The 110,266-nt window shown below is 41.1% G+C and overlaps 1 protein-coding gene across 5 annotated transcripts; it reads left to right on the forward strand.

Moving 5' to 3' along the window:
* The first annotated feature begins 842 nt into the window (after nt 1-842).
* On the forward strand, nt 843-80,294 carry DCUN1D4 (defective in cullin neddylation 1 domain containing 4). Of its 5 annotated transcripts, XM_037530689.2 has the most exons (12): nt 843-957; nt 1,140-1,200; nt 31,117-31,187; nt 31,367-31,406; nt 40,174-40,288; nt 43,086-43,177; nt 49,689-49,759; nt 55,140-55,231; nt 62,268-62,376; nt 74,585-74,689; nt 76,759-76,861; nt 76,967-80,294. In XM_037530689.2, exons 1-12 carry the CDS (start codon nt 952-954, stop codon nt 77,020-77,022), a joined length of 921 nt encoding a protein of 306 aa, XP_037386586.1. In that variant the 5' UTR covers nt 843-951; the 3' UTR covers nt 77,023-80,294. The 5 variants fall into 5 exon arrangements, with proteins under 5 accessions (XP_037386586.1, XP_037386582.1, XP_054544470.1 ...); XM_037530685.2 differs by lacking the exon at nt 74,585-74,689; XM_054688495.1 differs by lacking the exons at nt 843-957; nt 1,140-1,200 and adding an exon at nt 12,433-12,527.
* The last annotated feature ends 29,972 nt before the right edge of the window (nt 80,295-110,266 follow it).

The following is a 110,266-nucleotide window of genomic DNA, read 5'->3' on the forward strand; positions in this document are numbered from 1 at the left end:
GCCCTTTGGGGTGGACAGTACCAGCGTGTGAAGAACAAGGTACCCCTCCCTCTGGGCACACATAGCTCCCATTAGGTTTCATCTGCTTTGTGAACCATGTAAGCAGATTTTCTCTCCATTTATTTGCCCCTCCACTGTGCTTCAGTGAACAGTGCACAAACTGTGAGCGTACATAGCAGCTGAGCCAGGTTCCCCTCTTGGAAGCTCTCAGAAAACTGTGTACCTTTTCTCCTCACTACTAGGAAAGACAGCAGTTTTTCTTTGCTTGCACGCTTACTTAAAGAATGTCTCATAAGCCCCATGAGGACAGCAATTGCATTTGTTTTTTCTCAGCATGTTATTCCTCTAGCCCAGTGGTCTGGCACATCAAGAGCTCTTGATAAATAATGGTTATTTCATGAATAAATGAATGAGCAAGCAAATGTGTGTTTATTTTATTTATTTCTCTTGGACAGGCTTTTTCTATGAGTTGGGAGACATGGTTGCTGGCAGCTTATCAGTCAACAGACAAAACTGTTACTTCTTAATTCTGACTCTAATATTTAAATTCCATGGATGAATGCTAATGGTCCCAGCTGAGATCACATAGTCACTGGAAGAGGCAAAAAGATTGACAATCCCATCAAAGTTTTGTTTGATGAATGGTGTGATGGGCATTTCCCCAAATGAAGAGGGAGCAGTCCTGGCAAATGAGGGGAGGGCTGGACATGAAACATACTTCCAGATGCCCTTCAGCAGTCGTTGACTGGCTGTAGACTGGTCACTTCTGGGTCTTTGTTTCCTCACCTGTGAAAGAGGGAATGTGCTGAGCTCACCTCTGAGATAGTTCAGCCCAACGTTCTATTCCCTTTTGTTCTGGTTCTGTTTCCTCCTGCCAAATTCTGTTCTAGTGCTGTAGGTGTTAAGTGGAAAAAGACATGAACGTGGGCAGCCTCAGTCAAGGAAGGCTTAATGGAGGTGAGCTTTATGTCAAGTTGGAAAGTCTGAGGAGGAGCTATATATGGAGAATGTTCAGGGTGGCGGGCTGGCAGGGGACGGATGTTAGCTATTGGTGGTGAGTCTTTTGTTAGGAGTCTTTTTTAATGTAAATATCTTTGTTGGTGGTACCATGTTAACTCATCTGTACTTCGCCCTGAAAGTATATCCCAGAACAGCAAGTCGGTCATTCACGAGGATCTGAGGGAATGCGACCTTGGACAGGTGAGTTGTGATCATCCGAATCGGTCCTGGTACACGTGTCTCTAGGGTGTATGAATGAATTAGGCTGGTGGCCTTGGGGCCTGTGCTTTGCCTATGGGCTGGATGGGGCATGAGAGAGGGAGGGGGTTTGACTCCAACAGCAGGAGAGTTAACTCAAGGAAGACAGAATTATCTCCATTTCATGACACTAAAATGGCACGAGGCTCCTATACACACAACTGGCACTGAACCCTCCCCAAGATAGTTTTTTTTTTTTAAAAAGATTTATTTATTTATGCATGCAAGAGCCAGGATATAGACCAGAGGTGGGGGGGGGTGAGAGGATTCACCAGAGACAGAGTGGGGAACAGAACAGGCAGACTGACTGAAATACACTGCTGAGGGGAGCAGCGGGTGAGGCAGGAGAGGTCTGCCTCGCCATGTGGGTAGCTCCCTGGCTGGGGATCGAACTCGTGCTGCAGAGGATCACACAGCTTCACGGTGCGGTACTTAACCCCTTGCACCACGAGGGAGGCCGCCCTCCCCAAGATTGTTAAGTAAAATCTTCTCGGCACCTCTCTGTTCCCTCCAAATCTTCAGGCAACTCCTCTGTGATTTTCCTCAAGGAAAATGATTAATTTCATTTTAATCATCCTCAGTCTTAGTGAGGTTGGCCTTCACTCAGTAAGGATGGCCTCACGTTGAAAATGGGAACAGTCTGTGCAGGAGGCCCATTCACCAGATGCCACCATGGGGGAGCCTTGGGTACTAGCAAGGGGAACTGGGAAAAGGGAGAGACAGTCACCAATTGGGTGGGAGGAGGGGCAAGTGGCCCAGTTCTGACCCGTGAGCAGTGTGATCCTTTAATGCCCAACACTCTGCTACTTAGGGTCTCTCTACACACCCCACATGTCGTCTTGTGCCCATCTGTTTCAGAAGCAAGAACATAAAGTTCCATAGCTGGCAACTGGGGAGACTGTTGATGGTGCCACTAATGATGAGCGGAGAGGACACAACACATTTCCCTGGGTCTCCTAGATCTGTACCTAGTGGTGCTGAAAAACCCAGTACAGTGTCCACATTAAAAGACTTGGGGTGTCTGTTGGGGGTGAAGGGAGGGTAAGCAGCCCTCTTCAAAATGCTATATAAGCAGCACTATTTACAACAGCTAAGCTATGAAACAACCCAAATGCCCAAAAATAGATGACTGGATCAAGAAGATGTGGTACATATACACAATGGAATATTACTCAGCATTCAAAAAAGATAAACTCATGTTATTTGCAGCAATATGGATGGAGCTGAAGGGATCATCCTCAGTGAAATAAGTAAGAAAGAAAAAGAAAAATACCGGATGGTCTCACTCATAGCAGGAATTTAGAAAACCTAAATAAGGGGCCAAGAAAAAGACTAATTATAATAAAGTAAAAATCAAAATCAACAAGCAACTATAAGCCAGAGCACACTGGGAGGGGGGGAAGGAGGGGAGAAGGAAAGAAGGATTAGGGTCAAAATAAGGGGGGTGGGAATTACATGGGAATATAACCAAGATGAAAATGCATACATTGTGCAAAAATGAAAAATGATGTAAAAATATATAAAATAAAATTAAATAAAATAAATAAAATGCTATATAAAGAAATAATATAGCTTAATAATTAAAAATACAGATCTTCTGAAGCCTGGATATAATTCTCCCAGGTCTTCCACTGACTAGCTGTGTCTTTGGGCATTACCTTACCTATCTGTGCGCCTATAAAATAGTTTTTTTTTTTTAAGATTTATTTATTTATACAAGCACTGGGTACAGTCAGAAGCACGGGAGGGTGAGAGAATTCACCAGAGCCAGAGGGGAGAGCAGAGCAGGCAGAAGGACAGAAGTACACTGCTGAGGGGAGCAGCGGGTGGCAGGAGAGGTCTGCGCGCCATGTGTGACTCTCAGAACCGGCACTGCAGAGGCTGCGGGCAGCTTTGCAACCCAGCGCTTAACCGCTGTGCCACGAGGGGAGGCCCTCCTATAAAATAGGTTTAACCAAAGTTTCTACCACTTGGGATTGTTGGGACGATTAAATGAATGAATTTGAGCATTAGAACAGTACCTGGTGCCAACTGCGTAGTATTTAAGTGTTTGCCAATATTTATGTCCTCAAAGTTAAACTATATAATACTTGAATGGAGGCTTAGAACAGACTGAGGAGTTGGCCATAGAGCTTTGAAACCAGAAAAAATGATGATGAGATGGAGGGATGACGAATAAAAGGGAAGCAGTTATGACCTTAAGGTAGGGCTTTCAGGATGAACTGACCAGGCACCGTGGGAGAGGGCAGAGTGACTGGGAGGCTTGGAGCGCCATGGGAGCTGATCAGGACCTGGGGCCAGGGGCTGAGGGGGTGAAACAATGAAAGAGAAAGGAAAGGAGGCTGTGGGCAGGTTAGGTGTTGTCTATGTGGCTGAAAAAAGCAGTTTAGACAGCAATCCAGTCTGGATCTGGGGGGTGAGCAAAACTACCCCTGAATTTTTCTATGTCCAATACCTCTACACAGACTTGAAAATGCTTCCATGATCCAGTGGAGCCTGTCCTGCTTTCCCATTGCTCTACAGCCTGAACCACTGGTTTGCTAACAAAATTCCTATTATCTGAATGCAGGCTCGGATGTCAGTCAGACTCAGGAGGAAAACTAACAAAGGGGAACTAATCTCTCAGTAACAAAATTACTGATAGCCACTGATTATTCCTTAAAGTGCCTGGATTTTTAAACTCAAAATACTAGATTGTAAATTAAAAATGAATCCTAATCTGGGAATTGTTAATGTAGGGCGTGATGGGGTGAGATTGGTAGGTTTCAGGCCTTTGAGGGAGAGTCATTATTGGTGACTGAAAGGATGATGGCTCAGTGACTCTTAAAGGAGCTTGTGACTCTGGAAATGTCGAGGGCACATGCTTCAATCTATTTTGGCTAAGGTGGTGCAACAAAGTAAACTATAAGCATTCAGGTTAGTTGGAAGAAAATATTCTTTCAATTTGGTGAGTCAGTGATTTGTGTGTGTGTGTGTGTGTGTGTGTGTGTGAGTGTGTGTCCAAATTCTTTTCTGTTTCTATTGTGGAATCATTGTTTGTTTGTTTTTTTTTTCCCTTCAGTGCTGTGATCTATTGCTTTCTTTCACCAAAGTGACTCCTGTGGTAGCTTCCACTGGGGGTTAAGGTGTGAGTGTTGGGGGGTATGTGGTAGCTGAGGTGGGTATGACCAGCATGCAGGGGCTGGAATCTACTTAGTCACAGGTTTTTGACCTCCTATACCTTCTTTATTTCTAAAACAGGAGGTTTTTACTTCCACAACGTGTTATCACCACGAAGGAAGTGAGCATATATTTTCCACAGCTCCTGCCCTCCCCTTCCCTCCCCCATTTCTTACTGCCTTCCGCAGACTCCATCCACTCTCCCAGAATGCCTCACTTTGCCATAATGAGATGCTCGGCTGCTGTGCAGCCACGACGTCTTGAGATGGATGGGGCCTTCTGTGCTGCCCTGAGAGGGATGTTAAAAAGACATTGTATTCATGGAAAAAGGCTAGAAAAGACGAGGAGAAATGAGAGCCTGACAACACACAGAAGCCATTGTCCAAGTGAAATGGTTATTCTTTCCGTCCATCCCCTTGCTGGAGTAAGTGAAGCAATGCTATATTTATGAAAGTCACTATAAAGGTCATGCAATTGTTTAGATTCAATTGGAAAATTACACCTTCTGAGATGAAATTTAATGCAACATCATTAGGACTTGATTAGCTCAATACGATTAAGGTGAAAATATCCAATTCAGAGAAGAACATGTGGTAATGAATGAATACATTTTTATTCAAATACCCCATTAAATCCTTAGGCAGGTGTGATTTCCATAAAATAGAAAGCCCTGGTAAAAAAGAAAAGTGTCTGTTAAAGCATCCTGTAGATCTGCTGGAGAAAAAGATTAGCCAGAAAAAGGGGGGGGGTGAAGGGGAGGGTTATTGATGCAACCCTAGTAGTCATGTGTTAAGAAATGTTGAAAGTTAGAAATAGTTTTAAAAATATATGAAATTTTCTCTATGTAAGAGGGACCAAGAAAATGCACAGCTAAATGAAATTGAAACACTTGTCAAATCTCAGTATAATTTGAAAGTTCTTAGTTTTGAGAGCTATAGATGGCTGCTGCATAAAAAAAGAAACCAGGATTTCTAGATAATTTAAAAATACACACTTTTCACTTGAAATAATCCCAACATAAAAATTAGCTAGGGACTCCCCGGTGGCGGTTGAGCGCTGGGCTGCAAGGCTGCTCTCAGCCTCTGCAGCACTGGTTCGATTCCCGGTCGCTGGGGAGGGTCCCACATGGCGCGCAGACGTCTCCTGCAGTGCTCGCTGCTCCCCTCAGCGTTGTACTTCGTCGGTCTCCCTGTTCTGTTCCCCACTCTGGCTCTGGTGAGTTCTCTCACCCTCCCGTGCTTCTGACTGTACCCAGTGCTTGTATAAATAAATCTTAAAAAAAAAAAAAAATTAGCCAACTGCACCTCACAAGATTGCACTTAGTTTACGGGGAAACATTTGAAAGCATTACATAATTGGTGCTCAAATATTCATTCCTGCTTGCCTCCCCTACTTTTATAGTGCTTTTACACATTTTATCTTATTTAGCCATTATGTATCCCTTGAAGGCATTAACCCTATTTTTATAGATGAAGGAACTGAGGCTCAGACAAATTTAATTCTTGTTCAAGGGTTTAAGTGGTAGGATCTTGAGTCTTCATCCAAGCTGGCCCAAAGGTAATGCTTAAAGATATTTTCTGCCTTTGCCTCTGGTATAACAGATTAAATAACTGTTATACCAGTAATTGTGGTTGTCAGGGATGGGTAAATTACTTCATAGTACAAGCAAGGGAACTCATTCATTATGGGAACACAAATGTGTCTCTGTTCACAGAGAATCCCCTCCAACTTATTACTTTTTTTTTATATAAGATACCCTCTCTTTATATTTACAGGAAATTCCTATATCCATTTGAACTTTCAGTAAATCAATTTTCATTAAGCTCGTTTTCAAAGTGTCTGAGCGTCCTGGCATTGATTTTTTTTTCTTTACTGTGTAAATTCTCAGATTTCAGTTTCACATAAGGCTAATTTCACATTTGGTGTTATGTGGACCCTTTGTATACTAAGGCAGTGTTCACTGTATACTCCAGATGAGAGGAAGAAAGTCAAGTTAATGAAGCATAGTCAAAGATGAGAAAAGAAAGATTTGGAATGAGAAGTTGGATATGGGGGTACTGAATATGATTGATGAGTAATACTACAGCTAACATTTATTGAACCAGGTACTTTTACATGCTTTACTTGTATTTATCCATTCACTTAATTCTAACTATACAAGTAGGTCCCATTATTTCTCTACTTTTCAGATGGGGAAATCAAGACACAGAGATGTAATTTGTCTCAAATGGTAGAGCCAATGGGATTTTAATCCAGGAATTTGCCTCCAGAAAGCCTAGGTTCTGCTTCAAGAAAAAGGCAAAAATGCTCCCAAAGCTAAAAAGCCCAGTGTAGAGTTGGTTCTAGAAAGCTCCATCTATTGAGTTTAAGAGATGCATTATAGCACCAATAAAGGCTGATGAAAAAATGGAAGTCGATTGAGTGTACATTTTAAGCCCACATGATACGGGCCCATCAGTACTCTGAAATAGCCTGTAGGGAATATACACAGATCCCTTGCTTGTGTTTAACAGTTGGTGTTAAGATAGGCTAGGGGAAAGAAGGCTGGTAAAAGAAAAAGTATAGTAAAGCAAGATAGATGGCAAACAATGCCATCTTTAAACTTATCAGTCACTAGCAGTTTTTTTTTTTTAAGATTTATTTATTTTTTATTTATTTATACAAGCACTGGGTACAGTCAGAAGCGCGGGAGGGTGAGAGAATTCACCAGAGCCAGAGCGGGGAGCAGAGCAGGCAGAAGGACCGAAGTACACTGCTGAGGGGAGCAGCGAGTGGCAGGAGAGGTCTGCGCGCCATGTGGGACCCTCCTCCCGAGGCCGGGAGCAGTGGGGATTGAACTGGCGCTGTAGAGGCTGCGGGCAGCTTCGAAACCCAGCGCTTAACCATTGCGCCACCAGGGAGACCCAGTCACTAGCAATTTTGAGGCAAGGTTGTCTTTTCTATTAATTAATGATTGGGACTTGACAGTACACAAGTATTAGAAAACATTTTTATTATCCTAGTAGTGTCTGGCTAGTGGCTATTTGCAATACTGTCCTATTATATTATTATATATGTAAAAAGTTCCATTCTTATGGAAATTAAAGCTTAACAGATAAAATTTGTTCCGAATAATGCAGGCCATTTAAGGTTAAAGGGTTAATTCCAACAGGTGAAAGCAACTGTCCTTTTCACTGATATACCAGAGTAGAAAATATACTATATTCAGCAGAGTCTCCTTATATACTCTGGATAATTAATCTCATTAAGTAGAGAGTTGCTGTTGAAATATGGTGAGAAGAACAAATTAGATAACAAAAACAAAACTTGGAAATAATCTGACTCATATTTTTCATAATATTTACTTGTAAAGGTAGCCTGGATAGATAGATGTTCTACTCCAGAAAAAGGCCCTCTAACTGGAAAGTGCATTTAAGTTTCTTTTTTAATTTCTATATATATTTTACATAATTATTCAGTTTTGTACATTTTGCTTTCTCCTCTCAGGTGTAGTCCCCATAAAAGTCCCACCACCAAGTCACCTGTGAACCATCACCAATCACCATAGTCTCTTGTGCTCTTCCTGCTCCTGTTTTAATCCCTCTCTCTCCTCCTCCCCTGCTTAAGTTGCCTGGTAGTTCTGTCTTTTTTCCCCCTTGATCCCTTATCTGGTTCTCCTATATTCCTCCTATAAGTAAAACCATTCAATATTTTTCTTTTGCTTCCTGATTTATTTCCCTCCAGCTCCATCCATGCTGCTGCAAATGGCATGAGTTTATCATTTTTGATTGCTGAATAGTCTTCCATTGTGTATATATACCACATCTTCCTGATCACCATCTCTTTTTGGGCATTTGGGTTGTTTCCATATTTTAGCTATTGTGAATAGTGCTGCAACAAACATAGGAGTGCAGGTTTCCTTTCAAATTAATGTTTTTGTGTCCTTTGGGTAGATTCCTAGAAGTGGAATTGCTGGTTCATATGGCAGCTCCATTTGTAGTGATTTGAGGAATCTCCACACAGCTTTCCTTAGTGGTTGGACCAGTTTGCATTCTCACCAGCAGTATAAGAGAATTCCTTTTTCTCCACATCCTTGCCAGCATTCATTGTTACCATTTTTTTGGTAAATATTTGCCATTCTCACTGGTGTGAGGTGGTATCTCATTGTGGTCTGATTATAAGTGATGTTGAGCATTTTTTTCATATACCATTTGCAGGCTATTTGCAACCACTCTAATTTTTAAAAGAACATTCATAACCATATTATTGTGTATTATCACTACATCTCTCAAGTATTTAGGACATATAGTAATCTGATTAAAAAGAGAAAAAACTGAAAGTCAGTATGGGAATATTATCACACATGCATGTAGGCATTTTGGCTACTTAGGGGCACTATTACTTATCAGCTTGGTGGCAGGTTGCTGAAGCTCTCTAATTCTCAGTTAATTTATCTGTAAATTAGAAATAGCATTAGTTGTGTTGTTGTGAAGTTAGGGGAATAATTTACAAGTAAAGTACTCTAAGTGTAGTGCCTATTTTATGATTTGCACTAAAAAATGTTGTTAATGTTTGGGTCAGTTAAAGTTTGGAGAAATTAACTATCCTAAGCTCTATGGATATGTTTTATCATCATCATCATCATCATCATCATCATTTCCACTTTCACATCCTGGAAACCCACTGAACTTGACTTTTGTAACTAGAGCTCTACATCCTGGCTCAGATATGAGGCCAAATTCCTTTGTTCTTTTCATGCCATGTTTTTTCTCATTATCTTCAAATCTTACTGGGTACACATTTATTTGTCTGAGCAGATCCAACTTAATTTTAGTCTTGAGAAAAATGCCATTCCCCATTCTGTATCCCCAACTCCAACACATACAGGAAAATCATGCCATAGTGGGATTTGTAGAAAAGTTTTAAAATTTGGTTAAAGAGCTATGTTATTCTTCCTCTCACTAGACTTCTCATACCAAATTCTAATCTAAATTTAGGGCATTTAAAAATATATCTGATTAAATTAATATTATACAACTAATCAAAGAGCCGTCAGTTGACACCAGGTAACTTGTTTTAATATCACCTTAAATCAGTAACCAGCTGAGTAAAATGACATAGAGAATGCATTTCCAAATATCTCTATCCGTCACTGTCCCTAGACAATTGCTAATTTTTTTCTCTAAGGATTTGAATATAAATAAATGTAAGTGTAATATTTATTTCAGTAAACATGCCTATAGGGATCGAGTTACTTGGGAATGGTACCGATGAGGAAAAAAATGAAATTTTATTTAAAAATTCCTTATTGATTTCATAAAAAAGAGGGCAATGTTTCAGCTATGAAGTATAGAGTTTGTATTATATTGACAACTTTCTAATGGGAAGAGGGAGTAGTTTCTGTAAGTTGGAATTTGAAACTTTGATATTGGACAGTGTGGTAAAGGCAAAATGATCTGGTCCAGCAAGTGGGAAATGAATTTATTGCTTTGTTATTTATCAACTAGCTGACTGACTTGGATTAGGCACTTAACTCCTTTAGACCTCAAGTCTCATATTCTTAAATGAGGAAGTTGTATTTGATAATCCCCAAAGTTCCTTACATATCTAAAATTTCAAATTATAGTGAACATTCAGTTCACTATAAGCAGCAGTTAACTAGTGCCTGCCATTTGAAAGCACTGTACTGGGTGCTAGTCATTTAATTATGCCAGTTTGATTATTCACAAAAACTGTGGGGCAGTGAGATCTTGCTAAGAATGAACTTTACCTCTTCATCCTCAAGCTATTTGCTGACTCTCTACAAAAGATCTGTGTAAATTACTTTCTATGTCTGTATTTGAAAATAATCAGATTGACTCATCTGAAAGCGATGCTAAGAGACAGGAAAGTGGAATATTCTATAAATTTCTGTGGATACCATGTTCCAGTAGAGTGCTGGGTGCTAAGGGCAAAGCAGCTGGCTGGTCCCTCATGTAACTTAACCATTATGTATATTAGCATGAAGTTAGCTGCAAACAAATCAAGAAAGCAAATAGCTAGCTAGAACAAGTTAATTGTGTGCTTAATTCAGATGTGTCAAGAAGCAGGCCCATTTCTGTACAAAAATAACTGTCTCAGCCCTTGAAGTATCATAAGCACCAAAAAAAAAAAAAAAAAAACCAACCCAAATATTACATACAGAAAACTGTGAACTTGTTATAAACTATATATAATTTATTATTTCCTAGATATAGAATTGGTTGAAAACATAAATAGGATAAAGAATGTAGGAGCAGCATTTTTTGCTCAGAATAAAAGCATACATTCTTACAATTAGATCTACCCAACAAGGAATGGCCTAGCTGAGATTCAGGAGGCATTCCATCTCTGTGGGTCCCTGTTGAAAGGTTCTCATAGGTCCCCCTTTTTAATGAGATTGTTGTCTACGGAAGGTTCCTTCTCTAACCAAGTGGATGAATTCAGGTAAATATCAGAGACTATGATTAGGTGAAGCGATTAACATGTTTAAATGATAGAAATTCGAGAGATATAAAATTATAAGGGTGTAATTTATTAATGAGACTTTAAGGATTACAAGGTATGAAGTCCAGTATCACACTGGGAATGGTGTGGGAAAGAGAACATGACTTGATCCAGTTATTTCAAATATCTGGTATTTGGTGTAACATTTATCGCCTGACTTGAAACCTTAAAGTCAGCACTCTGACACTCAAAATCCTTGGCTGTAGAAAGCTAACGCCACAACGACACGGGTTGTCTGTGGTGTCATCCATTCTCTGAGGGGGCTGGGGAATGCCTTGGCTGCCAGCTGGGGCCCTGGGAAACCGAAAAGTGTTGTCTGTGCTTTAAGGGGTAGGGCGCAATCCTCCGTTAATATCTACAAACATTGTTCAGCCACAACATGGATACGTATGCTGAGTACGTTTGAAAGGACTGAAGAAACTGCTCGGGATTCATGAAAATGGTGCAAATTCTTGACTTGAAGCTCAATGGTTAGAAGTCACCCAAATCAACGTCTTCCTCTGTCAAATACCAGCCAACAGTTACGTTTTCTGCATCGCCTCTCAGTGCCAACAGCTTAGGTCCTCTTAGTTTACGGTGGCTGTCATGAGGGCTGCTCCCTGCCCCCTGAACTTGCGGACGTGCCCGACGAGCACCCGGAGCCCGACGCTCACTGCGTGGCCCCAGACCACCTCGTGCACCGCTGGGGTGTCCCTGCAGAGGTGTGGTGAGCGCAGCGCCTGCATCCCTGGAAGCCTTTAGCTCAGCCTATCCGCGACGAAAGGCGAAGAAGTGTATGGACTCTGGGGAAGAAGTGCATTTCGAAAACGCGGACGGGACGGATTGCACAAGAAAAGGGAACCTGCACACCCCGGAGGAGGGTGTGCTGGCAATGCAGCCGCGGCAGGTCTTTACCCACCACCGAGCCGTCTGCAGCGGCCGGCGAGGGACGTCCCGGGCCGAGTCCGCACGGACGGGGCGCCCGCAGAGAGCCGCCCGGAGGCGCGCGGGGCCAGCCGGGGAGCCGGCCGCGCCGCGCTGGGGGAACGCAGACGCCCCCGCTCCGTGCAGCGGGACGCCGGCTGCCCCGGCTGCGCTCTCCCTTCTTGATTCTTCGGGGCGCACTTCGCGTGCTTTGTTTCGGAGGCCGCCCCCCCCTCGGAGGGTCTGCGCCTCCACCAATCCCGCCCGCCGCGGGGCGGGGCTTCAGGGTCAAGGTGGACCTAGTCCCCGGCCTCGCCCCTCCACGCGCTCTCGGACCCCCGGGGCTGAGTGACAGCAGCGCGGCCCAACCCGCGGCCCCCGAGCGTGGCCTCCGCCAGGGGCGTTGCGGGCTCGGGGCCGCGGGACCAATCGCTCCGGCCCTCGGGGGCGGGGCCTCGTCGCCGGCTCCGGAGCGGCGCTCGCCTCTCCCTCCGTCAAATGAGGGGCGCCGAGGGGCGGCCCCCGGGCCGCGGCTCAGCCAATGGCGGAGGCGAGGTGGGCGGGCCGGGAGCGCCCGGCGGCGGGTCCTCAGCGCGGATCCGAGGTGCGGCGAGCCGGTGGGGGGACCGCGAGGCGAGCGCGGGAGCCGGGCGGCGAGCGGGGTGTGAGCTGCCCGAAAATGCACTCGGATGCCGCCGCTGTCAGTGAGTAGCGGGGGCCGGGCCGGGCGGCGGCGCTCGCCCCGCGGCGCCCAGTCCCCGCCCCGCGCCGCCTGTCCCGGGAGCGCCGGGAGCCCCGGCCCGGGAGCCTCCCCTTCCCCCCGGGCCGGGGCCGGCGCCGCCGCGGGCAGCGTGCGGCGGGGGTGGGATGGGGGGAAGGGGCCGGCCCGCCGGGGAGGGCGGAGGTGAGGGGGGTGGGGACTGGCTTCATTTCAGGGTTGGGGGAAGGGGGGCGGGACGTGCGCTGAGGGCCGGGACTGGAGTGTCGGGGGTGAATGGAGGTGGCGGCTGCCGGCGCTGGCGGGTCGGGCTGGGGGGCGGCCGCGGCGGGGGGCGGGGACCGGGGGGCGAGGCGGGGAGCGGGCGGGCGGGCGAGCGGGGCGCAGGGGTGAGGGATTCCCGGGGGCTGCGCGGTGCGGGCGGCTCCGTGAGAAAGGCGGGTGAGTGCTGGGGGAGCGCGGGGGCGGGGACAATGGGAAGAAGGCTGGATGGGGGTGGGGAACAATGGGGTGGGGGATTGGGGGCAGCGGCGAGGGGGCCGGGGGGCCGGCGGGAGGCGAGGGCTGATGTAACGGGGAGCGAGACGGTGGGAGGGATCCGGGTGCGATGCGGGATAGTTGGGGAGTCCGGCGGGCGCGCGGGCGGGGCATGGAGGGTGCCGGGGTAACTGGGAGTGGTGAGTGGGGGCAGGCGGTGGGCTCCGGGGCGGAGCAGGTGTTGGGAAGACGGGGTACTCGGGAGTCGGAGGAGGAGGAAGTGGAGGGAGGATCGGGGTGGCGGGATGGGGGCAGGGGCCGGGGAGGTGCGGTGGGGGTGCAGCGCTAGTTCGGAGGCGAGGGCGGGTGGGAGGGGTCGGAGCTGGGGGGGGACTGTCACGTCCGGATTTGGTCTGCCCGGGGCTGGGGAGGGGGGTGTCAGACTGAGTTTGGGGGAGGTGCTTCCTTCCCCCCAGTAAGGCTGGGTCCCTGGAGGGGGGCGAGCCCTGAGCCTCGGGTGCGGGGCGCAGAGGGGGCGGGGCCGGGCTGGAGGGGCGGGGGAGAAGCCCCGGGGCTGGCCTCGGTCGGGGTGCCCCCCGGGGCGGGTGGGGAGCGAGGTCAGCGCCGGCGCGAGCTCGGGCTGCGGGACTGGGGGGCGGGGCAGGGGCGCGGGCTGCGGGTTTTCCGAGGCGGGAGCTGCAGGGGTCGGGCCCTGGAGGCTGGCTGCGGGGTTTTGCGCAGGGGAGGTGTCGGGGTCCCTGGCGGTCCTTGGGGTTGGCAGTCTGTGACGCAGTTGTCTAATTTCTGGCCGTCAGGTGTGGAGGCTGGTGTCTCGGGGACCTGCTTCCCTGCAGGGATGTTCGGGCTGGAACTCCCCTCCCCCACCCGCACCGCGCCCCGGGAGCTCGACCTCTCCCTGGCGTGCGGGGAGAGCGCTTTAGGGGTTTCCTTTAGGGTCTGGCTCAGTCGCCGGGTGTGAAGGGGAAAGACTGTCCCGCGGAATTCTGGGATTTGTAGTCCCAGCCGCGCGGGGCCGCGGTTGGGTTGGGTGCACGTGGGTAACTGTGGAAACGAGTCCCACAATGCAGCGCGCCCTTCGGAGCCTCCCAGCCTGCTAACTCGTGCATTATTCCCGGTGGACCGGAGCGCGCTCTCTGGAGGCGCGCCTGTCCCCCGGGATTGGAGCGGTTCACCAGACCTTCTCCCTGTGTCAGCAGGAGGGGGGGAAACCCAGCCAAGCGCAGTCTTTTAACACTTGGGTTCTTGATTCGCGAGTTAATTATTTCCCTCTGGCATTTGGTGGCCTTATTTGTAGATTCAGTGCTTATTCTGACCATCTAGCACACGTGTGGAGAAACATTCAAGATGCAACATAATCTGAAGCAGCGTTTGGGATGGTGTATCTGTTGTGGCATCTAGTGTATGTAAACACTAGGTTCAAAGGTTTGGTGTTATGTGTAAGTCTGGGAATGCGGTAGAGATTAATGTGGCCCTTGTGAAGATAATATAAATTAGGTGTTTTGTAGGTTTTGGGCTGATTGGATTGCCCAAGGATAAGGGGACTTTGAAAAAAGGTTTCGAAATGATTTGAGTGCGGGAGGCAGCTTAATGGAATTTAGGGTTGAAATGGACCCAATCGTAAGGCCAGAATGAAAATGTGTAGATGAGAGAAAGACTCTGATGTTTTCAGTTTTCAAAGAAGCAGATGGCAGTAGGGGAAAGTAAACTCGGTGGAGGAGCTCCTGTGTTTTTGTTTTTAGCTGCAGCTGTAATTCCTTCTCTCCACCTCTTTAAAATTAGAGACCTGCCTCTTTAAAATGAAAGACAGTTCTCTCAGGCTATGGATTGGCCAGACATTACAGTCTTTGCTGGTTCCTTTTACTTTTTTCTGTGCTGTGACTCCAGAATCTTGTCTGTAGAGAGCAGTAGGATTAGCTCAGAGATGACAGATCATTATGTGATATGCAAGCTATGAAAGTATTGGTTGCATAATCACTAGAATAATATAATAATGACCACATGATTAAAATTTCACCAAGAAGTCCTAATATTTAAAACTTGGTGTAGTTACAAATACAGTGAACTTATGGACTTAATTTGAACCATGATTCTTTACATGTTGGCTGAAAAATTGTTCAGTGTGTTTTTCCAGAAAAGATTTATATCTAATATTTTACTCAAGCTTGTGGTGAAATATCCCTGAAAACCTTTGTGATATGCAAATATATAATATGAACATATCTTTTAAAATGTGCGTTTCATCCTGGAATTTGCTCTTGAATAGAGTAAAGTGTATGAGTTGTAAATGAGCTATAATTGTCTTCAAGGTGGTGTTTTTGAAGAAAATACTTGACTGGTCATTTCCTTTTTCTTTTTTTTGATTACACCTCCAAGGGCCGCTGCCTCTGACATACACACTATCTCCCTCACCATTAGCCTGACAAACCGTAGGCTCCTATACATTGTTTGCTGGCCTCTTCTGCTCCTGTTTGGGTTAGGTTCCTCTTTGATATTCGGCCTTGGGAGGTTCTTTATTTTCTTGTGAACTTAGCTATGCATTTAAACAGATATTTCTTAGACTTCACCCAGAATATTTTGACAGTGCACTTGGAGGTAGATTTTTTTAGGTTATCTTGTCCATAACATTGGCAGAAAAGAAAGTGTCCCTGATTTTTTCCACCTTAGAGCACTTCTGTACATTTACTCTTTTCTTCATGTTTCTACCTCTAAGACACACCCCCATGGTATTTATCATTGCATGCTTTTCTGTTTTAGCTGCCCCCAGCAGCTCTTACTGATTTACTGCTTTCTTTCTGTCTAATAATACATGTTTGCATTATTCTCATCTCAATGTAGTAATCTTGTTAATTCAGCAGTATAAAAATCACCCTGTCAGAAACTGACCATAGTGATCTCTGTTGTATGCCAGTTGGCAAAAAACAATGCTCAACTAAAATTGGCTTAAGTTAGAGACCTTATTGTTGTTTAATAGCAAGAATTGTATAGATGGAGAGTTTTGATGCTGGTGCATTGTTTGGGTGATATGCTCTAGATTCCTTCCATCCTTTTCTTTCTCCAGTCTTAGTATTTTGACTTATCAAAAATCTTAGGCTAATTGCCTCAGAGTTTGCAATATGGTTGCTGCAGTGCCAGGCATCATGGCTATGTAAGAAAGAGATGATGGAGCAGATTTCCTTGTAACTTTCTGTTAGTAGAGAGGGGTCTTATTCCAGAAAGTCATCTTGAAGACTGCTCCATTAGTCATTGGATAGAACTGATTTCTTGCCACTGTTAGTCGTGAGGGAGGGTGAGAAAGTGAAAGTCTAGCATTTTCAGCTTCTGATAGGGATGTGGTCTTTGCTGGAAGAAGAGTGAGTAGAATGCTCTGGGTTGGCAACCAACAGGTTATGTCCCTAATCTCTCTACTTTGTTCAACTGTCTCTGGTGTGCCCTCTGCCTTTTTTTAATCTGTTGATTTATTTTCTGCCTCATTCTAAAATAGTTAGAGGTGAGTTATTAAGCACAAATATAATCCTATCAGACTGCGCATAAATGTTTGCCATATGTTTACGCCGTATATTTGACCCTGAGCTTACGAGTAACCAAAACAAAAAGAAACAAAGACCAATTGATTTCATTTGTTTGGTTACTCAAACTACAGTTCCAAGCTGGAACCCTCCACATATCTTTTTTTTTAAAATTATTAATTAATTTTTTTTCTTACATCATTGTAGTCCCCATAGTTCTCCTGCCACCATCTCACCCTGTGTGAACCATCACCATATGCCCTTGTGTTTTCTCCCCTGTTTGCCCCCCCCCCCCCCCCCCGTTCCTCCCCCTCCATTGCTGGATACCTCAGTACTGCCGTCAGATTGCTAGTTTTGACTTTTTCTTGACCTTTTGTTTGGTGGAACCCTACACATTTCTTATGCTTTCTTTGTCTAGTCGGCAGTGCGAGAGAGAAGCTGCATCTTTCCTTTCCCATACCTACTGACATTGCCGTAGGTCTCATCTCTCTCTTATATTGTTGTAATAACCTGTAGCCTTTGGCTGGGCTCATCTTCCTCTAAATTTATTTTCTCCATCACCAGTTGAACCAGTTTGTTCATATGATTCCCCTACACCCAAACCAGACTCCTGAGAACCTGGGGTTGAACAGACTTCTGTAGTTTAATCTCATTTTCTTTCCTCTGGACTGCTACTGCCTTCAGCTACTCCTCACCCACTGCCCTCAGTTACATCTGTGGGACTTTCCTTTATTATGGTCATTGTTTCCTCTCTAGCAGACTCACTCTCTCCCTCCATTGAATCTTCAAAGTACTGTTAGCACTTAGTCTCTTTTAACTTACATGACAATAGCTGCTTATTTACTCATTTGTCCCCTCCCCAGTTAGATTATTATCCCTTGATACTGGGACCATGTCTTAGTATCTACTTTCTCATCCAGCCAGGTGCCCTGCTTAGGTCCTCAAATAAGTGTTGAATTGAATCAAAGTGGTCAATCCTGAATAGTGAATTATCTGCAAGGTTTTAATTCTTCCCTCTGCTTTCCAGCATGTTTTTGATTCATCTTTCATTGTCTTTAGGTTTTACTTCCAGGAATTTTCTCCAGGCAAGCTTTCACTTACTCCTTCTCTACCTTTTTTGACAAAGTCAGCTATATGCAAACCAATTTAAGTAATCTTTTAAAATACATGCAGATAGCAGTTTTGGAGACTGCTTATGGCATGGAAAAATTCTCTAGGAGAGAATAAAATGCTGGCAATGTGGTACGGGACCTGGACTCTTGTGTGTGAAAGTACCGTGTTCATATCTCGCTGGCCTGTTAGTGCTGGGCAGACATAGCTAAGGCAGGACTCACAGATTGAATGGTGCGGGACCAGAGCGGTTGTGCTGCTCCCTCATTCTGTTTTATGATCAGATTCTGTTTGCAAGGGTTTATTTCTTAATGTTAACAATAATACACTGCAATTGCTCAAAGAGATTGCTTTCTTCATTTAGAAAGTAAAGTTTGTTAATTGGAAGTGATTTTTCTGAGAATTTGACATTAACGCTATTTTTTTCATTGGTCAGCTTGAATTAGGTTAATAATTTTTAATAGTTTGTGCTTTTTTCCCCCCTGAGATCAAGGTTAGGAACAATACCACTTGAGAATGATTCTTTTAAGCAATACATACATGGAAAAAAAATAGCCTTTTTTTAATATTTATTTATTTATATAAGCACTGGGTACAGTCAGAGGCGCGGGAGGGTGAGAGAATTCACCAGAGCCAGAGCAGGAAACAGAACAGGCAGACTGACAAAATACACTGCTGAGGGGAGCAGTGGGCGCTGCAGGAGAGGTCTGCGCGCCATGTGGGACCCTCGCCAGTGGCTTGGAATTGAACTGGCGTTGCAGAGGCTGCGGGCAACCTTGCAGCCCAGTGCTCAACCGCTGTGCCACCAGGGGAGGCCCTCGAAAAAAATATCCTTTAAGTAGAAAATGGTAATGAAATGTGTTGAAAATAGAGGCATGCATTTTAGTAATCATTGTGTGATTGTTTCAGATCCAAAAATCTTTTTGCCTGTAGTGCTCAGTATTCTAGCTATTTCAGATTTGAATTGTTTTTCTTTTGATTAGAAAACCGTGCTAATGAGTGATTTTCAATCTAAGAAGGTAGGCTTGTAGTTTGTGAAAAATTATTAATATACTGAGTAAAGCAGTACATGATATAAAAACCCCTGCTTCCCCTTTCCCTCCCCCAATAGTGTCGCCTTTGGGTATGATTCTTTGTAGTTTCTGCCTTTGAGAATTCTTTTTCTTGTGTATATATTTTTGAAACCCTTTATTACTTGCTGGGCTATATCAGCAGTATTCCTGGGGAGGATGGTATTACTATTCATTTGTGTCTGTGGTGGGTATTGTCAGTATTAGGGGCCCTGGAACTTACTCTGATTGGGGAATTCACACCTTAACAGAGCTGCTCTAACAGACAACCCACTGTTAGTGTGAATCCAAAGCCAGAGGTTGGAGGCCATTTGGAAAGCATGGGTAGTGGTGGCAGCTGTTTCTGGGACTAATAAGATTGTAGTCCCAGGGATCAGGCAGGTGCTGGCTGAATTTTAAAAAGTTCTTGTACCACGCCCTGCGGCCTTCGGTTGGATAGCCAGTGCACTTGGTTCAGCTCTTGGATTTCTCAGAGATTCTGAGAACTCTTCAGTAGTCCTTTGAAAGAAAAATCACTGTTCTGGTTTATTAACTAGTTGGTTTCTGATGTGCACAACTAAGAATTCTGAGAAATACAATATCCAGAGCTGTCACTTGTCAGTGTGGCAGAGGCCCTTGTGAAGAAGAACAGCAGTGTGCCTTTCCACTTGGTTGACTTTTCAGAGACCAACAGTCCTGGCTCACGGGGTAACTTAAAGAACGTGAGGGGAGCACACCACCCATGCCAGTTGTAGTAGCTACATTTGGGATGATCAGGGAGGACTCTTAGCTACGAACCAGTCTCCCCACTAACACTAAATCTTACTCTGTGCAGCACTATACTGCAGTTTTGTCCTAATTATTTCTTTGTCCCTTTAAAGTCTAGAGGTGTGATGTTCAAGATCTAATGTATAACATCTTGTGCAGCTCTTTGGATCTGACTTGGGAATATTAAACATGGAAATAATTCTTGTGATCCTTTTTGAAGGGATATTTGTTTATCCAAAATTCATATCTAATGATCCTAAATGCTTTTTAGTTAATTTTATTGAGTATCGCATACGTACTATAAAATTGTACCCACTTTAAACACACTGTTTGAATTTTAATAAAGTACTTGTACTGTTATAACCACCACTAAATTTAAAATCTAGAATATTTTCATTACCTTCAAGAGTTCCTTTGCACCTCTTGCAACCGGTCTTCTCTCTTCCATGTTTCACCCAATTTTTGGCTTTTAAATTATCGTAGGTCTCTTCCATGTTAGTTGATGATTAGTGATTTTGCTGTTCATGAGATTATTACAGTAAAAAAAAAATGTGATAAAGTGCTCTTTTTTTTAATTTTTTTTTTTTTAATTGATGCATTAGCTGGGGTATAGGCCAGAGGCACCGGAGGGTGAGAGGATTCACCAGAGACAGAGTGGGGAGTAGAACAGGCAGAAGGACCAAAGCACACTGCTGAGGGGAGCAGCAGGTGAGGCAGGAGAGGTCTGCCAAGCCATGTGGGTATCTCCGTGGCCAGCTGGGAAGCGAACCGTGCTGCAGAGGCTGCAGACAGCTTCACAGCTCTGTGCTCAACCTGCTGCACCACTGGGGAGGCCCTCTCTCTTTTTTAAACTGAACTATTAAGTCCGAAGAAAAACTGTCAGTGTTATATGTATCGTAGAGCTGGTAATTAATCCATTACCACGTGGAACTGTCTAGAGTTAGATGACTTACTCTCTTGACCAACTTTCCAGTAGATGGCTTTTCTTGCTTCTTTGTGATCCAGAGACACACAATGCTAGAATCTGCTCCTCGCATGTGATATATTTTAATTTTTCTGGGTCAGGGTTAGGAGGCAGGAAAGCATAGTAGTTACGTGTCATAGCCATAGAGTCAGATTGTCCGACTTCAAATATTTGCTCTGCCATCTCCTTAATACCTCGGGAGAGAACATTATAGAAACCCCGACTCCTGCCATTCTCTTGAAATTCCCTACAATCTTGTGGAAACACCCACCATACGCCAGAGAACTAATCAGGAAACACAGCAGCCTCCTCCTCCAACACTGGGAGCTTCCACAAGAATTCCTGATTTCAGGAGGATGAGAGGCTATAAGGAAGAAAAGAACGTCCTGAGGCATTGTCTCCCTTAGCCATGACCAAACATTTCAGCTTTTCCCTGTTGCCAGGCGCTGCTGTAACAGACACAGCTGGGAGGGTCCTATGTTTAAGACTTTCCCTCCAGTGAGTTCAGTGGTGGAGGCATAGAAGCATTGAACAGTTGAAGTTTGGGATGAAGGATGGTAGGGTAGGTGGGTGCCCCGGGGTACTGTGAGTACAAATGGGGAGTCATTAAAATTAGACTTCAGAGCAGGGTTAGCAATTGTCATGTTGAGTTTAGCATTTGAAGTTTTATTATGTGAAGAAAGGGATCTGCGTGTGCTGGGAGGTTGGTGGGGGGGAGGGGGAGGTGCTTTCCCAACCCAGGGAACAGCTTAGGTAAGGATGCCAAGAACTGGCAGTAGAATGGCCCTTAGGGAGACCAGAGTGACGGGTAGGTGGGAATTGCCAGGGGCCCAGTGGGGAAAGGCTGATTAGAGGCACCAGGAGAGTTTATGAATGGACAAGACAGAAGGAAAGAGAGAAGCCAGTGAGGTGGGGCACAGAGAGAAAAGGGACAAAAGGGAGTGGGGGGGGGGGAAGGTTTAACACCTGGACAGTGATTATTCTTGGTTTGCTCCACCTGCTTTGATTGGATTCACTCATTTTATCCTCATCACAACCCTCCAAAGTAGTGTGTGTCCTGTCATTGTGCTCATTTTACAGACAGGAGGCTGAGGGCTGTAAGGTCACTTACCTGCCATGGCCACACAGCTTGTACGTGGCGAGATGAGATTCTAGGTCCAGGGTCTGGGTGCCCCACCTCTGCCAGTGAAGTGGCCCTCAGCATTTTGTCTGTGCTTTGCACTTGGTTCTTATGCTCATCAGAGGTAGGGCAATTGAAATTCCATAGTTTGTCGCTCACTGGCCAGTGAATGATGCCGGCAGAGCCCATTGATATGGCTATCTTTGTTTTGCTTTTGGTTTTTTTCTTCTTGTAATGAGTCCCAGCAGGATGGGGAGCTGGGATAAATTCCTTCTTTTGCGCTCCTCCTTTTTCCCTCATTTCTGCCATTTTATTCTTAATGGATATTTAAAAACTGATTCTTATACGGGCAACTGATAATGATTCCCACATTTTTTCTTTAGTCAATAATGAAATAGTCATTTTTGGTATTAGGTTTTATTTTAGATGGACATTTATATTAAGTACTTTTTAAACATACACTTCTCCTTCTTTCCAAATGCAGGAGATAGCTAACAATATTGCAGAAATGCTAGAAAATGTAAAACTTACCATTTATAGAGCTACTAATACAGTTTTTTTTGTAACGTCTTTGAATTTTTTTTCTGTAGTTGAGGACAAATTTAAGTCTTTTCTTCATTAATATCTCTTTCTACAGAAGCCATTCCCAAATTTAGACCACAGTTACTTGTTCTTAATTAAACAGGAAGCTCAGCAGACATTGGCTCTTGAAGTCGGAGCTTTGAAGACCCCATCTTTACTTTTTGGCCTTCCAGGTTCTGTCTGTCTTAGTCTCTTCTACATTCTAATAATAGCAGGGGCCGCAGGAATGGCCCTTGACTGGTGCAGCATGGCCAGCACTGTGGCGAGTGCGGGGTGAGCAGCAGCTCATTGACCTCACTATAGCCTTGTGAAGAGGATCCTGTATCGGGCTGTTCAGGTCGGGACCTCGGGACATAGGGAGGTTGGCAAAGTAGGGTCCTTCAACTCCGATGCCTCTCCGTCGTGGGAGCTCTGGCCCTGGGCTTTCTGCTGCACTCCTTAGCCTAAATCTGGGCTCTTGTAATCTCAGTGTGATTAAAGGATGATTTTTACTCTGAACTGTCAGGTGGATCTGTGTTCTTCAGTAGGGGGGTGTGGTGAAGGGAATGAATCTAGGGCCTTCTGTACCTTGTCACATTGGGAGTATCGCCAGCTGGGTGTCCTGAAGTGGCCGCCTGCTTTGAGATGGCTCCAGCAGGCACCGACTCTGCGTTGATGACGGGTGCTAGGTGGCACACGGCCTCTCTTGGGCGCATGGTTTCTCCTCCCAGCCTCTTTTATGGGTCCTGGGAGACTTAGGAGGAAAAAACCAGCAGTGGCTTGCTTGGAGGGTTTTAGCTTTGGCTCTTGTGTTCCATGAAAACGCTGAGTCACCTACCATGACCCGCTTCCCAGCCTTTATCAGTTTTCCCCTTTCTGTGGCTCACCTTGTTGGTTTTTGTGCTTTGTAAATGGAGAATGACATTAACACCTTTGCTGCTTTTCATTTTTGCCTGGCTTTTCAGCCTTATAAAATCCCCACCCTGGATCTTAATCTTTTTCACTTGCTGGTGGAATGAGTGAAAAAGTGACTGAGGTGGATTCCTGTGTGGCCTGTGTTGTGTTTCCAGAGGGGGCTGGCTGCCGGCCGCTTGTGGAATGAGTTGAAGATAGGGATGGACCTCTCCCCTCTTGTTACACATCAGAGTCAGGCGCTGCCTGAGGAAGGGCAGCCCACTCCCTCTTTCATTTAATGGATCTGGATGGGCCCCTGGCATTGGTCTTTTTTCAAGTGCTCCAGGTGATTGTGATGTGGAGCCACTGGATTGGTTTTATTATTATTTTGGATTGGTTTTAAGCAGCTTAATTTGTGAGCTGGTTTGGTTTGGAGAGGAGGGCTCAAGAGATGTAGCTGCTTTGCCCTGGGCTGTGCCCCAGGCAACTGACAGGGCTGGTCCGCTGTGTGAACGCCTAGCCAACCCTCAGGTGGTGCTGCCCTGTGCCAGGTACTGTTGTAAGCACGCTGCTCATTGCATCCTTGAAGTATCCTTAGTGAGGCAGGCACGGTTACTATTTATTTTATAGGTAAAGAAATTATCTACAAAATGCTCTATAAGAAATTATAAAATGCTGCTTCTGGCAGTGACGAGCATGTAGTATGAAGGACACAACCTAACTTTTGGGTTTTCCTAGTTTTGCAGTATGAAAACCCATTGTAAGTATCAATATATGCCAAGCAAAACATGAGGGTGACAAACCACTGAAAACCATTGCATCGCGCACTTAAAATAAGTGAGCTGTAATATGGATTATATCTCACTAAAACTGTTAAAAACTTTCAGAAAGTGATGAGTGCCATGCAAAGATCTGAGTCTGGTGGGGGATAGGGGTGCTGCTTTGGATAGTGGGGAGTCAGAGGACACCTCTCTAAGGAGGTGACATTTGAGTAGGTAATTTCAGTGAAGTCAGTTGTCCAGCCTTGTGAACGTCAGAGGTCACTGAGGCAGAGGGCATACTAAATGCACAGCACTGAGGTAGGAAGTCACAGGAGTACTCCAGGAAGAGTAGCAGAATGGAGGCAGCCGGGCTAAGGGAAATGAGGTGACCTAGGTCAGATCATGTAGGGCCTTGTAAGGACTTCAGGACTTGGGTGTTTTTTGTTTTGTTTTGTTTCTCTTTATAAACTGAGGTAACAAATCCAAAATCTCAGTGGTTGAAATCAAAGTTCATTACCTGTCCTATAAAGGCTGTAGGGGGTCTCTCTTTAACATTAACATTCTCAAACTGTCTAAAACTCTTAGAGAAAAGAGGGCTTGTGTTTCTAGAAGGAAGGAGACCAGGCAAACCTAAACAATGGGTCTCAACTACAGTGCAACCTTGGCTTTAACACAGGTTTTTTGTTTTTTGTTTTTTTTCCTTTTTCCATATCACGGAGTAAAACTTATTTCAGGGGAGTGGGCTATATAGCCCTGGCTCGGAGAGCCCTGAGCGCTGCCTGCAGAGTTGCAGCCAGACGGCCTAGCTCTGCACTGCTGCATTAGCATGCTTGTTCAGCCCCCGGAGCATTAGGATGAATAATAATTTTGATAATACTCAATTTTGTCCAGTTTTGTTTCACTTTTTGGGCAATATATACTTGGCCCCTCTCCCCAAGAAGGTTTAGTTCATCATTTACTGGTTTAATTCATCAGTTCATTATCATCAAAAAGCATTTATTTAGTACATATCTGCACATAAGTGCAACATTAAAAGCTTGTTTACCTGTGGACATTGCTCAAATTGGCCTACTGAATAGTAAACTACACTTATGAATCTTTGGTGAATAAAAGAAGTGTACTTAAAATAGAAGTAACAATGGTGTTATGTTTTTCTTAAAAGAAAAAGTGGGTAGGTTGTTTTGTATTTCACCAGGTTTAGTGTCTTTATTTAGTATTACTCTTAAGTTTGTGTGCTTGGTTATTAACTAATTTGGGTGGGAAATGCTGCTGCTTTTTTTCCTTTAAGCAGTATGAAGATAGATGGACACTTGTTCTGATCAGAAATAAGCTAGAATGGAGGCTTTGCATTGGGAATAAGAAAATGTGATTTATTCCCAGCTTAACTACAGCTCGCCATCTGACTCTGCTGAGCGAGTAAAATGAGGAGGATTGGACAAAAAGACATGAAATGTTAAGCTCTCTTTCTTGTCTCCTGAATGCAGTCTTTTTCTTTACAGTACAATTGCATTTTATAGACAGGTTAGTTCTAAAGTCCATTTGTAAGGTGAAAATCACTTGCATTAAAAATACCACTGGAAATATTTTCGGAAGATGCTCGTAAGAGATGGTCTTGAATAAATCCAGCACAGCCAGTTCTTTTCTCCAGCATTGGAACACATCACTGGTGCTTCAGTTGAGCACAAGTTGCAGCAGCTGGCTTGCATTTAGGGACCATGTTTCATGAAAATGTATCTCTGTAAATACTAAACTCATAGAGTGTTGTGAGATAGATTGAATGAATATCAGATTCGTGTTGCCCATCTCCTGCTCATTAGTAGAAGGGAAGGCAGTTACTAGGACAACTGAATTTCTTTCTGCTGTCCGTCTTCTTTTTTTGCTAAGTGAATGAAGTTAAATTTGTGTGAGTTAAATGTGGATATTCTGCATTCCCATTACACTCAGGATTATTCCGTTGCATTTTTACTACCAGTGTCTAACTTAAGTCCCAGAGAGTTTCCCACTTCAGTCACTTCCCAGTAGCCTTCCTGAAAGTCCAGGCCACCCTTCATCCATGCCGTTTGCCTTAGAGTGACTTTTCTTTAAACAGACTCCTGGTTGAGCCACATCTGTGGTACCTGACCCAGAGCAGTGCTGCTCATACTTCTCCACCAAAGTTCAGCTGTGGCAGAGGTCTGATGAGGATCTTGAGAACTAAGCCCTGTTTGGTAGAATTTCCTTAAAGTTCTGTGCCATAATCATGTTTTTGTTTCTGTGTAAAATTGTTGTAGATGGATTATCATTGAGAAGAATAGATGCTGCTGGAATGTGCTGTTTGTTACATTTGCATCCCCTTTGGTCTCAGTTGGAAATACAAATCCTTAGGAAATTAAGTCTAAAGTGGTGAGCAGGAGTCACAGGTTCCTTGAGTTTCCTCTTTTACCATTGTGCTGCTCACATTCGAAGATAAATACGTGGATACGCTTGAAATGCCCTGGACGTAGAGAATTTAAGCTTTCATGCCTATGTATCTGCAGTCATTCTTTCGTTGAGTGTTTATTGAGCACCTAATATGCACCAGGTATTGTTCTAGGGCTAGAGCAGTGGACAAGATCAAGTTCTGGTCTTCATGAAGCTGATATTCTAATGGGAGAGGAAGATGGCAAACAAATATATGTATAAAAGAAAAGTAAAGCATGGCAAAAGGTGATAAAGAGTGAAGAAAAACTCCATTTGTTGGACTGGCAAGGTTCTGTAGACGGTCATGTGCAAATGGCAACCTGAGGAAATGTGAAGAATGTTCCCTGAGCCCATGACAAGGACTTTTCTTTTGCCTTGAACATCTTTTCCTTTATCTGTAATTTTTGGGTGAAGTTGGAATTAATTTTAACTTTTCCATATGTTGGCAAGTTGTCACTCTATGCACTGATAATAGTTGTCTCTTCCCTATTCATTTGAAATGCTGTTTTATCTTACACTAATTTTATATGTGTTTATACATATATCATATGCATATATGTTTATCAGTGCTTTTCCATAGGTTTGTCTTCCTGAACATGTTACCCTACTGCTGTAATTGCTGTACTTTTAAAATCAGGGAGGTGAATAAAAGCAATCTGGAATGGCAAACTACAACCCATAAGTGATATGTGGCCCACTTGGTAGTTTTTTAATAAAGTTCTGTGGGAACACAGCCTCGCTCTCATGTTTAGTGCTGGTGATCTGCAAAGCCTAAAATATTTACGATGTTGCCTTCTACACAGTTCACCTGCTTTATACTGTGTATATTGTGTGCATCTGATAGGCAAGTTCTTCCTCATTCTTTTTCAACAATTTCTTGGCAAGTCTAGCATATTTTTTCTTCCAGATGAACTTTGGAATCAATTTGCCAAGCTTGCCTGACTCCCTCACTTTTCCCCACCCCTTCTTTGGGGTAAGGATCTGGGAGGCAAGGAGGAATAGATATTTGATTGCATTTAATTTGTAGTTTAGTAAAGGAAGAAGTAATTGCTCTACAATACTGGGTCTTTCTAGTCCAGAAATATTATAACTGCATTTATGCCTTTTAGTAAACTTTTATTGTGTCTTCATTAGTATGTTACCTATTTGCTTCTTTCTGTGTGTGTTATTCTTTTGGCTGTTATTACAATTGAAATCATCCCCTAACTATATTTTACAAAGGATTATTTATTATCTAAAGGGAAGATTCAGCTTTTATGCACTTAAATTATTTCTGATCCCTTATTAGAAATAGGCTCTTGTTAGGTCTGCTAAATTTTAATTTGATTCTTTTGGTGTTGGTCATTTTCTGAACTTATCTATAATTGTTTTTCATTCATAATGTTTATGTCTCTCTCTTGTGAGACTCATTGCCTAGGGTAGTTTGGAGGAATGGATTTTGATCCACCTTGGGGGCATTTATTTTATTTTTTTAATATTATGTAGGCCACAGCAAATGGTAATTACCAAAAAACCAGCAAACATTCCCAGAAACCTTCATGCCCAGGCAATTTTTGTTGATAGTTTTAAGACTACCCAGAAGATACTATAGACAAGATATTATAGACAAGCTATTTATTAAGCAGGCTCTACCCTTTTGCAGAGCGATTTGTTGCTTTTAATACAGAATACAGGATTTGTATGTCACACAGGAAACTCAAACCTTGCCACCACTTTACTGTGGAGAGCCATTTGATCATGAAATAAAGTTGAGTTAACCTCACGTTATCCTTTGGAATTGAATAGGAGCAGAAGGAGATTTTTATGAATCAGTTAGTGCTTTCCTAAATACATTCTCTGTAAAGTATTTGATCTTTACCCTTAGCATCTTTTCCTTAAGGATGTGAAATCTATTTTAGATTTCAAGGTCTATTACTTGCCCTGAACACTGAACAGTTGAACCATAAACTCAGTATGTGCTAACCTTTGTGGATTTATCTTTTAGTGCTATTTTGGTCTTTCCCCTGAATTTGTGTCTCTTCTTTGGCTTCTTGGTGAAACTAAAGAAAAGGTGGTGATGTATATGGATGTGGACACTGTGATTTGTGAAATGAATCTTATTTTTCTCATTGTCTGTAAAGAGAAGCTTCATACACAGAACCTGTCCTTAAACACTCCAGTATGTTTTTCCTACTATGTTGAGATTATCTTTGACTCTCATTTATGAACATCAGATGGTGGTGTAAGAATATAGGAAGGCTGTAGAGCTGTATAAACCATGTGCCTCAATCACAGAGGGAGCTCCAACTTTTGGGTCTTTTATGTGGGGCTTGACTTGGACCCAGAGAAATAGAGACTATTTTAGATAGCTGTGTGGTGAGGAAAATGGTTTATGAGAATATAGTGATAATTGGTATCTTTTGTTAAGCCTTATTAGGATTGTTAGTGAATGTCTGGGCATTGTAATCTCATTTTATAGATGAGGACATTGGGAGGTTAAATAACTGGTAGATCTGAGATTCAAAACAGCTATTAGACCTCTAGAGAGAGGTTGTAAAGACCTCAATGTGTGTAAGAATATAGCAATTTTCATTTGTTTAGATTCTCTCATGTGAATTTTGACAGTTGAATTAACATCAGGGTGGTAAAAAAAAGCATAAGGGGATTCTGGAGACCTCATTTGCTTAATGATCTTTGGCAAGCCCCCTTCTCGTTCCTCCTGTGTGGCCTCAGTGAACAGAGAGGTTCTAGACTCTTTAAGTTTTCTTTTTTTAAAAAAAAAAAAAAAATATTTATTTATTTTTAAAGATTTATTTATTTATTTATACAAGCACTGGCTACAGTCAGAAGCACGGGAGGGTGAGAGAATTCACCAGAGCAAGAGCGGACAGCAGAGCAGGCAGACTGACGATGTACACTGCTGAGGGGAGCAGCGGGCGTCAGGAGAGGTCTGCGCGCCATGTGGGACCCTCGCCCAGTGGCTGGGGATCAAACTGGCTCTGCAGAGGCTGTGGGCAGCTTCGCAACCCAGCACTCAACCGCTGCGCCACCGGGTGGCCCCCCTTTTATTTTCTTAAAGGGAGTTTAATTTATATTTAAAGATGATAATAGAATATATCATTTGTCATCCTGTTTTCAATTTGAGAACAAAGCAGGTTTATAACTTGCTAGTGGAGGGGGTTGGGAAAAGGAGTTGGTGTATCTTTAAGCTCCCTAAAACCTCTTTCAGATCAGGCTGTTGCTTCTAGCTTTAGAGACCCAGATCATGTTTGAATGGAAACGTAAGTAAACAACCACACATACATTCACACACACCCCCCTTAAATTGCAGTTGTACAAAATAAGATGGACAATCAATATTCTGTGCCACATTATGTCATCATTTACCTTAAGTAAGGTATAAGACTAAACCATTCAGATACCAAAAAGTTAACACTTGTCTAAATTCAAGGCTTCATTCAGAGCCTGAGACCCTGCTCTCAGCCAAAAACTCTGATTCTTTAGATCATCTCTATGGTTGTCACTGCCGTGTCCCTACCTGGCTGCCGCTGGGTGCATGCAGGGTCTGCTTGCTCCTGTCAGTGGCGTTGTCTGTCAGTGACTCTGCTGCCTGCCGGCCCTCTGCCCTGCAGGCCAGCCCAGAACTGGATTCCTGGCACGATTTAGAAAAGAAAGTAAAGCTTTCTAAAAATTGGCAGGGATGTCAACTTGCTTTCCAGATTCAGAGTAGCAGCGCTGAGAGTCTGACCCCAACACAGGCAACTTCTCTTACAGAGCCTACTCTTCGGGTCTCTTATGCGTCTGGTCCATCCATGGCTCAAGTGAAATGTTCCAGTGGAGGGAAATTATTTTTCTTTTTGTCGGAATGGTGTTACTTGGGGAGTTACATTATCTTTTCAAGGTTCTTTCAGACTAACCTTTACTACCTTTCATGATAGTGAAAATAGGAACTAATGTAAAACCTGATGTTTTATGTTATGAAAATATTTCCACAAATGTTTATTCTTTTATGAAATTATACAGACTTTTAACTCATATTTACATAGCCTAATATGTATGCCTGCAAATTGAACTTTGTAAAACATTTGAAATTAGAGATTAAAGAACCTAACAAATTTACATAAAATTTTTTATTGTACAGAATTCTAACATGGAACAACTCAGTTTTGTGTGTATGATTTAGTGTGCATTTCTAAACTTATTAGAAATAAATTATACCGATACAGTCTTCGATTTGGACATGTTTCTTTACAAGTGTGGTTTCTGCTTGTGTGTTTCTGCTTCTGCGGCCCATGTTAATACTGCGGTGCAAGTAACTGTAGACTCCTGCAAGGGCCCTGGCCCCTCAGACTGGGAGCTTGCCAGGGCAGTTCTTTGATTTGTCTTGTTTGTTTAATGGGAGTGGGAGGGGCTTAGACTCTGTTTTCCCTCTTTCTTGTATAAGAGCCAATAAAATATATTGTGAGAAATGCCGAACCTTTGAGATGCTTTCCTATCATTTTCTTCCCAGGGGCTTGAGATCCTTAATAATAATTCTGGGGAAGAGAAAGGGAAAGAGAAAGTGAACACGTTTAATTTGAAAACTGTCTTTTTGTTTGATTTGTTAATTTGTTCACATTACTGTTTTTTTTAAGTTCAGATTCATTGCTGGTAGGTTTTTACAACTACTGAAGTATTTTTGTTTTGCCTTAGAATTCAAACGTTACCATTTGGTTGGAAATTTAACTTTATTATCAGACATCATTTCTAGGAGATAGATTAGTGGTTGCCTGTTGTGTTTTATTGAATAAGTATCAAATTGATGGAGATAGTATTCAGTTGTATCAAAACATTTATTTATTTTCGCTTTTGAGCTTTTTTTTTTTTTAGTCTTTTTGCAGTATGGGAAATAATTGATACTGAAGTTTCCCCCTTCTTCTTTTAAAGACTTTCAGCTGAACTCTCATCTCTCAACACTGGCAAATATTCATAAGATCTACCACACCCTTAATAAACTAGTAAGTCAATCCTTTAAAAACAATACTACCAACTGTTTGAAGTAGTTGTTTTGAGTGTATATTTGATAAAAATTTAGATGACAGATATTAAGATATCAGCTGTTTATAAAAATACTAAATTTTAAAACTTGCTGCATGATATGTGATTTTTTTAGTAATAATGAGCATATTTTTTTCAGAATTTAACAGAAGACGTTGGCCAAGACGATCACCAAACAGGTATCTATGATGCTAACACTACTTAATTTTAAATAAACTTCCTCATACAAAGTTTTGACAACTAGTTGAGCATGCTGTATGTTGCTGTAATACACTCCACTAATAGGTAGTTACTTGGCTGGAGCTGATTCTTCGGTTGTAGTGAAGGCAGCCATGTTACATCGTCTTCCCAGTAAGAAATCTCTTTTAGGGGTGCTGGGTGATGACAGCATGCTTTAATCCCTTTAAAGGGGCGAGGGATTCTCCGTTGTGTTTTTAAGATATTGTTTTGCTATTGAAGTATTTTAGTTTATATTAAAATTGTACTATTTAAGAATGCAGTTTGAAAGGTATTCCATAAATGCCCGTTGAATTGATATAAAAAATGATTTGGTAGTTAGCTAAGGGTGTGTGTGTGTTTCTTGTATAGGTCCTGAGGATTTATGAATGGAAAAATTGATTATTGTAAATGATTCTCTACCCTTGTGATTCTCAAAATTTAGCTAGCAATTATCACTTGGGGAGGCCCCGTTACAACAGAGTGGTAGGCTCTGCTCATGTTGTTTCTGATTCTGTAGACTTGGGGAGAGGCCCTAGAGTTTGCATTCCTGGCAGGTTCCCTGATGGTGCTGGTGCTCCTGGTTGGAAGACCACACTTTGAGAACCACTCTCTATAAACTGTTGATAGTCATAAGGTTCAGAAACTTACATTTGATCAATGGTCCTAAAACTTCCAGCAGAAGTTATTATATATTTTAATATTTTGAAAATATATTTTAAAAGTATTAAATTTATATATTATTAAATTTTATAAAATATATTAAATTTTTTTGAAATTTACCACAGTAATATGTGAATATATGCTTGTTGCAGAATTTTGAATAGCACAGAAGTAAATGGAGTAAAAAGTGACAGTCTTCCTTCATGTCTTCGAATTCACCCACTTTCCCCTCAGTATATACTATTCAATATTTGTTGTTCTAGACATCTTTATGCATGTTTTTATAGAAGGTTTTCCATTTAGCATCATTGAGATTATATTGTACATAGTATAGAGCATTTGTCTTTTCAAATAATGCTGTATATTGGAGGGTGTTGGGATTCGGAACTCTCCCCTCCCTTCCCTCCAAATTGATTCTGAATCATTTGAAAATTAGGCACAAAAAGGAACTAAAACAAATGTGCTGCAAGAATACACAGACTTGGGCCTCCCCAGTGGCGCAGCAGTTGAGCGCTGGGTTGCGAGGCTACCCGCAGCCTCTGCAGTGCCAGTTCGATCCCCGGCCACGTGAGGGTCCCACAAAAAAAAAAAATAAAAAAGAATACACAGACTTTACAGTATTTTACCTCAATTACCCTAACACCCATTCGTCACCATGACTAGATCAGGACAGGCCATCACACTCTTTTGACCCCCTTTTAGTCCTCTGACTTATGACACAAGTATCTGTTGACAGCCATATCTTAAAGAGTGTTGGGAAGGGGTAGGCTCCTTTCCTCAAGTCCTTCTTCCTGCATTCACCAGTTAGCTCAGACTTTCCTCCTTTCAAGGAAAGAAGTTAGAAAAGGGGGCTGAGACCATGCCTGGAATGTTCTAGAAGACCAGGCCATAGAGGGCCCCTTTCCTGACCTTTCTTGTCATTTAGTACAGATCAACTAAAAATAATTTTAAAAGTGTTATATGCACATTGTTTTAAAAGAAGTGTTGAAAATGTATAAAACAAAGTGAAGGCTTCTGTCCCATTTTAGTACCTCACCCTCCACATTTGTTCTCCAGAGAAACACATTCTTATATCTGTTTCCCAAATGATGATGATGACACATTTTCCCCCAAATCCAAGTATATATTTGTTTGTACATCTTATTTTGTCACTCAGATATCTTTTATAGTAGCACATTTATAAAACATCTGTTTTACCTTTTAATGTCTGTATAATTTTCTATTTCATGAATAGATGTACACTGATATACGTTTGATGTACATTTAAATATGTTTAACTTTTTTCTGCTGCCAATAATGCTGAAATGAAATTTCAGGTCAGCGCCAGTTTCAATAGTTAAGAAAAAGAGCACATTTCTCTCCTATACTGGAAAAATATGTTGGTGTACTTTGAAGATTTTTTTTAAACTTAAAGAGTTAGTGAAGTTTTGATATTTAAAACTGAATTTTATACTTGTGAAGTCTTTAGGTTGTCTTTCCCTTAGTGCAGGTAATAAGACCTTTAAGTTCTATGTATTGTGTATTATATAGTTAACTTTGAACTTTGGGTTTAAATGAGTATTGTTATATAGTAGTTTCACATCTTAATATTTAACCTGAATGTGTCAATTTAATAACTAAGCTGTAATTAAGGAAAATGAAAGTGGCCTCATATCCCCTCTTTCACCCTTGGGGACAGTGGTTATATCTGATGTTTAGTAAATGACATGTTGGTGTGTTGCTGATACCACAAGTCAGTCAGTGTAAATTAGCATCAGTAGCTTCTTTTTTTTTTAAGATTTATTTATTTTTTTAAGATTTATTTATTCATTCATGCATACAAGAACTGGGGTACAGGCCAGATGTGCGGGAGGGTTAGAGGATTTACCAGAGACAGAGTGGGGAACAGAACAGGCAGACTGATGAAATACAGTGCTGAGGGGAGCAGCGGGTGAGACAGGAGAGGTCTGCCATGCCATGTGGAATTCTCACCGGCCAGCCAGGATCGAACCCACGCTGTAGAGGCACTCCGGACAGCTTTACCGTGTGGTGCTCAACCGCCTGAGCCATCAGGGGAGGCCCACCATCAGTAACTTCTTGACAGTAGTCCATTTCATTTAACACTTCCCATCGGTTATAGCATCACTTGTGTGATTATCATATCTGACAGAGTATACTATAAAAATTAAATGACATAAAATCTATGTTTGCAGATATGAGAAAATCACCGTGGTGCTCTTTTGAATCTCTGGACCCACTGTACTTTGAGCATTATCTATAAAAAACTGTATATGGAATAACCAGACCTAAGGATAAAAGGGGCTCATGTCTTCCAGCTTTGATGCTTCCAATCTTCCAGTGAGTGAGTGAGAGAGAGGGAACACTAAATGTAGAGAAATAAGCGCAAAATATAGGGAGTGAATTTTAAGAAACTCAACAAAGAGCACCAGAAAAATGAATAAGGAAGACACTGATATCAGAAGTCAATATTAGGGAAAAGGGAAGATAAATTTTGTCTTAAACAGTAGGATAAAAATTGGGCATTTGCTTGCTTGTTTCACTCAAGCAAGCAAATAGGTCAGGGATCTGTTCAGGAAAATGAAATTAAACATTAGGCACTCATAAGAAGTCTTAAAATGCAATCTGTTTATTGACTTGAAATCATTTGCACAATGAAAAGTGAGGTGGAATAGCTATATGAAAGTATTGAAGTAGCAGAATGAATCATGTAAAATCTTACTAAGTGAAACAAGGCAATGATACAGCAAATTTACTAAAATGAGAAATTAGATGGTGAGATTTTTTTATGGGAATATGTGTTTGTACTAAGTTTGGAAAAGTCAGAAAACTTCTAATTTTATTGACTTCTTGTTGGGGTTGGGACTGGAAATTGGGTACACAATTTAACATCTTATAGAAATGAATTCTGATCAGGATTTTTTTTTAACTTGAGGCCCACAAGTAGAAAGATTTATTATTATTTTTTTTAAAAAAGGAGGCAGTGGAGTATCTACTTAAATACCATTTATTAAGAATGACATGCTCAGTTAAATTGTCATCCAAACAGCAAGCTGGGTAAACATTAAAGGGCCTTTGGTCTAATCTAGATGAACTCAAGTTGCTCCTTAAAATTTATATTCTAGGACTAAATAATAGGATGTGTTGGAAAATGTTGGCAGTATTTCTAATTATTTAATGAGAGAAGAATGGCTATATTCACTGACTGATTTATCTGAAAGTATAGTCGGTTAATAGAATGTTTAATTTGTTCTCTTTAAACACTGAACCCAAAAGAAGTGAATCTGAACTCGAATCATAACCCTTTGTAAAAAAAAAAAAAAAAGAAAAGTTATGTTGCTTGCCTAAGGATCACATAAAAAAGAATCAAAGACTGGGGGCCTCTCTGGTGGTGCAAGGGGTTAATCACTGCACTATGAAGCAATTCGCAGTCTCTGGCAGCCAGTTCGATCCCAGCTGGCTAGGGAGCTACCCACATGGCTCAGTAGACCTCTCCTGACTCGCCCACTGTGTCCCCTCAGCAGTGTATTTCAGTAGATCTGCCTGTTCTGTTCCCCACTCTGTCTCTGGTGAATCCTCTCACCCTCCACAACTCTGGCCTGTACCCCATCTCTTGTATGCATGAATAAATAAATCTTAAAAAAAAAAAAGTTTGAAAAAAAAAGAATCAAAGACTTCAAATGATAGGAGAGTTGATTGCAGACTTGCTGTCCATCTAAATGTTGAAGTATTTAGACTGAACACCAGAATATCAATCAAGATAATATTATGGAGTGTGAATTATAGTTTGGGAATACTTGCTGAGATTCTTCTCTTCTGCTTCTTCCTTCTTTATATTATGAAAAATTGTGACTTTCATATATAGCTAGTAAATATTTCTTTTTTTTTAAAAAGATTTATTTTATTTATTTATGCATACAAGAACTGAGGTTTATGCCAGAGGTGGGGGCGGGGGTGGGGGGTTGTGTGAGAAGCTGCCAATAGCTTCATAGTGCTGAGACTTAACCTCTTGCATCACCAGGGAGGCCCTCTGCTAAATATTTCTTTTTTTTTCTTTTTTTCTTTTTTTTTTTAAAGATTTATTTATTTATTTATGCAAGCACTAGTTACAGTCAGAAGCGCGGGACGGTGAGAATTCACCAGAGCCAGAGCGGGGAACAGAACAGGCAGACCGACGAAATACACTGCTGAGGGGAGCAGCCGACGTCTGGGGATCGAACCAGCGCTGCAGAGGCTGTGGGCAGCTTCACAGCCCAGTGCTCAACCGCTGCATCACCAGGGGAGGCCCTCTGGTAAACATTTCTAATGGGATTTAAAATGGATTCTTAAAATCATTTTTAAGATTTTGCTTGGGGGCCTCCTTGGTGGCACAAAAGGTTAAGTCTCAGCACTATGAAGCTATCAGCAGCCACTGCCACAAGCAAGCTTCAAAGGAGCTAACTTACCCAGGGAGCTAACTTCTCCACTGCTCCCCTCAGCAGTGTATTTCAATAGATCTGCCAGTTCTGCTCCCCACTCTGTCTCTGATGAATCCTCTCACCGCACCCCTCTCACCTTTGTCCTACACCCCAGTTTTGTATGCATAAGTAAATAAAATAAATCTTTTAAAAAAAAAAGATTTTTCTTGGGTACTTGGCAAAGAATAAAACATGCATTGCCAATCATGTTAAATGACCTTTTGGGTTTCTTGAAGTTTGTTAAGAAGTTGCTTTTATATGTTAAGTACTTATTGATCTAGGATCTTTCAGATGCTCAATTTTATTGGCCATTTTTAAAAATCTAATCGAGGCAGTAATAATACCTTTTAGATTTGTGAATATAAGGTAACTTTAAAAGTGCTTTGCAACTATTAAGTTTATTAAAATACCAGTTTTAGTAGGTTTCTTTTGCCTCTACCTATAGTATTAGATTGTACTCATAGATTTTTTTTTTTTTTTTTTTTTTATAGAGGCATGTTTTATTTATTTATTTGTTTGTTCGTTTGTTTCGTTTATACATGCACTGGGTACAGTCAGAAGCGCGGGAGGGTGAGAGAATTCACCAGAGCCAGAGCCGGGAGCAGAGCAGGCAGAAGGACCGAAGTACACTGCTGAAGGGAGCAGCGGGCCGCAGGAGAGGTCTGCGCGCCATGTGGGACCCTCCTCTGGTGGCCGGAGCAGCCGGGGATCGAACCGGCGCTGCAGAGGCTGCGGGCAGCTTCGCAACCCAGCGCTCAACCGCTGCGCCACCGGGGAGGCCCCATAGATATTTTTAAAACATTCATATAGTTTATTCTTTGAAGCAGATAAACATTGCATAGCTTCCTTATGTTATTTGCTTGCAAATTTTTTATTAGTTTAAAGGTAGTTCAGCTTAATTGAAGATTAAGTGATAAAAATGTTGAGCTAGTAAAGTCTAAATTAAGACTATAACTATACGTTTGTAAAACATTCTTTTATGTTTAAGAATTTTTATTATAAAAAAATCACAGAGTTGCTTTAAGAAGTAAACATTCTTGAATATTTGTATTTTAAAAAAATCCTACCTACCAGAAAACTTAAAGTCTGGTTTCACGGACAGATGGAAAAAAAAATCTGAAATGATTAGGTGTATATTTTTTTTAAGCAGAATTTTATTTATGCATGTTTTAGGAACATATTTATTCAACAAAAACTGAGAGTCTACTGCTGCAGTCTCAGTAACGCGTATATCTTACTACTGTACTGAGATATTGTGTTAGCTGCTGTATATACACAGGTGAACCAGACAGGGCCCTTCCAAATGAACCCCTTTGTAAGTGTCCTTAAAACTGAGTTGCTGCTCTTGCTCAGGTAGGATCCCTGAGGTGGAAGGGAGCAGGTTCAGGCCAAAAAGTCTGGAATTGAGTGACCTCTGTGTATTTTGTTGATTTAGTTCATGTTAGTAAATTTTATTTTAAGTAAGCTTGTTATCCTCGACATTAAAAAAATTGCTTTTTATGTAGCCTGGGACTCTTCATTGTCATGGGTTCTAAGGTTCTTCCTGCAGAGCTGTGCAGTGTAGTCCTTTGTAACTTTGCTGGGGTATTAGTTTGCTTCAGCCTTCCTGAGGGGTGGGGATGAGAGGACCAGATACCAGTGAGTGCCGGAACTGCAGTGGGCATCAGGGAGTTGAACAGACATCATTCCTCTGTGAAAGATGGCCCCATACAGTTGATCGTGACTTCATGCACTGCTTTCCAGGGCTCCGTTGCTCTTTCTGTTTTGCTTTTCTTCATTTGAAAAATGGGATGCTGACAATGCCTACCTCTGAGCGTTGTTGTGAGGCGTGATGAGTGCCAATATTCCTCCATTGTGACTTGCAGACAGTGTTTCTTTATATTCCCAGTGTCCAGCTGCCCACAGCACTTGGCACAAAGCACTGATTGAATGGATTTTTTTCCCTCAAAAAATCCTGATAGGTAGATATCACAGTTCTCATTTTTCAGTTGATAACCAGAATAGGGTATTGACCAAGCCACAATAGTTAAATGAAAAGCTGGAGTACATTTATTGAATGAAGATCACTCAAACCCTGGTGCTGTGTGCTCTCTCTTGTCCCGAAAGCCCACTGAAAGGTCCAGGCCTTCTGTCATGGGGCCAGCAGGAGGAGGAGAGATGTGGGGTCCAGAATGTAGCATTTAACACTTCTGAGACCTTGCGAAGTCACCCAAATGCCTAAGACCTAGTTTTCCCCACCTATTAGGTAGAGATAATTATCTCTGCCCTGCCTGTCATTCTGGGTTATTGTGGGAACCAAATGACATACTTGATCTACTAGCACCCATGCCAAGATGTAGAGTATCTTAATTATCTTTTAATTGTCCTGTAATTTATAATGATTTGAGACAGCTTAAGTGAGACTGGGTTTGAATCCCAATTTTTCCACTTACCTAACCTCTCACCGCCTCCATTTTTCATCTGCATAGGCAATAATGATGGTTCTTTTTTCATAAGCTTGTTATGAGGTTAAATAAGTGAATACATGCCAAGTGTTAGAACAGGGCCTGTCACACTAAGGTCTCACTGAGTGCTCAGTTATTATTGCTTGTTATTGCATTTTGATATCTTACCATGGCAGTGCTTTTGAAAACCACATTGAGGGTTGAACGAATCTACTTCAGATAGCAGAAACAAACTAAGAAAATTATTATGGTCAACATCATGTCAGACTTCTGCCCTCAAATCGAAATCCTTTTTTTTTTTTTAACCAGATGTACCTTGAAATTTAAGAGGGTTGGGACTGATATGCTTGTATGTATTTTATTTTATTTTTATGTTTTTAAAGATTGATTTATTTATGCGTACAAGAACTGGGTTACAGGGCCTGCCTGGTGGCTCAGCAGTTGAGCGCTGGGCTGCGAGGCTGCCTGCAGCCTCTGTAGCGCTGGTTCATTCCCTGGCCACCGGCGAGGGTCCCACAAAAAAAAAAAAAGAACTGGGTTACAGGCCAGAGGTGTGTGTGTGGGGTGAGAGGATTCACCAGAGACAGAGTGGGGAACAGAATAGGCAGATTGACTGAAACACCCTGTTGAGGGGAGCGGCAGGTGAGACAGGAGAGGTCTACTGTGCCATATGGGCAGCTCCCTGGTTCGCAGATTGAACTTTTGCAGCAGAGGCTGCGGGCAGCCTCATATGTTGTGTCTTAACCCCTTGTGCCACCATAGAGGCCCTGTATGTATTGTAGACTTGAGTTGGATCTTGCTTAATGAAGTCATAAATGAGATGCAGTACAATTCCTTTTGAAGGAGCATTGACATGTAAGAAAAGCTGAAAGATAATTTAGGTAATTTATAGCAGTATTTTTGGAGAGTAAATTTAAGTTGTGATAACTTCTATATCTGGTGTGGCTTGGGAGGGAAATATTAGCGTATTTGTGCCATTGTAATATTTATTTTTTGACTGTAACATTTGCTCAAGGAACTAAAAGCTGTCTCTTTACTGCATAGTATTTACAGATAACACTAACTCCTTTATGCTACAAGTCATGAAAGTTTATGTCTGAGAGGTGACGTCCTAATTATGAAGTGTTATAATACCTTAATTCTGGGCCCCTGGCATGCTCTTTCTATAGGAAGTCTGCGATCCTGCAGTTCTTCGGACTGCTTTAGTAAAGTGATGCCACCAAGGAAAAAGAGAAGACCTGCCTCTGGGGACGATTTATCCGCCAAGAAGAGTAGGCATGACAGGTATGTCACAGAGACACTAGGTCAGAACTGATGACATCCATGTTAAAGACACACCATCCTCCCTAGCCCAGTGTGGGTCTTCCAAGTGTACAAATGCCAACTGGAATATTGCTTTGTTTCTGCCAGGTGACCTTCCAATGTATAATTATTTCGTGATTTTACTTTCGATGTAGGTTTATTTAAAAAAAAATTAGAGTTCTTCGAAATTAAACCTTCATCTTAGTACACTTATCTGCCAGAACTGGTATAGACTTCCTTTCAAGGGCTTGTTATCTGTGCCTGCTGGGAACTGCAGATTGTTGTGTATCTATTCTGTGAGAGGGTCTTGCTCACTAAATACTGCCACAGAAGTCTTGTAATTGCCTTTGCAAAGGACTAAAGGATCTGAGTCCTTGGCTGCAGAGAGCTCCTGTCCTGAATATGCTAAACTTGCCTGGGACATTAGCTGAGCTGAGATTCTTTCTCAGAAGAGTCACAGTTTGTTAGAAACTGTGAAAATCAAGACTGTTTAACCCCCTTTTTTTCAGACAAGTGAACTGTTAATTTTGGCAACTCCAAAGATCTGTTATACTTGTTTATTTTAGACATCTTTACTGTTTCACCCTGATTTTAATGTCATTTTTTCCTCTCTACCTTAAAGAAAAAAAACATTGAACAAACATTGTAGTTTTAATCTTTTCTGCCTTTTTCCATCTTCCTGAAGACAGAAGCTCTGTAGGTCACTTCACTGATGGGGCTGAACTTCCACATCTATAAATCAAAGAGATTAGATTTTTCTGTTCTTTCTTACTGAAATACTTCATTTTTCTACAACTTACAAGGATAGAGAGATGGACTATAAAATAATGTCTTACTATATCTTAGATGAGCAGAAAATATCTGAAAGAAGATAGCAGCGGTTTAGAAGATAACCACCAGCAATTTAGACCAGTAATTTTTTAGCTTTCATGTTACTGGACAATCTTCTGGTGATTAGATGTTTTTATCAGTGAATTATTAAGATCTAATAATCATTTGGCATTTTGTGACCATCTGTAGCACTTTGTATTTTTCACCACAGTCTGATACTAATTTAGTATGGAAAAGCTAATTTAAAAACTGGTGAGCAGGGTTGCAGAAAAATGTACCCTTATTGATAGCACTTCAGGGGTCATCCAAGGAAATTAGGTATCCTTCAGCATTATGAGTTTCATCATTGGTTTTTTTTTTTCCCTTTTAACTTTAGTTACATACCATAATTTGTACAATTTCAGTGTACAATTCAGTGATTTTGACTAAACTGTCAGAGTTGTGCAGCCATGGTTAAACCAGTTTTAGAGGATTCGTATCACCCCAATCCATAATGCCTATTTGCAGTCACCTTCTGTTTCCATCCCCAGCCCCAGGGCAACCATGAAGCCATTTCTATCTCTAGAGATTTGCCTTTTCTGGACAGTACATATAAATGGCCCTATTGTGTCTTGCTCCTTTTAGTTATGATTTTGAGGTTTATCCATATGGTAGCATGTATTAACATTTTATTTCTTCTGTTTGCTGAGTGGCATTCATTATTCCTCTTTATGTAGGTTTTTTTGTAAGTAGGTAAAACCTTACTCTCTTATGTAGGTCTTCAGATTGTTGATCAGTTACAGACTTTGAGCTGAGCTAGGAATGTCTGAGTCCAGAGTTGGAGCATTCTTGTTTGAATGCTTGGGCAGTATCCACCTTTCTTCTTAGGTAGTATGAATTGACTACCTTTTATAGAATAAATACAAAATTGGTGGTTTATAGTTTCAGTAATTTAACACCTTATAACCATTTTATTTATTTATTCATTTTTGTATGAGAACCCAGAGTCTTTAATCAGAGATTATATACAGATATTCTTGTGAAATCTAGGTCATGAGTAAACACTCATTAAAAAGGAATTACATATGTTTTTTTATATTTTTAATGTAAATAACAGTCATTTATACATGTTTATTTAATGACAGCTTATATATGACTAAGGGGTAAACTGAAATAAACTTTGTATCAGTGTCACTGTTTTAAACAAACTGCTTCCTCTCTCCTTCCCAAGTAGGGAACATCTTGGTCCTCAAACCTGGGTTATCATGAAATAAGGAATTCTTGTGGAAGCTCCCAGGGTTGCAGGAGGGGGTTGCTGTGTTTCCTGTTAGTTCTCTTGCTTTTACTGGGTGTTCCCACTAAGTTGTAGGGTTTCTCTATACTGCGATCTCCTGAGGTCTTTAAGGTTGCACTCATCAGGAAACCATCCAAGGAATTTTCTCTTGTCACCCTTACTCCTGGAGACTGGTACATGATTTGATGGTTCTTTTTGTTTAATGTTTTCTTAAGGTGACTGATACTGACATGTCCTTCCTTAGACTGCTCTTTGCCCAGCCTGACTGGTAAGACACAGAAGTCAGGAGAACTTAATGCAGAGGCATGAGGAAGCTCTAGGGTCATTGATTGAGGAAAATACTTTAAACATTTCTTGCTGTCATTCTGCAGTTAGTTCTGGGTACTGAAGTAGAAGAGAGTCTATCAATACCTTTTTATTCCATTCTTATCACTGTTTGCTAATCAGAGAAAAAGCTGTATTAAATGCTTACCATTTAATTCTACAGTGGGTATGAACATGCTTAAAACTGTAGTTTTAAAAGCTGAAGCTTCCCACTGCAGGAAGTAAAATATTTAAGATATACTTGAGATAGTGATTGAATAGATGTCTGGTTTGGGTAAAAGAAAAAAAAAAAATCTCTTTAAAAAAACTCAGCTTCTTTAAGTAATTTAAAACTGCTTTTTCAATTTCTAGTATGTATAGAAAATATGATTCAACTAGAATAAAGACTGAAGAGGAAGCCTTTTCAAGTAAGAGGTGCTTAGAATGGTTCTATGAATATGCAGGTAGGTAATCATTTATATCATCTAACACTGACCCCCATGAAAGCAAAGAATACCTTAGAGGGAATTAAAGAATAAAAAATAGGTACTTTTCAAATTTGCTGCAGTGTGTTTGTGTGTGTGTGTGTGTGTGTGTGTGTGTGTGTCCGTGTCCCTGTCCCTGTCCCTCTGTGTTTGAGGGAGGGAACATAGTTGAAACAAATCACCCAGTGTCCTATTTATAGCCGGCAGCTAAGCCAAAGAATTCAGAACACTACAAGGGAACTGAAAAGATGAAATGTACTTGGGAGGAATACTTTGGATTGCTTGGAAACCTATTTAGAATGTTGGTAACGGGTGATTATTTGGTTTACGCATCAAAGTTAAAATAAGCCTTGCTGCTTTAAACCTTTATGTGGTGCAACAGAATTTCCTATATTAAGTGTCTTTTTTTGAAAGATCATTTGGCAGAAAATGTTTGTCTTGTTATTTAAAATGTCTTATATTCAGTCCCATTTTTGCAAGCATTATAATTGGTTGGTTAATGTAATACTGAAATCTAAGGTTTGTTATTGTGACTGCATATGCTGTAAAGAAGAGAAAAGCAATTTTTCAGACAACTTTGAGCTGAGGGCTTTTGAACCTTTCCTCTTCACTTCATTTCCGGCCGCCTTTTACCTATCATATTGACTGTTGCAACAACTTTAAAATGAGTTTTCCTGTTAGTAGCCACTGCTCCCAACCAGATTCCCTGTGTCTTCTGTTATTAAAAAACAACAACAACAACAAAATGATCTACAGGATTAAATGATCTACAGGATTCCCTAACAATCCACTCCACCTTCAGCTGATAATTAAAATCCCCTGCTACCTAACTCACTCACTGTTATGCCTTTGGAGTGTTTTTCTTCACTTTTCCATATGAAAAGCTGTCTTACATCTTTTAATCCCCTTAATTAGTGTAATAGCCTCTATGTACTCCCACAGGACAGTTTTCATAACTAGTATTGATATCCATTTATTGGCTATCAAAATGAGGATTCCTCTTGTGCCTTGATCTTATCATTTTCCCCCTCCCATTTCTTCCCCTCCCCTCTCTCTGATGAAAGAAACCCTTGCATTTTTGGCTCCAGAGATTTTTCCAGGGGCCTGGCAGGTAAGCCAGGCCACACCAGTCAGATAAAGTTTCCTGGGATTTTCAGATCGAGGCTGGTGGTGAACTTGGAAGGATGTGATCCTGACTGCTATAGTTCTGGGACTTCTGTTAGTTACCCTAGTATCTTTCTAGTTAATTTCCTATGGTCACATGAACTAAATTGAGCTGAATTTTCTTTGTAGGGCTTAGCACTAGAGCAAACACTTATATAGTCTTAGAATTTATCTGTTTTCATATTCATGTCATTAGAACATGCATCTCTTAGAGATATTTTGTATTCCCAGTAAAAGTAATTGGTAATTTCCAGGTGCTGAATGAATGGCGATTTTCTCATTTTTGTATCACTCAATTATGAAGATCTTTGGCTTTCTTATTTTGGTTCACCTGTATTGTTATGAAAATGTTCTTTAAAATGGAAATTTTAAACAGGAGAGGTATGCTTAGTCCCACCATCATAACACAGCTCTGTTGATTTGTGTGTATGTTTTCCTTAACAGGCAACCATAGATTTTTCCATAGTATAAGCCACAGTTCTGTTTGCTTTAAAAAGAGAGCAGGCTACAATTTTCTTTCTTTGCTTTTCTCTGGTTGTGGAGGTGACGTGGGATAAAGATTAAGTCACATTCTTTTGGTTCCTCAAGATTGCTGCTGGTGCTTCCTTATAGTTCATTTCTGTAGGAAGTTTTTGTGGGTGTAGCTCTATTTTTTTATACCCTTCCTCCTCCCCCCCTTTTTTTCCTTCCTTTTTTGAATCTTATCAGTAAGGAAAAAGGGTTGACTTGGGAATAATTAAAAGTCCCAACTGACGCTTGCTGTCTCCTTCAGTGTCCCAACCACACCAATAGAAACTGTAGGTCAGTATTATTCAAGAAAAAAACCTGTGGTAAGAAGGTGCAGGGTGAACGTCAGGTTGGTCTAGAGGATGAGTCTGGGACAGGTTGTGAGGCAGCAGGCCCCTAGATGCTAGAACGAGGGGGCCTTTTCATTTTCCTAAGGAAAGAGCCAGTTGGCTTGGGTTGAAGATAAATGCTATCTCCCTGCACCAATTTTGAGGGGGAGTAGAAGGGCTGTAGGGGCCTGGGTGGACCTGGACATGTTTAGGGGCACTGTTCACCCCCCACTCTGCTTTGCATGACTCCTGTAGCCTGAACTCCCCTCCTCTTGCTTCTCTCTGGCCAGTTGACCCCGTTCTTCATCCACTCCATGACGCTGCTCTCACCTTTTAAATCCCTGTCAACTCAAATTTCTGATTCTTAGAAATTTAATAAGTAAAACCTTTTCCACTAGGGATGCTTCCTTTCTTTGTTGTTATTACTGGTTTACTCCTTTTTTTACTTTAATACTTTAGTTCCTTAGATAATTTGAGACTTTAGGAAGGATTGTTGGGGTCATCGTTGCCGGGAGCATGGTGTTTATGCCTCCACTTGAAACTGGAATCCTTGTCTTTTCACTAGAATGAAAATAATCAGTTTTGCATAAATATTTTATCAAAATAGTTTCTGCTTTCTAAGCCCTATGCCTAACAATAAGGAGTTAAACCACATATACAGGTGCCAGCATTGACTTCAGAGTTACACTAAAGCTCACCTATTTAGGTCAAAACTGCTTTACAAGTCCGGACTGTAGGCCCTTAGTCTCTACTTTGGATTCAGTTCTGTAGCAGAATTGTTTTTTCCATTTATCAGAATGAGATCAGGGACCAGGAGCCAGGTGCTCAGTGACCAGGTGGTCTGTCAGTGATGCTAAAAACTGCCAAAGAAGACAGCGTGGCCATGTTTACCTCAGTGGTGTAGTGTGGTGTAATTACTGAAACTTTACCAGGCGGGTCTTGAGCCTTCACGAAAGATCAAATATGTTTAATTAGGAGCCTCTGCTTATGATGATAGGGGAAGTAGGCAGACCACTTTTCTGTAGGTTGTTGTCAGATCTGACTTCCAGATGTACCTCCAACACCTTGTCACCATCACATTTCAGAGCTGATATTTTAGGTATAATTTAAAAAAAATTATCTTCCTTGAACCCTCCTTTTATCCTGCTTTGTGTTGGCCTTAAGATAATAATTTTTCTTTAATCTCTCAGCCTAGATACTTTACAGTAGTGGAATGATGGAAAGAGCTATGAACATATACATAGAGACATGCACATGCCCAATATATTGTGGAGCAATATAAAATGTATCAATTAACAAGAATAAAGTAATTGTATAGGCTCTTCCATAGGAAGATTATCTTACACATTCAGTGAAAAAAGTAAGGTGTAGAATTTATAGGGATAGCATGAGCCCATGTGTATGGATAAAGAAATTTAAAACTGTGTTTCACTGTGTCTGCTTTCTGAACTATATGCCCAACAATAAGGAGTTAAACTACATATACAGGTACCAGCATTGACTTCAGAGTTACACTAAAGCTTACCTATTTAGGTAAAAAAAGCTCTACAAGTTCGGACTGTAGGCCCTTAGTCTCTATTTTGGATTCTGTTCTGTAGCAGAATTGTTTTTTCCATTAATAAAATTTGGGTCAGGTTTATGTATTAATACAGAAAAAATAGCAAGCTAAAATTTAAATACACTGAGTTTTCTTCTAATAATCAAGATAACTAGGAATACATAGAATAAGATATAAAATGAAGGAAAAAAGAAAACTTAAAAAGGTAAAATTAAACATATGAAACAAAACCTTTTGCAACAAAATAGTACATTTATGATTAGAAAGAAAATAACAGCATGTAGAAAAGGTATTTGCTCTGCCTTGTTTTATGTGGAAGGTCCCTAGTTGCTACTTTAGGGGTGTCCAAGGATTTGAAGAAGTGAACTAACATAAAACTTGCCAGTAAATACTATAGGTGATTTTAATATTCATCCTTTGTTGAAAACAATCATCTTAGACCTTTATTGTGGTCTAGTTATTACTTTGTATTAAAGTTAATCTATGCTTTTTCTCCCTTCCTGAAGGGCAGACAGCATGTTTTATTCATCTTTAGTAAGTAGCACACTGCTTAGTTCCAGGATGTGTCCAGCAGATGTTATCTGAAACTGAGGCATGTTACGATGGTAAATTCTGCTGGATTTGATGAATTGTTAGATCTAGAAGCTGTGGAAAGATTGTCAAGTGATTCCTAGATTCTGGTGTTCATTCATATATTTATTAAAGTTTATTGAGCAAGTATTCCATGTCAGGTGTTTGTAGAGGTTATAAGAACACAAATAGCTCTTATTTGAGGAACATGAAGGGAAAGACAGATGGGCTGGGTTTTAATATAGCTGTGCTCAGTGGGTGACGCATTCCTAGCATGGTTTGGGTCATAGGGGACTGTCTGGCCCAGCCTCTCAGGTAGGGCTGGAGAGATTAGGAGGACTGTCTGTCTGGTTTCAGTGTTAAAGACTGAACAAGTTAGCCAGGTAAGATGGGGCAAGGGAGAGGTAGAGGGACTGAGGCCACAAAGAGTAATGTGATGTTGGGTATGTGTCAGGGTGCGGGTGCAGAGTAAACCACAGGTAATAAGTGTGTCTAGATCTTAGTTTCATTCATTTGGTAATATTTATTGATTTATTTCTTTCCAAGAAATATGATTTAAAGGTGGAAATATAGGAGGCTGAAGAGGAAGAGGGGCACTCAGGCACACTAGATCATAGAGAATCTTTTTAATATCTCAAGACTTTGGACTTGAGACAGTAAGAAACCACTGAAAAATTTTAAGCATGTGGGGTTTGTGTTTGAGATAATTTAGGTCATTGAGTGGCAGCATGGGTGAGAGAGGTGATGAAGGACTGATTTGGGAATGTATGAGAGATGATAAAGTCTGAACAAGCCAGTGCAGGTTTGGTGTAGTTAAGAAATATTAGGAAGTATAATTGGCAGAACACTTGATGGTTGATTGGATGTGGAAAGTGTCAGAAGAAGGAAGGAATACAGGATGACTCTCAGATTTCTATTTCCGGTGGTACCGCCAGCTGACACAGAATTCAGGAAGATGAAGGGACTTTACATGGAGAGAAAATAGGCTCAATGAGGTGGTGGTTGATAATGTGGAATGCTGGAGGAGTAGGTATGGAGCAGAAGATAATTTAAATTGTGGCAGTTAAACAGGTGGTTGGGGTAGTCAGATGGTGATGTGGTAGACAGTACAAAAGTAAGGGGGAATGTGTGGGCCAGAATGAGATTGGAATAGTGCCTAGAACTGTTGTTGTTGTTGTTTTTTAAAAGATTTATTATAGCATACAAGAACCGGGATACAGGCCAGAGGTGTGGGGGGTGAAAGGATTCACCTGAGACGGGGCGGGGGGGGAGGACAGAACAGGCAGATTGAAATACACTGCTGAGGGGAGCTGTGGGAGAGTCAGGAGAGGTCTGCTGCGCCATGCGGGTAGCTCCATGGCCGAGGATCAAACTTGTGCTGCAGCGGCTGCAGACAGCTGCATAGGTTGCCGTCTTAATCCCTTGCGCCAGCAGGGAGGCCCCTAGAACTGTGTTTTTGTTTGACATTCCTTACGGAGAGTGCATAGAATGGATTTAGAAGAGGTTTAAGGATGGAACTTTGTACATCAAATTCAACAAGTTGCGAGAAGCAGAGGAACTCATAAAGAAGCCAGAAGAGTTGAGGTTAGGAGGAAAACCAGATCTAGAAGCTGTGGGTGGAGAAATTTTGCCAAGGAACAATTGCTTATTTTCAGAAAGCACAGAGAGGTCAAATAAAATAATGATTGACTATGTCTGTTAGATTTGGCAATTAGGGGCTTATAAATGACCTTGACAAGAAGAACCTCCATGAAGAGATAGAAACAAGACACCAAATTGTAGTAGTTGAAGAATGAATGAGAAATAACATAGAGATGGAACCTGTGGACAGTTCTTTCAGGAAGGAGAGCTAAAGTTCAAGTGGGAAGAGTCTTTATTGCCTTATGAAGAATAAAAAGACTACTTAATTTTTTTCTGTGTAAAATAAACAATTATGCAATTTCCTATTTAATTTTATAAAGGCTATTTTGTCATTTTTTCTACATTTCCAAAAATTAGATTTATATATTAAAGTTATACCAAAATAGGAAAAGATTTTTAAGCTAAAAGAGCAGGAATTGAACTCAGGCAGCCTTATCTTTAGACATAAAATATATGTACAGTGTCCATAGGTTGAGGGACATGGTGATAAATTGACTTAAATGATAGTACAAGAAAGATTTCCCTTTGATCCATTTGAAATTCCAGAATATTTTTCAATTTAAACCAGCTGATTTCTTTCTTCATAAGGAGTTATGGCCTTTAAGGGTTACTTGATTTTAGTTTACTTTTAATAATAAATATTTTGACATTATATTACTACTGCAGTAGTAATACTATGCATGGTTAGATTTAATTTATATAAGATTGCATTTCATCACAGGTACTGATGATGTTGTAGGTCCTGAAGGCATGGAGAAGTTTTGTGAAGACATTGGTGTTGAACCAGAAAATGTAAGTCTAACTTACTAAGTTGAGCGAGCGAATCAGTTGATTAATTTTCTTAAATTTTTTGTCCCTTGACAAATAAAACATAATAAAGAACTAATGGTGGGCCTCCCCGGTGGCGCAGCGGTTGAGCGCTGGGTTGCGAAGCTGCCCGCGGCCTCTGCGGTGCCGGTTCGATCCCCGGCTGCTCCCCGGCCACCGGAGGAGGGTCCCACATGGCGTGCAGACCTCTCCTGCCGCCCGCTGCTCCCCTCAGCAGTGTACTTCGGTCCTTCTGCCTGCTCTGCTCCCCGCTCTGGCTCTGGTGAATTCTCTCACCCTCCCGTGCTTCTGACTGTACCCAGTGCATGTATAAACAAAACAAACAAACAAACCAGCAAACAAATAAATAAAGCATGCCTCTATTAAAAAAAAAAAAAAAAAAAAAAAGAACTAATGGTATGTTTGTTTTCATGTGGCAATCTAAGAAATAGGTTCCAGCTCTAATTTGAGTTGTAAGCAGAAATTTTTGCCATATTGGTATGGTGTAAAATACAGTCAGTCTTTTTCTCTTTTATTATATTTCTTGTTTCCTGAAGGTACTGTAATAAAGTAATTAAACTACACGTTTAAAAAGTGGTGTGGGCATGTGCATATACAGTGACAGATGAGGTGGGGCATGGTGTCACTCTGCATTGTGAACCTTTGTCCCCCTTCTCTCTAATGTAGAGCATGTCCAGTAGTTAAAATAACTAAGTTATTCATAAGGATTTAGAGTAGCTTGTAATTATCATGAATGTTTCACAATTTTCACTTCCAAGTAAATTTCATTCAGAAAGTGATTGCTTTTAAGTATATGTCATTAAGTATTTCCTTTTAAAAAATTTGAAGTTATTTTATATGCTTAGTTATTTTTGTGTAACTTTTAATGATGTTAGTGTTGAATATTTTTTCCTGTTCCTACACTTTTCTCTTACACGAAAATAAAAAAATACAAGCCCTGGTTCATTGACCATGCAGGTGAATGTATTAGCTTCTAGTTCAACAAATGTGTGTAAGATCCCAAATGAATTTATGATATGGAAGAGCTCTCAGGAGATCACCTCCTTCATTCAGACTGTTGGCAAGATACTTGATGTTCATGCATATGTCATGCTCTTCAAGAAAAGTAGGAATTGATACTTCACACTTTTTTCTTAAAACCTTTTTTTGCCATTATCATTTCTTGGCCCTCAGTAAAACTTTCAATCTTCTAAAAAGCCTTGGAATATCTTAGATTCATTATGTGGCTCTTTGTCTTGTTCTTTTTATTTTAATGTGATCCAGTTTGGTGTCTTAATAAATTATTCAATTTGGCTTAAAGTTTTGGGGACAATTGGGTCAATAGTATTTTGCTTAATCCCAGTACACAGACTGCTCATAAGCATAGAAAGAATATGTCACTGACTTTTTTTTTTAAAGATTTATTTATTTATGCATACAAGAACTGGGGTACAGGCCAGATGTGTGGGGGGTGAGAGGATTCACCAGAGACAGAGTGGGGAACAGAACAGGCAGATGGACTGAAATACACTGCTGAGGGGCGCAGCGGGCGAGTCAGGAGGTCTGCTGCGCCATGTGGGTTTCTCCCTGTCTGGCCAGGGATCGAACTCATGCTGCAGAGGCTGCGGATGGCTTCACAGCGCAGCGCTCAACCCACTGCACCACCGGGGAGGCCCCATGTCACTGACTTTTAAGAGGGAAATCTTCCAATGGGAGGTGGGCCAAGGTTGGCAGAGTGTTTTCTTGGAGCGTAATAGTGGTGGCGTGAAAGTGAGTTCAGTGGTTCCCAGTGGAGGAGATTGGGAGACAGTGGTAAGGCTGCAGGTCTGAGTGGGATTAGGGGAATGTTTATCCTCAGAGGGCAAAAGTATGTCGGGATGGCAGATGCTGATTCTGACTGAACATAAAGGGAGGCATGGCTCCTCACAGTCCCTCACCCCCAATACCAGTACACAATAAAAGAAGCAGCTATTATTATACCCCTTTTGGTGGTGTGAGCCCTTTAGTTCTCTATTTCTGTAGGAATGGAAATAGTCTTCTGTGGGTTCCTATGAGCTGGCTACAAGCTGGCCACTTATGGGCAACTGTGACCTACTTGCTATCCACAAATCACAGCAGAGAATTCCTTGACTACCTACGGAGTATAGTATCATGAGGCAGGCCCGGGAACGCCTAGGCCGCTGTTGACTTGATAACATGACTCTCTCCATGGTGGTCTCAGGATAACTCTGCCTGTGATAACATCACATACTTTGTTGACACAAATGTCTCTTGGCATAGGGTCACGATGTCCCCTTCCTTGTCCCTTGTAAAACTTTGTCCCCCATCCCTTTCTCACCCTTCCGACTTTATTCCTCATACTATTGTGGCATGGCAAGCTTTTACAAGCCTGTGTGCTTTCAATAAATGGCACAAGAACTTCTGCTCAAGTAGCAGTCTTGCCTTGCAAACCTGCTCCACAACTGCTGTGTCCCTCGTCATGTTCCTGCCTCAAAGCGGCACAAAGTTCCTGTCTCAACAGTCTTGAAATGTTGAATTGTGTTGAAGACTGAGAGACTGAATTTCAGAATGTTATGCCAAGTATTTATTACTGTATTTCAATTCTGAGATGCCACTAATAGAATTTGTATTATTTTTATACCATCACTAAGAAGGAAAAAATGTTGCTAAGTAAACCTATATGCCTTCAGTAAGGATGCATCCTAATTTCAGAAACGTTAACATTTGAAAAAAAGTGGTGAAATAGTTTTAAAGCCTTGCCTGCATTGATGAGTAAACATGTTAAAGTACTTAAAACCCTTACCTCACCTGGTACTTATAAGTTATGAAATCTAAGCACGCTTGTAAAATTTAAGTCTAGTTTCATTTACTAAGGTAATGGCAAAACTCCTCATTTAAGTGGTTTGCTTCCTTAATTGGTATCATAAGGAAAAGTCTATATGAATATCTGTATTGGCTGTTTGATTGTATTTCATGCATACTTGTGTGTTTATTCCTGTGCCCTCACCTTTTATTATCTTATGTGTGTATGTGGAATTTTAATTTTTGTGATGGAACATTGAATATAAATATAGTCTGAAAAGATACCAAGTTTGAATTAGAGAATGTGGGTTAGTTCAACTAGGCAGACTGACATATAAGAGCCAGAATTCCAAGAAAAGCTGATGGATGAGGAGAATGTTCACTAGTTTGTGAACAGTTGATGAACAAGTAACCCCTTCTTTTTCGGGAAATTCTTCTGAGTAGCCTGTGTCACCACATTTCAATCTAACAATCCTAGTATGTGATGATGTACATAATATTTTGAAACACTGGTTTGCTAATTAGTTCTAGTAATCTAGATTTTTTTTTAAATCTGGAAAACCTAATTACTTAAAAATTTGGTAGGAACTGATTCATTGATGAAGGCCCTAGAGATTTAGTGTTTTTTTTTTTTTTTTTAATTTATTTAATATTCAAGCACCGGGTACAGTCAGAGGCGTGGGGGGGGCGCGGTGTGTGTGACAGAATTCACCAGAGCCAGAGCAGGGAGCAGAACAGGCAGACTGATGAAATACACTGCTGAGGGGAGCAGCGGGTGGGGCAGGAGAGGTCTGTCGCGCCATGTGTGACCCTCCCGGTGGCCAGGGATCTAAATGGCGCTGCAGGGGCTGTGGGCTGCTTTGCAGCCCAGCGCTCAACCGCTGCGCCACCAGGGGAGGCCCGAGATTTAGTGGTTTCTCACTGAAACTAATTTCTAAAGTGGAAAACCGTAAAGCAAGCATGAAGAGAAAACTTTTCATTAATTTTGGTTAATAAAACAGATGAAATGGGAGATTTTTAGTCCACAAGCTGGTTGGCAAACAAGAGAAAGGACATTTTCTGAACCTATGAAATTCCGCTCTTGTGGAGTTCTTAATGTGCATGTCTGTCAGAGACTTAACTTGTCTGATGTGATTTCTGACTGCTTGTCTCATTATTTCATGTTATATTATCCTTTCACCACCACTACCATCTGACCCAGTTGGATACGTGGATTGTGGTTTAATAGCCTGGGCAGTTCTTCTCGTAGTTGAAATAAAGCCTTAGATCTTGTGTAAAAAAAATCAAACTGCCCAATATGGATACTGTTCCCCAGTTAACTATATTACAGAATATTAATTTCTTCCCATTGTCTTTTTTATTTGGTATAGCACATGGAGATAGCCATTTGATAGCCATTCATTATTTACATGATTCCCAGTGTAGGACCTGCATGTTCCTTGTGTCTGGATGACTCTCCAGAGATAGCCAGCTCACAGAGTGGCAGGATGGTCTTAGGAGGCCCTGTCACTCTTTTTTACTTCTCTAAGACTGGCATGTTAGTTACTCCTCACCTTAGGTCTTTGAGGTAGGTGAAATGGGAAGACTCCTTCCCCTTCCCAACCAGGGATAGCCTAAGCTCTGTTCTTTTGCAGAGCCTTTGAGAGGGCTCAAAACTGGTTGCATATTTCAAATGTCATTTTATCTTTACACCTTCAGGTATTTGTTAGTAACACACCATCAGTATCTCTCTGACATCTTTTCCGTAAAGCAGCTAAGTTGTCACGGTTCTTAAAACCTGCAGTTTAAGAAAATTCATTAAAAGCACAACTGTGGTGCTGAGGGACCACTTCCCCCCTCAAGTGCTTGGGCCGAGCCACACATCCTGTGCCCATTCAGGCACGGTGCTGTTTAAATGAAATGTGGGCCACTCTAAAGTAATTTTCCCTTAGTGTCATATAGTTCACCAGTGTATTTGCCATACCAACCCATATGCGTGTCTCAACACCACCTTCTCACTTTTTAACACTCTGTTCTTCCTTTTTTCACTTAATGAATCTTGTAGATTATGCCATGTTTGTACCAATGGCTCCACTGTCTTTGTCTTGGTGGTGGCATAATATTCCTTTGTGACTGTAGTCAGCAAGGAAGTATTTAATTAGTAATGAATAAATGTTTTGTTGTTTGGTTCTTTTACTACCATAAATTGTGCTGCAGTAAATATTGTTGAATATACATCTTTGTGTACATGTGCAGATAGATATATCAATAAGATAAGTTAGGTGGAGTTGCTGAGTCAGTAATGGGTTTCAATTTTGACAGGTCCTGCAAAATTGCCCTCTGGAGAGGGCACCACTTTACACTTCTACCATCATGCATCAGGAGTTTATGTTTCTCCAAATTTTGCCAGCAGATTGAATTACCAAACTTACAGATGTTTGCCAAACTAGAACTCATTTTGGAAGTTATCCTGTTCATATTTCAGTGACTAAACTATTGTGAACAGAAACATTAACAAGATGTTAATATAAATTGCTCAGATCTGTCATTCTGATTTGATTAATTTTTTTTTTTTTTTAAACAGGTAGTTATGCTTGTCCTTGCTTGGAAATTAGATGCACAAAACATGGGCTATTTTACGCTACAGGAATGGTTAAAAGGAATGACTTCTCTACAGTAAGTCCTGAAGCTGCACTGGGAGTGCAGGAGTCCTATTCTTCCTACCTGCCTACCCTCCTCCCTGGGAGCTCCATGGGTGGGTGACTGCAGGAAAACCAGGTGACCTGGGCATGTTTCTCCTGGGGCCATAACTGTAAAGACCACGCTCCATTTTTATGTGATGAGGGGACTATTGCCAGTGAATTTTAGCATTTACCATTTTATATAATGTATATTGTTTTTCTTAATATTCTTTGAGTGCACCTTTGCCAAGTAGAAATAGAGCAACCTTTTCTCATATGTGTAATTTAAAATTTGTCTCATGGCCACATTGAAAAAAGAATTAAGAAACAGATAAAATTGATTTTAATTTTTATTTACTCAATATTGCATTCCAATGTGTAATCAATATTTTAAAAAATCATTGAGTTATTTTTACATTCTTTTCCATATTAAGTACTTAGAATCTAGTGTGCATTTTTTATTTATAGTACAGCTCAATCTGCATTAACTGTATTTCAAGTGCTTAGTAGCCACATGTGCCAAGTAAGTATTGTGCTAAACAGCACAGGTTTAGAGCTTATAAGGCAAAGGCTTTTAGTGACTGTTTAGGTTTTTAGTTTATGAGAAAAAGTTAGTGAGAAAAAGTAAATAAAATATAAGTGAAAATATTTGATATTTTCTGATTTAGATGTTCTGATTTTAGCTTTGGGCAAAATTGGAACTTCATTGACTAGTGGTTAAAATAAAAAAATAACATTCTGTTTGTGTTACTTAACCCAGAAAAAGAAAATCAGTGATTTCATTTGTTCACTTTGTGCTTACATGCACGTGTGTGTGTGTGTGTGTGTGTGTGTGTATAGGGTTTCATTTAAAGAAGCATAAATTATTATTCTATATTATGCACTGAAAGATAAAGTTTAAGTGCATGCCAGTTCCAATGGTTTTGGAAGATGAAGTGCCAATTCTTAACAACTTTGATCTAAAAGTACTTGGAATGACTTCTTTTACTTTTCTCTTTAACTGTGAATAATAGGCTTTGATATTTACTGGATTAAAATTTTAGAAATTGTCAACTTTTCATGTCATTATCCATTTGTTGTTATTAATCAGGCTTTATTGCATTGTGCTTTAGTAGTTTAAGAAGACTTTTCACTGTCCTCCCATTTGAGCCTCACAGCTGCTTTGTAAGGAAAACAGATCAAGCTTTATCTTGCACATTTTACGAATGAGGAAACTGAGGCTTAGCGGGGATATGCAATTTGTCAAAATAAATGGCAGAGATGGGAAGAAAACCCAAGACTTCTGATTCTTATGTCACATTCTCCTCTGATGGCAAGACTGAAAAGTCAAATTATCCTTTTACAAATATGATTTCTTTTTAGGTTGCTCCACAATTTTAGCCTCATGCTCTGAAAATCTTTTTAAAGGTGTGTTTGTTGTGTTGGAGAATTTCCCCTTATGATTCTAAGTCGACTGATTCTGTCATTGTTTGCCTCTCTGCCTTTCTTTGTTGCTTCTGAATAGAGCACATGGTGGCTCCTGTTTTTAACTGTCCTTGTAATGATGAATCATGGCCCTGTCAAGATTTTATTTCAAGACTTCAGAGGAGGCACCATCAGCATTTTCTCAGACATATTTTTTATTTGGTTTAAGAGAGTATGAATGGGTTCCAGTTCCAATGTGTGTGTGTATGGAGGCTTCCCCACCCCAATAGGCAAGGATGTCTGAGAAGTCAACTCAATTCTGACACCAGAATTGACATTCCACAGGCTAAGGGCTCAGCCTGTCCTGACCAGCTTCCTCTTCAGACACTAGTGGCAAGCTCAGGCTGTCCCTGTGCTGCTGATCCATCTGCTGCAGATTGAAGTCTCCTGTGTTTCCCTCCTCTGGTTAACTTAATTCTCTAGATTAGCACTCAGAACTCAAGAAGCCAGTTAAACCCACCAGGTCGCCCATTTATTATAAAGGGTATGAATTCAGGAACAGTCAAATGGGAGAGAAGCACAGGCCAAGGAGTGGGTGAAGTGTGGCACTCCCATGCCCTCTCCTCATATGCCATTCTCCCAGCACCCCCATGTGTTCACCAACCTGGAAGCTCTTTGAATTCCATCCTTTTGGATTTTAATGGCGGCTTCATTACATGGGCACGATTGATGAAATCACTGGCCCCTGGTGACTTTCAACCTCCAGTTCCTGTCCCCTCCGCAGAGGTCAGGAGGTGGGACTGAAAGTTCCAGCTATGTAATCACATGGGTGGTTCTCCTGGCAACCAGCTCCCACCCTTGGTGCTTCCCAAAATCTCCTCACTCACATAACAAAAGACACATTTATCATTCTCAACACTTAGGAAATTCCAAGGGTTTTGGGAGCTGTGAGTCAGGAACTCTGAACAAAGACCAAATATATGAGAAATGTATTTTGGATCATCTGAATGACCAAATGCATATTTCTTATCAATCACAATCTTGTAGGGTTTAATGTCCATTTTTGTTTAGTTCTTTGATTCTTTTTGCATTTGCTTTGGCAAAATATTTTACACAACGACAGGCTTTGCCCATCTGTTTTGAGGGCCGAGATTTCCTGGAAGAGGTCTCAGGGGTGTTAGGAGTAGGGGTGATGAGGACTCTCAAGGCTTTTTGTTTGGAACTCTGCTTGCCACTTTGTGTGATTCAGGTGCTAGTGGATGTGGCTTCCAATAGAATACTGCTACTTGGGCCTTGAAATTCAGGTGTAGTGACAAGCCTGATCCACTGCATGGGCATTGAGGGATCTGCTTTTCTTTTATGATATGAAACTTTGAGATTGGTTTCCTCATCAAAGAGGTGGACATAATTACTCAGAATAACTATTCATTTCTTTATAGTTCAAAAATAGTTACTTTTCCAGCTTTAGGAATCCCCCTTTGCATCCCTCCCACACCTCCCTGGATTCATCATTTGGTCTGCAAATATTTGAATGGCCGTGATGCCATGCATCGTATTCCAGGTCTTGCGGAAACAAAATCCATGAGCATGACAAAGTCCTTCTGGGGTAGCAGGATCTTGGAAGCAATATTTAGGCAAGAGAGTCAAAAGATTAAAAAAAACGATTAAAATAGAAGTGATCATAAGGCTACTTCTTTTTTTGCTACTTAAATAGACTAAATAGGAACTGTATTTGTAAGGTATTATTTACACCTTATTTGTAAGGTATATGTGCACCTAGTAAATACCTCTCAGAGGCTAATCCTTTATATGCTTTAAAGACAGAAAGTGTTGTCTCTTGAATTAACTGTTTGGATTCTTTTTTCTCTTTTGCTTAAGTTTTGGTTTTATTAGACTAGTCCAGTGAAATGTTTTGGACTCAAATTAGAATTAATACAAATAAAGTACAGAATCTGTTTTTTTTTTTAATCTATATTAGTACATTTAAATAACACCCTACATTTTAAAAAGTACTATATGGTAAGAGTGTACTAAAAATAGAAAGAAAGCTCTCAAGATTTGGAACTCGAGTTTTTAATCAGTCCTACCATGTTCTGGGTGTTTCTGGCAGTGTCTCCAAAGTCAGGAGGTAGAGTGATGAACTGTGCTCAGCCCTGGGCACTCTGAAGTCAGTCTCCTTGGTCCTGTCCAGAGGAATTATATGAAGGATCTCCTGGGTGGTGTTTTATGAGAGTGTTGGAAGAAGTGACAGTAGTTGGTGAGGAATGTCCCCAAGCTCGCTAGATCATTCTCAATCAGATATGGCACAACTTTTGTTTAAACTGACTGTGTTGTATTTATTGCCTTGTTTCAACATGTAAGATTTAAGGTTATCTCTGATATATCAAGCTTATGGAGATGTTTAAACAAGACCAAATAAGCTGTGTTAGAATTGTAGCTAACTGCATAGAACTAATTGATGGGCTGGGAAAACACTTTGTGGCCGATTAAAGGGGCAAAGGCAAACTTGTCCCATATCCCAGGAGAAATACTTCTGATTCTATAACTTCTGAGGATTATTGTCCTGATTCCTGTTGCCCCTGAATCTATTACAGCAGCAAATTTCAAATAAGAAATGACCCCACGTTATTTTGTTTTGGGGAAATGATTTTCCTTAGCAATGTCACTCGGTCACTGTATGATTTCTGTGAGTTTTCTTATCCATGGTACACCGAGAAACTGACTTTTTTCCTGACAAGTCTCAGGCTGCTCACGTAAGTTCTGGAGCCTGTTTCTTAGCAGGCCTGTGTTAGAATCTAATCCCTCTGCCACTAGATGGCAGCCTCTGGCTCAGATGGGGTGACTCAGTGGCCTATTTCCCTAATGGGGCAAATCCAGAGACTTGCAGGACAAGGCCCCTTTTAAAGCAGATTAAACTCCTCATTGACAATATTAGCTCTGACCCATATAACCGTCCTTAAAAGGTACATGGATCAAAAAGATTGTTTTGGGCATTTTGTACTTGAAACATGATTTTCATAATTTGAACTCAATTATTGGACTCAAATTTTTCATTTCTTACACTCCAGAGAAGATCTGTGAGCATCCCTAACACTGTGAGCAGCCCAAAAACTTGAAGCTACTGTATTTCTTTCAGCTATGTAGTGGTTATCTAAATGAATGGTTCCTGCTCTTGAGTCTTTTGTAACAATCAGCTGTTCTTCCTGCTCTCATGGGCAGGACTAAACTAAACTGCCTGCCAAAATCTGGCCAATTTCCTGTGTCTTTAGTTCTTGACCTTCCTTTCCAATGAAGAGCAGGGACCTGGGCCTTACATGTTTTAACTAACTTCCCTTCTCTTGAACCCTCCCCTTTACTACTATTAATAGTTATTTATATATGGCAAACAAAAAATCAAACCATACAGTAGAGTGCCTAGTACAGAGTCAATCCTGACACCTCCCCCATATTCCCAGCTTACTACTTGTGTATCACTAGAATCTCCATGCCCCTTCCCACCCTCATTTGGACCCTGGCACTAGATCTCTAACTAGACTATCAGTGTCTCTTTTTTTCCTTCCCCACCCCTTCTCCACAGAGATCCGGAATGAGCTTTTCAAGATACGGACATGATTATGGTCTCCCTGTGGCTTCCATTTTCTAGGATTCATTGTGAAAAAACACTGTGGACCACCAAAAACCTTTACAGTCTGGCCCCACTTCCCTTTTCATTTTGTGCCACTTTCCCTCTTATTCTACCCACTCTGTAGTCACAGTACTTTTGTTTTTTTGTTGTTGTTGTTGTTGTTGTTTTTTTATATCTTCGGACTTGCCATGCTCCATTCTGTCACTGGGCCTTTGCACATATGCTGTTCCTTTTATGTGGAAAGCCCTCCGAAAACATTCATCCAGTTTCTATTTAACTTTGGCTCAGGTTATCTGCCCCTTAAAAAAGACTTTTCTGATTTATGAAATAGTCTACTGTTATTATGTTATTTTTTTCAAACATTAAGAAGAAATAAAAGGCATTCTAAGTTAATGTAAACTCCTAGAACAGAAGTATTGCCTCTTATTTTGGGCTTTTAGATATTTAGTCATTTCATTAGAAAAATCATAGGTACTTTTGTAGCTGTGAAGCTGTGAATAGTTTTGACAAATGTAGTGCTAAAAATATATCAGTGTAAAAAAATTTATCAGTTTACTCTTGTGAGCAATAGCTTTTAGTGTGTAAAATATTTACATTGATATAGTACCTTATGTGTTGTCTGTATTTAGTAGTAGGAAAAAGCTCTACTGATACACAGCCACATCCAGCATTGAACAACTGTAATATTGCCAGTGAAAATGGTGACTTTTGGTTCTCATTTTTAAGAGCCAGAGACTGTGAACAGAAAATTAGTTTGTAAAAACAACCAATTAGTCTGCTTCCTTAGGAAAACTAAACAGTGTGTCATCTACCTGTGAAAAGAGGCTATCATCACCAGGCTCCCTGGAGAAATGGCTGATTTCAAGTCAAGTCAAGTCAAGTAAGGAAAGTACAGGGTGAGCTGGAATATCGTGTGCCACAAAGCAAGGACATGTTCAGAAGCTGATAGGAACATGTCAGAAGGCCAGTGGTGCCATCACCCAAATCAGGTCATACTGTGCATTGAAAAGAACAGATTATAATACTGAATAAGAACCAAAAATCCTTAAATCCAGAAAATGCAGAAGGTGCTGAGTAGAACTCTTTTTTATAGAATAATTGTGACCAGTAAATGTAAAGGGCATGATGAGATTAGAAAAAAATCACCATTTGTAAACATAAAATTGATTCAGGCAGGTATTGTCAAACACGGGGTGGTGAAATATTGAGAAACAGGAAATTTGTAGTCTGAAGATACCATCCCAGGGATTGCAAGAGCCATTTCAAGGGAGTACACCGACCTGTATATGGGTGCCACTTTAGTAAATCAGCTATCACCGATAACGAGGGAGACTGTTGGTAATAAACCTCCTAGTGAGTTACACTGAGAAGGACATTCTGTGTGGTGGTGTCAAAAGTGGCCAACCTAAACATAATCATAGGGAAGTTGTCTGACAGACTGAGATTCTAGGAAACGACTGGTCTGGTCTCTTCAAAAATGATGTGGTCAAAAAAGACAGAAAATAGGTGGGCATCTTTCTAGAGATTAAGGAACATGACAGCTAAAGGCAGTTCATGAGCACTGATTGGATCCTAGATGAGAAAAAGCAGCAGCTATAAAGAAAATTGAAACAATTAGGAAATTTGCATATGGGTGTATATTAACTGAGAAAACATTCAGTAGGAAATGGAGTGGTGATGGCATTTTTAAGTATTTAGTGGTGATAGTGTGTCATGTTTACTTTTAAATAGTGCAGAAAAAAGTGCATGAATGTGAGAAAGCACAAATGTGATGAAATTCATTGCGATTAGAGGGGATGGCTGGATGGTGCTTATTTGCAATTCTCATGTTTTCTGTACATCTGAAATTTTTTTAAATAAAAACTGTAGGAAAAAATAGGTCATTGTTGACGTATTCCAACATCAGGGTTTTTATCCTATCTTTGGTATTATGTTTTTTGTTATTGCCCCAACTAAGACAAAAACTCAGGTTATAATTTGCCTTTATTCTCTTTTTTTCTAGATGTGATACCACAGAAAAACTCAGAAATACTTTGGATTATTTACGATCATTATTAAATGATTCTACAAACTTTAAACTTATTTACAGATACGCGTTTGACTTTGCACGGGTGAGTTCTTTGGAGCCTATCCAGATGTTTTCTTCTCTTCCCTCCCCTTTTTTTAATTGCTCATTGAGGTTTGTTTTCACTTGCTACAGCAAAGAAGTTGAATAAGGTACTCCCAGGATGCTAGTTAATTTCTTTGTATATGTACATTTTCTAAACTAACCTGATTCTTAGCAATTGTAATAATGTTAGCAAAAAACTGCAGTGGCAGACATTTAATAACTCTTGCAAGTAATTAGTTGAAGAATTTATAAATGGGCATGTAATAGACACTATTTAAATGTCTCTTAGATTAGCCTGGAAAAACTTCCTTTTAGAAAGAACCAAATTTCACCCATTGAATTTACTGGAATAACCTATTCAGATCTAATCTAGCTTTACTTTGGGTGCAATATTGTATTTGGAAATTACTTGAATTTGAAAGTAGGGCTAACATTAGTTACATGTTATTTCTGATCATTTTTTGGAAAAGTGATCAGTCATCCTGTTTGTAACATAGTGACCTCTAGGTCTAAATGCATTGATAATGGTTCTTTAGGAGTGAAATAAGGTCCTGTTTTTCATTCTGGCCACTATAGGTAGTGGCACCAGTTGTGAGTATATTCATTCATACACAATCACAATAATATTTTATTTGGAAGCAGTATTTTCTGTTACGTCTGTGTGTTTGGTTGGATTAAGGTGACTAGGCTTTCTTAGTTGATTTTCAGTCATTTTCCAGTTTTTTTTTTAAAGCAAAGAATAATGATTTTTTTTCTTACCACCATCTCTTTCACTTTACCTGCTTTGGCTCTGCTAGTACAACACCAAAGGTTTGTTCAGTGGCAAATTCTGGCACATCTATAATAACCTGTCAGTAGTTCTCTGTGGTGCCCTCATTTGTGAGTGTTTGTTGCAATCTTCAAGTGAAATCACAGGGTGCATAAATATTTATAGATGTGAGCAGTTATTTGGTGAATTGAGGTACAGTGTTTTTTACTCAGTGGCATTTGTATAATTGTATATAGAAATTATCTGCTGGATGTTTTAGGAGTAGATGTACAGTTTGTAGTATGAAATGCTTTATTTCATGATAATGAAATGGAAAATGCTTTATTTTCCTCCCAAAGTGTTTTTATTGTATGGGTGAAAGTTTGTTTAGAAGCATTTATACATATACACACACACACACACACACACACACACACGTGTATGTATGTATATACACCTTCTCACCAAAATAATATTCTGTACCTTCTGTGTTTGGGGTTAAATTTTCCCACACATCCCCTGCTTTAGAGCCAGTTTCCGTTCTCCTCCCTGTCCTCCCTCCCGTTCTGTCTCCCTGATCCGTCTCCCCAGGGCCCTTTTGGTGCTCCACCGCACCCTCCTCAGTCGAGCCCTCAGCACTCTGCTTGCGTCCCTACCCTTGTCCTTAGTTCCGACCCTTCTCATCCAGCGCCAGTGGGTGTCATTCACCTGCCATTAGCCCCGGTGTCCATTCGCCGCCTGCTCACTGAGGCCTGATTCAGTATCTTCTCTTCGCCTTTGTGTCGTGTCAGGCTTCACTGTGTCCCTGAGCAGCTCTGAAGTGGCAGACGGGATGGTGTTAGTCTACTTCACAGAGGAAGGAAGTTAGAAGTTAGAATCGTTTTGTTGTTTTGTGTAGCTGTATCCCACAAATTGTGAGCTATTTTATTTTCATTTGCACTCTGTTCAAAATATTTTCCAGTTTCTCATGTGGCTTTTTTTTTTTTTTTAATAAATAATACAGGTGAAGAGTTTATTTTATTTATTTTTTTTTTTTAAGACTTATTTATTTATTTATTTATACAGCACTGGGTACAGTCAGAAGCACGGGAGGGTGAGAGAATTCACCAGAGCCAGAGCAGGTAGCAGAACAGGCAGACTGACAAAGTACACTGCTGAGGGGAGCAGTGGGTGCCACAGGAGAGGCCTGCTGTGCCATGTGGAACCCTCGCCGGTGGCCGGGGATCGAACCGGCGCTGCAGAGGCTGTGGGCAGCTACGCAGCCCAGCTTTCAACCACTGCGCCGCCAGGGGAGGCCCGGCTTTTTTAGTTTTTTTGACTCCTCGTTGGTTGTTTAGAAAACTATTGTTCATGTTGTTTATTTTCCAAGTTTTCAGGAATTTCCTTGTAATATTTCTCTTACTGATGCCTAGTTTAATTCTGCTGTGGTCAGAGAATATATGTTATATAATTTCAGTCCACTTAAATGGAGACTAGATTTCTGGTTCAGAGTATGGTCTGCTGTGATGAATATTTTATGTTTACTTGAGAAGAAGGAATATTTGATGTTGGTGGAATATTCTATATGTGTCAGTTAGGTCAAGTTGGTTGATAGTGTTATTCACATCTTCTGTATGTCTTTGATTTCTATTTTTTCCTGTTAATTACTGAGAGAGGAATGTTGAACTCTCCAGCTAAAATTATTTCTCCTGTTACTTCCATTGGTTTTTTGCTTCATATATTTTGAAGCCCTGATAGTAGGTATAGACAAACTTTGTTTTCTCATGTCCTCTTGAAGAATTGACCCTTTCAGCATTATGAAATATCTCTAATCGCTAGTAATGTTCCTTGTTCTGAAGTTTACTTTGATGCAGTATAGCCACCCCAACTTTCTTTTGATTAGGCTGCATGATTTGTCTTTTCCTCAACCTCTTAAAGATAGTACATAGTTGGGTTTGACAATAAACTGTCTTAATTGAGGTGTTTAACCCATTTACATGCGATGTAATTATTCCTGTGGTTAAGTTTATATCTCCCCCTATCTTCTTGGCGGTTTTTTTCTCCTGTTTGTCCCATCTGTTTTTTGTTCCTTTTTTCCTCTTCATGACTTCTTTTCAATAGAGTTTTTTTATGATTCCATTTTCTCTCACCGTCGTCTTGTTAACTATATGTTTCCTTTTTCTTGTGGTTGCTCTAGGCCTTACAGTGTATATCTTTAAATTTCCACAAATTTTAACTAATGTTACATCACTTCATATATAATGCAAGAATCTTTACAACAGTATACTTTCTACCTTTTCACACTTTTTGCTCTTGTTCTATATTTTATTTATACATGTGTTATAAATCTCAAAATAAATTGTCCTAATCTATTAAGACTGCTTTAAGAAGCTACCAGAGAATCAGTACCTTATAAACAACAGAAATTTATTTCTCACAGTTCTGGAGGCTGGCTGTAAGGCCACAATGGCAGAAGGGAAGCGGGATCTCTCTAGGGTATTGGCCTAGTCCACATTCAGTAAGGACTCTACTGTTATGACCTAATCAGCTTACCAAGGCCCACTTCCTAATACAAGCACCTTGGGAGTTAGAATTTCACCTTTGGAATTTTGAAGGGACACAAACATCTGTACTATAATGTATTTTGTTGTTTTTGCTTTAAATGGGCAAAAATGTCTTTAAGTCTTTAATATTGCCCAAATATATACCTTTTCTGTGCTTGTCATACCTTTTGCATCAGTCCATAGTTCTATCTGGTATCATTAGCTTTCTGCCAATAGAATTTTCTTTAATATTTCTGTAGAACAGATCTGTTGGTGATGAATTCTCTATGCTTTTATTTTGCTTTCAATTTAAAAAAAGATGTGCTTCTCTGAATAAAAGATTCTAGGTTCTGACAGTTCATTCAGCCATTACTTTAATGATATCTCCATTGTCTTTTGTGGCTTCTGATGATAAATCTGGCATAGTTTTTGTTCTTTTGGACATAGTGTCTTATTTTCTGACTGCTTTTCAGCAAATTGATTACAACATGTCTTGGCATAATTTTCCTTGTGCTTATTCTGATTGGAGTTTCTTGGATTTTTTTGGATCTGTGGGTTTATCGTTTACAGTAAATTGGGAAATTTTCTAGCTGTTATTTCTTCAAATATTTTTTTCTGTTCTCTTTGGGACTACAGTTAATTCCTATGTTGTTTGCTTGATGCTATCCCAAAAGCCATTGATGCTGTGGTCAAAGGCTTCCAGCTTTTTCATTTTGAATGATTTTTATCACTATGTCTTCTAATATTAATCTTTTTTTTCCTGCAGCATTTAGCTTGCTATTAATCTTAGCATATTTTTCATTTCAGATAGTGTACATTTCCTCTCTAGAAGTTGCATTTGTGTATTTGTTACAGCTTTTACTTCTTATCATGAGCATATTTTCTAACTTATAGAACATTTAGGTCATGTTTATTACAAGTGTTTTAACAACTTTGTCCTTGGGCCCTCATTTCTCCCCATCTGAGTCTCTCTGTGTGTGTTGGTTAATTTTTGTCTTCGTAGTGGATCATATTTTAGTTTCTCTGCTTGATATTGTGAATCGTGTTGTTGGTTGCTGTGGTTTTTGTTGCATTTCTTTAAAGAATATTGGATTTTTATATTTTTCTGGTGCCTACTTAATGCTACTTGGAATCAGTCTGACTTTTTGAGAAGCTCTGGTCCAGAATAGCCTTCAGTCCAGGAATGTTTTAGGCCTGCTAGTGAGGCAGCGTGCCTGAGGGCCCACCCAAGCCTGATGATGACCCTGGCTCTATGTGGGCTGCTCTGAGGCTTTTTGCTCACTCTTTGAAGAGCTTCTTTGCCTAGACTCATATGGTTTTCTTTCACATATGCACAGGTAAGTCCTTGGCCAGATTTGGGGGGAACTTCTATAGATTTACAGATCTCTGTGTAGCTCCCACATCACAGTATTTTGCCACAAAAGATGGCCACCTTTGTCTTCCCGAACTCCAAACTGCCTTTTCCAACTCAGCGAGACCGTTGGGCTGGATTTGGGTTTTCCTCTTCCAATTCTGTGGCCTGGAAAGCGTCTCCACAGAGGAAGCTGGTATCTCTGGAGGGCTTACGTTCTGTGTCCTTTTCCTCCGGGCTCACAGTCCTGTGCTGCCTGCTGTCCAGGGTGTAGAAGTCAACACTCCATGTATTTTGCCTGGGCTTGTTATTGTTTGAAGTGAAAGGAAGTACCTGGTTTCTCTAACTCCATCTTGGTTGGAAGCAAAATGCAAATACCCAATCACACCCAATCTTTTTTTTCCTACTAGAAAAATGACTCCTAGAGGTAATAACTCATAATTAACACAGCAGTCTTTTAAAATTAAGTTTGGAAATGACAAAGTTAAGGATATTCTAAATATTCCCTATTTCAGGTGACAATGGTATATAATGCATTAGATACTCTGAATTACACCTTATAGTAACAACCCAGGAAAGAAACTGTAGTACAATACCAGAAAATTAGAAATGGTTCCTTTAACATCTTTCCACTGAGATTGTCATCCCAAGGTGCAATTGCTTATCATCACCTTCAACCTAATATCAAATTAAAAACAGTATTTGGCTATAAAATTGTACTGTTTTTCTCCTAATTTACTTTGGCTTGAACTTACTTACCATCTCATGGATGTCACTGAATTATAAAACTTTAGTACTAAAAAATCACAGATCACTTTGTCCAGTGTTGTAGTTATGCAGATGATGAAACAGCCAGAGAGAAAGGGTCCATGCAAAAGCCCCTCCTCTCCAACACTCCATCAGGCCAGTCTCCTCTCCTCAGAGCCACGCCGCCTACCATGACTCAAAACTGTTACCAACCTATGCTCTCTTTAGTTAGAGGAAGGTGTTGGGATGTAAATTCAAGGGCAGTAGGATCAGTTCTCTCATACAAGTAAAAGTTCATCTCAGAATTTTCATGAATAGGTTTGTTTCCCCCAATGTAAAATTTATTTACTGTATAAATAAATATTACTGTACCTTTATGAACTGTGTATTTATAAGCAAATATTACCTTTTAAAAAACACCAGTGTTTTTATTCCTTTTTTAAAAAGGATCTAGTGAGAATAAGATTGGAAGCAGAAGATGAGATAGGCTAAATATAGTAATTTTTTGTTGCTCTGGAAATAGTAATTAAATATCAGTTAAATTTGATTTTCCTACATTCTCTTTGGTGGACACAAGTTACTATGCTGGAAAGTCATGGAGTGAGTAGACATGGCATTTTGAGAAGAGTAAATGTTGGGCCCTGTCAGCCTGCTGAGAGACCATCTTAGACCTAGAATAGACACCATGAGTTTACACTGCTGTCCATAGCAATAGATCTTTCTAGCAGTACATTCCAGTCCTGAGTGCAGAAAGAAGAGAGAACAATGGGATGGATTGAAAGTGAGAAGTGTGTGGATTGAAAGTGAGAAGGCAGATGGGAGTTGAGAGGAGCTAGCCTAGTGTGATTGCGGTGGAGCCAGATGGAATCGGGTGGGAGGTGGTTAGGGGAAGCTGCTGGAGAAAGGGGAGCAAGGTGACAGGCAAGGAATGGCTCTTGAGTGCACGAAGAATGGGAAGAGTATTCTAGTGTGGGGGTTGTTCTCTCTTGTTAACGCCTCAAAAAATAGCTTCAAAAGTTATAATGCAGGGTTTTATGGAAGCAGAAGTCACCAGTGGCAATCTCTCACACTGAGAGAAGCTCTTCTGGCAGTTTGTCTTTTGCAAGTCAGTCCTTACTACCTCACTTTTCCAGCGGTAGCTGCCTGAGCATGTATTTACTATTTCTGAGGCAGTATTTTGGGAAGATGTTAAGAATTTCTTCATAGTAAGGCTAATGTTTCTCCTTCCTCTAAATAAAACAGCAGCTAAGTCATTTCCATTTAACTAGAAATGATTATGAATGTTACTCATAGAAATCAGTAAGGAAAACTTTCTGGATTTGTGATACTTGAGAATTCTGCCTGACCCACATCTGTTGTGACCTTGCACTTCCTCTTCTAACTTGAGACAGTTTCTTCTGAGCCAAGACATTTGTCAACATACTTATTCCCTTCTGCACACAGCCCTCTCAGCACAACACACACATTATCTACTTTTCCCTTACATTTTTACTGGAAATTACAAAGAGAACAGAAGGTAGGCTAGGATGAGCACAAGAGTGGGGAGACTATGTAGTCATCTAGTCATCTAATCCTGAGTCCCTTTTCCTGGAAATGTTATCAGGTTTACCGTTAAGATTACTCTTTGGTTATTGACTGTCCAGATCTGCTTGCCAGTTACTTGTAAAGCTAGTTGGCCTCTGTGTCTCTTTAAATCTCTCTTTTTTCAGAACCTCTCAGGGAAGTGTAAGTGGTACATTGAAGAGCTGACAGTCAGACGTCCTGGTTCAAGTCCCAGCCCTACTGCATCATTTCATGCCTGCACCGTGGTTTCCTTAGTTATAAATTGGAGATGATGATAATTGGCCATGCTAATAGGATTCTTGTATTAAATGAATGAGTATAAAGGCACTTAGAACAATTTCTCATTCAAATTAACTTATTTCTCAATAAAAGCTAACCATCAAGTTTGAAATTGTTTAATTATTCTCCACTGACATTTACTTAGGTATCTGTAAACATCAAGTTTCAAGTAATGACTTATTGTCCAAGAATGGTGCTTAGAGTAGTAGAATCTGTAACAAATAAAATGACAAAGACTGTTCTTGTTGGCAGATTTTTTTTCTTTTGTTTTAAAAGAAGTGTCAGTCTTGAGCTTAATTAAGTAATTGCTAGGCAAACATTGTTTTCTGTAAACTAATGTTGGCTGAGTTGTAAGAGCATAATTATCTAGCTTCATTTTTCCTAATGAAGGGTACTCTTGGGTTTTATGACTTTTTTTAAACATGATTTAAAAAATAAAATCTCCCATTCAAAAAATGGATTTGCAGTGTATCAAGTCATTAGTTAAGATTCAAACTCTATTTTTACCTTATGTTTATTTACTTAGCTGTGTTAAGGAGACCTGCATTTTTCATTTGCATTTTGTTTTTTTTTTTTTGTAAAAAAGATTTATTTCTTTATGCATACAAGAACTGGGGTACAGGCCAGAGGTGCAGGAGGTGAGAGGATTCACCAGAGACAGAGCGGGGAGCAAAACAGGCAGATGGACTGAAGACACTGCTGAGGGGAGCAGGAGAGGTCTGCCACACCATGTGGGTTTCTCCCTGGCGGGCCGGGGATTGAACTGCTGCTGCAGAGGCTGCAGACAGCTTCACAGCACAGCACTCAACCAGCTGCGCCACCGGGGAGGCCCTCAATACTTTTCTTTTATAAAGTGTTTAAGCAAGTTTCATCTACTTCAGGGTAGTATTTATTTTACATTTTTTAAAAAAGATTTATTTATTTATGCAAACAAGAGCTGGAGTACAGGCCAGAGATGTGGAAGTGAGAGGATTCACCAGAGGCAGAGTGGGAAACAGAAAAGGCAGACTAACAAATACACTGCTGAAGGGAGCAGCGGGTGAGACAGCAGAGGTCTGCTGCACCATGTGGATAGCTCCCTGGCTGGCTGGGGATCGAACTCATGCTGCAGAGGCTGCGGATAGCTTCAAAGTGCTGTGCTTAACCCCTTGTGCCCCAGGAAGGCCCTCCGTTTGTATTTTGTAACCCCTGTAGTCTCAAGTGAGAATTTCTGTTTAGGAATTTTTAATTCACATGTCAATTTCTGATTTTGTTGTCACCACTTAAAGTTTATCAATCATGGTCATTTACATATTGTTTCTGGAGCCCAACTAGTCTCTCTTGAAAATCTTAGTGGTTTTTTTCACCCGGTGAAGATTTTGTTCTTCAATTTTAATAATTCAAAGTTCCATTCTTCATAAATCACTCTTTAAGTTATAGAAACTTGTGAAAGTTGAAATAAAGCATCTAAAAACATTGGGGGCCTCTGATATTGCATATCTGGATAACTATTTTTTTTTTTTAATTTTATAGAGGCATGTTTTTTATTATTTATTTGTTTGTTTTGTTTATACAAGCACTGGGTACAGTCAGAAGCGCGGGAGGGTGAGAGAATTCACCAGAGCCAGAGCGGGGAGCAGAGCAGGCAGAAGGACCGAAGTACACTGCTGAGGGGAGCAGCGGGCGTCAGGAGAGGTCTGCGAGCCATGTGGGACCCTCCTCCGGTGGCCGGGGAGCAGCCGGGGATCGAACCAGCACCGCGGAGGCCGCGGGCAGCTTCGCAACCCAGCACTCAACCGCTGCGCCACCAGGGAGGCCCATATCTGGATAACTATTAACACATATTTGAAGATTCACTTTTGTAATGCATTTTGATTTACATATTTACAATGAATTATTTAATTACTTTGTTTCAGTGATTTGTGCCATCTAAGAAAGAAATACCACATTTCACAGCATGCCCTATACTCGAATAGTCTTACATAAACAAAGACTTTTTTTCATATTAGAACTCCAAATCAGACCTTCATAAAATGTAATTTTTCTTTCCTCCACATGATCTGTTATTAGCTTGAGGAGTGAACTTCTTCCATATACAGAACATACCTCCCTAGATTATGCAATTCAGAGTAGGATCCTTTGCTTTTGCAGCTGCACTGTAAGAGGTCTGATCTCATCTGGAACTCCTGTTTTAATCTGTGTTTAAGGAAGACAACAAGGCCAGATCAAGTTGTGTGTCTAGGGCATTGGTGCAGCTTCATTACAAAGAACCTATTCAGTTCATATTATTTTTTGAAAAATGACCTTGTTTTTTAATTTGTTATCTTAGAAAGCTCAAGTTTATGAAATATATACCTATACATCTTGGGTCAAGAGGTAGGCAGGGAGGAAAGTTCCATTCCCTCCTGTAACCTTGGTGGGCTTTCTGGACATGCTGATTGACTCTTGACAGTCTGTCTCAAGGTACTTTCTGCTTAGGTTCTGACCTTAGGATGCAGAAATCTGCCCCTTGTCCTTGGTGCTCAGTGAGTAGAGGGTCACAGGGTGTTGATAGTGTATTATTTTAATTTCTTGTGAGTAGCTTCTAGATGCCGTTGCTGTACTCCTTGAATTTGTTAAGTTGATTTTTTTTTTTTTTAATGCCCATAATGTTGATGGCTGCCTCATAGCATCCTGGGAGACTCATGTCACTTATAATTGAGAACCCCTTTGCAGAGAATTCCATTAGGATCATGGTCAGAGAGCCTCAGGGCGTGTCTTCTTTGCTATTTAATAGATGTTTGCTGTGGGATCTCTCTACTGTATTGTTCCCAGGAACTTGGAGTGTTTCCAGTTACGGTCATTGCACTTGGCCTCAAATCCATCCACAGGCAATGTTGGTTATCAGCGCGCTGCCACTGTTCAGATCCTGAGTGCATCCATAATATCTTTCTCTTATTTGCTAGGCAGAAGATGGTGTTAGTGATTGCGAGCTGCTGGCTGGCACCCTTGCAGAGCAGGAGTAAGTGAGTGCGGTTCAGCTTTCCGAGCCTGTGAGTCTGCTGCCTCTCCTCCATGTTTTGGCACCACTGCCAAACACATGCATTGAAATCCTTCATGATCATCAGTTTGTCAGATGATTATATTGTTGCAAAGAGTCTGTCCAGGTCCTTCGTATCTATTTTTTTTTTTTTTAATTTTTTTGTCACTTTAGTGTATGTCCCTTGTGATGAGGACAGGCATTGACAATGTTGGAAGAAGGCACAAACATCTCAAGGCAAGACTAGCTATCGGAGGTTTGGTGAATGAATGCCACACTCCTCAGAAGGAGGGCTTTTGCAGAGCACCAGCATCGTCGGCCCAGGGCTGCACGAGCTGCTGCTCAACAGAGAACGTGGGCCCAGTCCTGTGGTGCCTCAGGTGTCTCTAACAGTTTGCTCGTTTTCTTGTGGAGTGCTTCATAGCGTGGTGTGCTGTTGCTGTCTGCCACACCTGTGTTACGGGTGAGAGGAAGTTTTCCATTTGCTTGCACAGTGCAGCACATAAGCACAAGCCCTCAGAGGGTGACAAACCAACGAAGCTTGGTTCACAAAGTTGGGCAGTGTATAGAGTCCCTTTCCTACCGCCCTCTCCTCGGGATTGGGTCCTGCCGCCCGCCCTGCGCAGGACGGCAGGCATGGCGGAGGGACAGATGGAATATGTGGAAAGGGGGCCCCGCCTGTGGACTTGGGATCCCCCCACCATCATCAGACTTGACCCGTGTGGCTGGTAACAGCAGGATGACGCGGAGCCATCTGACCTGGTCTGTTTCTGAATGGTCGTCACGCTCTATGACTGGGCCCAGAAGACAGACCTATCCCACGTCTTCTTGTACCTTCATCTACTGTGTGTGCTCGTGTTGAGCAGGCCCCTTACATTTGCTGTATTGTTAAATCCAGTGTAATCATCAGAAATTCTCTGTGTAAAAAAGAATACTTTTGCATTAGAGTCCTTGAAGTAACTATTTATTTTTTTTCTGGAGGTATGTGTGGCTGCATGTGTGGCTGACAGTGGTGACGGCGTCATCCCGTAATTTGGTGAACATTTACATTTCACGTCAAAGGGGGTAGCCAGGAACCATTCATAGAAAAGTAATTTTGCAACTTGCCACTGTCATTAAGATACCACATGAAGGCCAACTTGGGCTGTGTAAAGTCACCATTCGTCCCAACCTAGGTCCTATGTTCCTTTTCAGACAAACTACTCATTGGGAAACTTGAAAGGAAGAAGAGAATGAGAAATGAGGGTTTTTATTTGCAGATGTAAATGGAGTGAGGTTAATCTGCCCAAATTCAGGCTCTTGTATTATTCCTTTTTGGTTTCCTTATGAAATGTTGTCTTTCACTTGGTTACTAGTTAGGCATTTATTGCTAGGCGATTTTTCACCTGACAAATCCAAGGTAAGGGAGACTGTAACAGATGACTTTCCCCCAGCTTGGGTGGGTGAATTCATCCTCTTACTTGGAGAGATTCTCCAAAGTCCAGCATTTATTATGAGCTGAATTTAATTCCTATTAAGACATTTATCAATGAAATAAAATTGTTGGAAAATGATTTTTATTAAGGAAACCTGATTCCTAAGCATGGAAATCAAAACCTTTAAATTCCATTTAGTTGGGTTATGGATGTTTGAGTCAATAATTATAAATTGGGTAATTATCATAAGTGTCAAACAGCAAGTGATGGTTGAATTACAGATTTTTATTTATCCCATGAAATAATTGTAGATACGTTACTATGTAACTAATTGACTTTCTGTTAAGGTGATCTTTCAGTCGACATGGGTCTTTCTCACAATAAATTTGTATATTACCAAAACAAAGCTTTTCCATTTTGTTCAGCTTACTCCCCTACCACCTCCTTAGTCTTAATTCGGGGTTTTTATGGTGTGTGATAAATGAGCTATTTACTGATTTCTTGTTGAAGTTCAAAACAAATTTGGATTACTGGAATTTATTATTTGGGGGCATCTGGCTCATCCTTGTTTTTGTTTGTTAAACAGGAAAAGGACCAGCGCAGCCTAGACATAAACACTGCCAAGTGCATGTTGGGACTGTTATTAGGAAAAATCTGGCCCCTTTTTCCAGTTTTTCACCAATTCTTAGAGGTACCAAATTGTTATTTTTTGTAATGTATGTTTGCTTGCTAAGAACTACCAAATAATATTTAACTTAAGCATTTTATGTAATATTTTTGTTTGTTGTACTTTTCTGCCTGTAGGAAGTATGGTGACAAAATTGCTGTCCATGAGCAACTCCCTGTTTCCTCTGAGTGTATCTGTGAGAATTGGATGTTGTATGGCATTACACCTTGGTACAGATGCATCAGAACCAGTCACAGCTCTGTTCTTTCCTTTCTCACCCCTATTTTAAAAGCTTTACTTTTGTTTAGATTGTCTGCTTTTATAAAAGTTGTAAAGATTTACTTCCATTTGTGCCTTTAGATAAGTGTCCACTTTTATTAAGCAAAGGTTAAAAAACATTCATCTGCCTTCTTAATAAAATAAGGTTGTAATGTATTCTTATCTCCCAGTAACTTGGAGGCTTAGAACTAGCTACGTATTAGGCAAACTGACAGTATCTCCTTAAATTAAACTTTGTTCACATTTATATTAAAGATAATATGGCACTCTAGAATTCCATCATTGTTGCTTTGCTTTAAGTATGATGATGGGGAACTTTTTAAGCTGCTGGTTCTTAGGAACTGGTTTTCATGCAGTGTGATACTGTAGGACCTCGAGGTATCTGAGTTGTAAGTTTGACTTCCTTGAGTTGTCATATAGGGCATATCCTTCTTTAAAATGCCCTTTGCTTGAAAGGATATGAGGGTCTTGAGAAAAGCCTGAGTCTTGCCCCGCCTCTTGAAATAATCTGTCTTATAACATACTTTAAGGAATAGTCCAGAAAAACTTCCAACAGATGTTCTTTGAGGGCTGTTTTTAAAACTTGTGTTTTACTATTTTAAAACTTATAATATTACTAACTGGGACTCTGAGCTCAAGAAAAGTATAAAAGCCTGTTAAAATATAAGGAGTATTTTTTTGTTTACATACAGCCCATGTCGACAAATGGTCTGCTCTAATTTCTCTGCCAACCCCAGAAATAAGTTAGCTCTATTTGTAAAAGAAACAGAAATAGCTTCTTGTTCTCAGAGTTTAGCAGAATCGGGCTGGAGTGTGAAGCATTCTTTGGCTGAGAGACCTGCCACAGGCAAATTTCACTGCACAATTCTAGGAGCAGCATCAAGTGTTTCAGTGACTGGTTTTGCTTTTAGTTGCTTAGAAACTTAAACTTGTATTCTGTGCTTTGTTCTCTCTCTCATATTAATTTGCATTTTTCCTTTAATAGGACACAGTTATCTTTTGATTTGGCTTTTCTTGTCTTTGTATCCTCAAAATCATTGGCTCAGTTCCCTTTGCTTTTTACAGTACATACTGTATTGTTTTCCAGTGTTCCTGAGATCAGTGGTTAGGATTTTTGAATTGTCATATCTGGTTTTATTTTTAAATCTTTATGCAGGAATACTCCATTTTAAAATACACATATGGCATATTTCTTGTCTAAGAGAAATCGAAAAATCACTTCGTGGCTATTTTAATTTCTTCTATGATGGCACTCAAGTTTTTAATTACTGGAACTGTAATTTTCTTCCACCGCAAGAACACCTAGTGCAGAGACCACTTGCAGCACTTAGTTAATTCTCCTCTGGTGTCTTCACTGCCTCATGTGTTTAAAGCTGACTTCATATGAGCGTGCCAGTCACGTTAGGGACTGTCGCGGGGAGCTGTTTTTTACTTAGCACTTAACTTTTTGTCAAGCACCAAATGAGGTATTTTACATAAAACACATAAATTATCTCCTGCAACATCTCTATGAAGTAGATATTACCTCCATTTGCTATAAAAGGACTTCTGTAGTCCAGAAATTTTACCTCTAGGAATATAAAGTTGTCTTCCTTTGATGTGCTTGTCATTTTCTGTTGGGCCCCCATATAATATTTTTGTAACAAAAATTGTCATCTTGCTGTCTGTAACCATTTTCCTAGTTGGGTGCTCAGCACACCTCAAATGGAAAGAGTGTAAATAAGCATCATGAACTTTATTGAGTTGATTTAGCAGTTGAAACTGTCCCATTTGTTAATTGTGTCAATAATTCATATTCCTTTTCCCTTCACCAGCAATCAAAATATAAAGTTATTAACAAAGACCAGTGGTGCAATGTGCTGGAGTTTAGCAGAACAATTAATCTTGACCTCAGCAACTACGATGAAGATGGAGCGTGTAAGTAGCGGCGACGCCATCCACTCCTGCCCATCTCTGTCCACTTGCATCTCTTCTTCATTGTGAAAAAGCCTCACAGCTGTGTTGTTTTCTCTTTCTCTTCAGGGCCAGTTTTGTTGGACGAGTTTGTGGAGTGGTATAAAGACAAACAGATGTCCTAGGACTTTATGCATAGCAGCGAGAGAGTCACTGTTACCACAGTTATGTCAACCATTAGCCATAAATTGCTGTTTGTATCAAAGCGCATGCTGCTTTTCTTGCACTATCTCCCTTTTGCAGGGACGTTTTGGTGTTTGCTATTGAATGGGCCAGCTCTGCTTGCTGTGTAGCATTGTTCTCTTGGAAGGCTGCTTTGCAGTTGTATTTACACTACAGATTGGTGAATTTGCCAACGTCCTCACTGTGATTATGTGTATATTGCTGTTTAAATTTTGTATATGTGTATAAAAAAAAGCTTCACCTAGAGATTATTTCTGCAAAAATGTATTGTAAAAATAATTTTTGTGGCATATTTCTAGTCCCTTTTTTCAAATGATCCAATTGTACTTTATTTGGTCTCAAATGTAGCATTTCAGAAAACAAGACAGAACAACTGTTACCGTAAGCAAATGTTGCCAGAATTAACCTTACTGTTGAAGAGGCCAACTTTTGGAAGGAGGTGGGAGTCCTAACTTTTCAGAGGCATATGCCAAATATAATTTGTTTTTCTTAAATATTAGCATTTAAAATAAATGATGAAAGTTATAATTATTTGAAAATGCAGCTATGTTCCATGCCACAAATCATTTCCACCATGCAAGGTATAGTTTTGTGTTTTTGTTTTTTTATTTTCTAATGTTAAAGCTGTAGTAATTTGAATATAGGTACAAATGAACAAATTAAAATTGCACCTTTTTTATGGAGTTTGAACTCTTGTGAGCTTTCTTTAGGGTTTTTTTTTTCTTTCTCTTTTTCTTTTGCATTCTTTCTAGTCAGTGTTTGGGCTGCTGATGCTTCTTCCTATGCCATATTAAGTAAAATTTATTTTGCCGCCTCCATGAAAACCTAACGGTTTGCTGGCAATTTATAACTGCAGAGCACTTTTAGTTGTGGCTTGAATTTTTAAGCTTTCATGATGTCTAATTTTCTAGCTTTTTGGAAAAAACTATACTATAAATGAGAGGTGTTTTGTTTTGTTTTCCTTTTTTGTTTCTTTTATGCTAGGCTTTTCCTGGCAGAATGTCCATTGCAGGCAGTGGACACGAAACCACCAGCATTGCGCTAACTCTATTACACGGTAGGACCTTTCCTGGAGGGGCCACTCGTCATTACCTGAGTAATTTGTACAGAAAGGTGATAGCCATTATTTATGTGGATGAGGAAACAAGAATAAACAGGATGGTATTTTTAGGTTTGTATTTTATGTCTTTTTTTTTTTTTCCCCTGCCATATCCTGCTTGAGGAATGTATAGATAACATGTTTTCCCTTCAACTATCTGGTGCTATTGAAAGACTAATTCAGTCCCTAAAGTTTTGTGAAAACACAAAAGACTAATGATTTAAACTACGTAAAAAGCTAAATGGTGCATTTGAACAAGCAAATACTATAGTTTTATCTGAGCAAGATCCATGATTGAGCATGTAGTGATTGATAGAGGTTTGGATTACTTTGAAATTTAGCCAAAATATCTTTTTGATTTAATGTGAACATTTAAATGACATTAAATGAGTGAAGCACACAGACATGTCTCTTGACCACTCTTTCATAATTTCTTTGCAAACAGTGTTCAGATTGTCGGATAATTTTTTTCCCTAAGTGAACCACCAAAGACAGACATTTTGTGTATATATACGATGTGTGTGTGCTTATACAAAACCGTGATATGGTAGAATGATATTCCTTCTTCTACCAAATAAAAGGGTTTGGTTTGCTGTGAAATAAGCCAGAAGTTTCTAAAACTCTATAATGATTAATTATTACTCACTTAGGAATTTTAGACTCACTTTTACCTTACAGATTCACACCAGATTGCACAAAGTTAATATCTGAAAAGAATAGGAGATATTGATGGCAAGCACAGCTGTTAAGGCCAATGTGTTGAAAGGGTGTCTGTCCCCAGGGTGGGTATGTGTTCGGTGGTGATGCGCTATCGGCAGCTTTGAATCTGTGGAGAACTTAACTTGAATCTTCTTCAGAAGTATCCCATAAAGTTGAAACAATCACACTTTAAAAGCTACAGTTCTTACATATGATCAACTATAGAGTTTTGCTTAAAGCAAACATAAATCACAGATGAAACTTTTTAAAAGTTAAAGAAAATGGAGAACTTTTTTTTTTTTTAAACACTAAGCACAGTTAATCCTAAAATAAAAGAGTTGTTGCCGGGAAAATGTTGTATTTCATCCACAATGTTTTGATGATGGGGGAAACCCCAAGTAAAAACTTAGATTTTAAGAAGTATAATATCAAAGTAAGTATTCTGAATGGGAAATCTTGCACAACTAGAAAACTCTGAATACTTTAAGGTCCCCTGAAAAAGAAGCCTTTGTGCCTGCAGAGTGTTTGCCCTGGGTCTTCTGGATTTTATGTAGTTATTTGTTAGGGGAAGAAAAAAGGGATCAGACAGAACATTAAGAAACTTTTAAAAATATATACCCTAGTTATATAAAATTGAGCAGTCATCAAGCACGCACTTACTGGCTAATGTTAAATAAATTGGGTGCCTTTTTCTGGTTTTCCTTTATCACCTGAGTCTATACCCTTTCCCCTATTCCCGTTGTGTTTCGTTCTCCACACTGCTGTATTCTCGTACTGGAATGTAGCACTTAGATGTTTACTGCTGCGGTAGGTCAGAAATGTCATGATTTGATTTGCCATAAACATCCATTATAATGTTACATGCAGCTTTTTTGAAGCATGGACTCTGAATTAAGTTTTTATAAATCTGACAAGTAGACAAACCTCTAGACTCTAGTTTAATAACAAATTTCTGTTGCCTCTCAGTCGCCATGTTAACAGTGCTTTTGAAGTTTATACAGAAAGCTTTAAAACTTAGTTTGTGCCCTTGGTTTTTATTCTTACAACTGCTAAAATACCTCTGTAAGCCTTATCTTTTATTCTTTCACATGTTGTATAATAAATGTATAGAATTCATTGACCAACTAAAATGTTGGGTGTCTGTAAATGAGACCAAAATGTTGGGTTGCTTTTTTTCATAAAATAATTTCTCTCGGGGGTTACTGTTAAATGAACAGCAGCCAGCCTGTAACTGTGAATGCTTCGTGTCGTCAGTATTTGCATTACATTCATAAACGTGTGCAAGTCCTGTGACTCCCAGCTTAACTAAAATACTGTTATGCCACCTAACTTGAGTACAGCGAACTGGTTTTAGGTTTTAATGGAATTAATGTAAAATGATATCCCATAAATAAAAAGTATTTGTGTTTGGTTTCAGAACTGATTTCTGAATTCTTTCTTCTCTGACTTTTTCTTCAAAATCCACTGGAGGTAGTTTTAAAGTATTTTACTTTTTGTTTTTTTCCCCAACTTTGAGTTTCTTGAATATCTCAGTACTTGAATATCTCAAAGCTACAATGATATACAAAGCTAGAAATGATACAAGAATAATATAATGAATGAATGTACCCATATACCTATCACCTAGATTTTCTAGTTCTGAACATTCTGGCACATTATTTGCACCACTTTGAAGGGGTGTGTGTGTGTGTGTGCATGTTTTTCTCAGTATAGAGATCTACTTTTTTATTAATTTTAATTTTTATTTATGCATACAAGAACTGAGGTGTAGGCCAGAGGCTTCAGGGGGTGAGAGGAATCACCAGAGACAGAGTGGGGAGCAGAACAGGCAGAGCTACTGAACAACGCTGAGGGGAGCAGCGGGCAAGACAGGAGAGGTCTGCTGCTCCATGTGGGTCAGCTCCCTGGCTGGGGATCAAACTTACGCCGCAGTGACTGGAGATAACTTGGCAGTGCGGAGACAGTAACCCCTGCACCACAAGGGAGGCCCCTAGAGATCTACTTTTTTATGAACCATCTGAGAGTATGTTACCTCATGACACTTCACACCTAATATTTTGAAAATGGGGAAATTCTTATAACTGCAACTGAATGATCACAATCAAGAAAATTAACATTGATACAACCCTGTTACCTTATATGGTCCAGATTAAAATCTCCCCATCTGTAGCAATAATGGCATTGATAGTTATTTTTAATCAGGGGTAAGTGTGGCTTTTAGGCATCATGCCATGTTAGTCTCTCTCAACCCAGGACTGTTCCAGATATAGTATTAAAGACAATGCAATGACTCCTCAGCCAAATAGTGATTTCAAGATACTTACCATATATTGTACATGACTAAACATTGAGCCTAATAATTGAGTGCTCGCTATATAGAAGCCAGGCACAGATGACCATTTTTATCACCTATAAGCTCCCACCCAGTTCATCTCTTACATGTGTATTCAACCCTGGTTAACAGCATCTGAAATTGTCTTACCCTAAAATGTCAGCTCCCTGATGGCAGGCTCTCCAGCTTATAGTTAATTCCCCAGGAAAAATGCATGGAAGAAAGCAAGTAGCAGAATTCCCACTTGCCCAACAATTGTCAGGGCCTAAGAAACCTCACAAAAAGACTTGAGAATTCGGGAAGGACAGATGCAGAAGATTTTTAAAAATCAAGATAGGAGTTAGAAAACAAAATTTCTATAAATCATGATCCAGGTGCACTCTTTTAAGTTAGTGATGTAAATGTTTCTTGCAACTGTATTTTGGACCAAAAGTTGAGGATGAAGACAAGAAAATCTCTGTTAATGCAAGCATCCACACACAGGAGATGGATGGTGGTTGGAAGTGAAAGAAAAAATTTAATCCTAAATTGATGGAAAGGAATGGGAAGTGGCAAACCTTCAGACAGGGAATTCTTAACCTAGGCCACAGCTAACAGTAGAAAGTCATAAAGCACATTATCGAGTAATAGGAAATAGGAGCATGAGATGTATTTTATAGGGAATACAGTAGCCCACATAGAAATTACAAGAATTGCAATAAAAGTGCTCCAGTAATGTAATTGGAAGAAGAAAGACTGGAGAGAGAATAAATCACCAAAGCCTGCTCAAGCCAAAAAACCCAATGAGGTGCAGACATACCCAAGAAGGAGAAAAGTTACAGGAAGGTCACTCTAAAGACAAGACAGTTGAAAAATTGCCTTTTGAAATAATGGCATGAAGAGACAAGTGAACTGAAGAATAAAAACTCTTATCCACGGTAGAAAATGGAAGACCGTTAGGTCAATCCCAGGGCTACAAGAAGCGAGGAGGAAATCCTCAACTTGATTTGTTTGAACCTACAAGAAGGCAGGATTTGTTTTCTGTGGTACCATAATATGTGTTACAGCATACTGCAATGACTCATTTAGATGTTATACCCAAATCTTCTTGTGACAAATAAGTTCTAGGCAGAAGATTAAAGTCTTTGTAGTTTTTAGAAAAAAATTGCCTTTGGAACTTTTTTATAACTAGATGGGAAGCAAGAACTGTGAGGAAATAACACATCAAGCTTTCTGGCCCTGTCTACTTATCCAAACTTGTAGGCAAAAGAGAATCCAAAATAGGACATATTCACCACTGTGGGTACATTCAGCAGAAAATAATTTGAATTTCCACACACCACCTACCCCCACCGCCCCAACCCGCTACCATTGATTGGTTCCTAACATTTGTCTTCAATTGCCTTAACAAAAAGTAAAATCATCCCATGTATAGCAGTACTGGCATAGAAATCATGGTGACTAGTCTATGCCTGGAATAATAATTGGAAACTGAAAAACAAAAAATTGACTATAGTAACTAAATGGAAATTTTTTAAACATTTAATATGTAAATCTCTTCTCCCAAAGAGATGTATTCAGTCCTTTGAAAGAAATTCTTTTGCAGTCACTCTCTGAAGAATGTGGACTGTGAAGAATCCTGGCAATGAAAAAGTAAACTGAAGAGGGTTTGTGTTTTACTCTGACACTTTCCAGCACAGACACCTCAGATTTGCCTACATTTGAATATCAGAAATTCAAGCTAGAGCTCTCTAGAAATCTTAGGACAAATGTGTGATGATAAAGGAAGCTGCAGCTGTATTTAGTTCCAGTAAACCAGGAAGTTTTGGACCAACTTTCAGTAGTATGTTGAAAGCTGCTGCATTTGTCTCTACTTGCTTATTTCTTTTGATATCATTGCCTGTGGTGGCTTCTACATGCTCTGTCTTGAGAGTAGAACTTGGTGGAGGGTTATAATCTTATCACAGTTACTCCCAAGTCACTGAGTAAACCCAGAGGAGTCTTTGAGCAGCCTTACCTGCATGTCTGTGTTACAGAGCCTCTACAAGGTGACTCGCCTAGTGATTGTCAGCCAATAATTCAGCAACCAGGCCTGGTAAAGGATGACAAGCGTAGAGCAGGGGAACTCATGTTCCAAAGTCCACCTCACCAAGGGTCAGAGAGAAGCAGCCCGAAGATGCGGAAGGGGGTGGTGTATGGGGTGGATTTCTTTTGGGCACTGGGCTGCACGTATGCTCTTTTATTGCATGTTTGCATACAGATTACATGTCTCACATTAATGTTAGCTCTCTGGATGTGATGTTTAGTACTTAAATGAGGCCAGGGTCAAACTGGGTTGCCTGCTTCCCCCGCCTACCTGGTTGGCTGATTTTAACCAATTCTGTGGGTATGGTTTCTTCAACATATTTCCCCCCTTTCTTTGCAAGAGCTCAGCAGAATGATTTCTCAATTGTTATAACAGATTCTGTTACCCAGGTGACTGTGAGAGCGCACATAAACCCTTCAAGCCGTTATTCCTTCTCTCAAGGTTGATTTTCAGAATCTCAGTATTGCTTACTAGAATAAAAGTCTCAAAGGTAGAGCTTAGTAGATAATGAAAGTGAGGATTCGAACCCAAAAAGTAGTCTAACAGATTTTACTTTGCAAGAACTTGCCACAAACACAAATTTGAATTTAGTTTACATAGGAAGGAACCGTGAGTCATTTACATTAAAAATGTAATTATTCTTGACCACGGTTCTAAGAAGTTCTGATTGTTCTGAACTAATGATGTGTTGATGCTATCTGTGCAGAGAAAGGAAATGCTGGGGTTTTATCTCTTCCTTTCTAAAGACTGCATTGTGGAGATGCAAGGCTGAGTACCCATTATTTAAAACTTCTTATCCATTAGTGGGAGTTGAAAAAGGCTGGCGTTACCCACAGGCAGCAGATTTTGCATAACTGCTTCACAAATTCAAGTCGGCAGATGGCTTTACTCTCAGGGCTGCTAGACCAGGGAGCGGTTGTTCACAGATTTTATAGTATGTTCACTCTAATCATTGTATCAACAAACTTTAATTGTCTGTTAGACAAGATTCTTATGTAAATTTGGGAGCTTTAAAATTAACTCATGTACAGAGAAGGAAATTGGGGTGAATAGGAAGAAAATCAACAGCAGACAAGAATTTGCATTGCCCTATACCCATTGAGTGAAAGTGGCATCAGTGCTTCATAAATGGTAGACCAGAGAGACTGACTGGGTTGCAGCTGAGGTTGGAGAGCAGGGTGTTAGAGCACAGGATTCTCCTTCGAGAGGCCCAGCAGTGTGTGCAAAGATAGCAATAGAGGTGGCAGAGAGGTCAGGCTTTTCAGGACAGAGGAGTTTGTGGTGATCACCAACAGTATAATAATTAATGAAAAAATGCCAATGGAAAAAATGGAGTCTTCTATGATAAAGGCTAGAGAATGTTCTGAAGTAGAAACCTAGAGCAGGAGTTGATAAAGGGTGTTTCCTGAACGAGGTACTGCCTCAGATCCCCAAAGTTCACAATGGGGATGTGCCACCATACTTGCAACTGCCCACACAGTGCAAGGGTTCTCCCAGAAAAAGGTGCTCTCTTTACCCTTCTCATAGGAGGGTTTGAGCTGTCACCTTCTGGAACCTTTGACCCTAAGCCTGCCCCACCTCAGATGGAAGTAGTTGAAGCAGAATACTCCAGCGCATTCCCTGCAGGAGAGGTGTGGGTGGAAGGTCAGTTTTCCAGGTGGATCCCATCCCTCCCCAGGCGCAGCCAATAGGCATTTTTGTAGCAGGCAGGACACCCAGGGAAGGAAGACCCCAAAGATTCTGGAAGGAGTGTGGGAAGCTGATGTGCTGGGACGTGAGAAGGGTGAGAGAGTAAGGCATTGGGAGACTTAGGGGGGCAGGAGGGGGACCTATGCAGGGAGAGACAGGGAGGCAGCCAGCTTGAGTTGTGGATGAGAGAGCTCAGGAAATGAAGGAAAACCTTGATTTTTTCAGGGCTGATTTAAAGATTTCTACTGAAACAGAGAAAAGAGAAGTAAAAGGCTTAAGGAGAGAGATGAGAGCTTGGAAGATCTAAGAAGAAAGATGTCTAAGGAACAGGTCTCGTTGCCCTGAGATAAATACAATGTAAAAATCACTGAGATTATGTAATTGGCGCAGGAAGAAGATAATGGATCCAGAATGTCAATATTAGGTCAAGTGACATGGCCGACAGAGTCCAGCCCCCCCCCCCACCCCCAGTCTAAATTGGAATAAAAAGCAGGAGGAGTTGGGCTTTGGGCTCCTCTGACTTGGGAAACCTCTCTGCGGAGAACACCCACCTCTGGCCATGTCTTCTGAGAAATAAAGCCACATTTCCTTGAATGCTGGATGTACTTGGCATGAACCTATGTTTGCGGAGAGCTCACCATGCAGACGGGATGGTGACACAAAGTGGAAGTTTCCATATCCGCGTCAAGTTACCATCCTTTAGTCTTCAGACTAGCTCTGTGGTCAGCCCTGTTTTTGTGAAATGGTCAACAGACTTGGGCAGAACAACCTCATGTATAAAAAGGAGGCAGTAAAGACAGAGGCAAGTGTGAGAAAGTTCCTAAGTTACTCAAGTGCTGTCATTTGGTCGGTGGCTTTTGGGTTACAGGATAATGGAATGTGGGTATCTGTGGGATTATTCTGGAATGCTGCCAGGGATTACCTAGTAGATGAAAAAGGAAGTGAACCGTGTCTATGGTTCATAGACATGGCGATGGTTCATAATTACAATGCTAGCAACACCGACTGTTCCTTAATAATTTAGAATATACATCAGAGGAGGTATAATTCTACTAAGGATACAGTGAGAGCAGAGATTGAGGTGCCACGTTAGAAGGGCAATTTATGACCGCCTAGATAAAAAGGATAGCAGCAGTTTCCTGCTGTGAGTCCCCTCGAGGACTACATACCCACCCACCCTGCACTAGGAGATCTGGAAGGATGTTCTGGAAGATGTAAGTATAGGAGACAGTCATTCCTATGGGGAGCAGTCTAGAAATGGAACTGATGGTGAGTGGGAGGAGACTGAAGAATGAGTCTGGTGGTCTTACCCCGGGATTATGGTGTCATCACAGGTATGGCAACACATTCAAGAAACAGAGAAAGCTGCAGCAGTAGCTGACTTTCTCCATCGTTGTCCAACCCTGCATTCCCCACACTAAGGGGTTAGAGACGAGCTGTGTGGCCCAAGCTCTATACAAAAGATGGGTGACTTCTGTGTGGCCCAAGCTCTATACAAAAGATGGGTGACTTCATCAAGGTGTCTATTTTAAAAAATCTGTTTGAAGGAATTGGAAAAACTATTAAGAAAGTAAAAAATTTATTTGGGCAAAGGTCTAGAAGAAGAAAGCCAAGAGAGATGAGCTGACTGAGGCCACTTTCCCCTCCAGGCAATGAGGAATTCTGAAGTGAAGCAGAGACTGAGGAGCTCAGAAGATCTGAAAGTCTCAAAGTGACAAAATTAGAGTTCAGAGTTGGCCAGCTTTATGGTAAGGGCCCTAGCCACAAGAAGGGGTCTAAGATTGGCGAGAAATAGAGCAATACTTGTAGGACTAAAACTAAATTCAAATCATTTCAGTCCCTGGTGGGATTAAGTCTAACTGAGTCTAACTGCCTGACAGAACCAGAGCTCAATTGTATTTGGAATGATTTATCACCCATGAGTTTTATATGTAGATAAATTCTACTCACTCAAAACAAAGAATTTGAATTTAAGACAATGAGATGTAATTTATCTTCACTAGGCTAAAAGATGAAGAAAATCGGGCCTCCCCGGTGGTGCAGTGGTTGAGCGCTGGGTTGCGAAGCTGCCCTCAGCCTCTGCAGCGCCGGTTCGATCCCCGGCTGCTCCCCGGCCACTGGAGGAGGGTCCCACATGGCGCGCAGACCTCTCCTGCCACCCGCTGCTCCCCTCAGCAGTGTACTTCAGTCCTTCTGCCTGTTCTGCTCCCCACTCTGACTCTGGTGAATTCTCTCACCCTCCCGCGCTTCTGACTGTACCCAGTGCTTGTATAAATAAATAAATAAAATAAATAAATAAAAACAAATCTTAAAAAAAAAAAGATGAAGAAAATCAATCACTCAAAAAGCTGATGCTGGCATGAGTACCACCATATTTTGCTAGATATGATTATCTCCAGTTCTATTGAGATACTTTCAGTTTGTTCTTACTGTCTCCTTTGAACATGTGACCTTACACCTCTCGGGTCACAGCTGATTGGACTAACAGTACAATGGAGACCAATCCACAGACTGGCTGAGCCTTTCATAGTCTCTTCCTTAGGAATTAGAGCCCTGAAGCAGGTGGATATGAGATCTGTGTTGGCATGAAGGTTTAGAGTAGGCTCACATTTTACATGGTTCATATGTCAATAAGTCAGAAGTAAAAACTGATTAGCAAAGATCAGCAGTTAGAAGCAGCCATGAGATATGTGTTCCCTGAGAAAAGGATAGGGCAGCTTTAGTCCCCCAAGTTTCAGATTCAGAACCCATCTCCCAGCAGTCTTTGCTCTGCTTTAAATATCTATTTTTGGATGTCTATAAGATTATTAAAGCCTTGATACATAATTTGACACTTTTCCCTTTCTTTGAGAGCATTCTGATCAAGACGATGTGGTGCATATACACAATGGAATACTATTCAGCAATCAAAAAAGATAAACGCCTGCCATTTGCAGCAACGTAGATGGAGCTAGAAGGAATTATGCTCAGTGAAATAAACCAGAAGGAAAAAGAAAAATATCGGATGGTTTCACTTATAGCAGGAATATAGGGGAACCCAATAAGACATCAGGGGGGGAAATAATAACAGGGCAAAACACAACACAACAAAAACAGACAATTATAAATCAGAGACATCCTGCAGGGAAGGAGGAGGGAGAGGGATCGGAGGGAGGGAGGCAGGTGCACAGGGGACTGTGGTGATGGTGCACGGGTGCCTTGGGAAGGAAATTGTACACCTGGGGAGGGGTAGAAAGCAAATATTGTTTAAAAACGAACAATGATGTAAAAAATAAATTAAAAAATTAAAAAAGCATTCTGTATTTCTAAAGCTTCAAATTTCTGCTTGATCTGACTTTATCTTATACAAAATGAAGGCTAGTTCTTATTTAGTTCTAAGCAGCTCAATGGAAAGAGTCCAAGGAATTTACTAATAGCTAAAATATTACATATCCTATCATTGTGGTTCATTTCTTTCTGTAACTGAGTTCTGGAAATGCTTGATTATAGATTGTCTTTGGGAGAAGACAAGTAGAACCCCGACATGGCTCAGAAGGTTTAGGGGTGCCTGGCTGTCTGGGAATTCTACGGCTCCAACCCCTGGTAAGTGTTGGTGTCAGCAGATGGCAAAGTGTTTGTTTGCTGAAATAAAGCTTGACCGAAGCCCAGGTGAGTAATCGCTGCGGTGTTCAAGCTTGTCTGGGCGGCATTAGCTGCTCTGCATGACTCCTCTCTGGCAATATGATTATATGAACACCAATCTTAAGGGCACTCTTAAATGCTACCTGGGTGCTGCAATCAAGTTTCTGCAGTCATCGAATAGGGAAAGAAGAGCAGAGAAATGCCAGGACTTCCCAGACTTACCATTTCTGTTTCTTGGAGAGGATCTGACTAGGAAGTCTCTCCATGGGACAGGTTTGGGCTCTGTTTTATGTGTTCCCCAAATTGCAACAGCAATCAACCACATACGATGTGGGTGCTTTGCTTATTGCTCATGAATCAGTGGTATATGAGATCTTGTGAGCCTTCCATGACTCTAAAATATTTTTATCAAAGTAATATATGAACATGGTGATGAATTACCTAATTCAAGAAGGATTCTAATGAAAACAACAGTCCTTTACAGTTCTCATTTCCATCTAGTTCATTCCTTACCATATATTTATTATCCAAGAGTTTTGTTATTTGATGGTTTGTTCTCCAGTTTATCTGTTTACTGTGAATGTGTTTATTTGGGCTTTAATATTTTAGTGATGCTCTGCCAGGAAAAATCCACAAATTCACAACTTTTCTTGAGCATGTCAGGGAATTGAGACCGTAAATCAACCAACTATCTGAAAGTCCAAGGAAAGACAATGATATCCAAGTACATGGGCCCGGTGCCCCTGCTGGGCCAGGGCAGGTGCTGTCAAATGTCCTACATGCTGATGTGAAGGATTCATGTGGGATTTTTAACAAATTGTAAAGGCCGAATGTGTCCTGTATAAGAACAGAGAACCCACTGGAGCTGCATAATTTATACCCATTTTCAGTATCTCCCATGGGCCTCCCCAGGTGCTCCCAGGAAACACTGAGGGAAGAGTAAGAATGGTTTGTCATGGCCAAGGAGTACTGGGGTTTGGGAGTCACCTGCTTTACAGCAAGCCTGCTCTTTTTGGCGGGGAGAAGATGTCACCTCAGTAAGGACTAGTGGGGACCCATATGGCAGGGGTCTTCTCCCAACAAGATCAAGAATCAGGGTCTCCCTGGTGGCGCAGGGGGTTGAGCGCCGTGCTGTGAAGCTGTATGCAGCCTCTGCAGTGCTGGTTCGATCCCCAGCCGGCCAGGAAGATACCCACACGGTGCGGCAGACCTCTCCTGTCTTACCTGCTGCTCCCCTCAGCAGTGTTTTTGGTCTGTCTGCCTGTTCTGCTCCCCACTAAGTCTCTCATGAATCCTCTCATCCTCTCGCAACTTTGGTCTATACCCCAGTTCTTGTGTACATAAATAATTTTTTTTTTTTTTTTAAAAAGAAATGGTGTCGGCCCAGAGACATCGTGCACAGAACTGGGGCGATCCCTTTTCCACATCATGCCCAGGCCTCAGGCTGACTGTTGAGGACAGAGGATGAGAAGGGTTGGGGGACAAAAGATAGAAGCTGCTCCTGGCTTTGAGGGATGGTAGAAGGAGATGAGAGGAACCAGAGACGGGAGATGCTTCCTCCGAGTGGAGGTGAGGATTGGTTTAGATGAGACCAAGAAAATGCAGAGGGCATCATGTAGGACCCTGGGGTGTCATCTCAGATTACTGCCCCTCCCCCCAACACACACACTGAGCTGGGGACCCTCCAACCAAGCAGAATCAGTATGGTTAGGAGATGGGGGCTGGAAGATAGCTTTCCACAGCTGCTCTTTGTTGCATTGTGGTGAGGTTCAGATCCAGGCGATCCTATAAGAACTGAGATGGGGGTTTACTGGACCTAAAGTTTTTGCCTCAGATTGCTTTGGCCACATGTTCTTGGGCCCTGTCTTGGGACTGTTACCAGTGACCTCAGATTCTTTCCATCCCCTGATACTCCTTTGTCATTGTCAGCAGCTTGGGCCAGTAACTGGCCACTTGACCAGGTCAGCCTGCAGCTGCTCGTTCTGAGCATACAGCTGCCTCCAGGCCACGCTATTCACCTCACCCTCTCATTGAAATGTGAACCCCTTGGGAACTATTGCAGCTGAAATCAGCGGCCCACCATTTTCAAGCTCATGCAGCATAATTTGACACTGGTCTGGCTCTCTCAGGGTGACATGGAGGGAGTGAGAACATTCCCTCCTGATAAGCAGAAGAATTTCGTCCTGGGGGGTGAAATTTCAACAGAGACTGAACCAGAAGGAGGCAGCAGATACTCTCCTTTCCTTGCTCTTCCAGCCTCCCCTCTGTCCCTCCCTGCTCTTCCAATATCCTGTGATTCTGTGCACTCTCTCCAGAGACAACCATGTGCCCTAGCCTCTCCTTGCATGCACATCCTCTTGTCTCCTGTTGTATTTACCACTTCTTCGCAGTCTGGATTCTCTGAAATTGCTCCCCCAACCCCTTGCCAATAACAGACTGGTTTTTCAGTTTTGTTGCAGATTCTTTCTGGCGACCCACACTCAGGCTGCATGGGTGGAAGTTTGTTAGGGGCTTACCTGGGACCTTCCCTGAGAGGATTGTAGCCATGGGGAAGAGTTACCCTGGGTATAGGAGCTCAGAGTTGAGAGTGCAGAGGAGCCAGATATCAGCCTCTGTGAGACTTGGGGTGGAGTGTGAGAACTCTGTGGAACTTGGGCCAGTGAGGGGAAGCTGTCAGACCTTGACAACATAAAGGATACGTGACAACAGATTTCAGCCAGAGAATGACAACAAGATAACCAGGCACTTGGACACAGTGGCTTATTTGGGGTCTTTTTCTCCCCCAAAGCCTCAAGAGAGTATGGCTTTCATATACCCAGACACTGATGAAACAATTGGAGAGAAGATAAAAATTAGAGAGATGAAGTCATTCCATCAAGACCTTTAAACTACTCTTGATGGAGAGTACAAATGGTTTTCAAGAAACTAAGTTTAAACAGAAAGTAGACAATTTCATTTGGAGGAGAAATGAATAAATACCATTCATTGGCAAGTCTAAGTTGTTCCTGCCATCTCAGGAAGAATATCAGTTATAGATGAAAGAAAGAAATCCATTTGCTCTGCATGCCTTGTGAGCGATGTTGTGGCCCTGCTGTAATTCACCAGCACTGGATGAAAGGCCCAGAATCCCTAGGTCTGGCGGCCGTGGAAGTTGGCTTCAATGGGTGGGCAGCAGTGAGCACTGCTGTTGGCTAACTCGGTGACAGGGAGGTAATTCTTTCTTTATCTTAAAGGGTGACTGTTGGACCAGATTCATGAATTTAGGCAGGGCTTGCAGGCTGAAGATGCACATGGGGGCCAGGCAGGTAATATAAATGGGTGACGTGCACCAGATGGCAACAACAATGGTAATTTGAAGCATTTTCACCTACATAAACAGGGCAGCCTCTGCTCATCTCCTATGAAAAAGAGGGTGCAGGGCCTCCCCGGTGGCGCAGCGGTTGAGCGCTGGGTTGCGAAGCTGCCCGCAGCCTCTGCAGCGCCAGTTCGATCCCCGGCTGCTCCCCGGCCACCGGAGGAGGGTCCCACATGGCGCGCAGACCTCTCCTGCCGCCCGCTGCTCCCCTCAGCAGTGTACTTCGGTCCTTCTGCCTGCTCTGCTCCCCGCTCTGGCTCTGGTGAATTCTCTCACCCTCCCGCGCTTCTGACTGTACCCAGTGCATGTATAAACAAAACAAAGAAAGAAAGAAAGAAAGAAAGAAAGAAAACATGCCTCTCTATATAAAAAAAAAAAAAAAAAGAAAAAAGAAAAAGAGGGTGCAGTATTCCCAGATAATAACTTGCATTTATGGAGGCAAATAGATTATATCATTTTAAGCTCACAATAACTCCATGTGGGAGGGATTATTATTATTCCTGTTTTTCAGGTGAAAAAAAAAAAACACATGTTACTTTAAGTCTTGAGGCACAGAGAGGTTAAGTAACCTGAAGGTCAAACAAGTAGAAACTGGCAGAGCTGGGATTCAACTCCTGGTTACAAAGCATGCTGGGTAATGACCACACAATTCTGCTGACTTTTAATGGTTTATTAGAAAATGAGATGAACAAAGAGCTGACAAAACTGAACAAAAACAAAGTTAACAATCCAGTCAAAAAATGGGCAGAAGAGCTAAAAAGAAATTTCTCCAAAGAGGAAATGCAAATGGCAAATAGGCATATGAAAAAATGTTCAACACCACTTGTAATCAGGGAAATGCAAATCAAAACCAAAATTAGATACCATCTGACACCAGTGAAAATGGCACATATAAAAAAAAAAAAAAAAGTAACAACAAATCTTTACAAGGATGTGGAGAAAAAGGAACTCTCCTGCACTGCTGGTGGGAGTGTAAATTGGTCCAGCCACTATGGAAAACTATGTGGAGGCTCCTCAAACTGCTAAAAAATGGAGCTTCCATATTATCCAGCAATTCCACTCCTAGGTATCTACCCAAAGGACACAAAAACATTAATTCAAAAGGACACATGCACCCCTGGGTTTATTGCAGCACTATTTACAATAGGTAAACTATGGAAACAACCCAAATGCCCAAAAATAGATGACTGGATCAAGAAGATGTGGTATATATACAAGATGGAATATTACTCAGCAATCAAAAAAGATAAACTCATGCCATTCACAGAAACATGGAGGGAGCTGGAAGGGATCATGCTCAGTAAAATAAGCCAAAAAGAAAAAGAAAAAAACTGGATGGTTTTACTTATAGGAGGAAGATAGAGAATCCAAAAAAGGGATCAGAAAAAAAAAGTAATTATAATAAAGTAAAAATCAAAGTCAACAGGAAACTATAAACCAGAGACATTCTGCAAGGAGGGAGAAGGGAGTAGGAACAAGACAGGGCTGGGAAGAGCACAAGGAACTGTGGTGATGGTGCACTGGTGAATTGGTGGTGGGAATTTCACGGGGACTATACCCGAGATGAGAAAGCACATATCGTACAAAAATGAAGAATGATGTAAAAAATACATAAAATAATAAAAAGTAAATAAAATATAAAAAAAGAAAATGAGATGATTGCAGCATTATTTATGAGAGCCAAGAGCTGAAAACAACCTAAGCACCAGTTGGCAAATGAGAGGATAAAATGGGGTATGGGTGCTCCGGACCTCAGGTGTCCACACCTAAGGGGGAACATCCCATATTGTCAAAATATTAACAAGGATGTGAAACAACAGAACTTCATTAAATTTTTTAAAAATGTGGTATGTTTACACAATGGAACACTATTCAGCTACTAAAAAAAACCTGGTGAAATCCTGCCATTTGTAACAGCATGGATGAACCTAGAGGAAATTGTGCTTGGTGGAATGAATCAGATGGAGAAAGACACAGTATGATTTCACTCATGGAGAAATCAACAAACAAATGAAACAAAGAAAAAGAAACTTTTGGAATATAAGACCAATTAGTGCCAACTAGAAGGGGAAGGGGAAAGGAGGTGGGTTGTATGGTGAAGAGTAGAATCAGACTATTAGTAGTGCACTTGACGCAGTACATATACATGTTGATTTTTAATAATGTACATCTGAAACTTACATGATGTTATAATATTATGTTAATTTAATACAAAATTTCATTAAAAGAGAAATTGAGATTTAAAAAAATTAAATCTCCCAATTTAAATATTCAGAGTGTTTGGAAAAAATACTCAGCAAGCCAAAGAAAACCAAAGTGTGGGCCAAGATACGGTCTGTGGGTTGCCAGCTTGTGTTTGGCCTTCCAAGAAAATGAGTTATGAGGTATCCTTGGAAAGCAATGTTTTGTTTTTCCCCCCAACTATTCATGGTAGAGTTTAAACTTGTAGGTTTTCCTTCAGAGTAGTCAACTTGGGCACCTATATACTTTTACCAATAACGCTTCCCTTGCTCAAAATATTTCCAGAATTCTTTTTTTGGAATTGCCCTCAGAAAGATTTACAAATAAGCCATATTATTTTGTAGCCATAGCTTGTGGTTTTTTTTTTTTTTTTTTTTTGATGAAACTAGCATTTCTAGTCATTGACACCAGATGTGGCTCTGAATCACTTTTCGTTATTTCCAGAAATAACAGCCATTCTGAATATATGACGATTTCATGCTCAGGGAATCATTGAAAAGAACAGTCCAAAAGTCATCACAATATGTTTATAGCTTTCAAGATAACATTTTAAAGGACACGTCAATTCATCTCTTTATGTTATGATTGGTTTGAAAACCTGCTACTAATGTAAGTTTCATCTAATTTAAATTACCTGGGTTGGAATTTCTGGGCAAAGCTGTGATATTATCCCTTGTAAATTCTGTCACATTAAGTCAATCATTTCCTCTCACTCTTTTTTATACTGAGAATATGCACAAGATACAGACACTTGAATGATTTTATATCTACAAAAGAGTAACATCTGAAATGCCATCTGGAATCTTCAAAAGCTAAACAGTGTGCGCTGAATTTTTTAAAAAAGATTTATTTTATTTATTTATGTATATAATAAGGCTGGGGTGTAAGCCAGAGGTTGAGGGGGTGAGAAGATTCACCAGAGACAGAGTGGGGTACAGAACAGGTGGATCTACTAAAATACACTGCTGAGGGGAGCAGCGGGCAAGACAGGAGAGCTCTCCCGAGCCATGTGGGTTAGCTCCCTGCTTGGGGATCGAACTCATGTTGCAGTTACTGGCGATATCTTGATAGCACTGAGACTTTAATCACTGCACCACCAGGGAGGCCCTTGCACTGGATTATTTTCTCTAGACCTTTTGCTCTGAATGAGGTGGCTTTGGATAACACAGCTTTTCAGAATATAACTGTTATTTGCAGTTTTCCCTTAGTTCCTGCTATTTAAAATAAATTCCAATGAGCTATTAGCTCCATAAAGAATGTACTTCCTGTAAATTATTTAACTTGGAAAAGTCTAAAAAAGGAATGCCAAAGAATATAAATTATGGCCAGTTGAGTGGATCATTCTGCTTCTATTCTATCCGTTCTCAATTCATAGCCTCTCTGGAAGTGGAATGGACAGGCAGGAGCTACTCTGTGGCCTCTGATATCCATGTGCTCTTTCTACTAGATTAGAATTAGAACTAGGTAATCTGTTACCTATTGCATCTGTGACATATTTAAAAAAAAAGACCACCACACTCTCTTTTCACCCAAGCAATTGTTACTGCATTTACTGTTCTTTCCTGTCCAGATTTTCTGAAGTCAATAAAACAATCAGTAGCTGGTTAGGTCAGAAGAGTTAGCTTTTGTATACATTCAGGCTCAGTAGCTTTTTGGCATCTGGTAGGCACAGCCTCAGGTATTGATGGACAGGAAAAACTGAAAGCCAAAGAGGAAAGCATTCATGGAGAACTGAGTGGCAGGCAGTACCTTCTACTGGAGAAGTTTTGACCATCCCACTTAACACTGAGAACCTCACCACACTGGGTGGTGGTGGTGGGTGTGGGTGCCTGGGCTCCTGCAAACACACAGGTGCTGCTGCTGATGCATAAAGAGAGGCAAGAAGAGGATGTCATACTTCCAGGACAGCAAGGAATTAGTATCAGAATAAAGTATAAAATCCAGCCCCTGAAGTGGTGAAGCAGTTCTTTCAGCTCCATTCACTCTATTTCCCTTCCTCTCACTCACAGACACTTACCTCCTCTCCCCTCATCAGAATCTGTGATCCAAGGTTGGTCTCACTATGCTTGAGTTTGGAGGAAATTATCATAGACAGTAGGAAAGTATGGAGATGTTGATGTAGGGAGATTAAGTTGGGGCAGTAGGACAGACTATAACGTTTGTTGAGTGAAAGAGTGTTGCGTTAGAATGGAAATATCTTGGAGACCAGTTAGGAGGTGGATAGAAATAATGATGATCTAGAACACTCTATGCCAGATAAGATGCTTCCTGTGTATTTAACATTATCTCATTTAACTTTTATAACAACCCAAACGGACAGTGCCATTGTCATCCCCATTACAGGGGTAAAGAAACTAAGGCTTAGAGGCAGTGGAATGCAGATTCATAGTTAACAATCCTCTTGGGAAGGAAGGGATCCTAATTTGTAGCGTTTTCCAATATGCATAGTGTAAAACATCACCACTTCCAATTTCAAGATGCTTGCATAATGGCCCTGAACACAGAATTGGAAAGAGAGGTACAAAATGTGCTCCCGGATACCAATTCCAGAACATTTCTATTTAGAGAAGTTAGACAACTTCCCCAAAAGCACTTTCTGCACAGTATTGTCAGAATCAGGGTTTATTCCCAGGTCTCACCACAAAACTATCCCCTTAACCAAGCCACTCTAGCACTCCTGTGTTAATCACCAGGGATATAAAAAGGGTCCACCATGGTGGGTGGCACTGGCAAAGGCGAGGAAAAGACAAGAGTTTTTGCAGAAGTGCTCTAACCCAGAAATCTGAAAGGTAAAGCTCAGAGATCAATGACTACCTAGCTGCTGAAAGAGAACTGTGATTTGAGCTTAGCAGAAATTTACATTCATTCTTCCTGGACGAGATTTTTTTAGGGAGAGTTAAGAGTTGGTATAAACTGAGTTCATTTGGAAAGAACTGGAAAAACTTTGCTCTTTATTCCCTAGACCTTTATTGAAAGCTGTGGCTGGGGGAGCACAGAAGGGAGCTCTAATAGCGTCTGAAGGTGTGGAATAAAGAATCAGGTCTCCAGCATATTCCAAATCAAAGTCAGTGAAATGGCAGTGGGGGAAAGTGGGTAAAACCAATTCTTCTATTTTGCTTCTGTGACACCTTCTGGATCCAAGCTCCATCATCACAATAAAGGCTCTGGTTTGATTAAGGCCACTGGCACAAAGTGCTTTGTGTGATGAGCATGGGACAGAGTGTGGCACTTTGGAAAGAGCTCTGGACTAGATTCTAGTCCCCGCCCTGCCATTGTGGACTGGCTGACCTCACGTACACTACTCTGAGCCTGTTTTTGTGCTTTATAGTACAACAGAGGTTGATGATTAATTTTTAAAATTCCATTCCAATTAAAAATACATCTATTAAAAGGCTGTAAATCTTTGATATTTAAATATTTTCATTTCCTGGGCCTCCCCGGTAGCGCAGTGGTTGAGCACTGGGTTGTGAAGCTGCCTGCAGCCTCTGCAGCGCCGGTTCGATCCCCCACCCCCTGGTGAAGTTCCCACATGGCGCGCAGACCTCTCCTGCCGCCCGCTGCTCCCCTCAGCAGTGTACTTCGGTCCTTCTGCCTGTTCTGCTCCCCGCTCTGGCTCTGGTGAATTCTCTCACCCTGCCGCGCTTCTGACTGTACCCAGGGCTTGTATAAATAAATAAATAAATCTTTAAAAAAATAAATAAATATTTTCATTTCCAAAGTACTCTGCTTCGTGTGGAAATTTTGATGAGATGAATCTAATTGGAAATAGAGCAGCAATAACAATAAACATTTATATGTGCTTATTAGCATTACACACTGCTTTCTGTGCTTTCCATATGTTAAGTCATTGATCCTTATATCAATCATTTGAAATAGGTGATGTTATTATCTTCATTTCGTAGATGAAGAAACTGGTACCACCTGGTGTTAAGCCTCTGGGGTCGAAGCATAGAATCCTAATGAAGCGAAAATATATTATTGACAAATGAATGTAATAAAGATTCCAGGAGAACTTCCAGCCCAGGTGCAATGAACACTCCAGCGCAGGCATAATCAACAAGTTTGCTTACTTACAGCTCCTTCCCTTTCAAGATTCATGGCCAGGGCCTCAGCGCTCTCATCTACCAGTTCGGGCAGCCAACCAGCTGGTCTGTCTCTCCAAGGCCATCCCCGAATGCCTGCATCTTTCCCCCTCGCCTTGCCCCCCTTTTCTGGGGACTTTGCAGCAATGGTTGTGCCTGCAGAAAATGATGCTATCAATGTAACAGATATGGACACAGTTGTGTATAAAAGGAACCCTTGGTCTTTAAACCGGTGCTCAAACCTTATGGGGCTACCCAGGTCTGGGACCTCATGCATGAGTAATAAAGTTTCTCCTGACCTCACCATTCCTGAAGTACCACTTGTTCTTCCTCTGCCTGGGTAAAAGGCTAGAATTAATTTCTACAACACTAATACATACGTGAGGAAACGAAGCTCTGCAGGCAGTGATACGATGCTAGCCGAGACAGAGGGTGGAAAGCATCCAGAGCAGCCGGCACAGCCCGGGTGCAGCCCAGGAATACGTAGCCAAAGCAATCTGGGGAAGCACAAAACTTAGCTCTAGTACCCCCCTCTTCTCGGTGCTTGGGGGATTGTCTGGGTCTGAGTCATTGCAGTTCTGCTAAGCTACGTCCAAGTCCAATCTTTTAACTATGCTGTACCACTTATTCTGCTTGGCTGGGGTCCCGGGGTTGTGTGGGGGTGTCTTAGATGATACCCCAGAGACCTACATGATGCCATCGGCATTTTCTTGGTCTCATCTAACCCAATCCCCACCTCCACATGGGGGAAGCATCTCTAACTTCTCCCCTCCAGCTCCTCTCATCACCTCCTACCGTCTCTCACAGTCAGGAGGAGCTTCCATCCTTTGCCCCCCAACGCTTCTCATCCTCTGTCCTCAACAGCCAGCCTGAGGCCTGGGCATGATGCAGAAAAGGGATAGCCCCAAGTCTGTGCACAAAGTCTCTGGGCCAAGACTGGTTCTTGATCGTGTTGGGAGAGGTGCCTGCAAATCCTTACTGGACTTGCACACATATTGCAGTTCCCAGAAATCATTATTTCTGAGATTGAATGAAGTCATTATGACAAGAGATTGAATGCATTTTTCTTTAGTCATTTCTGAAAAGTGAACAGTCTGGGACAAAATTCCCAGTGCTTCCATCTGTAGATTTAGACTCTCCTAATTGGTTGGACCTTCAAAATGAAATGTAAATTGAATCTCGTTCATGAATTTGTAAATCATTTTCTCCTCTTCTGACTCACATAGGACGATAGCACATGACATTTTGAATTCAATTTAACATTTATTATTTAGATATGTGGTGTAACAATACATAGGTATTCTTTCTTGTAGATCTACTTTACCGTAGGGGTGAAGTCTAACATGAATATACTGGGGAAGAGAGGAAATTTTCCCCAATAGTCAAAATAACATCAGACTAGTAGGAGAAAAAAAACAAATTTAAATATATGTGTAAGATGAACCCACACAGATGTGCATTGCAAGGTGTAGGGTAAAGAATTGTCAGGCTTTTCTGCCCTCTCGCCATTAGGATTAATGATGGATGCCTGCGGTCCTGAATGCATGCCTGATGGCGGGCACCTGGAGTGGGGTGTGGGCATGCGTAGGTGGGTTCTCCTGCGCTGAGACAGGGCTTATAAGGGAGGCATGGAGGAGCGGAACCACCAGAAGGGAACTAGTAGAGAAGCAGAGGCCGTGAGAATGCTGGAGAGCTTAGGAAGAGTGGAGCTTCGCCAGGGGCCAGGAGGCCTGGAGGCAGCCCTGCCTGCCGGGTACCTGGTAAACACAATTAAAGCCTGAAAAACCACCAAGGGCTCCAGAACTCTCCTGCTTTACCCGTCTGCTCAGATCATAGAGATCCTACTCTGGGCCACCCTGCCACTACACAAGGTCAGTCAGGAAAATGGGGTATATATCCTGAGCTAAGGAATTGGAGAGGGGCCTGGGGCTTCCAGGAGAGGAGGGGGCTCATAACACGACAAACACCAGGTGCTCTGTAATGGAGAAGTCAGTCTGGTAAAACCAAAGGCCTCCAGTATTCATCCTTCTAGATAGTTAAAGAAGTGTGTTGGTGCAGGCCCCAAGCCCTTTGTCTCCCGAACTCTGCAGGCCATCCTCAGCTGGAGGCTTGCACATCATTTTGCATGTTAGAAGCACTCAGATGAATCGAGTGTTAAGTTCACGAGCATTACCCACATTTGTACGTACAATTTAGCAAGCCAAAGTAGAGCTTACGATATTTTTTAATGTGTCACTGTGTTAACTGAAAGTAACTCACTCCAGGTTACTGAATCAGCCAAAGTAAAAGCTGATGCATCCGAAGCCCTGAGGTCGAGGAGCAGATGGAGCATGCACCTAAGTGGAGGGATAAGTAGTAGAACTTACAAAGCGTCATTATCTGGGAAAGGCTATTTTTATAACTGCAAGTTTTTTCATAATTTAGTCTCCCTGCGAGTAACTCTTTGCTTTTGTGCAAGGAAACACTTCTGCAGCTATTTTGTTTTGTCATGTTTTACTTTGTTTTTCCTTGGTAACTGCAGTCAGGACTTGATGTTCTGGGTTTCTCCACTTCTGGATTTGGGTGTGAGTGAATTTCCATTTTTACTGCTTTGTAAATCATTGTGGAGGCTTTGACAGAGGTGCTTTGTAGGTATGGCTGGTATGCGCTTTCATGCCTAAAGCAGAACATACCAGGCATCTAATCACATCTTTGTTGTAGCAAGTGTAGCTCAGCAATACATGCTTCCCTCCATGGAGGAGCTCAGACTCTAAGTACCTTGCATGGAAAATTTTTCAGATCATTTTACTTAAATATTAAAATAGGGTTACCAAGTAAAATACAGGTCACCAAATTGTATCTAAACTTCAGGTAAACAATGAAAAATATTTTAGTATCAACACATTTTGCATGGGCCATACTTAAATACTGAAAAGGTATTTATTTACCTGAAAGACAAACTCCACTGGGCATCCTCTATTTTCGTTGCTGGCAGCTCTAACTAAAGTCACAGTGGCAGCTGGCCCTGCTGCCAATCCTCCCTCAGTAAAGAAGGAGATGTTGAATGGAGTATTCTCTTTTTTTTTTTTTTTTTTTTTTTTATAGAGGCATGTTTTATTTATTTGTTTGTTTGTTTATACATGCACTGGGTACAGTCAGAAGCACGAGAGGGTGAGAGAATTCACCAGAGCCAGAGTGGGGAGCAGAGCAGGCAGAAGGATCGAAGTACACTGCTGAGGGGAGCAGCGGGCGGCAGGAGGGGTCTGCGCACCATGTGGGACCCTCCTCTGGTGGCCGGGGAGCAGCCGGGGATCGAACCGGTGCCGCAGAGGCTGCGGGCAGCTTCGCAACCCAGCGCTCAACCACTGCACCACTGGGGAGGCCCTGGAGTATTCTCTTTTTCTTCAAAGTCTTCTGCTGTGCTGGTCTTCCCATGCTAGGGGAGCCAGGTGGGCAGTGTGCAGTCAGACTGTGGTGCAGGGCGGGCAGAAGAAGGGCAGGGGGAGCAGGCAGCGAAGGGGTTTCAGAGGACCGGCCACTGCCAGCTGGTCTGGAGCAGGAATAATTCCAGAACAAACACACTCCAGCTGCTTACATTCAAAAAAGGTGGGGAGGGCAGTTGAGGGCCATTTTAGCTGCTGCTGCTCTTTGGTGTAGTGGTTCCCAGTTGCGGGCACTGGTGAGCCCAGGCCCACCAGAGGGGAAGGGCCTGTGTGGGAACGGTGTTGGGGGCCTGAGAGAGGGAGAAACATAGGGCTCCTTTGGATGGCGTGAGCAATGGAAAGGGAGAACAAGGAAGTTCTGAACTTCAAAGCTGGGTCTGTAGGGTTTATCTCACAAGGCAAGAAGGTGAATTTCAGGCTGGAATTGTGGACAATACAGGGTCATGCCACTGCCAGGTCCCAACCTGGTCCCAGCACACACATTTGCTGCAGCAGATGGCCAGTTTCCTTGGGAAGGAGAATGTGGAAGTTGCTGTGACACCCTGGAAAGAATGATCTAGACCTCTCCTGAGGGCAGGCCTCCCTATCAAGCAAGTCAGTCCACGGAAAGGCAAGTAACAAGAGTGGTAGATGGCAAGAGAAGCATTGTCCTCAGTGAAAGGCCATCCCAAGTGGATTCTGGTTGAAAACAAGAACTAGCTGGGTGAACTTTGGCACATGAATTCACTAATCCAGTGCTCGCAGTGCTTCATCTACAGAATAAGGTTGGCGTAAGCGGTGGCTCTTCCAGGACTATCTCATTGTACACCTGGAAACTGTTCCAAATTAGAGCAGTGCTGCCCCCAATCAGCTCAGTTCCCTACACCCTCAGTGATAAGATAGACCAGAATGACACATTTGTAAAAAACATAAAAGGGGAAATGTATTTGTTATTCATGCATAATTATCAAGATTATTGCTCATCTTCCAGCATCATTTCTCTTGCTCTGTGTGTGTGTGTAGAAACGGTAATCTGGGAATATGATGAACATTAATAAATTGATGCTGAGGCAAAACAAAAATGTATCTTCAGCAACTGGATATCTACTAGATGTCCCTAGAACCTGGAAACATAGATAACACTGCTACTTTTTTTCACATTGGAGATACTTGTGACATCATCATGTATATTCACTGTTTGGATTTTATGAACACTTTGTATAGCTCTCTGACTTTTTTTAGTAAATTTATTTATCAGATACATAACATGTATATCTAACATATGATCTATCTATCTCTGTCTTTATCTCTGTATATAAAGAAAGCAAAACAAATGTGGCAAAAAATCTTAATAATTAGTAAAATTTTAAAAAAGCCAATGAAGTTCTATGTAACTAGGTTTTTCACTGGTGTATTTAGGTAACTGGTATTTAAATTGTCAAAGCACTGCATTTGAAGGGAAAATGAGCTTTTTAGTGCAATATGACACTACTTATTAAAGGTATTAAGTTAAAAAAAAACTTTTATTTACATGAATGCAAAGAATTTATGGGAAATATCAAGTATTAATAAACATTCCCTTTTCTAAAAATAGACACAGGTATTTTTCATTTTAGTTCACTTTGGAACTTTGTATTTGATTTGAAAAGCATTTTAAATTTCTACATTAGATCTTAGGCAAAAATTGCAGGAACTCATGAGTTCATTCCTTCCAGCTACACCTGCTAGAGGATGGGTTACAAAACTCAAGCCTGGGATGGTTAAGGAGCTGCTAATTCTCCTGTTTATTAGCCACACTTACCTGCTTTTCATTAAGACCAAGGAGTCAAGTGTATGTTTATTTTGATGAAATAATTCACTAAAAGCAGAATTATTTGAAATTTGACATTTCCTTAAGTTCTTTTCAATTCTTGATACTGGAATGTAGGGGGTGGGGAAATGTGTGTCACATGATCCTTGCTTTCCTGGAGCTTTCAGTCCAATGCTATAGGACACAGGTTGCAATAGCTTTCTAGGGTACAGCCACAAGGCATGAATAGAACCCCTATAAACTTCAGTCCATGTCTAATTCTGGGTCGAGCCTAGAGGGTTGTCAGAGAAGGAAGGAAAGCGTTGTTCTCATAGCATGAAGTCTCCAGGCAACAGCAGCAGTACCCAGTGCACCACCCACAGCAAACCCTGCCACCACAGGGCACGCTGAACAGGAAGGGGTGGGGGGGTGCTCTGTTGGTGGGGTCAATGGTGAGGTCCTGACCCAAGTCAAGAGAGGCCAACTTTAGGGTCTGAGCTGCTGGTACAACAGCCCACCAAGCCTATAAAATATATATGGCAAAAAATTAGTCCCATGCTTGCATTTCAAACATAACCTTGGGGCCCACATTTAAGCTGCCACTCAGCAATCAAACTTCATCAGGCAGTTTTTTGTCTTGTTAAGTTTGGAGGATAGCCAGATAACTACAGAAAGTAAGTCTGAAGGCTTGTTGTGACCAAGTGTCTTTAGGCAAGGGGACCAATGGTCTCCTTAAGTTCTCGAAAGAAATTGTCCTGGGACCTTGATAGAGATGCAGTGATGTCCAGAAAAATTAATGCAGACCTCTCCAGTCTCGCCCACTGCTTCCCTCAGCAGTTGTTTCGGTCAGTCTGCCTGTTCTGCTCCCTGCTCTGTCTCTGGTGAACCCTCTTACCCCCCGCATCTTTGGCCTGTACCCCAGCTCTTGTATGCATAGATAAATAAATCTATAAAAAAATGTAGTGCAAGGTGGCATGAAATAAAGGCTAAGTGGAACGATGCGGAGCACAGAGAGAGGAGTGTGGAAGATTAATTCTGGGACTATCAACAGAGGCTCCTTAAAGAGGGAAGAACCTTTGGAGCTGAGTTTTGAAGGGTAGGTGGGATAGCTGCAGGCAAGTCCTGGAGAAATGTGAATGGCAAGAATTCTAAATCCTTAATTGAATACAAAGATGTTAAGAAGAAGCAGTTAGCCTAATCCAGAGTGGGGGTCATTCTGCAGGTCAATTTGCCCTGTTTCTCTAAGAAATCACGAGCATGGAGAGAGGCAGTTGTGAGGGAAGGATTAATCTTGATTTTAAAAGACATGCTGCACTTCATTACAGCAAAATTCTCCATCTCCCTCCCACCTTCGCTCCCTCCCTTCATTCCTTTCTTACATGTTTGACAAATATTTATTTATTGAGCACTCACGAGGTGACAGGCACTGGGTTAGTCAATCACACCCCTTCCCTTATAATATCTCTCCAGGTGGTGCTTTCATTTCTATCCCTCTCCCCACTTTATTAACTAACGCCCCAATGGTCTCCTTAGCAACCCACTCCTTCCAATCTCAACCTGTCCCACAGTCCATAAAGCTAATGGAAAAATTGGTCTGGAATCAACAAATCTCACAGAGCCTGGACGGAGGCCACCTGGTAACTGCCCGGCGTGGGAGGCTGCGCTGTCCAGGGCATGCATGCAGCTCCACGGCCCTGGGCTCAGAGGCAACACTTACAAGATGTTCAGTGAAGTCACATGGCAAGGAAGACAAATGGAAGATAACAGAATAATGCAAGCATCTTTTTGAGAAAAATAAGAATGAAAATCTCTTTAAGAAAGGAATGTATTTTTAAGAGGAAATAGAAGCAAACACTACTTCACTGCTTAAGTGTGCATCTGTTTAATTAGGCATCATTTGTAAGTACTATACTTGCTGAAAAGACAAAGTGCTGCAGCCAAGTGCATATCTGCTAAATAATAGCATCGAGACAAGAGTGTCAGGGAAGAGAGACAACGGTGTGCCTGGTGACCATTTTTTTTTTGGGAGGGCTGTGCTTCGCCATCATCCAGTGTGAAGTCATCAAGTAACAGGGTGATCCCCAGGAAAAGAGGAAGTTTCAGGTTCCCTGCCCCACCCAAGGGAGGGTAGAGCTAAAGAGAAGCTGCAGAGGAGACTGAGGAAGGAAGGAAGCAGGATGGAGAGCCAGAAGGAGACTTGCAGGAGACACATGGAGCCAAGTGACATGTGACAAAACTGCACTTGCCTATTGGTCATGGACTGGGTGACACAGATGTGGGTGAGAAACCCGTGGGGAGGTGACAATGGCGGTTTTTGTCTTGGTTTTGATTTTGCTATTTTCCTCCCAGACTTGTCTGGTGGTTTCTGAACATTTTCTGTGGGTCCCCACTGGAAGATGCTTCAGACTTGGGAAAGGATTTTGGGCCTTGCTCTGGGCTGATCCTGCTTGGGTGGACTTTTACCCACGAGGGGACGGGTAACTTTGGGTGCTTGATTTAGAAACTAGATTCTTTGCCTTTCCTGTATTGTTTCCTAATTGTATTAAAGTTCCTTCCCATTAAAGTCTTATATGTTTTGTTGATGCGGCGGATGGCAGAACCTATTCAGGGCAGGCAGGTTTGTGGGGTCTGGGCTGCCCCTCTCCCTGCCCTGTAACAATCAGAGCTCACTTGTCATCAAATTGCTTGAGATAAAAGTTATCTCCTTACCCATATGAAATATAAACCTCTTTTGTTTGTTTGGATGTCAATAATCATGAAACTGGGTTTTTTTTTAGCTCCTCAGACCCCAGATGTGGTGTCGAGACTTGTGGGAAAGGGGCAGCTTTTTTTTTTATAATTTTTAAAAATTTATTTTTATTTATACAAGAACCGGGGTACAGGCCAGATGTGCGGGAGGGTGAGAGGATTCACCAGAGACAGAGCAGGGAACAGAACAGGCAGACTGACAAAATACACTGCTGAGGGGAGCAGCGTGTGGCAGGAGAGGTCTGCCGCGCCATGTGGGACCCTCACCGGCCGGCCAGCCGGGATCAAACCAGTGCTGCAGAGGCTGTGGACAGCTTCATAGCGCTGCGCTCAACTGCCTGCACCACCAGGGGAGGCTTGGTTTTCAGAGAAATTTTCAAAGTCACAAAGTGTAAGAGAAGATGACAAGTGCTATTTAATTACCGCAACAGTAAAGAGACTTAAAATACATTGTTTTTTCTTTTCCCTGTGAAAAGCTGTTTCTGGTTCTACCAATACTTTTAGAAGGAACAGTGTAATTTCTGGTATTTGAAATAATAGTGATGGTAAAAATAACAAGGCTTCTAACAATCTCAAAACCTAAACAGAAAAGGAAACTTTGTTTATATATCAAGCCCAGTAAATCAAAACAAAGGAATTCGAGTTACAATCAGTAATGAGATATTTTCAACTATGCCTGCAGATCACAGCAAAGCTACAGTTTATTATTAATCTAGTAGTTTATCTATATTAATGTTAACTTCTTTTACTTTGAAATTATTTTCTTTTTCTTATTTTGTGTGGAAGGACAAAACAAACAAGTAGCTATGTCGTTTGACTTTAAGTTATAAATCCATGTCTTGACAAATTTCGGAAAGGCAGGATTTAAGATTGAATTTTGGGATAGAAACTAAATATTGTAATAGGTACGTCATAGAGTACATCTAAAGCTAAATTTGAAGGTATTAATGTGACCTCATGAATGTAAAAGAGATTCTTTTCTAGCTCTACCCCTAGGCAGCCCAGCTCTAGTTACCCAACACTAGACTCGAGATGGTCTATTCTGCATCCCCATGTCTAACTTTTACATCTTAGTACAGTATATGATGCTATGTTATAATTAATTATGTGTGAACAAACCATCATGAAATGCTCAAGCTTAGAACAATTTACTATTACCTCTCAGTCCTGAAGGTTGAGGTGATCCACTTAGTTGTCTTATCAGGTTACAAACAGTCAGGGGGCCTCCCTGGTGGTGCAGGTGGATGAGCACAGCACTGTGAAGCTCTCCACAGCCTCTGCAGTGCCGGCTCCATGCCCACTGGCCTTGGAGCAACTCACATGGTGAGAGGACCTCTCCCTTCTCGCCCACTGCTCCCCTCAGCAATGTATTTTGTCAGTCTGTCTATTCTGTCCCCCCCCCCTCCCCCCCGTCTCTCTGGTGAATCCTCTCACCCTCCTGTGCATCTGGCCTGTACCCTGGCTCTTGTATAAATAAAAAAATAAATCTTTAAAAAAAAACCAAACAACAACAACAAAAAAAAAACAGGAGGTCGCTGGGGCGGAGGGCATTGTCTGGCATCCAGTGTGGGACAACTGGGAGCTGGCTGCACATCTCCCTCTCCATGTGACTTCTTCAAGTGCTTAGCTTGGGCTTCCTTACAAGATGGGGGTCTTAGGTAATTAGACTTCTTAGATGGTAGCAGGCTTGGTCCAGAGTAAGCGTAAAAGAGAAGCTGCAGAACTTATGACAATCTCAGAGGCCTTCAATATTGCTTCCTCTGCGCTGTATTGGTTAAAGCGTGACAAATTAGTTCAGAGTCCAGGAGGTGGAAGAATCACCTCCACCTCTCATTCTACAAAGAGGGAAGAAATGGATGGGTTTTCAAAGTATGCTTTGATGATATGAATTCGTTCATGGCAATTAGGGAGGGTCAGTCTAACCTAGAAATCAAGCTCAATCACATGAGATTTTTTTTCAAGGCAAGGAGAACCAGAAGAGCAGGAGAATTATAACCTTCAGCAGGAAAAAAGAAATCCCTATTGTACTGGAAGCAGGATTTATTTAGATGTGTTTTAAGAAAATCAAAAATATGTACTTGTTTCAGACTTTCTGGGGAGACCCCAAGAGGTACATTCCAGTTTTTGTGCCAGTCTTGCTACTGTGCCCAGGAAGAACCTGTTTTGGAGCTCTTCTGCCTGCACTATCTGGCACCCCAAACTCTGCACTAATCTGTAGCATTTCTACTTGATGGTTTGTGGGAATTTTAATATCTGTTGTCATAGCCTCTAGCCATGCCCGGCTGCCTGACTGGGTCAGCCAAGGTGATTTCCAAGGAGAGAAATGGTTGTTTTTCTCAGAGCTCTCACCACAAGGTCACCTATCTTTTGAGTGGTCTCTCCAACTTTATTTATTCCCCAAGGCTTTTAAGGTATGATTTTGCAGAATGTGAGGTTTTTCACTGCTGCAAATTTCACATCACAGCAGAAAAACCCTAAATTATTGATTCTCCACTAATAAATGTATTTATTCAAATCAGAAAAGATGTTATTCATGTTTAGCTATATGCATAGCTTCAGGGTTGTAGATAAATAACACGAGGGCAGATGAAATACATGCCAGTAAGAAACTGAAAGATTTATGCCCGGGTTTGGAGTATCCTTGTCTATCATGGTCACTGAGTTACATTCATTATATGCTAAATTATGAATTTATATACGACCCCACTTTGCAGAGGGGCCTGCAATATCTTAAAATTCAGCAGCACATTCATTGCCCACATTACCTAGAATTTTCAGGTAATAATAAAACAGTAAAGTAGAAGTTTGAAGAATGTAAACTAGCTAAAGTTTGTGCAAAATCTAGGGACAGGTAACCAGAAGTCTTGTCCTTAAAACTCATGAATATGAGATTTTCAGGCAATGGAAAGATGGTATTTTCTCCCCTCATTAGTGGACAGGCTGGCAAGAGCACCTGTTTTAATCCGTGGCCTGACAGGGACATCGGTTGACTTATAAATCTAGTGCAAAGCCCTAATGAAACTAATCAAAACTTCTCATTCATGATCTATATAGACTTCTCCCCCTTCCACCTCCATCTCCCTTGGCTCTGAGAGCAAGTCAAAGAAAACCTGTGGCTTTGAATGGAGTGAATTTTGTCTTTTAAATAGACTGACAGTGTGCAAACACCTATTTGCTCACATTTATTCCCTGTTTGGTGATTCTAGCAGTTACTCCTAGATACTTGATTTTATCCATTCTGGAGGAAAGTTTTGTCAGCTTGATCCACAATGAATTGATTGCATCTGAAGAGTTTGTAGAAGCTACCATTAAAAAGAAAATTCATTTATAGCACTTGGTCCTCTTCAAGAAGTATAAGGGTTTTTTTTTTTTTTCCCCCAGTTTTATTGAGTTATAGCTGGCATATAGCACTGTGTAAGTTTCAGGTGTATAGTATAAGGACAAATGAAAAAGAATAAGGTTTTAGTGTTTCATGTTTTGGTTTTGCAGCCATTGTTATATGGTTTTGGACCAATTTTTAATAGTTTTAGAAACATATAACTGTAAATTATACCAGGATTTTTTCAAATGTTTCTTAAATGACGATTTGCCAGTATAGAAATGTTAGGCTGATAAGTTGGTACTCTGCTAAAGAAATGCAGAAAGCTTTATCTTAATGAGAAGTGAGACGCATTTGAAAGGTCCTTTGTGGGGCCTCCCTGGTGGCGCAGGGGTTGAGCGCTGGGTTGCAAAGCCACCCGCAGCCTCTGCAGCCCGGTTCGGTTTGATCCTTGGCTGCTCCCGGCCCCCGGAGGAGGGTCCCACATGGTGCGCAGACCTCTCCTGCCGCCCGCTGCTCCCCTCAGCAGTGTACTTCGATCCTTCTGCCTGTTCTGCTCCCCGCTCTGGCTCTGGTGAATTCTCTCACCCTCCCGCACTTCTGACTGTACCCAGTGCTTGTATAATAAAAATAAATAAATAAATAATCTTAAAAAAAAAAAGAAAGGTCCATTGTGTACTAATAGAACTAGCAACATAATTGAAATAAATGAAACTAAAACAGAGGGAAATTGGGGTAAAGGAATC

Source organism: Talpa occidentalis, unplaced genomic scaffold, assembly GCF_014898055.3.
Source record: "Talpa occidentalis isolate TD23 unplaced genomic scaffold, MPIMG_talOcc4v2.1 talOcc4.6, whole genome shotgun sequence".
Lineage (NCBI taxonomy): Eukaryota > Metazoa > Chordata > Mammalia > Eulipotyphla > Talpidae > Talpa > Talpa occidentalis.

Coding starts and splice junctions, on each gene's coding strand:
- DCUN1D4 (XM_037530689.2), top strand. Junction 1,201..31,116: donor GGGAATGCGACCTTGGACAG/GTGAGTTGTGAT, acceptor CTTCTTTTAAAG/ACTTTCAGCTGAACTCTCAT. Junction 74,690..76,758: donor TTTTTCACCAATTCTTAGAG/GTACCAAATTGT, acceptor TCCCTTCACCAG/CAATCAAAATATAAAGTTAT.